Source organism: Eublepharis macularius, chromosome 16 (assembly GCF_028583425.1).
Source record: "Eublepharis macularius isolate TG4126 chromosome 16, MPM_Emac_v1.0, whole genome shotgun sequence".
Taxonomy (NCBI): domain Eukaryota; kingdom Metazoa; phylum Chordata; class Lepidosauria; order Squamata; family Eublepharidae; genus Eublepharis; species Eublepharis macularius.
In genome coordinates, this window is record NC_072805.1 from 19,634,374 (window position 1) to 19,771,812 (window position 137,439).

The 137,439-nt window shown below is 45.8% G+C and overlaps 3 protein-coding genes and 1 long non-coding RNA gene across 4 annotated transcripts; 1 reads left to right on the forward strand and 3 right to left on the reverse strand.

Moving 5' to 3' along the window:
• Positions 1–1,243: 1,243 nt before the first annotated feature.
• DRC7 (dynein regulatory complex subunit 7) lies at positions 1,244–41,593 on the forward strand. The gene is made up of 18 exons (XM_055000656.1): positions 1,244–1,267; positions 6,100–6,290; positions 9,001–9,175; positions 12,795–12,920; positions 14,912–15,106; positions 17,840–17,998; positions 19,035–19,253; positions 21,619–21,744; positions 23,372–23,444; positions 26,008–26,136; positions 28,256–28,384; positions 30,280–30,506; positions 34,122–34,337; positions 35,309–35,419; positions 36,542–36,652; positions 37,775–37,969; positions 38,136–38,275; positions 41,050–41,593. The coding sequence occupies exons 2-18, from the start codon at positions 6,115–6,117 to the stop codon at positions 41,138–41,140; spliced, it is 2,598 nt and encodes an 865-aa protein (XP_054856631.1). The 5' UTR covers positions 1,244–1,267; positions 6,100–6,114; the 3' UTR covers positions 41,141–41,593.
• A 2,169-nt stretch (positions 41,594–43,762) lies between these two features.
• LOC129343821 (titin-like) lies at positions 43,763–66,591 on the reverse strand. Its single transcript, XM_055000190.1, has 7 exons — positions 66,450–66,591; positions 58,986–59,099; positions 57,007–57,309; positions 54,482–54,799; positions 52,073–52,216; positions 48,782–48,828; positions 43,763–46,001 (listed from the first exon to the last, which is right to left on the reverse strand). The coding sequence occupies exons 1-7, from the start codon at positions 66,511–66,513 to the stop codon at positions 45,831–45,833; spliced, it is 1,161 nt and encodes a 386-aa protein (XP_054856165.1). The 5' UTR covers positions 66,514–66,591; the 3' UTR covers positions 43,763–45,830.
• Positions 66,592–73,377: 6,786 nt separating this feature from the next.
• Positions 73,378–78,527, reverse strand: LOC129344287 (uncharacterized). The gene is made up of 3 exons (XR_008598374.1): positions 78,417–78,527; positions 75,320–75,440; positions 73,378–73,992 (listed from the first exon to the last, which is right to left on the reverse strand). It is a non-coding gene; the product is annotated as an uncharacterized LOC129344287 (long non-coding RNA).
• An 18,657-nt stretch (positions 78,528–97,184) lies between these two features.
• CX3CL1 (C-X3-C motif chemokine ligand 1) lies at positions 97,185–115,631 on the reverse strand. Its single transcript, XM_055000526.1, has 4 exons — positions 115,471–115,631; positions 100,795–100,909; positions 98,756–99,255; positions 97,185–98,389 (listed from the first exon to the last, which is right to left on the reverse strand). Exons 1-4 carry the CDS (start codon positions 115,544–115,546, stop codon positions 98,094–98,096), a joined length of 987 nt encoding a protein of 328 aa, XP_054856501.1. The 5' UTR covers positions 115,547–115,631; the 3' UTR covers positions 97,185–98,093.
• Between the last annotated feature and the right edge of the window lie 21,808 nt (positions 115,632–137,439).

A 137,439-nucleotide genomic window follows, 5' to 3' on the forward strand; every position in this document is an offset into this window, starting at 1 on the left:
CTCCTGAGTAGATACAAATGACCTACATCTTTTCCACACTGTGACACTGAGAGATCTCTGTCTTTTGGTGCTACACCTCTGAAGATGCCAGCCACAGCTGCTGGCGAAACGTCAGGAACGACAATGCCAAGACCACGGCAATACAGCCCGGAAAACCCCCAACAACCATCGTTCTCCGGCCGTGAAAGCCTTCGACAATACGCCCTCCTTTGAGTTTGTTTAAGCCTTCAGTGTATGTAAATTCATGGTTTTTGAAAGGACGACATCCGGCGACGGACACCAAAAGCAAGCAGAGGAACTGGGAAGATGTTAGGGAACACAACCTCATGCCAATCTGGAAGTTATTGTGAGCTGTTCTAGGTAATTTTGTCCATTGACTGCATTTATTTTTCCCGATTTGAACTATAAAATGGTGATTTTCTTGAGTCAAACTGAGAGTACCCCTAAATGCTTTTTTTTAGAAAAAAAGCACTGGTCACAAGTTACAACTATAAGGAAAAACTAAATCTTATATTTACAATTCAAGGACCAGCCTCATTACCTCAGCATGCTAGTAGTCCCAAAATTGAGACTGTCATACATGGTTGCACGTAGCAATGCATTGCCAACAGCCCCGATGAAGGACCGCTTCCTCAGGATACCATCAGATCAACGTTTCTGCAACTGCCCTTTAGCTGAAGTTTTCGTGCTATCCCACACCTTCTTTCACTGTCCAAAGCACAAGCTAGCCAGAGAGAGATTCTTTAAAAAATGGCTACTGAGGCATTCGAACATTTCTGACTCCTCAAAATTAAGACCATTACTGAGTTGCCTTTGTACAAACTGCATTGAAATGTGGCAACCTTTTCTTTAACTACTATTTTTAATTCTTAAACTTTGGCCGATTCCGCACAGCTTACCTGAAGCCAGGACGTTGCGGAACATGCCGGCAAAACCGCGAAAGATCGTGTTTTCTCGAGCGAGTTTTGCGCGATGTCGCTTGGCAGCGCTGAGGGCAATCTAAACTCCCCTCTGTCTGGAGATCAGGGGGTGGGGCCACCAGCCATGTGACCATATTTAAGAGGTGCTGGAACTCCATTCCACCATGTTCCCACTGAAAAAAAGCCCTGGTAGTGGCACTGGCAAAGGAAGAACAGCTCTGGACTTCTTGCCTGTAACAGATGAAAACACAGACTACAACTCCCAGAAGCCTCAGCCTCTAGAAGACGGTTGCCAAGGAGATGGAGATCAACAGATGCTGGAGAATAGAGAGCAAAAGGCAGGGAAGGTGAGACAGAGGGAAGGGCAAGCTGATGGGGGGGGTGGGGGCGGCTTGTGTGGCCCTGAAAGGGAAACAGGAGATATGGATTGATGTGAGTCATTGTTGATAGTCCCGTTCTCCACAAAGGGAAGGGGGAAACACTATGCGCCACTCCATGTGTGACGAACACCCTTCCCATTTCAGATGCTGAATGTTCCCAGCAGTTATGTTCTCAAAGATCAGTTGGTGGTGTGCATCGAAGGGGCCAGCTAAATGTGAAATAGCAAAATAGACAGGCTGTGGGGCAAAATAGACAGGATGTTGGTCTCTCTACATATGCAGGGGACTCCCTAGAAAAATATGACTGTAAATAAATCAGAAGGGGGGGGGAGTTAAAAAACAGGCAACAGCCAGATGAGGACTAAACATGTTCTAGAAGGCAGGAAACATTGCAAGCAGTTGGGAGTCAGTGGGGAGGGGCAGGGGAGAGGAAATTGGCCTGCCTAAGAGCTAAGCTACAAGTGACGCCTGACACAGGTTGGACACTTGTCAGCTTCCCTCAAGTTTTGATGGGAAATGTAGGCATCCTGGTCTTGCAGCTGTAATGGAGAGCCAAGCTGTAAAACCAGGACGCCTACATTTCCCATCAAAACTTGAGGGAAGCTGACAAGTGTCCAACCTGTGTCAGGCGTCACTTGTAGCTTGGCTCTAAGTCCCTGAGAGCTTATGGAGTCATTGAGAGGGACATTCTGGAAGGAAGATTTGAAATCCCCCCCCACACACACACACACTGTCCATGCTGCCATTCCTCTTGAGATCCCAGCTTGCCCCTCTAATAATAAACTGGGTGTTTTTTGTCAATTTAAAAGCAACAAAACACAGACAAGGAATAATAATCCACTTCCCTAGATCCGTCTAGCCTCCCACCCTGTCTCCTATCAGCGGGGGACAATATCGGTTGCTTGCCCCCTTATAGGAATGGTAACAAATCGTATGCCAACTTACGTGCCCACCCCTCCCTTCTCCTGATGAATCGTAGAGAAGGGTGAATTATCCATTCTGGGATAATAGGAATTATGAGCAGAGTTTTATGTCGCTGAATTGATTTTATAATCCGTGATTTTATTGTATTTTATTATGATCCGCGATTTTATTGTATTTTTTTGTAAAAGACAAGGTATTGTGTTTTTAACAGTTATTGTAATCTGCCCTGAGCCTGTTTGTGGGGAGGGTGGACTATAAATGTAACAAAAAAATAAGTAAACAAATAAATAAGAATAATACTGCACTTATATACTGCTCTTCTAGACAGATTAGTGCCTCACCCAGAATGGTACGGTAAACAAGTTAGTGTTGTTATTATCCCCACAATACAGCTAGGGACCTGGGGCTGTGAGGAGAGGTTTACTCAAGGCCACTTACTGAGCTTATGGCAGTAGTGGGATTTGAAGCAGTAGAGTTCTGATTCAGCAGCCAAACCACTTAACTGCTGTGCTACAGCAGCTCATGTGGAAGAGGGTCTCTGCATACTCCATGGCAGGGTTGCCAACTCTGGGTAGGAAATTCCTGGAGATTTGGGGGTGGAGCTCAGGGATGGTGGGATTTGGGGAATGGAGGGACATCTGTGGGGTACAAATTCATAGAGTCTACCCACCAAAGCAACCGTTATCTCTAGGGGGACTGATCTGTGTTTTCTGGAGAGATTAATTTAATTCTGGGAGATCTCCAGGCCTCCTCCTGGAGACTGGAAACCACACTCTAGGAACTTTACAGAAATGCAGGATAACTGGGATTTGCAAATTAAGCCCAACCCCACCAGCTTGTCTAGAAAGCATAAACTGTTGAGAGTCGTTTAAAGAGAGATAGGGAATTTCATCTGCTCATGTCTTTGATTGCTTTTGGAATCCCAGAGGGAGAGATCAGTACGTATGTGAATTTCCAGAGTTTATCATTCCCCCCTCCCCATGACAATTCCTTGCCAGTCTGCCTTGTGCGTTTGAATAATAACTGTCTGTTCCTTTTGATATAAAAATTATGTGAAAAAAAGAAAATGGGAGACTAGTGATGAAATGGCTCAAACTTAAGTATGTGCCTGTGGATGCGTAAGTGTGAAAGTCCCATATTGCCAGTCCTGTCCTGTGTTGTCATTCTACATCCAGAATGTAGTGCAAAGGAACAGCTCCGTCGTGGCACTTCCTGGCAGGGCTCAATTGGGAAAAGAGGTAGGCACATTTCTCGGACTTGCTCTTCCTGCATAACTGCACATTTCAGTGACTTACAGTGCAATCCTAAGCAGAGTTACTCCAGTCTAAGCCCATTGATTTCAATAGGCTTCGACTGGAGTAACTCTGTTTAGGATTACACCGTTAACCTTCCTGCATAATTTTCATTCCTTCCTCCCAAACAATCTCAGATAAAGGGAATATTTGAGGCTCCATTGTCACTGGTTACCTTGGTGGAGTGCAAAAACAAACTCTGTGGGGCAGGCTGACCAAAAATAACGTTGCTGTTGTTTATTGAAAGTGTGGGAATCTCCTCTCTAACAGCAACCATGATGGATAAGGCCATGAAGATATGGAGAGGGAGTCTTCGTTCATGACTCAAAGGCTGGTTCAGTCCACTCACTGGACCTGCTCTGCACCTCCCCTCTGCCATCTGCAGGCCACATGGACCTGCCAGTCTTTTGGAGAGATGAGGTACCTTCTCTTTCCCTTCTGCAACAGGCAGCTGCCCTGCTTCTGAGTGGCAGAGATGGTTGTGACTGTTTCTTCTTTTGGCAGATGGGGAGAAAGAGCCACTCAGTTGCCCAAGAGGCTAATTGCAGGAACACTATGCCCCCCGCTTCCTAAGGAGCCCCATGGCACAGAGTGATAAGCTGCAGTACTGCAGCCCAAGCTCTGCTCACGACTTGAGTTTGATCCTGGCGGAAGCCGGGTTCAGGTAGCCGGCTCAAGGTTGACTCAGCCTTCCATCCTTCCGAAGTCGGTAAAATGAGTACCCAGTTTCCTGGGGGTAAAGTGTAGATGACTGGGGAAGGCAATGGCAAGCCGCCACCCCCCCCCAAGACATCTCCCCATAATGACTCGATGCTTGCACCTTCCCCCCTTCCCACAGATCCTTTTTCTCTTGACATTGTTGACTGTTGGAGGGCAGGGGTACAGCCCATCATTAAGTTAGGAGGGTGGCCTCTATCATTCCCACTGCCCAGGATTGGGCAGCAGCGGAAGTCCTCCAGGAACTGTAAGCCCTGAGCAACTACCCAAGGGTTCAGCCCACTGAAGCCATACTGGCCAGTAAGAGGAATCTTTGGTGTGATCTACAGGCACACATTCACTAAACAGATGCGGTGAAATGTGCTGCTCGGAAGCAACAGCCTTTGCCCTGATTTGAATCCATAGCACCTTAAGGATCAACAAGATTTCCAGAGTATAAGCTTTTGAGAGTCGAAGCTCCCTTCGTCAGATGCCTTTGTCCCCTTATCTTGCTTCCACACAGAGGTTTCCTTCTGCATTCCGCACCCCGGACTGCAACGCCGGGTGCTTCCACACCACATCAACATTCTTCTTCCAGGGATTCCTTGACTCTGCACTGCAATTTTCCGAGCTTTGGTGCAGCTTTCCTAAAAGAGTTTCGCCTCCCGCTTTCCATTCCTTTCCCTTGCTTGTGTGCTTTTTGCTGTCCTTTAAAAAAAAATTAGATAGTAGGTATATCTCTGTAATGTTTTAACACTTCAGCCGTATACAAACTACTGATGTTTTAGAAACAAACAGGAAAAAGCCCTGCAGAGGCGGAGGAGGACTGGGAGAGGAAAGAACAGGGGATTGCCCTGTGTGGAGGCTCCATTGCCACAGCCTTATGTGAGCAGCAGCAATGAGATCAAAATGGAGAATCACACAAACACACATGTGGAAGCAAACTGAGGGCCAAGCTACAAGTGACGAATGACACTTGAACAGCAAGTGTATTTCTCCCTGTTCACTTGCCCTCCACTCAATCCACTTGCCATTCAAGTGCCATTTGTCACTTGTAGCTTGGCCCTGAGGCTGCCTCCACGCATCTCTGGATATAACACAGCTGTTGCACTGTATCTGTCCAGGCTACAGTGTCCCTCCGTAGACCACTATATTTTAATTCATTTTTTCTTTTGTTTAATTTATTGATAGTCTACCTTTCTCACAAAGTCTCATTGTAGATTACAGAGTACAGAAGGAAGGGGGAAATATACAGTATAGAACATCCAATGACCAATGCAATAGGACCCAGAGTTCAAATTAAATGACAATGCCAGCAACAAGGTAATCTTAAAGTAGAAGAATGGTAAAGAAAGAGTCCAGTAGCACCTTTAAGACTAACCAACTTTATTGTAACATAAGCTTTCGAGATCCACAGCTCTCTTCGTCAGATACATCTGACGAAGAGAGCTGTAGTTCTCGAAAGCTTATGCTACAATAAAGTTGATTAGTCTTAAAAGTGCTACTGGACTCTACTATTTTGCTACTACAGATTAACACAACTAACTCCTCTGGATCTTAAAGTAGAAGACATCTTGATGTTGCTTAATTCAAAAGCACAAAAATCTTCGCTGCCTCCTGAGCTTATCTCTGCGATACATTATCAACATTTTTCAATTCTGGGAGAGGGTGGTGGTGGTAGTTGTAATTATATCAATATTCTGATGCTTTTGAAACCTTGTCTTTTGTCGAAGCTGCAAGTCTTCCACTGATTATTGTTTTGCAAAACTCTGACTTGTCCCCTAACGTGACTTTTAGTTTTTTGAAGGGAATGACAGTAAACTTTTTCTAAAAGAAGTAATTGCTTTGAATTGCTCTTTGTTCTTAAACCACCCTGTTCCTCTACAGCTCCACAGCAGCAGAATGGAAAGCAGCAGCAGAATAGAAAGCAAGGAGCAGAAAATCCTTGAGAAACTGGAGGAAGAAGAGGAAGAAGAGGAAGAGGAAGAAGAACTTAGTTCCTTTAATCTCAAGGAAGAGGTCCACGACTTGGAGGACAAATTGTCACAGATCCAAGTCCACATTCCTGAAGTTGTCTAGTAAGGCATGCATGCCCGTGTGTGTGAATGTATAAATGGCTGCACTATTCTTGGCCCGCCGCCTTTTCTAGTTTAGCTCTGGTTTCAGAAGACCAGAGCCGATCAAAAGATCTTGCAGTGCTATCAAAGGCTGCTTCCACATGGATGTTTTACTTCACCTTAGTTTTGTTACAGAGTGCTGCATTGGGGAACAGCTGTACAATGTTGTCCTCTAATAATATAGTTTCTGAGCACCCCCCTCCTGCCTTTGCTGTGATCTTCCTCAAATTTGATTTGGTATGACTTTTGGGGGGAGGACTTCAGCAAAGCACCTTTGAAAGTCATGTGGACAGGAAGCTGTGCACCTTGCAGTTCCCAAACATCACTTTCCTTGCCCTGCCCCCTATGGTTCCCATCCCCCATGTCACCAAAGTGCTTTTGAAAAAAAAAACTGGGAAGAAAAAGTAAGCATCTCTAGCCCTTTTCATTGTGAAGTTATTGGGGGGAAAGTGCAGGCTGCACATTATTGTAGTCTACAAAAGACTTTATTGATGGTGGGAGAGAGAAAAGAGGAGTTTGGCACTGCTACAAGTGAAAGGCAGGGGTAGCCTGTTTAGGTATCTGAAAGCAGACATGACAGAGCAGGTGTGAGCCTGGCTTCCTTTGTAGTTTACATGACATGTCTACAATATGTTGTTGAGTGTGTTGAGTTAGTTTTTTTCTGGTCCTTCTTGATGCATGTGGCCTCTGCTTTCTGGTGTTTTTTAACATTTGCCCTAACCTGGATAGCCCAGGTGAGCCTGATCTTGGTCTGTAATTGGATGGGAGACCTCCAGTCAAGACCAGAGTTGCAGGGGCAGGCAATGGCAAACCACCTCTGTTAGTCTCTTGCCATGAAACCCCCACCAGGGGTCGCCATAAGTCAACTCTGACTTGAGGGCGCTCTCCACCACCACCTTAACATGGATTTGTAATAGTTTTTGGTTTATTAAAAAGATAACCATTTTAAAAATGGTTGCAAAACTTCTCCAGGGACTCTGTGGGTGTACATATCCTTGTTTATGGCACCTTTTGGGGCATCTCAGATCATGATTTACATTCTCTGGAGAAAATTCAATCCAAATTTCTCCGATCCATCTTACAAATTCCATCCGGGGTGCCCAATTCCCTACTCCGATTAGAAAAGGGACAAATGAGAATGAAGGCAAGAATTTTTCTGGCCTCGGCTTGCCTATGGCTTAGGATACGTAAGAATCCGAAAGGCCTTTTCCGTTTAATAACTCGGGATGGCTATCAGCCAAAGTGGCTACATCTAACTGAGAATAAGTTTTAAAAGATGGGTTTCTCTCTTGAAGCTCTGCTGTCCCAAAGTTTTGATGTTGCAAAATTGCAAATAAAGGGTGTGTGTTACTGAGTATCAGCAAGACATGATACAAAATCCTAAATTTAGGGCATCTGAGGAATCCAGATACCATATGAATATGGCCCAATATCTAAAAGAATTCCCGTCCTATAGGAGGGCTTTTCCTCTAGCAAGATGTGATGCCATGCCATCCCAGGTAATGGCAGGGAGATATAAGAAGATACCTTATGATCAAAGGATTTGTGGGGGTCCTCTTGGAGAGGTGGAAACACTGGAACATATGTTTTTTTTTTGCTGTCCCCTCCATAAAAGGATTAGAGATTCGACAATTCTTCTCCTGTTATCGGGATCGGAGGATAACACATCCTTGGCAAAGTGACTGGTTGACAAAAATCCAGTTGTCACCAGGATGGCAGCTAAGTTTTGCGCCCAAGTGATTGCGCAACAAAATAGACCACCAAACACCGGAAGGGTTATGAGGGATCTCTCTCACCCTGATTAAGTTTTAAAGACCTCTGCCTAATACCGCTTTTATATTAGGGGGATATAGTGTCAATAACATTCATTCAGGACTTTATTAAGCTTACCTTTTATATTACTATAATGGGACAGGTGGGCCGTTTCCACACGGCTTACCTTTTGCCGGGATGCAGCGTGTTCTCGCACAAAATCACGCGATAACAGCGTGATCTTGAGCAAAATCGCGCGATAACAGCGTGATCTCGTGCAAAATCGCACGATAACGGCGGCTTCCTGGTGCGATTTCGCGCGAGAACACGCTGCATCCCGGCAAAAGGTAAGCTGTGTGGAAACCGCCGTGCTTTTATATCTTACTTGAAGTATATGAATTTTATACAATGTATTTTATCTTGCTTTATGTCCTGATTTTATCTATATCGCTGGTCTAATGACCGTTACAATAAAATTCATTCATATATCATCCTTGTGGTGTTACAGATACTAGCCAATCCCTGCTGTCCACAGGTGGCTTTTACAGCAGACCTGCAGAAGCAGCTTTTCAAAGGCCACCTTATACAGGGCCGATTCCAGACGGCCCTCTGCAATCCAAAACGTTTTGCGTTGTTGCGCGTCATCGCGCAGAAAACGCAAAATATCGGGTTTTCTCGTGCGAGTTTTGCGCGATCTTGTGCAAAACTCGCGCAAGAAAACGCGACAACGCGCGACAACGCGCGACGTTTCGGATTGCAGAGGGCCGTCTGGAATCGGCCCAGGAAAGGGCACTTCTGTACTGAATGCAGTGAGTGGCCCTTCCGAAGCTGCCCTGCCGCTCTACAAGATTTGATGTACCTCCATCCGCTATCTTTTTGTCTCCCTCTTGCCCAACCCTTCTGCGTCTTCTGCCCCTAGTGAATTTGACTGGAGTTCCATCGACACCTCCAATTTGCCAGAATCCTACAAGACCAATTCCCCCAAGGAGCAGCTGCTACTGCAAGTGGCTGACAATTTTTGGCGGCAATATGCGCACCTCTGCCCTGACCGCGAGCCGCTCTTCCTGCACCCTGTGAATGAATGCAGTGTGGAAGTAAGTAGAGGGACTGTTGACTTCCCCTGTTTGTATGTTTGTCTGTGGGCAGGATCTAACTGGAAGCAGCCTCCTTTTGGTAGGAAGACTCCTTGGGAGAAAACGAAGACTCCTCAAAGTTGAGGAGGCCCATGATCCTCACCAGACCCTCTCCTCCAAGGGAAGACCTCCTGCAAGAGCCAAAGGAACAAGCAGCCCAGGAACCCCCTGTGTGGACTCATTTGGGGGTGCAGGAACGAAGGAGGCCCAAAGGAGTGTATGCCTGGCAGCACGAGGCCCCCCACACTCGGGTCTCCTGCAGAGAGAAAGTCTCACTCCAGCTCTTTGCAGGATATAAGTTACAGGAAGGGTCTCAGCCCCTATCTAAGAGTCTCTGTATGTGAAACCTCTTACACGAGGATGCTCAAGTGTAGGGAGGTGCAATGTTAGCCGGGAAGTATAGTTTAAATGTCATCTCTCTACTGGTGAGTAGTTTAAAAAGACAGAGCCAGCAGACATTGTTCCTCAGAGGATTTGTTAATTTCATCTTCGCCTCCAGGAAGGCTCTGTCAATTTCACCTCCCCTTCCCAGAGGTGAAGATGAAATTAACAAATCCTCTGAGGAGTGATCTCTGCTGTGTCTGTCTTTTAAAACTGCCCTCCTGTAGAGAGGTGAAATTTAAACTACGCTTCCCAGCTAACATTGTGTCTCCCTACACTTGAGCATCCTCTTGTAAGAGGTCTCGTGTAGAGAGAATCTTAGTCTGCACCTATCCTCTGGTCTTTCCAGGTCTCCCAGCTTTCCAGCGTTGGCCATGCTAATTCTGGGCAGCTCCTCACAGCAACACTCTAGCTCCTGATCTCTGCCACCTACCTGACACCCCCCCCCCCGACACATGAACACACACAAAGTCGCCTTACACTGTTTCAGACCATCGGTCCATCGAGGTCAATATGGTCTCCTCAGCTCTCCAGTGTCTCAGGCAGTGGTCTTTCCCATCACCTGCCTGGTCCTTTTAACTGCAGATGCTGTATGATTGGACCTGGGACCTTCTATGTACCAAAGAGAGGCTCTTCCACTGAGCCATAACCTCTCCCCAAGACCCAGTCACTTTCCCCCTAATTGGCCAGATAGTCAAGGGGACCTAAAGGCGGGGTAGTGGTGGCCTGGCAGTGCTAGTCACGGTCGACTTGAAGGTGGAAAGTCAAGCTATTTAAAGTACTTGCTCAAATTATATGCAGATAGTATCACTCAAGGGCCAATATATAGGCTCCCTCCTGTGTGTTAATGTTTATATATCATGAAAATGTTCTAAGGTTCAGGATAAAGGAAAATTATGGGGCCAACTGTTTACCACCCTAGAGGATTTAATGTCCCACTCCCCTGGCTATCTTAGGTGAGGACTGTAATGCTAGGATTGGCTCAGGTACTTTCGGGGCTTTTTTTCTGGGAACAGAGGTGGTAGAACTCAATGGTGGAACTCAGGACCGCACAATGACGTCACTTTGGGTCAGCTGGAACAAGGGGGGAGTTTTTTAAAGTTTAAATTGCCCTCGGCGAAAATGGTCACATGGCCAATGGCCCCACCCCCCGATCTCCAGACAGAGGGGAGTTTAGATCGCCCTCCGCGCCATGCGATCTAAACACCCCTCTGTCTGGAGATCAGGGGGCGGGGCCATCGGCCATGTGACCATTTTCAAGAGGTGCCGGAACTCCGTTCCACCACGTTCCTGCTGAAAAAAAGCCCTGGGTACTTTTAACTTCAAACTGACTTCAATGCCCAGGTTGCTGACCCAGCTTCGCTATTAGATTGTTATTCGCTAGATTCCCTAATTAGTAAGGCCAGTTTGAAGTTTCTAGAGCTACCGTCCTCATTTAATTTGTACAATCCACATGGGAGGAAGTATGATAAATCAAGGGGTTCTTAATACATGTCTTCCTGTTACGCTAGCGCGATTGACTATATAGACGTTTCCCTCACACTATTGGACAAGGGGACATCCCCAGAGAGGGAGACCAGTGTTGCGCCTGGGAAAAACACGCTGGGGAAAGGAGTGGTTTAATCTTGAGAACTCCTGGGAGAGAATGCTGTGGATAGACCCTGTGGAAGATAGCCTGAACCTGCCTTCTTGCTCATGGTTTTTAGTTTTTAAGACCCTGAGAAAGAGGCCAATAATCCTAGAAATCAAACCAGGGACATATCAACTTTTTTTTCTCTTGCATAGGCAGCCTGGGCCGATTCCACACGGCTTACCTGAAGCCGGGACGTTGCGGAACACTGCGGATCATGCCGGAAAAAACGCGGAAGATTGCGTTTTCCCATTGCGCGAGTTTTGCGTGAGAAAACGTGATCTTCCACATTTTTTCCAGCATGATCCGCAATGTTCCGCAACGTCCTGGCTTCAGGTAAGCCGTGTGGAATCGGCCTTGGTCAGATATCCTCAGTAGGCGCCACACCCTGGTTTAGCTTCCTTTTCTTCCCTATTTGAGCTTTCCCTCCTTTGAAATGCTGAGTTTGTTTCACTTGCCTCCTTCCTCATGTTCACCCGACACTCACCTTGTTTATGCTGTCTGTTCATTTATTTGAACAAAAGCCAAGCTTGACTTAGGATGACACACACACACCAATAGCAAATGTGTTGGTGTTCGAAGGTATATACACATCCACTATCGATTTAAAAAAACCCAAGCCTGTGCTTTCTGGGAGACAAATGCTTGCATTACGGGAAACATAAACAGTGCAGTCCTAAGGAAAGTTACTCCAGTCTAAGCCCATTGGGTTTAGACTGGAGTAATTTAGGATTGCACTGTAATTGGCTTATCAGCAGTAGAGCGATTGCTCCTTCGCCTCTCCCATCCAGACTCTTATAAACCCCCACCTCACCCCTTGCCTCACCCAGATTCTATAGAATAACGTACATTGATGTGGCCATAAGGCCCCATATCGTACCATCATGGGTGGTCTTAGTGATTCTGGGCCATGGGCAAAAGTCCAGGATAGGACCCCAGAATCATAGCCCCCCATTGCCACCCCAGGGTCAAGCAAGGAGCTGCCCTCGCCCGGTGTGATGTGGATGGAGCCACAGCTGCCTCCGGAAGTCAGCTTCCTGAGCCCCAAATGGGGCAGGTGCAAGTGGCAACAGGAGCTTGTTATTCTTTTTCTCCCCCCCCTTCTTTGAGTGGGTGGAGCTGCGGGCAGTTGGGTCCCCCTCAAGTGTGGCCCAGGGCAGATGCCCATCTGCTAGGACCACCCCTGCTTTTTTGATTTTTCAGCAATATTCCTTAAGGCAGCTTCTGGATTTCATTTTCAGACTCTATAAACTGCAGACTTGAGACTTTTCCATTCTGCCCTGAACAACATTCCCCCCCTTCCCCACACACACCGGCACAATTTTTTGCACTGAACATCCAGCCTGGTGAAGAGTTTGGGGGACCTTGAAAGCTTGCACCTGGTTTTGTGAAATTCTGGTGTCCTTTAATTAGAAGGTATTATGTTGCTGTTGTGTTTTGGATTCTGTGTCTGTAGTCCAACACAACTGCCTTCCATCTGGACAGATAAATTTGTGTTTAAAGCTTTCTCTGCTGAAGCCCAAAGACCTTCCTTAACCTACCCAGTAACCCAACAACATTTTCTTGCAGAAATTCGTGAGCACTACAGTTCGCCCAACCCTGCTCCCCTACTCCGAGCTGTATGACTGGGATAGCTGTGCCCGTTTTGTGTCGGACTACCTAACCATGGAGCCTCTTCCCTCTCCTATTGCACCGGTAAAGTATGGGGCCTCATCAAACTCTCATCGACAGCAAAATCCCTTTATTGCTTTTTCTGACTTGAGTAAACTCCTGCTCCCCACAAACGTTGAAAAAGTTCTCTGAAGGACAGAGAACACAACAGGAAAGTTTCCAAACATGAGACCTCTTACATGAGGACGCTCAAGTGAAGAGAGACACAATGTTAGCCTGGAATCGTAGTTTAAAAGAACAGATCCAAAGGCTCTGTCAGTTTCACCTCCGTAGAGCGCTCAGAGGTTGCTCCTCAGAGGGTCTGTTTATTTCATCTTCTCTTCTGGAAGGGGAGGTGAAATTGACAGAGCCTTCCAGGAGGCTAAGATGAAATTAACAAACCCTCTGAGGAACAATCTCTGCCAGCTCTAGAGAGGTGAAACTGACAGAGCCTTTGTCTTTGTCTTTTGAATTAGGCTTCCTGGCTAACACGGCATCTCCCTTCACTTCAGCATCCTTGTGTAAGAGGTCTTGTGTAGAGAGAGACTCTGTGTGTTCTAGATTATTATGGGCTTGCCCTGTGCAAGTGCAAGCTCAGCCTCCTGCCCAGAATTAGAAGCGGTCTGTTGACTGTCCAGGAGCCCAAAAACAGAATTTCGCGGCAGCTTCAACTTCCCTTTCTTGTTTAGTACCAGGACAGCAGACAGGGAAACGAATATTCTGGACTGGGAACAAGAGGCCAACCCTCCCCAAGTCACCCACGGTCTTCTGCACAAGGCGCCCACCAAAGGCTTCATCTGCAGAAATAAAGGGCCCAGTTTTGTGGCGCTTGATGAAAGTAGTAGGGGGCAATCAGGTTGCGACACTGTAAGTGTCTTCTATAGGTCCACAGTTCTAACGGTCTGAACTGATAGCAGAAACTCTTTAACAAGCAACGAGTCATCCCAGCAGGAGCCACCAGACCTGGAGACTTGTAAACCAGGGAAATGTACTCGCCAAAGTTCAAACTAGACCTTACACCTGTAGTGGTGGATCTAGACTATGAGTCCCTGAACAACATGCTTGTATGAAGCAAAAAATGAACTTTGGTTGACCTATTAGAGCAGTCCACTTCACATGAAGGGTGGCAGAGGGGTTTTGTGTGTGTGTAGATTTTGGGTCACCCATGCAGTCTAGTGTTGTGTATTGGTTAACGTAGAGGCCCCGTTCTGGGGACATTCAAGTTCAAACCCCCTTTCAGCTGTGAAGCTCATTGGGTGGGCTTGGGCCAATCGCTTGTCCTCGGCCTAGCCTACCTCAGAGGGTTGTTGGGAGGATAAAATGGAGGAGGGGAGAGCCAGGTATGCCTTTTGGAGCTCCTTGGAGGAACAGCAGGGTACAAAGTAATAATACTTTTCTCTCCCACCCAAAGCATTTATTTACCCTTATCAGGGCACAGGGTGGTGGATGAGATGAGATCCAACATGACAGTTCTAACATTCTTATCCCCAGAGGTCATTTCGTAGAAAAAGAGCTGGAGGAACTCATTAGCATAACTCATTAGTATAACTCATTAGCATATGCCACGCCCCTTGCCATCACCAGAAGTGTGTCATTGGCATAACTGATTTGCGTGTGCCACACCCCCTGACATCACCTATCCTGGCTGTTTTGGACCCAGTCCTAGCCATTCAGGGTTGAAATTGGGCCCAAAATGGCAAAAGGGGGATGAAAATGGCCGAAAAGGGGCCCAAAATGGTCAGGATCAGGACACTGCTGAGTGGGAGAGTGATCCACCACCCGTCAGAGGCCCGATCCGGCTGTTTCGGCCCCAATCCAGGCTGAAACGGGCCCATAATAGCCGAGAGTCAGGTGGACGGGGCCACCTGACACGTGACATCTTTGGGGAACTGCCGGAACTGCGTTCCTGTGCGTTCCCCCTCGAAATGAGCTCTGCTTATCCCCCAGGTTTTCCTTGCAAGTTGAATTGAGAAAGATTGGAGAGAGTTGTTGGCAGGGAGGTGAATTTAACAGAATTGTTTGTCTTTTCTCTGTAGCCGAGTTACCTGTACTCCCCAACCACGATCCTTCGGTACCAAAGAGGGAACTGCTTTGACTTCAGCAACCTCCTGTGCTCTTTACTGATTGGCGCAGGTTACGATGCCTACTGTGTGAATGGTTATGCCACCCGGGAGATATGTATGATGGATGAGACCAGAGAGGAGTGCCCGCTCTTACAGAAGGAAGAAGAGGTCAGAGCTCTGTTGGCTTAGAGCTGGAACAAAAAAGGGTGGGAGGCAGGGCTCATTTTGAGGGGCAACGCACAGGAACGCAGTTCTTGCAGTTCCCCAAAGAGGTCCCATGTCAGGCGGCCCCGCCCAGCTGACTCTCAGCCATTTTGGGCCCGTTTCGGCCTGGATTGAGGACAAAGCGGCCTGGATCGGGCCTCTGATGGGTGGTAGATCACTCTCCCACTCAGCAGTGGCCCGATCCTGATGATTTTGGGCGCCTTTTCAGCCATTTTCAGCCCCTTTTTGCCATTTTGGGCCCAATTTCGGCTCTGAATGGCCAGGATTGGGTCCAAAACAGCCAGAATAGGTGATGTCAGGGGGTGCGGCATATGCAAATCAGCTATGCTAATGACACACTTCTGGTGATGGCAAGGGGTGTGGCATATGCTAATGAGTTATGCTAATGAGTCCCTCCAGCTTTTTTTTCTACAAAATGACCCCTGGTGGGAGGGCTTTGAGTGGCCAGAGTGCAGGGGCTTTCCTGCCCCTTGACTCAGAGCCAAACTACACGTCATGCCTGACACAGGTTGGACCCTTGTCAGCTTCCCTCAAGTTTTGATGGGAAATGTAGGCAGCTTGGCAGAATGTTGGACAAGTGAAAGTTGAAAAGTCCATTGGACAGCAGTCGAAGAGCCAAGCTGCAAGACCAGGATGCCTACATTTCCCATCAAAACTTGAGGGAAGCTGACAAGTGTCCACCCTGTGTCAGGCGTCACTTGTAGCTTGGCTCTCAGAGTTCAGGGGAAACTTGCCTACCCTGTCCTGTTAATTTCTCAGCAGATAACAGCCAGGCCCACTAGGGGGCAGCAAAGGATGCTTTATTTTTCAAGAGAGTAATACAGATGCTAAGATATGCAGCGGAATGGATAGTGGCCACCTGTGGCTGACTCAAATATGAAGTCATCGTTCCAGCACAATAAATACCCAGTGTTTTCATTTTGTTGATCAAATGACACCAGTATTTATAGGGACATCTGCAAGAGGGCTACTCTTGTGTTTGCAGCTGCTTCTCAACTTGGACAAGGTCCCTGGGCTGAGGCGAAAGGGATTCTATGGGCCACTCTGTACTCCTCTCCTCAAACTCTTTACCCCCGAAGTTATGCCATGGGACCAGGGCTACCGAATCAGATCGTTATTTATTACCGTGGTGCCCACAAGGAATTACATGTGGTGGGGAGAGACTGGTTTTACACATCAGTCGCTGCTCTGAGATGGGCAACAGTGAAAACATAATAATAACATTCGATTTATATTCTGCCCTTCAAGACAACTTAACATCCACTCAGAATGGTTTACACGGTATGTTATAGTTATTCCCACAACAATCACCCTGTGAGGTGGGTGGGGCTGAGAGAGCTGTGAGAAGCTGTGACTGACCCAAGGTCACATGGCTGGCTTCAAGCGGAAGAGTGGGGAATCCAACTTGGTTCTCCAGATTAGAGTCATAGAATCATAGAGTTGGAAGGGGCCATACAGACCATCTAGTCCAACCCCCTGCCCAGTGCAGGATCAGCCTAAAGCATCTCTGACAAATATTCATCAGCCTCTTCTTGAAAACTGCCAGTGAGGGTGAACTCACCACCTCCCTAGGCAGCTGGTTCCACTTTTGAACTACTCTGACCTTTCCTAATATCCAGCCGGTACCTTTGTGCATGTAGTTTAAGCCCATTGCTTCGGGTCCTACCCTCTGCTGCCAACTGGAACAGCTCCTTGCCCTCCTCCAAATGACAGCCTTTCAAATATTTAAAGAGAGTAATCATGTCCCCTCTCAATCTGCTCTTCTCCAAACTAAACATTCCCAAGGCCCTCAGCCTTTCCTCGTAAGGCTCAGTCTCCAGACCCCTGATCATCCTCGTCGCTCTCCTCTGCACCCTCTCGATTTTGTCCACATCCTTTTTGAAGTGAGGCCTCCAGAACTGCACACAATACTCCAGGTGCAGCCTGACCAAGGCAGTATAGAGAGGGGCTATGACCTCCTGCGATTTCGACGCTATGGCCCCTTTGATACAACCCAAGATTGAATTAGCGTTTTTTGCCACCGCATCACACTGACTGCTCATATTTAGTTTACAGTCCATTCTTACCCCAAAATCCCTTTCACATATACTACTGCCCAGAAGTGTATCCCCCATCCAGTATTTGTGCTTCCCATTTTTGTGGCCCAGATGGAATACTGTGCACTTGTTTCTGTTGAAGTGCATCCTATTCACAGCTGCCCACTTCTCCAGAGTATTCAGGTCTTGTTGAATTTTAATTCTATCTCCTTGGGTGTTTGCTACTACTCCCTATTTGGTATCATCAGCAAATTTAATGAGCAGCCCTTCCACTCCTTCCTCCAAATCATTGATAAAAATATTGAAAAGTACCGGGCCCAAAACCGAGCCCTGCGGCACCCCACTGGACACCTCCCTCTGCTCTTAACCACCTTCCTCTGCTCTTAACCACTACACCAAACTGGCTAATTTTTAATCTCCAAATTCCCCTTCGTGCAGCTCTGGAGCTAGAGCAACACTAGTTTGTACGGCCACAAGGCTACCCTGTCCTAAATCAAGCCTCATCCAAGCCGGCCAAGTAGACGTTGCCAGTTGCCTCTGAACCAAATGCAGCCATAACATCTGTGGTAACTGATCAATGTAGTGCATGGTATAGTCTTTAATTGTGGCAGATTTGAGGCACCTATATTTGTGGTTACAGGTCACAGTGGAAGCTGTACAAGTGAAGCCCAAGAAGTATGCCATCAAACCTCTGCGGGACCTGCGGAGCAAATTCGAGTTGCAGCAGGCGGCCAAGGTGGTAGCGAAAGAGCAGGCTGCCGAGGAGAAGAAGCAGAAGGAAGAAGAAGAAAAGACTGTGGTGAGCGAGGGCTCCTGTGTTCTCCTTTGCCATAACCACGCAAACTGAGACGTTCCAAGAAGAGTGAGGCTTACTCTAAACTATGACCCAAAAGCCCTCCCTTTTTTGATGGCTGTCAGCATTCTTTGTGAAAATGATTGCCGTTTCACGTTGCATCTCACTCTAAATTGCCCTTACCTGTCTTTGGGGAAGTAATCATTTCGCCAATTCTGATTGGCTATACAGCATTGTGACGTCATCATATGCACTAGGTTATCCCTGACTGGATTAAATTACAATTGGGACAAAACTAGGAAGCTTTCATTTTCCCTCAGTGATGCCATCATGCAGACAACTCTGGTTGGCTGCATAGCACTGCTACATTATCTAACTTACTGTGTGATCCCTGATTGGCTGGGATCAGGTAACCAATCCAGAAAGGAGAAAGATTTGGCACCCATGCGGGTGGGGTGGCTTCAAACAAATGGGGAAAAGATGACCGATGGTGCAATCCTATGGAGAGACACTGTAATCTAAGACCATGGATTGACTGGAGTCATTGCACAAGATTGTGTGTGGTGGTGTAGAGTGTCCTCAAGTCACAGCTGACTTACGGCGACCCCTGGTGGGGTTTTCATGGCAAGAGAGGTGGTTTGCCATTGCCTGCCTCTGCAACCCTGGTCTTTGCTGGAAGTCTCCCATCCAATTACTAACCAAGTCCGACCCTGCTTAAAGACTATTCGTCAAGAAAAGAACTATCTTATCCAAAATTCTATTGTCAACCCCAAGATCGGAACTGGAGACTGTAGGTAAAAGTATTTCTTTTCCACTGGATGTTGCAAACAGTCACAAGAGCTGGATTAAGCTTTGCTTTGGATTGGTTTGACAGGCGCTTGTCCTTATCAGATACTGGTTGGATCCGTAGGCTGAATCTGAGGCTTCATTTAACATTATTTGTAAATAATCGTGAGATCCTTGGAAGGAAAGGGGAAGATCAAGGAGTTGCAGTTGTATTTCAGATACAGACCTTTTGTCCCCATCTTTCTCTCTGCTGCAGCAAGCTGAGAAGCCCAATCCAGACAAGCTGTACGGCCTGCGGGTCCATGCCTGGGTTCTGGTTCTTTCAGGCAAGCGCGAGGTGCCAGAGAGCTTCTACATCGAACCTTTTACAGCAAAAAGCTACGATACCAAGAATGAACTTTTCCTTGGCATTGAAAGTGTCTGGAACCACAAGAACTACTGGGTCAACATGCAGGACTGTTGGAACGGCTGCAAGGTACACTTGTGAATGGATGGCTGCAGGGCACTCCCCATAAATAGATGGCCACAGGGTACTTCCCATGAACAAATAGCCACAGGGCACTTCTTGTGAATGGTGGCCACAGGGCACTCCCCATAAATAGATGGCCACAGAGTACTTCCCATGAATGAATGACCTCTAGACTCTGCCCATGAAGGAATGGCTGCAGGGCACTCCCCATAAATAGAAGGCCACAAGACACTCCCCATGACTGAATGGCCTCAAGACTGTCCCCATGAATGGATGGCTATAGAGCACTCTCCATGAATGGATGGTCACAGAGTACTTCCCATGAATGAATGGCCACAAGACAGTCCCCATGAATGGATGATAGCAGGGCACTCCCTGTGAATGCATTGCTATAGGGCCCATGAATGCATTGCTGAGTGTCCACAAAGAGCTCCCCATGAATGTATGGCTGCAAGGTATTCCCGATGGATGGATGGATGGATGGATGGATGGATGGATGGATGGATGGATGGATGGATGGATGGATGGATCGATCGATCGATCGATCGATCGATCGATCGATGGACGGACGGAAGGAAGGAAGGAAGGAAGGAAGCCTGGCTAGGTCTAATGAGCCTAGCATGGAGCAACTCTCTTCCATCTAGCACCATTTCTTCAAGTCCAGATCAATCTACACAGGCTGGGTCCCACTGACAAATGAGAACTCACAAGGGGTCTTTCACCAATTGCAAGGAGCACTTTCACTGAGTGGGGGGGGGCAAGAGATGTGACAAAGATCACACAGGTCTGGTCACCTGATAGATGCAAATTTCAGACTCATGGTGCTGCCTTTATTTATTTATTTGTTTGTTTGTTTGTTTGTTTGAAAGATTGTTATCTCACCTTTCTGCTCTCATAGGGCCACCAAGGCAGCCAGCAAATTAAAACCTGCTAATTCAGATCTCATCTTAAAAACCATTAAAGCCAGCACACAAATATATCATTAAAACAATTTCATACCAGAGCTTAAAACGAACACAGAAGTTTAAAACAAGAGTTAAAACATTGGGGAGGGAGGCGAAGATCACCGGGGGAATGCTGAGCAAAACAAAGAAGGTCTTCGCCTGGTGGGGGAAGATGGCAACAGACGGGGGCAGGCTAATCTCCCTACGGAGAGAATTCCAGAGTTTTGGTGCCACTCCTGAGAAGGCCCTCTCCCCGGTTGCTGCCGACCTCATCTCAGAAGGTGGGGGGCACCTAAAGCAGGGCTTCTGAAGATGACCTCAGTGGTCAGGTGGGTTCGGTGAGGCCATATTGGGAAGGGAAAGGTGGTTTAACCCTTCAGTCTCAACTTGTTTTGGTAAGTCAGAACTGGCTCCACCACACTGCTGTTAACCTTTTAAAGATGGGGGGAGGTATATTTTTAAAGGATTTCCTTTTTCCCCATTTAAAATGCTAACAGCACATCAGTTTTTGAATAGCAAAATCAAGTAACGGTTGAATGGTTAACCCTCCCCCTCTCTTCCCTGCATGGCCCCAATGCAAATTGAGGCAGCATGAGCTTGCAGCTTGCGTCTTACACAGCCACGGATGCGTGATCTTCATGGCATCTATTCTGTCTTCAGAGTGTGCAGAGGGTGTTCCTGGAAGACATGTCTTTAGCTCCAGATGGGAATTTGGGGGGAGTCTCCAGTGTAGCCCTTTTCATTATGCAATGTGCGCCTGCTAACAAACTTTCTCTGATGTGATCACTGAGTTGTTTGGAACCAGGGCAGACCAACTGGGGGCCTGTAAACATAGTAAAACACAACCACTGTGCAAGTGACAAAGAGACTGGGGCGGGGGGGGGGCAACAGCCTTCCTCATCTTTTTTCCCTAATCGTTGGATTGGAATGGAGGGAGCCTGGAAGGAAGAAGGGGGAAAGAGAGAAGGCAAAAGAGGAAGAGGAGTAGGTTTGGTAGCTGTTTCAAATGGACATCATGGCATGGTCTGACAGAGTAGCGGGAGCTAGTGTGGGGGAACAGAGTGTCAAGCTAGGCTTGGGAGACGCTGGTTCAAATCCCCACTTGCTGCACTACGTTGGGCCACTCTCTTTCAACATGAACTACCTCACAGGATTGTTGCAAAAGAAAATGGAGGAGAGTCACAACACCTTGAGACAGAAGTGAGAAGATGAACTGTAGATAGAGAGGGGACTCACTTCTGTATGACTCAAATTAAGTTCAAGATCCTTTCAGAAAATGGCTTAGCTCACTTCTCTTACCTGTGGCCAGGATGGGGTTGTTGATACTGCACATACAATTAATGTGCAAGGTATTTACGGTTTGTTTCCCTGTGCCCTGTTTTCATATGCTGATCTGGTTCTATTCTGGGCTGATTGATGCCTTGTAGGATCTCGAGTTTGACCTTGGAGACCCGGTGCGGTGGGAGTTCATGCTGCTGGGCACCGATAAGCCTCTCCTCTCACTGCCAGAAATGGAGGAGGAGGAAGAACCCGAAGAGGAAGTGGAAGACTTGGTAAGCCATCATACCCCGTTTTTCGGGAACACGTGAAAACTGGCTTCTACTGAATCGGTCAGCGTTGTCTATTCGGACTGGTAGCAGCTCTCCAGGGTCTCTGGTTGGAGGCCTTTCACATCACCTGCTACTTGATCTTTTTAATGGGAGATGCCGGGGATCGAACCTGGAACGTTCTGCATACCAAGAAGCTGCTCTGCTGCTGAGCCCCAACCCCTCCCGTTCCTCATGTGCTGTCCCAGTGGAGGCCAGCTTTGGACTGGTAATTGGCACGGGAGCCAGAGGAAACACGAATCTCTGGTTCGGCACGTAGATGTTTTCTCCACAAGGTTTATGCCCTTATGCACGGATCGATTCAGCTGTTCTGCTGCTGAAAAGGGGAGGAGGGGTCCTCTTTGGTCTCCCGCTCCCAAAGGTTATGCTTTGGACCATGGGACCTGCATGGACACAAGCTGTGTGTGGCACAAGAACATAAGAGAAGCCATGTTGGAGAAGCCAGTGGCCCATCCAGTCCAACACTGTGTCACACAGTGGCCAAAAACCAGGTGTCCTCAGGAGGTCTGCCAGTGGGGAAGGGCCTGGGCCTGGGCCTCACATGGAGGAGAATTGGGCGAGATTGAGTGAAAAGGCAACTTGACCTCCCCAGATGAATGGGGCTTCTGCTCAGATCCAGGAGAAGCTTTGCCTAGCCCTCTCCGCTTATTCCCCTCAAATCCCATTCTACCATTTTTGCAATCCTTCCCAGTGCTCATTTGAGTTACAAACACCAGTTTGAGGGTTGCTGAGACTAACAGCCACGGTGTCAGTCTATGGCAGGCAATGCAACAAAGAGGCTTGTAGAGCGTTAAAGACTATAAAATATCCGTGTATGTATGATGTGCTTGGGAGAGTGTCCTGGTAGCATAAGGTTGGAAGGGACCTCTAGGGTCATCTAGTCCAACCCCGTGCACAATGTTAGAAATTCACAAATACCTTCCCCCCACACACACACATAGTGATCCTTAGTCCATGCCCAGAAGATGGCAAAACACTGTCAGGATCCCTAGCCAAACTGGCCTGGGGAAGATTGCTACCTGACCCCAAGGTGGTGATTGGTCTTACCCTGGGCATGTAAGAAGGGGCCATGAAAACTAAGCACTGATGTAACCCTTCCTGCCCTCCCTCTCATGATCTGCCTATTTTCACAGAATCAGCACTGCTGTCAGACGGCCATCTAGCCTCTGCTTAAAAACCTCCCAAGAAGGAGAGCCCACCACCTCCTGAGGAAGCCTGTTCCACTGAGAGATTGCTGTAACTGTTTTGACAGGAAATACTTCTACCACCCAACCACTGCCCAAACCAGTATGTTAAGCCAGAACAAGCCTGGCTTTGTGTATGAGAGAAGTATTAGGGCATCTAGGGGGTTGTAAGCAGAGAAATGGCCTCACACTGAATCCCGGTATGGGGACAAAAGTGCATCAGCCATCTCACATGGCATTGTTCAACCTTGGGAGAAAGGCGCGGCAAAACCAAGGTTCGTAAAGTGTTTTCCAGAGTCAGAGAGCAAAAAAGGTAACATTGGCTGGTAGAGGCTGAGCAGGCAGCCCTTCTTAGCATCCTAACGGGTCCTCTCTCTGGGTCTCGGCAGATTAAGGAAGAGGAATCCAAGGCCTTCGACATGCCAGCATCTTGGGTTCTCCCAATCCGAATAACTCCAAAAGGTATGCAGCAACCAACCTACAAATCAGCTGCTATGTGTAGCTCCTAGGTGTTTCAGGTGTACTTCTGGGCAATTTAAGCAAGAGGCCATTTGAGACTAAGAGCCAAGCTACAAGTGACGCCTGACACAGGTTGGACACTTGTCAGCTTCCCTCAAGTTTTGATGGGAAATGTAGGCATCCTAGTTTTACAGCTTGGCTCTCCATTACAGCTGCAAGACCAGGATGCCTACATTTCCCATCAAAACTTGAGGGAAGCTGACAAGTGTCCAACCTGTGTCAGGCGTCACTTGTAGTTTGGCTCTAAGATTTTCTTGTCCTCTCTGTATTCTATACAGGGTCTTGGGACCTGGATGATGGGGAAAAAATCTCCTTGGGGCATCAAGGAGGTGGGGAAGTTGCAGGGGAAGTTGAAACCAGGGAGCACATGTTTTTCAGGTGCCCCTGGTATCACTTTGCTCATGCCAAATACATTTCACCCCAGGCTGGTCAGAATCAAACTGTATTACGTACCTGTTATCTGATGAATCCCAGACTATTACTGCCCTGGTAGCCAAATTTTGTGCCGCTTGCTACACAACCAGAAGAGATTGCGTAAATGCTCTCACGTTTGCTAATGGACGAGGTTCTAAGTCTCTCCTTTAGGTATCTTAACACTTTTGTATGTATTACCTACTCTTTTATCTGTATATAGTTTATTGTGTAATTTTTAGCTAGTTTTTATCTTTTGTAATAATCTATTTTATGCTCTTTTGACTTTTAGAGGGATGTTATACTGGCACAGTGCTGTAAAAATAAACATAATAAAAAAGGAGGTTGGTTTGTAAGGCTTATGGGCCGGGGAAGGAAAGGAACAATAGGCCGGCTGAATATGGGGGGAAAGACAGGGGGAAGTGGCTGCTGAATGCAAAACTGCAGTACCACCCTTGGCCATTTGCAGTGGTGGTGCCAGAGAGCAGGCTAGAGTGACTTCCCCTGGCAAGCTACTATGATGGTACAAAGAGGCCATCATGGGGAACAGTAGAGGGACTTTTGGCTGGGACAGAAGCAGGGCTCATTTTGAGGGGGAACGCACAGGAACGCACTTTTGGCAGTTCCCCAAAGAGGTCACATGTCAGATGGCTCCACCCACCTGACTCTCGGCCATTTGGGGCCCGTTTCAGCCTGGATTGGGGCCAAAACGGCCCGGATCGGGCCTCTGACAGGTGGTGGATCACTCTCCAGCTCAGCAGAAGCCCGATCCTGACCATTTTGGGCCCCCAGGTGAGACTTACCTGGGAGATTTGGATACTTACCTGGGAGACTTACCAGTGGACGTTCTCCCTTTTTGACTTTGAACAGTGAGGTGTGTTCTCCCATTTGATGTGGAATATTAACTTTTGAAATATTTAGTAGTGGGGAGAGAGTACATTATTTGTACATGATTTATTGATTGTTATATGACATGAATTTGTATTGATTATGACCATTATTATGGGAATTTGAATTGTGTAATTTATTGATTTCCATATGATACGGATATGTATTAATCATGACCATTGTTATGGGAATTTGAATTGTGTAATAAGGTACATTTAAATTAGCAGTATTTTGGTAACTTTGAGTATATATTGATTTCCTTCTAGTATAATTCCCACTGATTCCTTCACGTGTAGGGTTATACTCCATTTGTTTTTGTTCTTGGGTGAAGGTGCCTCATATATTTTGTGCCTTGGTATTACTGGCTTGCTAGGTTGGATGCTGGGATTCTATGGTTTGATGTTGCGTGGGGGGGGGGCGGGAGACGGCTTGCATTGACCCTGGGTTCTGCCTGGCATCTTTGAATGATACTGGTTCTGTGGCTTGTAACAGTGTCCCTTGTTTCAGTTTGATTCTACTGGAATTCTCTGGTTTGACATTGGTTTTGGTGGGACTCTCTGGTTTGATATTGGTTATGTTGGACTTTGTTGGTTCTCTATGCATTGGGAGGCTTTTGGACATTGGTTGCTGTTGTGTGCTTGGCTAAGGCTTCCTGTGTCCTGGAGAAAGCCTTGGATTCTGCCCCCCCACCCCTCAAAATAGGGAACAATGGAGAGTGGCTGGGGGCAACTTGTTCAGGGGCCTGTAGAATTGGACCCTTTGGTCCAATTCACTTAAAACTTGGGGAGTCTTCAGTGGACAAGCAGCACTAGGAAATTCACAATTTTGGTGTGGTTTGTTTGAAAAATGGCCCCTCCAGCCCCTTGGAAAGATTTCCCCATAGAGAATAATGGAGCCGAATTTATTCGGAATGCTGAAAATTCAAGTTAGCAGTGTATTTTGCGTGATTATATGTATATGGGCATGCCATCAAGTTGCAGACGATGTTGACCTCATCAAAGGGTTTTCAAGGCAAATAAGAAGCAGAGGTGGTTTTCCATTGTTTTCCCCTGCAGAGTAATCCCATTCTTACTTGATGGTCTTCCACCCAAGTACCAACTCTGCTTCCAAGATCAGGCTGTTCCATGTTGAACCACTACCCCTTTTGCACAGTTAAAAAACTCTGTACCTGGCAAATGGCAATCTTGTTTTCATTTCTGATCTGCAGAATTTGAGATGCGCTGTCCCCAGGGCAAGAAGGAGATTCTGTACAAGAACGCCAAACTAGAGAAATGGGCACCTTACCTGAACAGCAACGGATTGATCAGCCGTCTGACTCTCTATGAGGATCTCGATTGTAAGCACCATGCAAAGACACACTGAACACTCTGAGAAAGATAAACAGCAGTTGCTTCCACACAGACGTTTAGCTTTAGTTTCCACCCCAAACTGCAACCTTTTTTTAAAAAAAGCCAGGGCTCATTTTGAGGGGGAATGCGCCAGAACGCAGTTCCGGCAGTTCCCCAAATAGGTCACATGTCAGGTGGCCCCGCCCACCTGATGGCCATTTTGGGCCTGTTTCAGCCTGGATTGGGGCTGAAACGGCCCAGATCGGGCCTCTGATGGGTGGTGGATCACTCTTCCGCTCATCAGTGGCCTGATCCTGACCATTTTGGGCCCCTTTACAGCCATTTTCAGCTCCTTTTTGCCATTTTGGGCCCAATTTCAACCCTGAATGGCCAGGATTGGGTCCAAAACAGCCAGGATAGGTGATGTCAGGATGTGTGACATATGCAAATCAGTTATGCTAATGACACACTTCCAGTGATGGCAAGGGGCGTGGCATATGCTAATGAGTTCTGCTAATGAGTTCCTCCAGCTCTTTTTCTACGAAGTGACCCCTGGTCATGTATGATGCTTAAAAAGACCCTTGAGTCTCTCACTTGACTTTCCCATGCATACGACACCCAGAAGTCTGTGGACACGCCTAAAATTGCTCTGGAAACCTCAGGGAGCTCTATAACAAAAGCAAAATAAAGGCATGATGCTATGAAGGTCCCCAAAATATCCTTTGAACAAAACTAGCATTGGATGAGAACCTTCCACAATGCAGACATGCATAAAAGTGGTGTTCACCGTCTCCACGTTGTGCTTGAAAAAGTACTTTATTAATCAGATATCCCAGATTATTTGTTTATTTTCAAGATTTTATCCTCACCTTTCTGCCATCATAGGGCCACCAAATTAAAACATACAAATTAAAATCTCATCTTAAAAACCATTCAAACCAACACATAAATATCTCATTAAAGCAATTTAAAATCAGAGCTTAAAATAAATACAAAAGATTTTTAAAAACTAGATTAATCAGAGTTATTTTTTAAAAATGGGATGCCTTTGACAATAAATCCAATGGAATGTAAAAATACTAAATAATATTATGGGTTATTTTTATTATGTAGTATACGGAGGTATACTACTTGGGTCTATAATGATATCTAATGTTGACTCCTAATGGCTTTCATAGATTCTCCCCACCCCCTGCCCAATACCTTAACTCATGTGCTTTATTCCAAATTTCCTGGAGGTATGTATTTAAAGATATGGAATGGTTAACATATCATTATTTTAACTGCGGAATCATATAGCTTCTTTGTTGTTATCGCCTCGCTATGTTATCACGCTTTATAATACCCAATGCTTTGATCATGCAGTTTTTCATTATCCTTTAGTCACGATGGGAGGGGTGATCTAACTGACTCCAATGCCCTTAAGGCAAACCCCTAATTGAACACACACTTCTTAATATAGAAGTATGAAGTGGCATGAGAGCTAGGGGAAGCGTTTTACATATTTTTAAACCTCCTTTAGGATTAGCCGTAACCAGGGCTTTTTTTCAGCTGGAATGTGGTGGAACGGAGTTCCGGAACCCGGCGCGGAGGGCAATCTCAACTCCCCTCTGTCTGGAGATCAGGGGGCGGGGCCACCAGCCATGTGACCATTTTCTCCGAGGGCAACCCGCTGAGTTCCACCACCTCTTTCCCCAGAAAAAAAGCCCTGGCTGTAACCCTTAAATTGTAGAAGCACTGGAAAGAAATAGCTATTCACAGGATAGTCTGGGATGAAACTGGGGTGTTGTATTGCTTATCAATGATGGGATAAATGCTGTCCAATAAGGCACTCAGGAAATCCACATTATGTACTCAGGTAAGTGATGGAGGTGCTTTCTGGGGAAAGTACCACATTTTTTCAGGTATATCGTAAAACAGAGAGGCATGCTATGATGGAAAAGCATGATATCCCTAGAAACAGAAGCCCAGCTTTAAGAGAAGGTGCATGTATGATAAATGCTCGCCTAGTGAGCAGAAGCAGGGGAGCTTCTAATCTCTTCTGCACTTGCACAGCACAGGAGATGCCCTGGATCTAGCGTTCAACCATCGAGACTAAAGTTTTCCCTCCCTCCTTACTCCTTTGAGATTCCAAAGTGCTGGACGTGAAGGAATGGTTCAAGAACCGAGAAGACACGATGGAGAGGAGAGAACTGAATAAGCAAGCAGAAGTGACTACTGAGTACTTTGCCCCCGGACACGTGCAGGGTCTCAAAGGTACTTGCACCTTCACTGCCGGTCGGAGGTGTGTGTGTCTGTGTGCTATGTGTGACTCTGGAGTTCTCCTGCTTGGACCCAACCTGTGACCTCATAGCCACACATGATTTATGTGTATTCCCATGTGTGCCATTCTCACTTTGGATCGGCCTGTGTTGTCTGGGCAGGAGGGGCTTCAGCCTTTCCCTTCACCTCGTGCTGTTACCCTGGACCAGGGCTTTTTTTCTGGGAAAAGCGGTGGTAGAACTCAGTGGGTTGCCCTCGGGGGGGGAAATGGTCACATGGCTGGCCCTACCCCCTGATCTCCAGGGGAGTTTAGATAGCCCTCCGCACTGCTCCAGCGGTGTGGAGGGCAATCTCAACTCCCTTCTGCCTGGAGATCAGGGGGCGGGGCCACCAGCCATGTGACCATTTTCAAGAGGTTCCGTTACTCCATTCCACCGCGTTCCAGCTGAAAAAAAGCCCTGCCCTGGACAGAAATGGTTCAGGGAAGGAGCAATTTCACCTGCTATGGAAGACCATGTGGACTTCTGCAACAGGCCAAATAGCCAGCCCCCCCTAATTGTTTTGTTCATGGATCGGGAGAGTGACCCAGCTCCTTCTGCGTGGATGCCACAGTCTAATTGCTTTCGCTTCCTTTCAGTATTGTTTCAGCTCTCTATGGGATTTCAGCTTGCTTTCAAAGGTCTGCGAATTCGCATCCATCTATCCTGCTCCGTTGTTTCCTTTTTTTTTTTAGTTTTATTTGAAAAGAAAAATAGAGGTAAGAGGAGAAAGTGCATAGAAACGTCAACAAAATGCAAAATGCAAAATTTAAACTACAAGAGAAAAGTATATTCAAAATATGTGGCAACACAACTAGCTTATGGTTCTCTTCTCCCTCTCCTCTTATATCTAAAATCTAATATCAGTAGTTTTTAATCAGTCATCTCTTTCATGTTTTGTTCTCAACATTTTAAAGGTCTCTATATTATGGTTATTATATTTTTATATTAACTACATGGGAATTTTTCTTAGCTTTGGGCTATGTAACCAAAGAAATCTTTCCACTTTTTCTGGAATTCCGTCATTGGTCTATGGACATATTGGTGCTTATGGACATAAGAAGTTAATTTGGCCGTCAATGCGTATTCATACACTTTATCCATCCACTCATAGAGCCCTGTGGCGCAGAGTAGTAAGCAGCAGTACTGCAGCCCAAGCTCTGCTCGCGAGTCGCGACCTGAGTTCGATCCTGGCGGAAGCCGGGTTCAGGTAGCCGGCTCAAGGTTGACTCAGCCTTCCATCCTTCTGAGGTCAGTTTCCTGGGGGTAAAGTGTAGATGACTGGGGAAGGCCCCATAACCACCCCATAAAAAGTCTGCCAAGAAAACGTCGTGATGTGACGTCCCTCCATGGGTCAGTAATGACTCGATGCTCGCACCTTTATCTTACCTATCTATCCACTCAGACATATTAGGGCAAGATTCTGCCTTCCATTTTGCTGAATATAGTACTCTCGCAGCTGTCACCGTATACTTGAAAAGTTCTCCATTTTCTTTTGTAATATTACTCGGTAGAATACTTAGCAGCCTGTTTTTCAGATTCAGCTCAGTTTCTTGAAGGTCCTAGCTGATGATCATATGACTTGCACTGTGTAATCCGCCTTGAGTCTCAGTGAGAAAGGCGCACTATAAATAATGTAAATAAATAAAAAAAATCCGAAGCGGGGCCAGCACTTGTAGGAAGAGGGGAGGAGACAGTGATGGAGTTCATCCCCACATACTCTGTGAATTCCCATCTTGTGGAAATGGAACCTTATTTGCCAACTCCTTCAGCTCCTGGAGACTTCTGAGGGCACTGGCCAAGCGCCTTCTAATTTGGCACTTCACCAAGGGTCTCTCTCTGATTTCTCAGCTCACACATACAAGACGATGGAGCCTGAGACAGAACGCACCATGGAATTTTACAGTGAGACACGGGTGGACGGCCTTCAGAAACGAGTCGAAACGCCCACAGACATGGAAGAATATTTTGAAGGACGATCAGATTTCCTGTGGTACCGGCACACTGAATTTGGCAAAAGGACAAAGAAAGCGCCCAATACACAGGTTAACACAGAATCCAATGCCCGGCCAATTTTGGTAAGTTGGCATCCTGGTTAAGAGGCTGAGGTACAAAGCCAGGAGACCCCCATTCATAGCTTTATCCCTGCCAAGAACTTACTACGTGACCTTCGTCAAGCCTCTTTATCTCTGTTTCAATCCTCATACTGCAACAGACAATATTCCAAGGACTGCAGCAAGATAATATATGTAAAGGAGTTTTGAATATTTGACATTATATTAATGCTAATTTATTTTTATCTTTAAAAGAGAAAGGTATGTCCAGACCTTCTCATCCTGTTTAATTTCTCATCTGTCTCTCTGTAGCTGATTCGCACGTAACAAGTCCTCGTGGCCACCAGAAGTGTTTCATCTATGGTTGCCAGCTCCAGGTTGGGAAATTCCTGGAGATTTTTGGGTTGGGGCCAGAAGAGAGCGGGGTTTGGGGAGGGGAGGGGCCTCAACAGGGTATAATTCCATAGAGTCCACCCTCCAAAGTAGCCATTTTCTCCAGGGGAACTGATCTCTGTTGGCTGGAAATAAGTTGTAATTCTGGGAGATCTCCAGCCACCACCTGGAGGCTGGCAACCCTAGTTTCATCAGATGTATTCTTGGAGTTCTGTGCTTGGAACTTAACTAACAGGCGTGCATGGGCCCATTTCAAATGAGGACAGTGCCACATGATGAGAGGAGGGCTTAATCCTTCCCCACACACTGTTTTCCTAACCTGAAATAGCCCCAGGAAACCATCTTTTATCCTGTTGGGGAAATTTACGTATAGCATTATTATTATTATTATTATTATTATTATTATTATTATTATTATTATTATTTCAATTTATAAACCGCCCACCCTCAGGGGCTCTGGGCGGTGAACAACAGTTAAAATCAATAAAAACAAGAAAACAATAATTATAAAATCAACATACAATAAGCAATAATAAAATAAATTAACTAAATACATTAAGGTGCAATGGTGGGGAGAACCCTCCCCCACCCCAAAGGTGGGAGGCCGACATGGCACCGCCCCCTTCAACCACCGAACGCCTGGCAGAACAGCTTTGTCTTACAGGCCTGGTGGAACGATAATATGTCCCGCTGGGCCTGGGTCTCTCCATTGACAGAGCCTTCCACCAGGCTGGGGCCAGGACTGAAAAGGCCCTGGCCCTGGTTGAAGTGAGGTGGGCTTCCTTAGGGCCGGGGACCACCAGGAAACATTTATCCACTGATCGAAGTGGTCTCCAGGGAACATACAGGGAGAGGCGGTCCCGAAGATATGCCGGTATCACAGGGAAACACACATGTCGCCTCAGGGCTATTTCATGGCGTGCGAGTGGGGAGCCTTAACCCCCAAATTGGGCCTACGCCTGCCTGGTAATCCCGTTTCAAGCAGAAAACTCCAGGTGCACATCTGTTCCAAAGTCCTTGTGGTAGCCATGGGGCATTCATATCATGTGAATCAGTCTGAGTTAGCATCTGATCTTTGCATATATTTCTGGTATATATGCCCAGCCTCCAAGAGCTCCGGGCCCAAATATAGGACTTATTCTCCTTCTGGCTGACCTTGGGCGAGTCACACACCTCTCACCTTATCCTACCTCCCAGGATTATTGTGAGGGTAAAACGGAGGAGCGGAGAACAACATAAGCCACTTTGGGTTCCCGTTAGGGAGAAAAGTGGGGAATAAATAAACATCAACAATGCTAATTTGCATTTAGCATAATTTTCCAGATGTAGCTTCAGCGAAAAGAAGCTATTTGACCAAATGAAATGGCGTTACTGTGAAAACGTGGGTAATAAAGACCAATGGCCTGTTTCAGAATTGCAAAAAAGAAGGGGGGGGGGAGTGATTTAGAATGAAGAAGAAGCAGTGGGGAGACAGTGTTGAATCCTTCCCCCTTTGTGGATTTTCCTCTTTGTGGGGTTCCAGATGCATGTCTACAAGATAAACATATCTCTGGAATCCCTTGTGGAGGTGGGGAGGAAGTGGCCCAACAGGAAATGGGCCTCTCATGGGGCCTGGAGCCAGTCACAGAATACCTAGAGGTTGCATGCCAAGCTTCCTCATATGATGAGGGCAGCTATTTCTAAACTGGGTGCTCCCTGCAGACACCAAAGTGCAGCCACCTGAGCTCCTGAGCGGAAGCATTTTGTTTCAGAAGAGAGGAAGGGAAGCTGGGACTGGCTCTTTCCTTTGAGAGATGCCTTGGGGAAGAAGCAAAAGGAAGCCAGAAACTCCCATTGTGGGGGGGCACTATGGTGTTCATGGGCGCCGTGTTGGGGATCCCAACTCTAGAGTGTTCTCTTGTCCCCATGCAAAAGGCAGATGTGAACTTTGTACCGGAAGAGCCAAAACACATGTGACGTGTGACACGCGTTGGTCACAGGTGCCCGATCCAACTCTCAGAGCCTTGCTACAAGTTACATTTTACACGTGAAGGATAAAGGATCATTTTCGCAAGTCTTTCTGGGAACTGAAGTCCCTCTCCCCCACCCCTTTTCCTTTTGTTCCTTCCCCTCGCTGCCTGAAGAGACAGAGAAAGCCTGCAGCAACAGCAACTTTTGCAAATTGTTCCTCCATTCACAAGCCTGCTCTCAATGATCTTTGCGGCAGGCAGCTGCAACTTTCTCAGCTTTTTCCGGAGCATTGCCCCCCCCCCCCGCAACAAGACGATTTGCAAAAGCTGATGTTGCCGTACACTCTCTCTGTCTCTTCAGGCAGCGAGGGGAAGGAACAGAAGGAAAAGGGGTGTGGGAGAGGAACTTCAGTTCCCAGAAAGACTTGCGAAAATGATCCTTTATCCTTCACGTGTAAAACGTCACTTGTAGCAAGGCTCTCAGTCACGTGCTCCCATGGGTCTTAATCTTTAAAAATCACTCACTTATCACAGCTCCAAAGTCTTCGAGGGGAAGGGAAGGGCTGTGGGCTTCCACGCTATTTTTGCCAGCAAAATTGGCTACTGGAGGAGGGAGGCTCTTTGCCCCTTTCTCAGGCTTCACATTCCCTGGGACGGACACATGGAGCCTGAGAAAGAAGCAAACAGCACCCCCCTACACAAACACCATTGCCATTTCCACTGATCAAAATAGTACAGAAGCCTGAAGTCTCTCCCTCCCCTTTGGAGCCACAGGGCCACTACGTGATCAAGTGGAGCGCAAGTGAACTGCGAGGAATACACGTGAGTCTGTTCACTTGCCGTTCAAGTGTCATTCATCACTTGTAGCTTGGCCCGCACAGAGTGACAGAGACGTTTTTAAAGCTTGGTTCCCATGTGACGATGTGACTGAGAGACAGCTTGGGCACTCGTGACCCAGCTCGTTACACACGTAACATGTATTTTGGCCCTAAGCACAAGAAAAACAAGACAGCAGTGTAATCTCCCTTTCTGAAAGGTACACCCTTGTTTTGACTCGGCCAAGCTACAAGTGACGAATGACACTTGAACGGCAAGTGGATCGAGTGGAGCGCAAGTGGAAGGCAAGCGAACAGGGAGAAATAACTTGCCGTTTAAGTGTCATTCGTCACTTGTAGCTTGGCCCTCTGTCACTCCTTTTGCATTTTTACCTTTGAACTCTTTTGGCCTAGAATTCTATTCCAGCTTTGTCTAATCTCTCTTTCCCTCCCTTGTCCCACACACTCCGACACATCTCTAGAAAATAACAGAGAGGTTCCACAGGAATTCAGAGAAACCAGCAGATGAAGATGTGGCCGAACGCATCTTTTTGATCCTAAAGGAAAAAATCCTCTTGACCTATCACTACAAGAAGAATTACATCACTGCCTCAACAAGGGAGTTCAACAAACGGTCAGATGTGGACACCACTGGTAATAAGATCATCATGACCCGGGATATGTGCATCAGCTATCAGGTACCAAGACTGCATTGCCACTCCATGAGAGTTCGTTCGTTCATTCGTTCGTTCAGTCGTTCAGTCGTTTGTTTGTTTGTTTGTTTGTTTGTTCGTTCGTTCGTTCATTGGCTGACATTCGTCTAAAGGTGCTCAAGGCAGCTTACAATAGAAAGACAAATATATCAAAAAACAACCGTTTTTTAAAAAGTTAAACCACAGCTATAATCAGAGTTAAAACAGTTAAAGCAGAGTTAAGATCTAGTCCACATTTTAAAAGATGTCCTAAATAAAACCATTGTTGGCTGCCTACTGAAAATGGAGAGTGAAGGGGTCAGGCTCACCTCCCTGGGGAGATTGCTCCACAGTCGTAGGACTGCAACCGAAAAGGCCCTCTCCTGTGTACACACCAATCACGCTCCTTTCGTTGATGGGAGAGCCAGGAAGGCTTCTCCCTGTGATCTTGACTCCTGGGCAGGAACCTATGGGAGAAGATGGTCCATCGGAAAATGAGACCAAAGGCCAAGCCAGTATTCGGGGAGGATCTTACAGCATCTTTGCAGGCGATGCTCAGGAAGTTGCTCGGAGCAAGCCATAGATTGAGTCCACGGTGGGGTCATTTAAATAGAATCCTTGTTTCGTGTAGCAGAAACCAGTGTGGATAGAATGCTGGATCGTGTATGGAGGGATCCATGTTCGAATCCCTGCTCAGCTATGCACCTTACTGGGTAAACCTGGGCCAGTCCTCATCTTCACAAGGTGGTTTTGAGGATAAAATGGCGTAGGGGAGAACGACGTGTGCCGCTCCAAACTCGAGACCCGGAAAAGGCGGGGCAAGCTGCTGCAGCTGCCGAGCCATTAGCCCCCTCCATCAGGAGCTCATGGTCGGCTCCCTTCCCTCAGCTTGGGGCCCGGAGCAGCTGCCCCCAATGCCCATTGGTTAAGACCTCCTCTGCGGGAGTATCTTTCTTCATTGGTATGTTTTCCTTCAGGCAGGGTTAACTGACAAAGAGGAGAAGTTGTTTCATCTGTATGAAATGATGCTACGCCTAATGGAAGAGGAGAAACTCTCCAAGCACCAAGTCTGGGAGTCTGAAATGGAGGTAACTGGAAAGCCTCAGGGGCAGAGGATCCTAGGTGGACACGGCCATCCTGCGCAGAGTTACTAAGCCCGTTGACTCCTCTTGACTTAGAAGGGCGTACCTCTGCTTGGAATGACACTGTTGAAAGGGGTTCCAGCCACAGCGCTCAGAAGGATCTGTACCCAAAGCCATCGCAAATCAGAACAGAGCTCAGTGCACCAGTAGCCCTAAGGCAGTTTCCTGGATGCTCCTGGTGACAGTCCAGACTGGATCAAGGAATGGAGGGCTGCAGCCAGAGCCTGCCGGAGCTTGCAAACTATGGCAATGCTGACCACACCCGAGCAAAGTCTGAAGCCAACTTAAGTGGCTCTTTGTCCTTAGGCGGGAGGAAACATGGACACTGTCACATCTGTACTTCTGTACATCTGTAACGGAAAAGGAGAGGAGTGGGGACTAGTGGCAACAGCAACAGCAGATGGCTCAGAAATTGGGGAAAGGGTGTGGACGCTGTCCCCAGTTGCTCCTCCTGTACTGCTTGCTCCTGCCGCCGCTGTAGCGGAGGCGTGTTTTTGCACCTCCGGGTGGAAGCAGCCATTTTTCCCAAATGAAAACAAAGTGGTGTACAACATAACGCATAACATTTTGATATGGAAAGAGGTGGGCCAATCCTTGCCTGTTCCATTTTCCCCAATGCAAGTCACACAACGCCAGGGCTTTTTTTTCTGGGAAAAGAGGTGGTGGAACTCAGTGGTGGAACGGACCGCACAATGATGTCACTTTGGGTCAGCTGGAACAAGGGGGGAGTTTTTTAAAGTTTAAATCGCCCTCGGTGAAAATGGTCACATGGCTGGTGGTCCCGCCCCCTGATCTCCAGACAGAGGGGAGTTGAGATTGCCCTCCATGCCACTCAGCAATCTCAACTCCCCTCTGTCTGGAGATCAGGGGGCGGGGCCACCAGCTATGTGACCATTGTCAAGAGGTGCCGGAATGCCGTTCTGCCACGTTCCCGCTGAAAAAAAAACCCTGCACAATGCACTGAGCTGCCCTTGACCCCATGGCAGGAAACATCCTGTTCCGTCAGCTCACACCAGAAAGGGGGCGTACTCTCAGTTCAGTTCTTTTCTAACCTTTGTTCCTCCCAAGGTTCTAGACATTCTGAAGATTCGAGAGGAAGAAGTAGCAGCCAGCAAGTTAACTGTGTCCATTTACGATACGGAGAGGAATGAGAAGAGCAGAGAACAGAGAGAATTAATGGTAGGTGAATAGGCAGTTGGGCCTGCTTGCAGTTAACAGTCATCTCCTTTACTAGGAACACCTTGAACCATAGTTCTGAGTAAAGGATCTCTGATGGGGTTGCCAGCACCTGACCAGACTGCGGTACACTGGATTCTTTGGGAGGAGGGGAAAGTCATGATGAACAAGTGTACAACTCATATAAGTTAGTAGTGTGGGCATGTTCCGTGCCCTCTCAGACACAGTGTCAAAATCTGGCCGATCCATGACTAAGCCTAGCATTAGTTTGTGTGGTTCAGCCAGGCCCACAATTCAAACAATGACTTAATTTTTTTCCTAATTGGACTCTAAAACTAGTTACGGCCATGTAGGGGACCAGCCTCCATTCAACATTGCACAGGGACTGGTGATGGAAGAGACCTCAGTGGGGTATAAGGCCATGGAGTCCACCCTCCAAGGCGGCAGCCATGTTCTCCAGGGGAGTAGATCTCTGTAGCCTGATCAGTTCTGAGAAACGTTCAGGCCCCACCTGAAGGTTGGCAACTGTAGACCTTGGATCGATCGATCGATCGATCGATCGATCGATCGATCGATCGATCTATCGATCTATCTATCTATCTATCTATCTATCTATCTATCTATCTATCTATCTATCTATCTATCTATCATCTATCATCTATCATCTATCATCTATCATCTATCTATCTAGATGGGTAACTGTGTTAGTCTGTCTGTAGCAGCAGAAAAGAGCAAGAAGTGAGCTGTGACTCACATAAGCTCATACTCTACCACAAATTTTGTTAATCTTATAGGTGCTACTGGACTTTTGCTCTTTTCTACTATCTCTCTGTCTCTGTCTCTCTGTCACACACACACACACACACACACACACCAGGGTTGCTGTGAGGATAAAACAGAGAAGGAGAGAATGATGTACACCACCTGAGCTCCTTGGGGAAAAGGCAAGATAAAAACATTCTAAACCAAGAATCCCCCTGTACCAGAGCCTCACGTCTTTGGTGTGCCTTCAGAAAGAGCTTGACGCTGCCTCGGGATGCTGGGGCAGGCGCTGCGCTTCTCGCCGCAAGACTGTCCCATCTTGATGGTCCAGCAAGTGTAGCCAAGACTGTCCTTTCTCTCCAGGAGCGCCAGCTGCAAGAGGAGCGCCAGCGGCAAGTGGAGCAGGATCTGGACTACCTGGCGCCTTTCCTGATCCAGATGGGCGGGATTGAGAAGATGACCAAGTGGCTCGCCCTGCGCCTCAAGGAGGACTGCATGAATGACTTCAAGCACCACCTTGTGGACAAGGCCAACCTCATCCAAGCCCGTTTCGAGAAGGTGCCTCTGCCCACCCCTCCTCGTTACCGGATGGGGAGTAGGAGGAGGGCCAAAGCACGTGGCCCAGTGCTCCTCGCCTCTCCCTTTGGGGTTTTGGGGTTTGTCCGGCTATCTTTCTTCTGCCCTCCCTCCCTGTTCTATTCTCGGCCTTTCTGTCCTTCCGCAGGAAACCCAGGAGCTTCAGAGGAAGCAGCAGTGGTACCAACAGAACCAACTCAACATGACCTTGGAGGACGAGGATGCCTACTTAAGCTACTGCTCTGAAGCCATGTTCCGCATCCGCATCTTAGAGAACCGTCTCAATAGGTATTGTGAACAGATCTCATCCCCGGGTCCCCTTGGGCGAGGAACTCCTGGGTGCTTCAGTCTAGGATGGCCAGCCCCCCGGCAGGGGTGGGGGATCCCCTGCCTGTGCCTCTCATTTCCTGCCACCTCTTGGAACAGCAGCGGGAGATTTTTTTTTTTAATGGCTGTTGGGTCAACAGCGTGACGTTACTTCTGGGGAAAACCTGGAAGTGTTATCAGTCATCTCTAGGAATTTTCAGAAACTCTGTGGTTCTACCATAGAGCTGGCTATTTCTAAAGAGGACTGATGTCACTTCTGGGTTTTTACCAGAAGTGATGTCATGCTGTCACTGACAGACACAACCTCCTCTGACGTCTGCTGGCAGCCCTACTTCAACCGCACAGCCCCTGCTTTCTACCTAAACTTATTCAGTGATCATCTTATTTATTTCAGCTTACTAACCATGCCATCCTAAGGAGAGTCATAGCCTTCTAAGCTCATGGAATTCAGTGGGAAGGGTGTAATTCTGCTTCGGGTCATAGATCCAGAGGAGTTCGCCGTGTTAGTCTGTAGTTGCAAAATAGTAAAAAGTCCAGTAGGACCTTTAAGACTAACCAACATTATTGAGGCATAAGCTTTTGAGAACCACAGCTGTCTTCATCAGATGCAAGATGACAAAGAGAGCTGTGGTTCTTGAAAGCTTATGTCTCAATAAAGTTGGTTAGTCTTAAAGGTCCTACTGGACTTTTTACTATTCTGCTTAGAGCTACATTGCAAGTTCCTTAAAACTTTCAGAAGGTTTTAAAGCTTTTTATACAGCCTGTTCAGAACAAATTATGTTAAAACATCATCATTAAAAACCACAGAATTCTTAAATACAATAAAACAGAAATTCAGAAACATAGCAATATTAAGAATCAACCAGTAACATTTCTAGTCATTTATCAATGTCTTTATCAAGTATCCAGAGAAAAGGATGGTCCTCGCCTGCTTCAGGAATGAAATCAGTGATGGGGATAAATAAAATATCCCTGGGAGAGCACTCCGTAATGTAGGGGCAACCCCTGAAAATGCATTGCCCCAGCAGATGCTGATCTTGCCTCTGAGACGCTAGCCCTGTTCAGGCAAATATGTGCATGCTGTACACATAGAAGGGAGTGGAAACATGCCCCTCTGTGGACTTGCATGTACAGCTGAATGTCTGTGGTGACTTTCTCTGTGTTTCACTTACTTGCATGTATGATCCCCACGAGGGCTCATTTTGAGAGGGAACACACAGGAACGCAGTTCCGCAGTTCCCCAAAGAAGTCACATGTCAGGTGGCCCCACCCACCTGACTCTCAGCCATTTTGGGCCCGTTTGGGCCTGGATTGGAGCCAAAAAGGCCCAGATTGGGCCTCTGATGGGTGGTAGAACACTCTCTGTCACTCAGCAGTGGCCCGATCATGACCATTTTGGGCCCCTTTTAAGCCATTTTCAGCCCCTTTTTGCCATTTTGGGCCCAATTTCGGCCCTGAATGGCCAGGATTGGGTCCAAAACAGCCAGAATAGGTGATGTCAGGGAGTGTGGCATATGCAAATCAGTCATACTAATGATACACTTCCAGTGATGGCAAGAGGCATGGCATATGCTAATGAGTTATGCTAATGAGTTCCTCCAGCTCTTTTTCTACGAAATGACCCCTAATCCCCACCCAGCTTTTAAGCACCATTCCCAGTTGCAAGTTGTCTGTGCATACTACTTGACGGCAACGGTCTCACTGCAGATGTTCATAGGGGTGCAATTTTGCTTCCTTCTACTCGTATTACGACAAGCGCATGACAATTCAGAGGAGAAAAGGAACCAGGAGGGAGACCAGAGACCTCTTTGCCTCTCCCTTTGCCATCCATTACCCCTTGGTGGGCAATAGAGGGAAAAATGCTGGAAAAGCAGCATTGCGCTGGGTATTTGGCAGAAGTCAGGTCAGGCCATTGGTGTGACGCAGGGGCAGCATGAGCTCATGGCAAGGTGGGACACCTGCCCGGACTCGTGGCTTCTTGTGGGGTCCACTGCTGCTGACTGTGTACTCACACGTCTCCTCTGATGCCTGCACTCACACCCTTCCATTGCCTGCCTGTGAGTGCTTTGTCACCTCTGCTCCCATCTGCATATGCACAAAGCATCAGCATTCCTGGTGGCTGTGGCAGTGGCACTCCTAGCGGCACCTACCACCAAGAACCACTGGGGCAAGGGCGCGCAGCCAGTGCGGGCAGCTGTGACTGCAGGTTGTGGGAGAGCTTGCGAGCAGGCAAAAGAAGGAAGCACAGGCAGGTGGGGATGCGTGGGTGGGAGAGCAAGAAGGGGAGTTTAGAAGTGGGCATGGGGGGGGCTGAGCACTCTCTGCTGTGGGGCCCCCCCAAACCTGGAACCAGCCTTGGTGTGATGTCGTCTCCCTGTGCATGCCCCCTCAATGACTGGCAACGCTACCCAAAAGGGACGCTAAGGTCTGGAATAGGAGGTCTGGGATCCAACCTTACTTCAGCCCAGTTCCTCAGGAAGGCCGCGATCTTCCCCCTCACCTACCCATTTTGTCTATACTGCCAAGTGATAGTGTTTTTTTACACTTTTAACTGTCGTAGCTTCTCCCAAATCATCTTGGCAAATGTACTTTGGTGAGGTACTAAAAATGTTCTGTTAGAGATCTCGCCTCACAGAACTCCAAGGGAACAATTCTGAGGGAAGAGGGAGACCGCAGAACTATTTTCAACCCAGAGGGTGGCTGTACGCTTAATTTCATCTTCCCTTCCTCCCCAGGCATAAAGAAAGAGCCCCACAGAAATACATAGCACTGGACGAGAAATTGTGCAACGACCCTCGCCTGGCTGAGTTTGTCAAGTTTTCTTGATTTACTTCACGCTCAGATGTCAGTGGGGGTGGCCGTGGAAACATCCCCGAGCTTTATTGGCAGAAGAACGCAAGTTACAAGGATCCACATTAAGTTATTTTTTTGTATTAGAACTCCAGAAAAGAGTATTGGGGACTTGGGGAAACAACAGACATCTCAGGTCAGGTTTGCATGTTCCATGTACAAGTGCATAACAAAAGCCGTGTGGATGCTTTTTTTGAGGGCAGGGGGGCAGTTTAGAGAAACGAATCCACAGGCTGTGCATGGAAGAAGGGTATACACAGATGGACATATATCACAGCTTCTCCACTCCAGGAATGCCAACTCTGCTCAGGACAGCACGGCATATGATCCTTTCTCATAAATGGGGCGCATGTTATGCATGATTGCAATTAAGTATTCGTATCTGTCTCATGCAGCAGATCTGACCCTAGTAAATGTTCTCTTTATGCATATTTTGTTCCATGTCATTTCTTTCCCACCCTGACCTGGGTGGCCCAGGCTAGCTTAGTCTTGTCAGCCTTGGTTAGTACTTGGGCCGGAGGCCACCAAGAAAGTCGAGGGTCACTACACAGAGGCAGGCAATGGCAAACCACCTCTGAACATCTCTTGCCTTGAAAAACCCCATGGGGTCGCCATAAGTTGACAGCAAAAACCACCCCCAAAACCTTCCATATTCACTTCCGCTGTATTTCTATCATCTTTCAATATTTCATATATAATGGTAGTTATTGCCTTTTCCATGCCCTAAATCCTTGGTGACTGGCAGAGAAGTCATAATTGCTGCAATGCTGAAAATCAGAGCCAAGCTACAAGTGACACCTGACACAATGCTGAAAATCAGAGCCAAGCTACAAGTGATGCCTGACACAATGCTGAAAATCAGAGCCAAGTTACAAGTGACGCCTGATACAGGTTGGGCACTTGTCAGCTTCCCTCAAGTTTTGATGGGAAATGTAGGCATCCTGGTCTTACAGCTTGGCTCTCCATTTAATTGAAGCTTATAGAACCTCCCCCCCACACACACACACCCAGTAGAGAGGAAGGGAGGCGCCCGGCAAGTGCCCGACGCCTGCACTCCTCTCCCGACCGCATGTTCTCCCTCCCATAGACTGCCACTCTGTAAATTTCAATTAAATGGAGAGCCAAGCTGCAAGACCAGGACGTCTACGTTTCCCATCAAAACTTGAGGGAAGCTGACAAGTGTCCAACCTGTGTCAGGCGTCACTTGTGGCTTGGCTCTCAGTGCAGCACTTGTGTCAGAGGTGGTTGGTCTCAGGCAGTGACCCCCAAAGTGGCACCCATGGGCACCAAGGCATCCACTGATGATCTTCCAGGTGCTGAGTTCCTTCTCCCTCTAAGCACCTCCTCTTCAAAACAAAGAGCCAATCCTGGCTTTCCTCCATCTCACTAGAGCAGGAGGCTCATCATAAGAGCCCAGGGCCATTTCTACTCTACTTACCTTCCCTTGGAACGACCCGAAACATCGCGCAAAAAATGCGGAAGATCTCGTTTTCTCACACGAGATTGTGCGATGTCACGCAAATCTCGTGCGAGAAAACGTGATCTTCTGCGTTTTTTGCACGATGTCTCGGGTCATTCTGAGGGAAGGTAAGCAGTGTGGAAATGGCCCAGATCTGTGGGTCTGAAGGGAGCACCCACTGGAAACAGCTGCCTCCAGCACAGGTTGATGCTTGGCTTGGAACCTCCCAACATTTTGTGATTGGCTCCCGTTCCTGCAGCAACCATTTTGTGGTTAGCTATGCCTCCAATGGCAGCCAATTTTGGTGTTCTCAACATTCCAAAAGTGCTATCAACAAGGTTGGGAGTCTCTGGTCGGAAAAATGACAGTATCCTGTGGTGGGAGGCACTGTCTTTTGACAAGGGAAGGGGGAGATGGGAAACTTATGAGACAGAGTTGCGTAGAGGGGATAACAAAGGCCAAGGAAGAGTTAAGCAAAGGGAGCAGAATAGGATTGACAAATACCTGGAGAAAGAATTGCACGTCCCATCATCAGAGGCTGATAATGCAATCCTAAGCAGTCTAAGCTTGTTAAAAACTGGGCTTAGACTGGAGTAACTCTGTTTAGGATTGCACTGTTAATGGGATGTTACCAGGTAATGTAATTGACCAGTACGCCATAAAAAACTTCAGCTGCCCATTTCCATACATTGTGTGTTATGTGCCATCAAGTCACCTCTGACTTACAGCAATCCTATGAATCAAAGATCTCCCAAACATCCTATCATTAACAGACTTGCTCAGATCCTACAAACTGGAGGGCGTGGCTTCTTTTATTGTCAAGCCATCTCATTTGGGGTCTTCCTCTTTTCCTGCTGCCTTCCACTTCTCCTAGCATTGCTGATTTTTCCAGAGAACCTTGTCTTCCATGACAATATGGATACTTTTCTGCATGGAAGCTTGCCTCCCGTTCCTACACAAGGTTCTTAACATCCCCCAATAATACCTGCCTGTCCCTCTGAGGAAAATGACCACAGGCCAGATCAAAGGTAGAAGCACTGTTGTTGGTGGGAAAGGGTGCCCAGAGGTCCAAAACAAAAAGCAGAGGAAACTTTTCAGCATCTCTGTGTCTGCTGAAGAAGGAGCCAGTGTACCAAGCACAAACATGTTTATTTTTAGTTGTGGACCCAGATCGGCAAGTGTGTCAGAGCATCCACACCTACAAGTGCCATTTTTATTTGGTGTTTCTTTTTGGGGGGGGGGGTAAAAGTAGCTAATACCACATTCCATACATGTTGACGGATAACAACATTCACCTAGTTTATCAAGTCATTTGTTTTACATAATGGCATTGTGCAGTTATCCAAAGTGCTTCATGGGTAATCTCGGTAATTCTTACAGCAGGCCTGCAAAGTAGGCCAGTATCATCACCCACATATTGCCGGTGCCCGAAGCTGAATATCCCCTAACAGGGCATCTGGGTCCATCACCTCCCCTCGCCCACCCCAGTGACTGTAGATGTGGGTTTCTCTGGATAGAATGTGCTTTCCATGCACAGACAGGCTTGTCTGTTTTCCTTGTTGTGGCTGCTGATACAGTGCCGCAGCCACAGAACACAAGAACATATGAAGCTGCCACACAGTGAATCAAACCACTGGTTCATCAAGGTCAGTATTGTCTACTCAGAATGGCGGTGTCCTTCCAGGATCTCAAGGAGAGGTTTTCCCATCACCTGCTACATGGTTGGGGATTGACCCTGGGAGTTTCTGCATGCCAAGCAGATGTTCTGCTACTGAACCACGCGCCCCTCTCCTTTCCACTCAGAGCCAAGCTACAAGTGATGCCTGACACAGGTTGGACCCTTGTCAAGTTTCCTCAAATTCTGATGGGAAATGTAGGTGTCCTTGTCTTGCAGCTGTAATGGAAAGCCAAGCATTTCCCATCAAAACTTGAGGGAAGCTGACAAGGGTCCAACCTGTGTCAGGCGTCACTTGCAGCTTGGCTCTCAGGGCCAAGCCAGAAGGGAAGAATTACACTTGAATGGCAAGTGAACAGACTCACACATATTCTTCCCTGTTCACTTGAGTTCCACTTGCGCTTCACTCGATCACATAGTGATTAGTGTAATTCGTCACTTCTAGCTTGGCCCATAGTAAATTGCCCTTCATTTCCCCTGCCCCAGTGGCCATACAGGCATATCTTCACAGCAACAAAGGCCAGGGAACTGCTTTTTAAAAACAAAAGCTGAGAATTCAGAAAACCTGAGATTGTTCTAGTGCTGCAACGGTATGGCAGTTGCCGATTATTTTTAAAAAGACCTCTTGTGTCGGTGCTGGGAAGTTTCGACTGGTGGCAACAGAGGCAGGGGAAAATGGCACTGATGTGAGGTGGAACAAGGAAGATCAAGCCTTTCTTGTCCACACAGGTAGGTGTCTTTGCTACAACGTTTCTCAAAACATAGCGGCAATGCAGGTTTGGGGAAGACTGTAAGAAAGATGGGAAACCCATGATGTTCACAGAACCACTAGCATGAAGTGGTGGGGAAGTGGGAACAAAAACCGCTTCCCGGTTGCCTCCAACCTGAGCAAACGAGCCATGTGTCCATCACCCTGACGTGAGTCCCCCCTCCACCAAGGTAGAAGAATGAGGGTTTGCCTTCCACACCTCTCTCGTACATTGTCCTGGAGAAGTGCAACAGGTAGGTAGGATTCACATGGATTTAAGGAGCCTGAGTGGATGCAGAATTGTACCTGTGTGTCCTGATCCAGCCGGGAGATTGTACCTGTGCAGAAGCCTGCCTGAGTATCCCCAGGTGGGGAAGGACCCTCATGTAACAGGTATGATTATTGCAAGTCCCCTCTCTAATCCCATAACGGCAGGTGTGCATACTTCTAAATACAGCTGATGTCCCAGAGTTAGATTCTGTCTGACCCTATAGATCTGTGGGAGACGTCCGATTTTCAAAGAGAGGTTTGTATCTTCAGACCCAGCTGTGCCCTTTTCTTGCATGATTTTTTTTGGAAGGCTGGGATATGGAGGGGAAGTGGCAAAGATACAGGACAGCACCTGAAGAGTCACTCGTCAGTTTAGCTGCTCAGCAGTGTGGCTGAAGGAAGTGGGAGGGACGCAGCGACTTTCTTATTTCCAGAAACTAGATTCGAGGTCTTCCGAAAACTCAGGCCTGCAGAGGATTGTGAAAAACCATCCGTCTCCCCGCTCTGTTCCGCCTCATCTCCTCTGCTTGCCTTTCGGTCGCATCTGGTTGGCGTCTTTGCAGGCTTGCTGTTTCTGAGGGGCTCTCACTTCTGCATACACGACTTCAGCATCTGGTTGCACTTCCCTTTTGTGGAAGTGGAGGTCAGCGTATGTCACTTCGCTGCGTTGGCTGGCTAGAGGATGCTGGCGAGAAAGGGTCGAGAGAAGGTTAGCCTTCTCTGACTTTCGTTGGAAAAGCATTTTCTTTTTCCAGAAAGCCAGAGCAATGCGAGCTGTTGAAGTGACCCCCTGCCCCCAAAATAGGAATGTGGGAATTGGCAGTCCCTCTCCTCTGCTATCTGTAACAAGCTGGATTCCAGTTTTGATTGACAGCTAGCATCGGTGGATAAGAGCCACAACTGACACTGTCCTGCCAGAGGCTGCTACATACTGTGCCATGCATATGAATATACAAAAATTCAGCTTCACAGCCTGCTGGGGTAGGTGTGACTAGAACAGAATCCTGCACAAATGGGTAGGCAGTGTTGTCTCTATCCTACTTCCATCAGCTTTTGTATGAAGTTATAGGGGACTTGCATACTTGCAGGTTCATATGATGTACACATCTGGAAGATTAAACACGAGTCCAATGGCACCTTAAAGATTAACCAATGTAATTCAGTATAAGCTTTCATGAGTAAGAGTGCACTTCATCAGATGTAAGATCAAGCTGATTGCTCTGGATGAACACTCATCCCTTTTTTGGTCAAGCATATCTGCTCCTCTCCAAGGTCAGCCTTAGGAAAATGAGTTTTGTTGGTTTGCAGAAGCAGGATATGCACAGCACCGATTGGCTAGTGACTGCTTCATGATCTCATCCTTCTCCCCATATTTGGGGCAGTTTCAGCACTTTTCAAAAATGCATTGTGCTTCACAGGGCTTTTTTTCTGGGAAAAGAGGTGGTGGAAATCAGTGGGTTGCCCTTGGAGAAAATGGTCACATGGCTGGTGGCCCCGCCCCCTGATCTCCAGACAGAGGGGAGTTGAGATTGCCCTCCGCGCCGGCGCAGAGAGCAATCTCAACTCCCCTCTGTCTGGAGATCAGGGGGCGGGGCCACCAGCCATGTGACCATTTTCAAGAGGTTCCGGAACTCCGTTCCACCATGTTCCCGCTGAAAAAAAGCCCTGGCGCTTTATGAAAACAAACTGCTGAATAAAAATGAATGTATATAAAAGGTGTACATGGGCCTTTACAGCATGTTTTTAATGAGCCAGGGGGCTTCCCTGAAGTGTGGGGGAAGAGGCAAGACTGATGACTGAGTTAGCATTGAAATGTTCTCATGGGAGAAAAACATTTGCATGCACTCTTGGGTGTCCGGCTTAAGCGAAAATACGCATTCTGTAGACGCAACAAAAATTAAGCACAGGCAAAAGTTGCTCCTGTGTTTTCTCAGCAGTTAAAACAAATCCTTTTCACAGCTGTAAAACATGAAGCTGCCATATACTGAGTCAGACCATCCCTCCATTAAAGTTAGTATTGTCTACTCTGACGGGCAACAGTATTCCAGGGTTTCAGGTACGAGGTTTTCCCCATTACCTACTATTTGGTCCTTAATTAGAGATGTCAAGAATTGAATCTGGGACCTTCTATAGCCAAGCAGATGCTCTATCACTGAGCCATGGCCCTTCCTCCTCTGCCACCTAAACTTTCAAAAGCTAGCTGATCAGAGGTGCTCTTTCAACTCCCTACCAGGGCTTTTTTTCAGCAGGAATGCGGTGGAACGGAGTTCCTGCACCTCTTGAAAATGGTCACATGGCCAGTGGCCCCGCCCCCTGATCTCCAGACAGAGGGGAGTTGAGATTGCCCCTCTGTCTGGAGATCCCCTCTGTCTGGAGATCAGGGGGCGGGGCCACCAGCCATGTGACCATTTTCGCCAAGGGCGATTTTAACTTTAAAAAACTCCCCCCTTGTTCTAGCTGACCCAAAGTGATGTCATTGTGCGGTCCTGAGTTCCACCACCTCTTTTCCCAGAAAAAAAGCCCTGCTCCCTACAGACCTCATTGCTACAGTTTTTTGTTCGCAGTTCAAGATTTCAGCTGGTGCCTACAGTTCGTAGAACTTTCCTGGAACTTTTCAGAGCACAGTGTCTGGGGAAGACACTAGGAATCCAAGCTGGCTTGGTTCAGGGCTTGAGTACATGCTCATTTCTACCCCTCACATTTTTCTTTTGCAAATGCAGCCCCTAAGGGTTTTTTTTAAATCCAGGACGAGAGCAGCTTGGGAGGAGGGAGAGAGAGAAAGTTTAACTCTTCTTCCCCTGCTGATAGAACACGGGAGCAGATTCTAAAAGTTTCCCTCCCACTCCATGTTGTTTTACTGCTTGGTAAAACAACTTCTCTAATTAAGGACCAAATAGTAGGTAATGGGGAAGACCTCGTACCTGAAACCCTGGAATACTGGCGAAACCCTTGGCGAAAATGGTCACATGGCTGGTGGCCATGGCTCAGTGATAGAGCATCTGCTTGGCTATAGATGGTCCCAGATTCAATTCTTGACTGCTTGCAAAAGAAGTCCTTTAAAATAAACAATATGGGTACAGGGGAATGTGGAGTTGAACCAAGCATAATGAAACTACAGTCAAAAGGGAAATGATGGATTTTTAAGAAGATAACTGCATGAATACAGAATGAATAGAACCTTCAGATCTTGGGTTTTGTCAGAGAGTGGATCCATTCTGCTCTGTCAGAATTAGTCACTTTCAATATCCTGAATTGATCCTACATTCTCTCCTGGGCTTTCATGAGTGTGTGGGGAGAGGGCAGGTATTCCCATACTGGAAACCTTAGACTGGTTAAGGTGAGACCCAGCACCTTACCCTCCATCCTCTGGAACAGACAAATTATTGCCCGTCCAAATTCTTTCATTAGTCTGAAGTGGATATCACATTACAGGAACAGAATTTACCTGCTTATCTTGCAACTTACCAGTCCAGGTTTTTTGGCCGGAGAAGTGTCTGGCTCTGATTCGTTTACTAGAATTCCAGCGGGGAGAGAAATAGAATAGTTTAATTAAAAAGTGGTTCTTCTTGAATGAGCGTTAAATTAAAAGGATGGGATAAGCCAGCAAATTGGCATCCAGTTTGAACCTCCCACAAACCACCTTGTGCTCCCAAACATGGGCCGTTTCCACACTACTTACCTTCATCCGGAATGCTATAGAACTTCGCGAAAAACCTTTCGCGCTAGTTTTATGCACATCGCGCAAAACTCGCACAAGAAGACGCTATCTTCCACGGGTTTTTTTGCAACGTTCCACGGTGTTCCGGATGAAGGTAAGTAGTGTGGAAACGGCCATGGAGTTGGGATTCTCTCCCAGTCAGACTGATCGACTACAGCAGGATTTGATTACAGTGGCACCTTAGAGTCCAACAATTTTTTCAGGGTGTAAGCTTTCAAGAGTCAGAGTGGAAATACACGTTACAAAGTACCGGGGTGCAAGATTTTATGTGTGGTCCTCAGTTCACATACAGGCTGTCTCTTGCTCAGTGCACGTGCATGCTGCTTTCACAGGAGCTCCCTTTGTGTGACTGCATTTGCACATATGTACAAACACCAAGTCAGGAAGACAGAGCTCCAATTCAATTGTTTTTGCAGCAAGAACTCTCAGGGATGGACACTGTAGAGCAAGTACTTTAGGCTCCTCTAACTTGCCAATTTGCATTTATTTTGTGTAGTGGTTAAGAGTGCCGGGAGTCGGGACTCTAGTCTGGACAACCGGGTTTGATTCCCCATTCCTCCAGTTGAAGCCAGCTGGGTGACTTTGGGTCAGTCATAGTTCTCCAGAGCTCTCTCTGCCCGCCCACCTCACAGGGTGATTGTTGTGGGGATAATAATGACATGCTTTATAAACCATTCTGAATGAATGTTAAGTTGTCCTGAAAGGCGGTATATAAATTGGTGGTGGTGGTGGTGGTGGTTGTTGTTTAAGGTGTGAGAAAATGTCAAGATCTGCATTTCAATGAATGGATGCAGGAGGAGAGGGAAACGGAATTTGGCAGTTGTAAAGAGAGCTCCCTTTAGACAGATTAGGTACTGGCGGCCCTTCCTCCATTCTGAATATGCTTTCCAACTCCAGGCCAGGAAATGCCTGGATATTTGGGAGTGGTACCTGGGGAGGTTGGGGTTTAGGAAACAGACGGAGCTCAGCAGGGATGTGCAACAATAGAGGCAACCCCTTCCCCCTTTCTCTACTTGCAATTTCTTTCAAGAGAATAGACCCCTGTAATCTGAAAATCAATTGTAATTCTGGGACAATGCCAGGCACCACCTTGAGGTTGTCAATCCTCATTCTGAGATTCACTGGAGAAAGGAGAGTATTCTCAACAAACAGAGATCTCCCCAAACCTCCATTACCCAGTTGTGGTGTTCAGTTGTGCCTTTTTGCAGAAAGTGTTCAAATTTTCTCTTCGTCCCTTATCCCGCTCTTTCACAGAACACCTTCATCCCACAGTCTCAGGTGTTGCTAGAAAACATCCTTCACCAGCCCCCTCTCTGGTGCCAACAGGAACCAGTTTCCAGTGGAATTAGTGACTGGCCAAGCTGAGCCCTAAGAGTTTTCAATGTCAGAGTTGAGCGGATTTCTGCCAATCCATTCTGACTGTGCTCCATTCTCTGCTCACTGCCTTGGTGCTCTGCTCCAGTCCTGATTAGAGATGGGCACGAACTGCGTTTCACGAACTACAAACCACGAACTTTCATGAACCTGCCCCCGTTCGTGAACCAGTTCATTTGGTTTGTGAAAACATCACATTCAGGTCAGTAAATATCACTTCCGGGTCAGCAGAAGGTCACTTCCGGGCCAGCAGAAGGTCTGCAGGAAGTCCATCCTCTGTTGCCTAGGAAACTGATTGATCGGCGCCAGGCTGTCTGCAGCGATGAACAAAAAAACTAAACCAAATGAACCAGCCTAAAGTTCGTGGTGGTTCATCAGAAATGGGCTCTGATGAACTGCCCGTTTGCGAACCATGGAGCGGCCTAGTTCATCATGAACTTTGGTTCATATTTTGGTTCGTGCCCATCTCTAGTCCTGATGCATTGAATATTGCAGTCCTTCACAAAACAGAATCCAATAGCTAGAGAATAGCTGGTCAGACTTAGTTCCTTCGATGTAAACTTTTATGATCGTGTGGTGGAAAACATCAAGATGTCCATAAGTGCACACATCCACCCTTCAGGGATCTCAGGGAATGTGGCCCACATCTAAATCTCTGGTATAATCAGGGCTTTTTTTCTGGGAAAAGAGGTGGTGGAACTCAGTGGGTTCCCAGCACAGGGGGCAACTCTTGGCGGGAGGTGGTGCCCCTGGTACCACATGTGTGCGCGCAAAGTACACGCAGGCTCCCAGGGCCAATGACATCACTTTGGGTCAGCTGGAAGAAGGGGGAGTTTTTTAAAGTTTAAATCGCCCTTGGCAAAAATGTTCATGGTGCGGAGGGCAATCTAAACTCCCCTCTGTCTGGAGATCAGGGGGCAGGGCCACCAGCCATGTGACCATTTTCAAGAGGTTCTGGAACTCCGTTCCACTGCATTCCAGCTGAAAAAAAGCCCTGGGTATAATGTATTACTGAAGGCCTGAGAGTGCTTACAGGGTAACGGCGTTGCAACAGGAAAAGCCAATGTGAGATGTTGTGGACCCTAAGAACTAATACTCAGCACAATGAAGAAGGAATGGAGAGTGGGCTTGTATATAAGACAAAACATCTGGTGGGGCACCATTTCTTTTGGGTGCATGACAATTTGCCCAGTATCTACTACAATTATGTCTTCAAATGCAGTACTTTCCCCTCACAGGAGTGAAAGGCAGCTGTTCCTATATGGAAGACCATCAAAAGGTGCGCAGTTGGGGCAGAGCTGGTCTCTGATTCCAGTGACTCCAGCTGTTGAGAACCAAGTCAGGCAACTTTTGCAAAGCCCTCAGTTCTGGTTCTAGGTCACAACAGAGCATGACGGAACTTTGGGACTGGCTTTTAGAGATACAGAAGATGCCAGTCTCCCGTCGTAAGAATCCCAAGAGAATCCTGCTGGATCAGAATGCTGTTTCAGATAGTAGCCAGCCAGGTGTTTCCAGAAAGAAGGGCTGTCCCAGGAGCAGATACTATACAAGAGGTATACTGCACTGAACATGGAGGCTCCAATTAGCTAGCATGGCTATTAGCCCCTCAGCAAACATTCTCTGCATTTCTTAACAGGAAGGTGCAACAGGCAAGAGAGTCTTACCTTTGGATCTCCGCTTCCACATAATGATACCTGCCACCACCACCAGCAGCAAGAGGATGGCAGCACCGCCTCCAGCCCAGCCTCCAACAGCAGCAAGTCTGCTGCCCAGCTGCTTGTCTTGTTCTTCATTCTTGTCAGCTAAATCTGCAGGGGGAAAATGTTTTCCAGACATAGGAGAAATTGTAACATGCAGTTGAGTCCTTTGAAGCTGATTTTTAGGTGGCTTATAGAATACTCTAGATAGACAAAGGTAGGCACTTTTCCTATGGCTAAGCAGACCCAGCTCTAAGCGATGCCTGAATGGAAGGCCTTTTGGAAGATGCATGGATGCTGCTCTGCAACCCTTGGTGGGTAAGGCTGAAATACATGCATAAAACAAAAGCATTCAAAAGGGAAGGTGCCATAGCTCAGTGGTAAACCATCTGCTTGGCATTGCAGAAGGGCTCCATTTCAACCCCCAGTTGGAAAAAATAAAGAATCAGGCAGTAGATGATGTGAAGGCCCTCTGCCTGAGACCCTGAACAGCAGCTGCCAGTCTGAGGAGGCAATACTGACTTGGAGGGTCTGATTCAGTATAAAGCAGCTTCATTCATACATAAGGGCACAATTCTGTGTGCCCTTCCCTTTCTTCTGTTGATTGTTTGAGGGCACCTGAAGCTGCCTTCTACCAAGTCAGATGCTTGTTCTCTCAAAATCAATCTTGTCTGATCAACAGCAGCTTTCCAGGGTCTCGGGCCAAAGTCATTTACTGCTACCTGATCCTTTTAATTGGGGGTGCTGGAGCCTGGGTCCTTCTGCATGTGAAAGAGATGTTCTCCCACGGAGCCAGAGCCCTTTAAAAGAAGGAACCACCTTGTTTGTTTGTTTGTTTGTTTGTTTGTTTGTTTGTTTGTTTGTTTGTTTGTTTGTTTGTTTGTTTGTTTGTTCGTCCGTTGGTTCGTTGGTTCGTTGGTTCGTTGGTTCGTTGGTTCGTTCGTTCGTTCGTTCGTTCGTTCGTTCCCCATATGTTCCCCAGAGGTCACTTCAATCAGCTAAGAAGCAGTTGCTAATGGTCCCTGACCTCTACCATCTACCAGAGCCAGGGACTTTTCAGTCCTGGCTCCGACCTGGTGGAACTCTCTGTCGGAAGAGACCAGAGCCCAGTGGAATTTATCATCTTTCCGCTGGGCCTGCAAGATGGAGATGTTCCGCCAGGCATTTGGTGGGGGCTAGGCTGTCCTCTTGCCGGCCATACCACTGAAGACCGTCCACCACCCATGCAGGAGCTCACAAAGTGTGACACAAGTCATTATGTAAGAGCTAAGCCCTGCGCCTAAAATGCTGGATTTTAATATTTATACCCGCCATTTGAGAATTTTTTATTATATATGGAATAATGTTTTAAATGTTTTATTCGTAATGCTTTTATTGTTTAAACTGTATGTTATAAATTGTATGTTGTTACACTGCCCTGAGCCTGTCCGACGGGGAGGGCAGTCTAGAAATGCAATAAAATAAATAAATAAATAAATTTGTTTGTTTGTTTGTTTGTTTGTTTGTTTGTTTGTTTGATTGATTGATTGATTGATTGATTGATTGATTGATTGATTGATTGATTGATTGATTGATTGATTGATTGATTGATTGATTGATTGATTGATTGATTTTTAGCCCTTCATCCCCACAAACAGGCTCAAGGCAGGGTACAATAAAATACTCAATGAGCATTTAAGATATATTAACATATATAAATAAGATTTAAAATACTAAAAACATAAATACATAAATACCTAAAACAGCATATCAGATGACAGCCCCCTCACCAATCACATGCACTCAGTGTAACCTACCTCACAGGGTTGTTGTGAGGATAAAATGGAGGAGAGGAGAATGATGTAAGCCACTTTGGGTCCCCATTGGGGAGGAAGGCTGGGTATGAATGAAGGTAAGTAAGTAAGTAGGTTGGTAGGTCAAAGGTAAAGGTCACTTTACCTTTTACCTATCTTGGGTTACATTACTGACCCATGGGGGAAAGTCACATCATGACGTTTTCTTGGTAGACTTTTTGTTATGGGGTGGTTTGCCATTGCCTTCCCCAGTCATCTACACTTTACCCCCAGGAAATGGGGTACTCATTTTACCGACCTCAGAAGGATGGAAGGCCGAGTCAACCTTGAGCCAAACTCAGGTTGTGAGCAGAGCTTGGGCTGCAGTACCGCAACGTACAACTCTGCACCACGGAGCTCCATTAAGTAAGTAAGTAAGTAAGTAAGTAAGTACCCTCTAAATAAATAAGCAAATAACTTCTGAAAAGTATCTGAGGTTATCTGAGCATCTGTTTTCCCTCAGAAGCTGCTGTCCTATGGACGTCTTTTGATCTTTTTCTCTGCTCTGCTCATAATGGCTGGATAAAATGATGACGGCACTTACCTGTTGTTGTGATGACAACTCGAGATGTGTTTCCTGACTGGGTCAGGTTCCTGGATCTGCTCTCCACTTGGCACGTGTAGTTCCCTGAATCGCTCACAGCAGCCTTCTTTAGTGTGAGAGAAGCAAAGCCTCTTTCCCGATTCACCTCTATTCTGAGTGAGTCTCTCGAGCTTGTCAGCTCTGTTCCATTTCGGTACCATCTCACATCTGTGGCATTGGGATCATTGACTATCCGGAATCGACACTCAAGGGTGAGATTTGCCCCTTCTGGTTTGCTGATGTGTTCTGGAGTCTGATTCACCATCAAATCTTTAATCTCTGCCCAGGAAAAAAAAAAGTAATCTGTACTTCCATTGAAGTGGAGTTCACTGCTAAATGTAGCTGGAGGTGAAGATGAAGGATCTATACTTTCAGAAGAAGTCCAGATTGCTACCCTAGGATTTTATCACTTCAAAATGAGGTTGGATGTGTTTATTTATTTATTTGAGTGCTCTGGCATTTTTTTAAAAAAACACCATTGCCTCTGCACATTAGGGACATGGCTAGAAGTATCCCACCTAACCTGCCAGCTTTCTGCTAGCTAGGTGTTTTGACACAGGAAATTTTTTCAATGCAATTTTTTTTAAAAAGGTTTCTGCTATTGAATTTACAAGGAATCCCTCCCTTTAATGGTGCTAGCTCTACTTAAAAGACACATTTACCAGCATGGTTTTAAATGTAATCAGAGTATTGATTTGAATGATCTGACTGCTCTAATCCATGTGACAATAACCTTGAGGCTGGACTGTTGTAATACACTCTGCATGGGGCTGCCCTTGAAGACAATCTGGAAACTCCAGCTGGAAACTCCAAAATGCTGTGGCTCATTTCCTATCTAACATTTGTCACAATTCACATATTCAATAAACACACTGACGGCTTATTTATTGATGGGTCCAATTCAAAAGCATTGTAGACAGCCTTGAGTACCTTGTATGAGAAAGTTTTAGGTTGGTGGTAGCCCTGTTGGTCTGTAATAGAAGAGCAAGATTCGAGTCCAGGAGCATCTTAAAGACCCATATCTATTATGAGAAAGGTGGACTAAAAATATCTTAAGAAAGTCAGCAAAAACTCAGGCATCGCTAAAGGTTCTAGAAAACAAACAAATTGTGCCTTTTTTTTTTGAAAAACTACAGAAAGGGCCTGGGTTTTAATAGAGGAAGAACAAACAAACCTGGAAGAAGAAACAGAGGAAGTGGCCAAAGGGCCACTTGGGCCAAATGTTACACCCAGGACTAGGGTTGCCAGCCTCCAGGTAGTGGCTGGAGATCTCTCAGAATTACAACTGGTCTCCAGGCCACAGAGATCAGTTCACCTGGAGAAAATGGCTACTTTGGGAGGTGGACTCTATGGAATTATGCCACGCCAAGGTCCTTTCCTCCCCAAATCCCACTTTCTCCAGGTTTCTCCAGGTTTCACCCCCCAGATCTCCAGGAATTTCCCAACTTGGAGCTGGCAACCCTACCCAAGACCAAATGTTACACAGAATGACTACCAAAACCTGAAGCTTTGTGGTTGTTTGGAGAAGGCATGCAAAAGTACATTTACTATTCCACCAAGAGAAAAGAAGTTTGGGAAGGAGAGATGGAATGGGAAAATGAGGGGAAGAGAAGAATTAAGCACCCTTTCTTTTCTCTGCCACTTTTCCTTTCTAAATTGCCTCCTTCCAGAGCTGCTTTGTCTTGGAAGAAGGAGCCAGTGGGGTTTTATTACACATGCTGTGGGTAGTATGGAACTCCAGTACACAGCTTCTTTTTGAGGGTGCCATTACAGACATCCCGTACAAGTTGCTGGAAACAACTCTGAGCAGATTTTGAGTTTAATTTGAAGCGATTGAACAAAATGCTTGGAAACAGCAGAAATGGACCAATGGAAATCAGTCCACCAAAGCAACGGACAGTACTTTTCTTGCATCAGAATAAATATCTCCATTGATTTGTTATTGGAATATCTGTCGTACTTTTGAAAAATTGAAAAGGCGGCGTATTTCCGCTTAAGGTTCATATTTTGAAAGAATTGCATAGATCATTATTTCAGGATATGAGGATTCGCTGCAAATCGTTGGATAGTTACAAATCTCACAAAGGTCCACAAAACCTGCATCTTTGAGACAATTCAAAACTCCCTAAAAATACCTGAATACACATGAAGCTGCCTTATAGTGAATCGTATTATCAGTCCATCAAGGTCAATATTGTCTACTTGGAAGGCAGCAGCTCTCCAAGGACTCAGGGTCTCACCACATGAGACAAAATACATTCGAATCACACGGGTAATTCGAGTGTATTTTGTAACTCGAGTGTATTTGAGTGTAATTCGAGTGTAATTCAAGTGTATTTTGTCTTGTGTGGTTTCACGTCACCTTTTGCCAAATCTTTTAACTGGATTGAACCTGGGACCTTTTGTAGGCCAAAGCTGATGCTCTCCCTACCACTGAGCCAAAACTGCTTCCAAAAAAAGACGTAATTTTTGAGAAAAGATTTTACCATCAACAGTTAGTTGTGTTCCATTACTGCAAAAATCACCAACTTTGTGAACAGAAACTTTACATGTATAGAATCCAGAATCTGCTACCACAGTCTTGCTCAGACTCAAATTACTAGATCGTAAGGTTGCATTTGTCATTATTGTCATCAGGTCTTTGTTAGTTAATGCAATCTTGTTTCCATCCTTAAACCACTGAATAGACCAAAATGTAACGTTTCCTTGGAATGAACATTCCATATGCAGTGTAGAACCTTCCACCACTTTCAGAGCGGCCGGCGTCTGAATTACTGAAAGACGCAGAGCTGTAAAAACACAATCAAGGACAGCAAATTATTTCTAAATGATCCCTTCACACACACTTGAAACATGCATATAGCCTCTAATTTAGGAATAAAGCTCAGAAAAAGAGAACTAGAACTCCCGTGTTATGTTGTACGCACACAGTCTCTACCTCTATCACTGGGAATGTTCAAAAAACATTCTCAGTCATGGGAAACAGACTTCCTGTGTACAGTTTGTATGCATATGCGCACGGTATCCACACAAGGGGAACATATACAGGGGGAACCAGTGTACTCAGTCAGAGAGAAGGGCCAGTGACCTCACTTTGATCCTCCTTCTACATGCATTGACCTTGTAATAATCGCTAGTACTGCTGAACAAACTACAAAGAATTCCAACAGGAGGATTGATTAGGAAAGGCAATCAAATGGCCAGTTGCAAAATATGTTACTATAATACTACCTCTGTGAGTCTCTTGCCTTGAAAACCCCAGCAAGGGTCTCGATAAGTCAGCTGTAACTTGATGGCACTTTCCATCATCTATTGATAGCATGCTGGGCTGCTGAGACAGAGCAGGGGACAAAGTCCCAGGGCTGAGATCACTAGGGCCCCTTAAGCCAGGCCAGTTAGGTAATTTATTTTTGTATACTGCTTGGATTATCTCTGAATGGCATGTGTGCGGGTGGTGTCCCCAGAGGGAATCTCTGTCTGGGTGGGCACGGCCAGTTTTCAGTGACCCTGATGATGTAGCCACAGGTGGATTACCAAATACAATTCCAACCTTTGCAACTCAAGCCAAATATCATACAGCACAGGATATGTTAGTGCTGGAGCTCCTTCCAAGGATAAAATGTTGGTTGGGCAATTTTTTTTAAAGACAACACAGTAGAAGTTTATAAATTATGTGCGGCATAAGGAAAAGGAAAGGTAAACAGAAGATCTGTTACTATCCCTGCACAGTTATTCCAAATTACATATGCTTCATGAGTGGAAACAGGAGTAGCAACTAGGTCAACCCCCGGACATTCATGCATACAAATATCTGCAACAAGCCCCTTGTGTTCTAGCGTTCACAAATAGGCATCTTCTTGTGATTTGGTCTCTCTGCAGACTGGGGTAGTCTTGGAGAAGCTGCACACTGGGGGTGCTCCAACCCCCCCAAATCCTGCCTCCCCTCTCCAGAGGGGGCAGCTGACTTAGTAGGAACAGCGATTCAAACCTGCCCTGCCTGTGGTTCAGGCAGCCAGCATGTCGGCCATTCACTCCTGTCCCATCCGAGGCTCAGGCAGCCAGGTTTTGGTAGTAGCAGTGGCTCCCACCCATCTTACCCAGGGAGAGGCTCCCCCCTTGTTTGGACTCTGGTGGCAGGGGGTAGACATGGCAGGAGCGGCTGTGGTTCTGTGGGCACCTCCTGGATTCTTGTCCAGGGTCCCAGAATCGCTAAGACCACCCCGGTTGCAGACATTCCATTCTGTTCACATGAACCAGAAATCTACCAACCACATGTACCAGGAGCACATGGGTCTCCATGTTGCAGTCACCATCTTGTATACAAAACTGAACGCTCACTTGAGCCATCTTGCTTACCCCCAACAGACTAGCCTGAACATTTTTTATCTGAGCTTATAAGTGACACATGAAATCTTTTTTATTCATTGCTTTATACATTTTTAAAAGCACATTTTAAAGTACGAACCTGCTCTAGAGAGGATGGAGGACGCGTTCATGCTGCTGTTGCGGGAGGCTGGTTGATTGACACCGTTCACAGACCTCACCTGCCGCATACTTATAGAAGAATTTTCTCCTAGGGCTATCAATTAATTGAAACAATCTCAGTCAATCTATATCCATTTTATTTATGAAGCTATAAAGCTTCCATATAATTACATTTGAACAAAACAGTTCTTCTGAAAAGAATATTCTACGTTTGGTTTTACACGCAGCAGGCGCCATCTTACAAAAAACAACCCCACATTATGGAGGAAAGGAAGCTTAAAATTTTTTGACTAAATAAATATGATGACCCAATAAACTAAGGGATACAGAGAGCACTTTTTTATGGGAACGTGGAACAGGGTTGCCAACTCCAGGTTGGGAAATTCCTGGAGATTTGGGGGTGGAGCCTGGAGGAAGCAGGATGCTGGGAGGGGCGGGACCTCAGAGGTGTATAATGCCATACAGCCTACCCTTCAAAGCAGCCACTTCCCCCTGGGCAACTGATCTCTGTAGTCTGGAGATTAATTGTAATGCCAAGAGATCTCCAGGTCCCACCTAGAGGCTGGCAACCCTGACATGCAAGAACACCCGTCACATTCAGCCAAAGAGTACGGTGAGGCAAAAGGGAAAACAGAACATCTGTCCTCATTTCTTAGGACTAGAATGTCTCCTCTGACCTAGAGCAAAGTTCTAAAAGATACGACACAGGGCAGGATTTTTCTGTCCTCTTCCCCTGCCCTTCTTTCTTAGTTCATTCTGTCTCTTCTCCATTTCTGCTGGAACAATTTTTTAAAGAAATTTGTCTCTTTGGGCTGTAGAAAGCTTAGCTTTTAACCAGGAGGGCTGGAGGTGATTAGGAACACAAAATGCCACAGGGATAGAGCAGAGTCTCATTTTCCCACTGTCCACATGTCATAGCCTGTATTACTTATGTTTATTGTCTTAATGAGTTTTTTTAATCCATTGATTAATGTGTCTCTGTAAGCCACTTAACATGCAGCAGATAAACTATTAAAGGTTCGTACTAATGAGATGAAGATCGCATGTCTTGTTCCATCCACAACTTCATAGCTTCAGTTTACCTTGGAGCCAAGCAGGGAAGGGAAGGCAACGTTTAATCCTTCAACCTCCCATCAGTTTTACTATTCAAAACAGGACTCCCTACTTTGTTATTAGCACTTTAGGGTGGGAGGGAGGATGTATGTTTTTTAAGGTCACAATTTCTCCTTTGAATACTTCCATAGCAATGAGCTCCCTTTTGAATAGCAAACTTGAGTGGAGGTTGAAGGGTTAAACGTCACTCCCTTCCTTGCACAGCCCCACAGCAAATTGAGGCTGCAGGAGCTTCCAGACTGCATTTTATGGACAGACACCTGCTCTTCGTCTCATATCTGCATGAGCCCTATGTCTGTGTTCCTTACTGTTTCAGTGTGGCCAGTGGGGACAAAGTAGGGCCCAGATATACAGAAACTGTAGTAGAATTTGTAAAAGAAATTGGAACAGAAACTGTATTCTGGTTTATTCTTCATTTCTGCAAAGACTCCAATAGCAAAATATCGCAGAAATATTTGATTTGACCATACGTTGACCCATCTTGGAATACAATTATTCTTTAACATTAACATCTACTGAATTCAGAGGTGTCTTACCTGCATTTGAAATGTTTTGGGAAACTTATAGAACCTCATTAAAATGCTTTTCATATAGAGGGCTAGATATAGATGTCTAGAAGAATTTCAGAGAAGTGGGTAGACTGATTATATGCAATGTTTTATGTGTGTTTTTAAATTGCATATATTTCTGTGTTTTCAATATTACGTATTTATACATTTTGGAAAGAGAAAAGGAAACTTAAGATACAGCAAGCGGACCTGAAAGGAAAAGGAACTGGGAGGGCTCAAGCTAGGATGGATGACTGTGCTGTTTTGTTAACGAAAGTTATGCTTTCACTTAAAGCAGCTCAACATTTCCAAGAAGTTCTTCATGAGTAACACAACGTAGCCCTGGACCTTGGCAACCATGTCCTCAAGAAAGGAGCAGCTGAATGTGTTATTCATATATTGTCAAAGGCTTTCACGGCCAGAGAATGATGGTTGTTGTGGATTTCCCGGGCTGTATTGCCGTGGTCTTGGCATTGTAGTTCGATATATATATCGAACACCTCTACGGGGAGGAAACATTCCAGCAGACCCGGAGATTGGAAACACTTCGGAACAAGAAAGCACATCTACTCCGTTCTTTAACCTTTCTCCTACGCTGCAGGGACACGAGAAGATATAAATTACCTGCTAACATCTTCTCCATAGTTTGACACTGAGAGATCTCTGTCTTTTGGTGCTACACCTCTGAAGATGCCAGTCGCAGCTGCTGGTGAAACGTCAGGAACTACAATGCCAAGACCTTGGCGATGCAGCCCGGAAAATACACAACAACCATGTGTTATTCATGCTTCCATGTCATTCACAGGATAGGTGGAGGGTCAGCTCCTTATCCCAAAAGAAGCATATTGGTAAGCGGGTCTGTATTCTCCTTACCTCCCCTAGCTCCATCACTGCAGCCATTTTTCTCCCAGCCAAGACCCCATCCCAGAAGCAGGGACTGGTTAGGAACAAAAGGGATTCAAGTAAAAGAGGGCAGCCAAGTAGAGACCACTTCTCTCACCCATAAGCCGCTTTCCTTGCAATGCTTATGTGCTGTCACCTCCGGGCTTTAGATGAGAATGGCACAGACGTGAATGAACCAAAGGAGTCGGTGCGTCCGTGCTTCTTCTCATAGTGTCTTTTACAGTTGATAGCTAACTATGTGGGCATCTTTTTGAGTTTTCCTAATCAAAGCTGTAACAGAGCTTCTTTTATTATAGTTCTAACCAGGGCTTTTTTTTCTGGGAAAAGAGGCGGTGGAACTCAGTGGATTGCCAGCACAGGGGGCAACTCCTGGTAAGAGGTAGTGCCCCTGGTACCACATGCGCAAAGTGCGCACGTCCCCGGGGCCGTGCAATGACGTCACTTTGGGTCAGTTGAAACAAGGGAGGAGTTTTTTAAAGTTTAAATCAACCTTGGCGAAAATGATCACATGTCCTGTGGCCCCACCCCCCTGATCTCCAGACAGAGGGGAGTTGAGATCGCCCTCCACACCAGCGGCGCGGAGGGGGCGGGGCCACAGGCCATGTGACAATTTTCAAGAGGTGCCAGAACTCCGTTCCACCGCGTTTCAGCTGAAAAAAAGCCCTGGTTCTAACAATGCAGTCCTAAGGACACTAAGAGCCCCAACGAATAGGCCTAGGATTCTGAGCAGGCTTGTTTAGGATTGCTCGCTAGATAACCTCTGAGCATTTTGGCCTTTCTTTGACTCTCTCTTTCAGCTTCCTTTCAACTACTATCATTTGAGAAGTTTCCTGTCTTGATGTTTAAATATAATTGCATTGGATTTCCTGAGCAAATTGCCGCTTATCTACATAATGCTGAACTCTGCTGAATCTACATCTGCTGAATTCTAGTATGTTAAATCATCACAGTCCCTGCTTCTGATCGGTTTGCCAGTGCTTGCATCTCATCCCAGGCTCTGGGCTTCACTCTGCTGTAAGCCCCATGGTCCCCTCCCCCTTAATTGGTTGCAAAATTAAATGTTCCAAGGCATGGCCATTTGTTATATCTAAAATTCTTGCCTCTTTGACCAGAACTTAATTTGCCCCATCTATAGGAGGGTCGTTGAAATCACCCAGTGTTACAACACTTCCTTCTCTGGTTATAATTCCAGAAAGGTAGCTGGGTTAGTCTGTGAGTGGAAATACACATTGTGAAATAGCTGGTGATACTCAAGTGCAGGATTTTATGTGTGATTTTATGCGCCCCGTGGCGCAGAATGGTAAGCTGCAGTACTGCTGTCCAAGCTCTGCTCACGACCTGAGTTTGATCCTGGCGGAAGCCGGGTTCAAGTAGCCAGCTCAAGGTTGACTCAGCCTTCCATACCATAAACATCATGATGCGACATCCCCCCATGGGTCAGTAATGACTCCCTGCTTGAACAGGGGACCTTTACCTTTTTACCCCCATTCATATGCAGGCTGTTCTTGCTCGGCACATGTGCATGCCGCTTTCATGGGAGCTCCCTTTGTGTGATTGCACCTTTGAACTGCAAATTTGCAATTCAAAGTGTGAGAAAGTGTCAAGATCTGCATTTCAATGAACGGAGGTGGGAGGTGGGGGAAACTGGGATACTTTTAGCAGTTGAGGAGGAACTGAAATGAAACGTGTGAATGTATTCATGTGGAGGAAATTGAAGTGTGACTGTGCGGAGCAAGCGCATGGGAAGTTGGAGGGGGGGACATATGAAATGAGGTTCACTTGAGCATCCCTAGGTACTTAGTAATGTGCATTTCCACCCTGTAGCAGCAAAATAAAACAGGAATTGGATGGCATCTCATCTGACTTCTTTGGTTCATTCAATTCTGCACCATTCTCATCTAAAGCCCGGAATCTTAGAGCCGGGCTACAAGTGACGAATTACACTTGATGTATTGTCGAAGGCTTTCACGGCCGGAGAACGATGGTTGTTGTGGGTTTTCCGGGCTGTATTGCTGTGGTCTTGGCATTGTAGTTCCTGATGTTTCGCCAGCAGCTGTGGCTGGCATCTTCAGAGGTGTAGCACCAAAAGAAAGGGATCTCTCAGTGTCACAGCTGAGAGATCTCTGTCTTTTGGTGCTACACCTCTGAAGATGCCAGCCACAGCTGCTGGCGGAACGTCAGGAACTACAATGCCAAGACCACAGCAATACAGCCCGGAAAACCCACAACAACCATCGAATTACACTTGCCTGGCAAGTGAACAGACTCAAAGCCAAGCTACAAGTGACGAAATACACTTGCCTGGCAAGTGAACAGACTCGCGAGTATTCCTCCCTGTTCACTTGCCCTCCACTTGATCCACGTAGTGATCAAGTGGAGCGCAAGTGGAGGGCAAGTGAACAGAAAGGAATACACATGAGTCTGTTCACTTGCCAGGCAAGTGTCATTCGTCACTTGTAGCTTGGCCCTGACAAATTATCTTGAAGTGAATGGCAAGTGAACAGGGAGGAATACACATGAATGTGTTCACTCGCCAGGCAAGTGTAATTCATCACTTGTAGCTTGGCTCTCAGTTTCCGTAGGATTGCACTGTTAGAACTATGATAAAAGAAGCTCTGTTACAGCTTTGATCAGGAAAACTCAAAAAGAATCAGAGTCAGATCAACTGTAAAAGACAATATGAGAAAAAGCACGGATGCACTGACTCCTTTGGTTCATTCACGTCTGTGCCATTCTCATCTAAAGCTCGGAGGTGACAGCACATAACAAGAAAAGCTGCTTACGGGTGAAGAAAGTGGTCTCTACTTTGCTGCCCTCTTTTACTTGAATCCCTTTAGTTTCTAACTGGTCCCTGCTTCTGGGATGGGGCCTTGGCTGGGAGAAAAACGGTTGCAGCGATGGAGCAAGAGGAGGCAAGGTGGGTTCAGATCTGCTTACCAGAACTCTTCTTTTGGGATAAGGCGCTGCCCCCCCCCCCATACAAATAACAAATGCAGCTGCCCCTTTCTTGAGGACATGGTTGCACAAGTCTGGGACTACACTGTGTTAGTCATGAAGAACTTCTTGGAAATTTTGAGCTGCTTTAAGTGAAAGCATAACTTTCGTTAACAAAACAGCACAGTCATCCATCCTAGCTTGAGCCCTCCCAGTTCCTTTTCCTTTCAGGTCCACTTGTTGTATCTTGAGTTTCTGGTCCTTACTTGCTGTATCTGTGAATTTCCTGCTCCCTTTTCAAAATGTATAAATATGCAACATTGAAAATGCAGCAACGTGTGCAATTTACAAAACCTACAAAACATGGTATATAATAATCAATATGTCTATTTCTCTGAAATTCTTCTATATCACTCTAACCCACAATGCTTTTTATGATGTACAGGGGGAAGGAGGGGAGGCAAAAAGCACAGCATCTAGACCCTCTCTTCTCCATTTCCCACTTCTGGAGGGAGAGGGTCCGAGAGTCCCTTCCTTCAGCTCAAGGACTTGAGCCTTGTAAACTATCTTTGAGTCAGCCATGACCAACTTTACAGTCACCACCAACAAGCTTCCAGACTCACTTATCAGATCATTTGGCTCTTCTTCAATGTGACATTTTCGATCCCTCAAATCCTCTATCATGAATAGGAATGGGGCATTTGCACTGTGCCTGCAGAAGTTGTAAATACCTCTGGCATTCCCATGTTAATCACCATGTCCTCAGGGAGCAGCTTTGTTCCTAAGAGCCAGCAACTGTCTATCCTTAGCAAGCCATGGCTCCAGATCCATAAATATATTGAAAGGGCTAGTGAGCTATAGGATTTTCTATATTTCAAAGGGTCATCGCCTTTAAACTTGTCATTTGAGCCAAAGGAATCCAGTCCAGTGGTGCCCTCTTAGTGATGGTGTGCTCGTTCAGTGGAGACATTAACACACCCAGCTCTTTCCCATGTCCCAAAGGCAGCCTTGAATTGGTTTTCCAACAAAGTTACCCTTGCAACTTAATGCTGACTTGTAAACAGACTGTTTGGTTAAGTAACAGCTTCTTTTTGTATCATATTAGGATATTTTATGTCTGCTAGCTGCCTTGGGTGTTCTTCTTGAACAGAAAGGTGGGATATAAACAAAAATCAATCATGTATTAGCCAGTGCATTCTTTCCAACACCCAGTTCTTGCATGATCCCAGCAACACCACTGAAATGCCATTCCTTCTCTGCACCACCAGATAACATGCAAAATCTCAAGCCTGTTACTCCAGTTTCTGTAGGGTGATGCTTCCAAATCTGGGATTTCTCCCATGATCTGTAGAGCCATCCCCATACCACCAAAGTAAGGCACATAGCCACTGCAAGAACCAATTTACACCTTGCAGAGAATTTATTGCTTTTATACCCTGCCTTTCTCTGCAGTGGGGACCCAAAGCTGCTTACATTGTTTCCCTTTCTTCTGTTTTATCTTCACAACAACCCTGCAAGGTAGATTGGGCTGAAGGTGAGTGACTGGCCCAAGGTCTCCCAGCATTCTTCCATGGCAAAGTGTGGATTTGAACCTGGGTCTCCCCGTTCCTAGATCAACCTCTTGCAAGGTGTTACACTACTGGTCTCTACCAGATTCCTAAAGCTGATAGGAATCACATTTCAGAATGTCCCCCCCCATAAAAATTGCTCCCAACACATGGCAAACTAGCAGAGGTAAGTTTAGTGTAGCCTTTGGCTAGTTCATTACTGTCTGGGTGTGTTTTTGAATTTTAAAAAATGTGGTTAAAGCCTTCAGAACTATAGTTTGGAGTTGTGTAGCCCCTCCAAGTTGTGTGTAATATATAGCAAGGTTGTTAGATCCCATTGATTTTTTAAAAAATGACCCTTAAAAAAAGAGAAAAACAACGACTGAAATGGAAACTCACCCGTGTGCAGATAAGAGAGAAACAGCAAAAGCAGAAACATTTTGCCTGGCAGCAGGTTCCTCATGTTGTCTTGTGTAATGTATTCCTTCGCTGTATGAATAACGCCACCGTGCTGAAAACACTCTGCCACAGTGGGCTTCACACCCTCAGAGACAGGGAGTCACGTGACCAGAGAACATTTAATAACCTTATCGTCCCCCACGTCTATCTAATCCCCTCCCATTTCTTTTAGCTTCCTCTTTTCTCTCTCTCTCTCTCTTTTTTTTGGCCTGTCAGTAAGTATCTATTCCCTTTTTCATTTACAGTTAGTTTCCTAGGTTTTACGTTGACAATGACCAGGTTTAGATATTTAATACCCATTAACCATTTTTCAAAAGTAAGTTCTTCTCGAAGCTCGTGTGTGAACCTGGCAAGGGCAGAATAACCCATCAGCTCAGTTTGGTCCCACAGACCACTAAAGCATCAGAAGAGATGATGGAATCTGGACTGACTTTCGTAATTCATTCCACCATTACTACCAAAGACACATGGGCACACACGCACACACACTGTCTGAATAAAGCAAGCCAAAGAAGCTACAACCTGCACCCAACGCATTTCTAAAAGGCAGGTTTTAAATCTAACAACTTTCCCCGATTGTAGAGTAAGTTAGGGTGGGGTCAGAGCAAATGCGCAAAGATTTTTATTTATGTTCCTGTGTCAATGTTTATGTTTACTATTAGATTTATATCCCACCCTCCCCACACACAGGTTCAGGGTGGCTCACAACAGGCATGTAGATACAAAATTTAAAATTATATAAACAGATAAAAACCAATCAAAGGCTACATAAATAAGGTGCCAGTAAACATACCAGGCCCTGACCTGGATAGCCCAGGTGAGCCTGATCTCGTCAGATCTCAGAAGCTAAGCAGGGTCAGCCTTGGTTAGTACTCGGATGGGAGACCTCCAACGAAGAGGCAGGCAATAGCAAACCACCTCTGTTAGTCCATTGCCATGAAAATCCCACAAGGGGTCGCCATAAGTCAGCTATGACTTGACAGCACTCTACAGAGAGAGGGGGGGGGATATATATATCCACCTAGCCACTCATCATCAAAGTGTGAACATAGCCCAGTTTCTAATCCAAGCTCAAAGTCACACTAGGATGACTTGAGTGTAAGAAAGAAATTTCCCTTCTGTTTCCTCCCTTCCCTAAAGAAGCAGGTGAACTCATGAAACTGTCTTGTATCGAATCAGATCATTGGCCTATCAAGGTCAATTTTATTTATGTGGACTGTCAACACCTTTTCCAGGGTCTCAGGTGGAGGTCTTTCACATTGCCTACTACACAATCTTTTTAAATGGAGATGCTGGGGATTGAACCTGAAATTTTTTCATGCAAAGTGGATGCTCCACCACCCTGCCCCAGCGTGCTTAGGTTCTACCCCTGGTTTTAGGAAATTCCCCACTATGGCTAAAATAAGACTACGGACAAAACAATGCCATTCCTCTACACGTGTGGAAAGAGACCTGTGAATACAGACAGAGGGAAATCTGTTGCAAAATTCATTCAGGGGATGAACACTAGACATTGTCCTGGAGATTTCGCATTCACGAGCAGTCATCATAATAATCGTAAGTGTGCTGCTATAACACCCACACTAGTGCCCACATTAAGCACCTTATGCAACCAGAAAGATGCTGTGCAATGTATTCTACTCAAAGAGCAGAAAGGAAGAGGTCAAAGAGGTAAAGAAAGTTGATAAACCATAGCTAGCCATTTGTGCAGGTTCGAGGCAGAGATCCAACTCCCAAAACAGGGTCCAGCCATTGAGGAAACCCAAACATTAAATGCAAATAAAAAGCAAATAAAAACATTAAATGCAAATAAAAAGCAAATAAAAAGCAGCACATCACGTACGCCAGACTGGGGAACTCCTTTAAAAGCACACAGTAATGAGACTAGCAAAAACACTTTGAAACTGGAATATGGGGATAGAGTCTGGCACTGGTTATAGGGCAAGTAGCTTGAGTCCAAAACAGAAGCTTCAATTCCAGGACTTGAAAAGAAAAGAGGCGAGCAGGTTTGCTAAGAGATAAGCCACCAGATTGGCCAAAGGCCAGGAGGATAGAGACCATGAGATTATTTTCCATTTGGGATTGGAGGTGAAGCATCTAATGGGGTGTTTGCCGGCAATCTTAGTTTGAAACTGGGGTTTTCAGTAGGAACAAACCAGTCCAAACTGAGTCAGAGCCAAGCTACAAGTGATGAATGACACTTCCCTGGCAAGGGAACAGACTCACGTGTATTCCTCCCTGTTCACTTGCCAGGCAAGTGTCATTTGTCACTTGTAGCTTGGCTCTCAGTCTAAATGAAATAGGGTTAACTCTCACATTACAGTCAACATGGGTCAAATCCACATTCACCCATTACCCGCATGTTTATCGGATATCTTCCGTTTGCCTCCAATCTGCAATTTTTCCCTCTTCGTTCACATTCCTGCTTCCAATCCGTCTTTCTCGCGCGTCCCTCTGGTCACACGGCCGCTCGAAAACCGCTTTTTTGGGTGGGACCTTTTTTCCCCGCCCATTTTTTTTATTTTTTTGAGCGCACTTTTCCGTTATTTCGATCTTGCCTTATAAAGAAACATCATTGAAGATAATGATGCCTCTCTTTCCCCCACTGACAGCACTGATGGCTCTCTCTCATTTCTTTTTTGGAAATTTGGAAGCATGTGGGAAGCTTTCATGGGCATTTCCTATGCAGGACAGTTCAGTGCCTGAATTTTACTGAAGTTTCACTTCCTTGGAGTGTCATTATTTCGATATTTCGTAATTTCGATATTTCAGTAATATAAAATTAAAAAAATAAAAAACAGTTAAAAAGGAAGTTTCGTGAGTCCATTCTGAGGATGGATTCACCCCAAAATGATTTTTCAAACTACCAGATTTGATTCAGAAACAGCATAATCAATAAATCCAATGCTATGAAGTCAAAAACAGTCTTTTGCAGACTACGGAGCACTTGCAAGTTGAATCAGCCAATAGGAACTCTCGGAACGGCCGGAGAGACAGGAAGGGGGGTGGTTTTTAAAAAAACCGCGTAAATTGCACATTGGCCCGTTCACGGCCACCGTGAAACTCCTGTTGAAAACCTGTGACCACATATTCGGGAGAAATGCGAATGAAATGCGTCTGTTTAATGAGGTAATGTGACTGGCACTCGGGATTGCGTGGGGAATGCGGGGAACATGCGACTTAGAATGAATAATGTGGATTTGCCCATGGATGACATGTGTTATCTCCACTCACTGGCCACCACACACACATCTTTTTACAGTGCAATAAATTCCATGTGTTGTATATATACTGTTGTAGATGTCAGTATATATGTGTACAGCATAGTATGTCATATTTTTAAAAGGTAGAACTCCAGGAGGTTTTGTAAAATACATTAGTATCACGGTTGAGAATCATAAGCCAAATTTTGCATAATGGAAAGTACATTGCAAGAGATCGGGCTGAAGGATATTTATGCATCTCCCTGCATCTATGTGGTATCTAGATAATCATGTAAGATCTGATATGTGAAAGAGAGGTGGCGTGGGAACGAAACATGCAACATCCTGAATAAGGAGCTGCGGACCGACTGTGTTGTGTAAATATGTGGATCGGACCTCAGAACCACTTAGTAGTAGGATATGCTGAATGAACTTCTCTAGGCAGAGAATTCCATAAAGAAGGTGCTATCAAAAGTCCGGTTCTCTGTGATTTATTTGGCAGGCTCTTTTCTCCAGGTCAAGGGTAGTCAGAGGGGAAGCTGCTCGTCTCCCCTCCTGAAATATAGAGCAGCAACTGAAAGAACACTGTAGATGGGGTCACAGGCTTGCTGCCCCTTGAGTTTACTTGTACTCTGAGAGCCAAACTACAAGTGACGCCTGACACAGGTTGGACACTTGTCAGCTTCCCTCAAGTTTTGATGGGAAATGTAGGCATCCTGGTCTTGCAGCTTGGCTCTCCGACTGCTGTCCAATGGACTTTTCAACTGTCACTTGTCCAACATTCCGCCAAGCTGCCTACATTTCCCATCAAAACTTGAGGGAAGCTGACCAGTGTCCAACCTGTGTCAGGCGTCACTTGTAGTTTGGCCTTCAGTGGTGGTAATCAAACCAGATGCAGAATATCATGGGGTGATGTGGGGTGTGGGTGAAGACATTTAGGGTTTCAAACTTTGTTCATCCCAAAGAGGATTTGATGTGGGTGCACCTGCCAGGAGAGAGAGAGGGCCAAGCTACACATGACGAATGACACTTGAACGGCAAGTGGATTGAGTGGAGGGCAAGTGAACAGGGAGAAATACACTTGCCGTTCAAGTGTCATTCGTCATGTGTAGCTTGGCCCAGAGAAATGGTTTGATGTATAATAGAATGAAATCAGAATTATTATTCTTCCTCAAACATGAAGCAAGAAATGAGGAAGGAAGGAGAGAAGGGAGGAAGGTACTGTTTTCATAATTTTCATATCGCTCATACTGTCTCCTGAGAGACTAAAACAGAAGATGTATTACCCCCGGTGGGGGACGTGTCTTTCTTTTTCTTAGCCCTCTTCTGGGAGTTGACAAGGCTGAAAATTCACTCGGCAAGCTTCTTGCGGCTTCGTGTTTTACCCACTGCAATTCATGAGCTGAAGGGGCCCATCTCAGGAAAGCAAATACAAGAGGAATCTACTTCCTACCTAGCATAGGCTGCTGCAAAGGTCCCTAGTGTCTGGCCTTAGGAAAAAAATGCCCTCCTCATTTTGCCTTTGGAGAGATTTTAAGAATCTCTCTTGAAATGTTGCCAGTGTAACCCCTATGAGGTAATTGGTTTAGCCCAGTGGGGTGGAGTCAGTAGCTAGAGGCAGGCTGCTGAGGAGGCTGGTTGCTGGGGAGCTTAATAATAATTTACAGGGCTTTTTTTCAGGAGGAACGCAGTGGAACAGAGTTCCGGAACCTCTTGAAAACAGTCACATGGCTGGTGGCCCCGCCCCCTGATCTCCAGACAGAGGGGAGTTTAGATTGCCCTCTTTTCAGTCCTGAAGAATCCCAAGGTGGTTTCTGTTGGATGATAATATACAATAACTCCACCTCCTCTGGTATTGCAATGCACCCTCTCCAAACCCCAGCTCTCATGAAGCCATTTCAGTTGCTCCAGTCCCTTTCCATCAAACCTCATTCCCTTGACTCTTGATAATAACTTGGCAACCTCTTTCTGGCTACACACAGATATGTGACTGAACTAGGGTTGCCAGCTCCAAGTTGGGAAATTCCTGGAGAACTTGAGGGTGAAACCTGGAGAAACCTGGGGTTTGGGGAGGGAAAGGACTTTGGCATAGTATAATTCCATAGAGTCCACCCCCCAAAGTAGCCGTTTCTCCAGGTGAACTGATCTCTGTGGCCTGGAGACCAGTTGCAATTCCAGGAGATCTCCAGCCGCTACCTGGAGGCTGGCAACCCTAGACTGGACAAATACGAATTGTGGCTAATTTTATAGCAAGAACCACCAGTTCCTATACACCAAGTATATAGGCAGACATTGCTGGACGGTGCAAACCCTAGAAATGCCCACGGATAGAGCAATGCTACTCTGACAGGGTTGCCAGCCTCCAGGAGGGGCCTGGAGATCTCCAGGAATTACAACTGATCTCCAGACAAAAGAGATGAGTTCCCCTGGAGAAAATGGCTGCTTTGGAGGGTGAACTCTATGGCATTAAAACCCACTGAGGTCTCTCCCTTCCCCAAACCCTGACCTCCCCAGGTTCTATCCTAGGAATTTCCCAACCTAGAGTTGGCAGCCCTGTTAGCCTGCATCCCCTTCAGAGTTAAGCCATCTCTACTGCCAGCTAACCTGGCTCTGCTGCCAGGTTCAAAGGACACCCCAGAACCACATCCAATGGTAGCTTTCAGTTTTCCCTGGCCCCTAGGCTGCATGTATGCTAAACTGTACCGGAGGGAAGTGGAATATTTGCTTAGGCCCTTGAGGGGCCAGATTATCGAGGAATGATTCAAGCAAGCCAGCACAGGGATGCCGCTGGTTCTGGGCTGAAGGCAGACTATTGCTGCCCTCCCCTGCTTCAGTCCATTTTCATTGGGACACTTTTCTCCAAGCACCAGGCATGCTTATCTATTTTAAAGCTTCTTTGTCATTTTCCAACCTTGCTCTGATCTTGCGGAAAAGGCTGTGAACCCTGAACGCTCTTCCACAGGGAGACTCACCGCTGAAATTCTGTGTGTTTGTCTGCACCTTTCTTATTTTTGAGGCTGCTGGCTTGTTTCCAAGATGCTGATAATGACTTTTAAAGCTGTTCACTGCCTAGGACTCACACATCGGAAGGGCTAGCTCTTCCTGTATGTCCCTAAGTGCCAGCTGGGGCCTTCTGGCTGCTCAGAAGCTAAGCAGGGTCAGCCTTGGTTAGTAATTGGATGGGAGACCTCCAGTGAAGACTGGGCTTGGCAATGGCAACTACCTCTGTCAGTCTCTTGCCATGAAAACCTCACCATAAGCCACCAGAAGTCAACTATGACTTGAGGGCAGGATTTCCCCCCCCCTTTTTTTTTTTGCTTAAGGTGGCATGTTTCTGCTAGATCACGTTCCTTTTCTACCGTGGCTCCCATCTTGTGGAACAGTCTCATTGGGACAGAGCAGTCTGGGAGTGCCACCATTTGAAGTTTTTAGGAGTTGCTAATTCCATTTTGTTTGCAAGGGCTTTTAATGGGGTTTAAGCTGTAAGGAGCATGTAAATGGGGTTTTACTGTATTTTGTATTTTTTTTTAAATTTCTGGAATTGTTAGCCATCTTGAGCAGCTAGGGAAAGGCGGGGTGTACATTTTTAGACAAAAATAACTTCGGAATGATCAGAATAATTAAGAATTTGACTCTTCACAAGAGACCACATCAGGAAAAATCACTCAATTAATCACATTTATTTTATTTATTGTATATTGATTGTTTAAGCTTATATTCCAGCTTTCTCAGTTAAACAAGAATTCATAGCAGGTTACAACCGTTTTAAAATTCAGTTTAAAAAACCTCAAATGTAAACAAATGTAAATCACCTCCAAAAACACATTAGCAGCAAGAATTAGGCCTGACGGAAGAAATTGTTCTGATTTTATGAAGAACTGGTTACACTTTGAAAGGCCGTGATGCGGTACTGGCAGTGCGGGAAATGGGGAGGATGTAAAGCAGTTTTGCACCTGAATTATTCCCAACAGAGGAATTCTGAGAACTCAGTAGTCACAGGAAAGCTAGATACTTCTTAGCAGTTTGCAAAACTACAATTTTCAGATAGCTTTTTTTGCGAGACCATGGCAATTAAAACATTTCTAGAGCCATCTCAATTGGGCATGCAAAACGTAGCCGTGAAAAAGATACCATGCAAAGGTCTTCCTCCGTGCCAGGGATTACATCTCTGGTTCTTATCAATCATTCTTTATTTCTTTCTGGCCAAGATTGAAATTGTCTTTTTCACCCACAATACTCTAGGGTTAGTGCAGATGTTTTTCCCGTTCTTCATTACAAACCTGCAGAGAGGATGCAGAAAAACTTGATTTAGAAAGAGTACCCATGTATGCGACCTGTCTAAACGCAGTCCTTTCCCATTCCCTCTGTTCTCACTTTTGAAGCCTAACTATTGTGCAAATTACATGTGGCCGTAGCAGACCTATTTCTTCAGCTTCTGGTTACATATACATGACCATAAATAAGGTAAGTAAACAAAAAAATAGTAATTTATTTTGCTTATTTAGATATTTATTTTGATCCCCAATGGGGACTCAAAATGGCTTACAACAACATCATTCTCCCTCCTCCATTTATCCTAACAACAGCCCCGAGAGGTAGGTTAGGCTGAGAGGGTGTGACTGGCCCAAGGTCACTCAGTGAGCTTCCTGGCAAAACGGAGACATAAATTGGGTCTCTTGGGTCTCAGGACCAAACTAGATCCGATGGCGTTCTTGTGGCCACCATGAAGAAGTCACCATCATTTTAAAGCCATTCTTTATTATTCTCTTCTATAGGGGTAGTTTTATTAGCTACCTTGGCAGAGTATACCAAGGCAGAGTACATATTTTGTAAATAAATAAAAATAAATTTTAAAAACAAATTGGAGGTGCTAATCCCTTGTTTAGAAATGTTCTGTGCTTGAAATCCATGTTCAGGTATTATGGATTTCTATAAAACTGTATTGTCCTGTAAAAACCAATAAACGTTATTGGAAATTATTTTTAAGATTGAAAAAAAAAACATCTACAATTCAGCTTTGCTCTGAATTCACGTGGTTTTTCCCAAGGAATTTTTTGTTGTTGCAATATTTAGAAGTGCAGCATTTAAAAGGCTGTTTGAAACATATATGCACACATTTTAGCTAATACTGAATCCCTGTTTGGTCACAAATCAGTGGGGGACCTATCCCACTCCCCCCCCCCCAGAGACAAAGAGATGTTCATTCCCAATACAGGCAAAGACAAAGGGATGTGAAATTGACAGAGCCTTTGGAGAGGCAAAGATTAAATTAACAAACCCTCTGAGGAGCAATCTCTGCCAGCTCTGTCTTTTTAAACTATGCGTCCTGGCTAACATTGTGTCTCCCTTCCCTTGAGCGTCCTCGAGATGTCTTGTGTAGAGAGACTCATAATTTGAGATGTGGAACGAAAGTTGTTACAAGGACTTCTAATGGCAATGTGGGGAAAATTCATGTGCATTATCCTAACTGTTCTCTGGGAAATTTCATAAAATGCATTTAACTGATTAAGAACAGTTTTCCATTTCCCCAACTCAGGCTATGTAGATGTGCCTTTGGATGGATGGCAGAGAAATACATTGGAGCAGGGAGCAATATTCTGTACTTACACCACAGCCTCTAAGCTACAGTCACTGGGAGTTCTGTAGTAACTCCTTATCAGTTTCACAGGCAGAGGTCCGCCTCTCTTATAATCATAGCAGCATTCTTTTGGACGGCTGGGATAAAGTGCTAGGAGAGAATGAGGAGAATGCATTAGTGTTTATTTTCACTGCAACATACTGACAGACCACATGCATGGCATAGTGGATAGAGTATCAGTGTGGGATGCCCCAGTTAAAATCCCCACTCTGCTGTGGAAGCTCGCTGGGTGACCTTGGGTCAGTTACTCTCTCAGCCAAACCTGCTTCACAGGGTCGTTTTGAGCAGGGCTTTTTTTCAGCAGGAACACGGTGGAAAGGAGTTCCGGAACCTCTTGAAAATGGTCACATGGCTGGTGGCCCTGCCCCCTGATCTGCAGACAGAGGGGAGCTTAGATGGCCCTCCGTGCCGGCACGGAGGGCCATCTAAACTCCCCTCTGTCTGGAGATCAGGGGGCGGGGCCACCAGCCGTGTGATGATTTTCTCCGAGGGCAACCCACTGAGTTCCACCACCTCTTTTCCCAGAAAAATAGCCCTGGTTTTGAGGATATAATGAAGGAAGGGAGAGCAATGTTCTAAGCTGCTTTCGGTCCCCCAGTGAGCGAAAAAGAGAGAGATAAATAAGTGCAATGTATGCATATCTTAAGCTTGTCTGCTCAGAAGTAAAACCCACAGAGACCAAAGGGTCTTTGGAGTAAGCAAGTGAACAAAGGATGGCAGCTTTAATCCTCTTGTGGAGGGTGCTGAATTTCAGCTCTTTATGCTCATGTGAGCATACAGCCAGCTTTAAAAGCAGCTCCTTGGTTTCTACCTGGGTTCCTTTTGTACATTGTAAACCACATACTCAACCTCCTTGGGAATTGCAAGATTCGAGTCCAGTAGCACGTTAAAGACCAACAAGATACAAGCTTTTGAAAATCAAGGCTACCTTCGTCAGATACTAATTTTCTGCATTTCCTACACCTCTGCATTTCTTCCTCTGCCCTAATCAAGTACATTTTGCATTTTACCTTTGCATTCTGACCCCTTTCTTTGCAACACCCTTCCCACCTTCTGGCTGGGGTATAAAGGCTCAGGGATTCCCATCCCTACTCATACCTGAAGAAGAGAGCGTTGACTCCTGAAAGTTTACACCTCGGGAAATCTCATTGGTCTTTAAGGTGCTACTGGATTCGAATCTTGCTCTTCCACTGCAGACCAACATGGCTACCCACCTGAAACTATCACTTGACTGTAAGGCCATTCAAATACTTTTGTTCTCTGTGTTTACAGTTGGTTACCCATTTTGTATCCTGTCTGCGTGCTGCACCTTGAACAGCAGCTATAAGCAGAGACCTTAGCAAGCGATTGCATTTGAAAAGAGATGCTGTGAAAAGACTCTCAGCCCCTCAAACTGCTGTTAAAGGCACTGGAGCAGGAATAACAGCCCCCCCCACTCAATCCTATCCATAGTCTATTTGGTCCCCATCCTGCATTCTAATGTGCTGTATGACCTTTCCCAGCCAAGCTATGGAAGATTCTTTAACTGGAGGTGCAAGACTGGAAGCTGGGACCTTGGATGTGCAAGGAAAGTGCTCCAAATTAGGCAGTGTCATCCTAAACAGAGCTAATCCTTCTAAAAACTATTAAAGTCAGTGGGCTCAAAAGGGTGTAACTCTGCTTAAGAGTGCACAGGCTGCTTCAGTCAAGCAACGGACTGTCTTCCTATGCTATTCTGACTAGCTGTAGCTCTCCAGTTCCTCAGGCAGGGAGGTCTTCTTCCAGCTCCCCTAGCTGAGATTCTTTAACTGGCATTTGAACCTTCTGTGTACAAAACATGCCCTCTGCTATGGAGCTGTGGGTCCTCACAACCAATAGGAAGCTGCATTGTAGCATTAGACCACTGGCCATGGAGCCAAGTATTGCTTCCCAGGATTGGTGGTGGAGCCAGTTTGGTGTATTGCTCAAAAGCGGCAGGACTCTAACCTGGAGAGCTGGGTTTGATTCCCCATTCCTCCGCTTGAAGCCAGCTGGGTGACCTTGGGTCAATCACAGCTCTCTCAGAGCTCTCACAGCCCCACCCACCTCGCACGGTGATTGTCATGAAGATAATAACAACACACTTTGTAAACCGCTGTCAGTGGGCGTTAAGTTGTCCTGAAGGGGGGTGTATAAATTGAATGTTGTTGTTGTTACTATTATTCTCTAATATCTACCAATAGAAGGGACAGTCTCCAAAATACAGACCCAAAAAGAACAAACAGTTCAAAGAGACTATATATATTAAGGCGTGCTAACATCTCAATATTCACATTTCACCAATAACCAACAATCAAAATTGTACACAAAGTCCATTCAATATATAGTCATAATTATTAGTCCACCAAAAACCTTCTATAGTCAGTCAATCCAATGCCCTTTCCTTTTCTTCTTGTAGGCAAAGAACCATTGTAGCCGCTTAAGATGCTAATAAGCAGTCCATGGTTTTCCTGACGACTGAGCTGCTCCCAATGGAAGCTCCTGGAGGGGGGTTGGCAACGGGTGCGCCGGCATTGGTTGTACCCCGTTTCGCTGCTCCTTGCTTCTTCACCAGCCTTTTTGCATATGCAAAATAGCTGAGCGCTTGTCAAGATCAATGCATTGAAGTCAATTTCTTACTTTACTTTTGAGATTATTATTATTCTCTATTTTTTGTCTTATTCTCTAAGAGCCAAGCTACAAGTGACGCCTGACACAGGTTGGACACTTGTCAGCTTCCCTCAAGTTTTGATGGGAAATGTAGGCATCCTAGTCTTGCAGCTGTAATGGAGAGCCAAGCTGTAAAACCAGGACGCCTACATTTCCCATCTAAACTTGAGGTAGGCTGACAAGTGTCCAACCTGTGTAAGGCGTCACTTGTAGCTTGGCTCTAAGACAAAGACAAAGTTCATGCTGACCCTGTTACCAATTTAACTGGAGTCACCAGTGATTGGAACTGAGAACTTCTGCAAACCAAGCCGATACTCTCTCCATACAGGATGCCGTTGTGGCTGAACAAAGATTATACAGTGCATTAAAAAGAAGCAAGAGAAAGTGGAGCTCACTGACCTGCTATACATTGACAAAAAACACCCAGAATCAGGAGGGTCAGGACTGAAATCTTCACAGGAGTCATGTTGTTTTCTGCAAGGTGCCTTCTCTCCTGCTGTCTTTCCTTCCTCCCTTGATAAGCTGGAGAATGTGGCTTTGGGGAATGAAGACGAGTGGTATATATGCTCCATGTCCCCCCACACATGTACACACAACAGGAAATTTCAGGGAATGTTCCATTTCTACCCACCCCCGACAATTTCCAGAGAAAATTCACAAAATGTCAATTCGATGACAGAAATGGATCTCACTTCTCCTTTCTTGGGAGGGGAAAAAAATGATAACTTCAGAGTAGTATCAGTCTTAGCAGAAGTAAAACCAGGATTCGGTCTTAGAAAGATCAGGGACCCAAAATATAGGACGTTGCTATATCTTGAAAAGAGCAACTGGGTACTGTTAAATCAAAAAGAGTCCAGTAGCACCTTTAAGACTAACCAATTTTATTGTAGCATAAGCTTTCGAGAATCAAGTTCTCTTCGTCAGATGCATGATACAAACTGGTCAAATACAGAAGAGGAGGGTGGAGAGGGGAGAGAAGGGGACATATATCAGAAGGGGACAGGATACAATTAGCGGGGAGGCAACCAAAACATTTCTTTGCTAGTAAACGTAGATATCTCCTTTTGGTGTGGAGTCAGTTTGCCGTGTTAGTTTGCAGCAGTAAAAGCATCCAATTCCTATGTAGTATAAGCCTTCGATAACCACAGCTCTCCCTGCCAGATGCATCTGACAAAGGGAACTGTGGTCCCCGAAAGCCCACACCAGGCGCCACTGGGCTCCCCCAGACCACGCCGCTGTAAAGGAAATCTGTTACCTGTGATAACGTGATAACCATTCATAGTCTCTATTCAGTCCCAGCTTGACAGAGTCAAATTTGCATATGAATTCCAATTCACATTATCACAGGTAACAGATTTCCTTTACAGCGGCGTGGTCTGGGGGAGCCCAGTGGCGCCTGGTGTGGGCTTTCGGGGACCACAGTTCTCTTTGTCAGATGCATCCGGCAGGGAGAGCTGTGGTTATCGAAGGCTTATACTACATAGGAATTGGATGCTTTTACTGCTGCAAACTAACACGGCAAACTGACTCTACACCAAAAGGAGATATTTACGTTTACTAGCAAAGGAATGTTTTGGTTGCCTCCCCGCTAATTGCATCCTGTCCCCTTCTGATATATGTCCCCTTCTCTCTCCCCTATCTCCCCTCCTCTTCTGTATTTGACCAGTTTGGATCATGCATCTGACGAAGAGAACTTGATTCTCGAAAGCTTATGCTACAATAAAATTGGTTAGTCTTAAAGGTGCTACTGGACTCTTTTTGATTTTGCTACTACAGACTAACATGGCTAACTCCTCTGGGTACTGTTAAAGGAAGCAAAGAAAGAGCTTGATGAAGATGGATAAAAGATTTGAAGAACATTCCCAAATGATGTTTCACCTGTTGTGATAATTGCGGCTACCATGACAAAGAGACAGTTATTCTCACCTGTAATTTGCAAATGGAAATAAAGGTATGCTTAACATCCCTGATTTCATAACATGAACTATTATCTAAACTTCCCTCCTTCCATTGCTACACATTATTGAATTTTCTGATCTGCTGTCTGCATTCATTTATGCGGCAGTGGACTTTTCCCGCAGTGATTCAGAAGCTAAGACAGTTGTTGTTCTATATATTGTTGAAGGCTTTCACGGCCGGAGAACGATGGTTGTTGTGGATTTTCTGGGCTGTATTGCTGTGGTCTTGGCATTGTAGTTCCTGACGGTTCACCAGCAGCTGTGACTGGCATCTTCAGAGGTGTAGCACCGAAAGACATTCCATACCCTGGGAAACTCTTAAAGGATGACTCAGCCCAACCCCACCTTCCTGAGTAGATACAAATTACCTGCCAACATCTTTTCCACACTGTGACACTGAGAGATCTCTGTCTTTCGGTGCTACACCTCTGAAGATGCCAATCACAGCTGCTGGCGAAACATCAGGAACTATATTGCCAAGACCACGGTGATACAGCCCGGAAAATCCACAACAACCAGTTGTTGTTCTGTCACTTAAAGATATTCTGGTCATGTTGGAAAATGTCGTCAAGTCCCAGCCAACTTATGGTGATCCCCTGGGGTTTTCAAGGCAAGAGATAGTTAAAGGTAGTTTGCCATTCTTCCTTGGTGATCTCCCATCCATGTACGAATCAGGGCTGACCCTGATTAGCTTCCAATATCTGATGAGATCAGGCTAGCCTGGGACATCCACGTCAGTGTAATACTAGAGAATCATAATTGTAGTCCAATATCTTGTCACTAGTTCAAAATACTCAACAGCTACAGGGTGTGGAATAACAGATTCCACATACAGCATGGTGCTTTAGTGTTCATGCGTACCCAACAGACAAAATGCATCCACCATCCACAAAGGAGGTTAAAATCCTAGAGACCCTGGGGAGGAAGCTAAACCAGGTAGCACCTTAGCTAACAAATATTTTGACTCCTTACCCAAAGAGGAGTAAAATTAGGGACAAAATTTCAACACTGAATTACCAGAAAATGGGTCTATCATTGGTATTTGTTTGTTTGTTTGTTTATATTCAATTTTTATTCCGCCCTCCTCACATTTCCAGCAGGCTAAGGGCAGATTACAAAATACATAAAGGTTAAAATATATAAAACAGTAATTATAGTTAACACTTCTAAAAACATCCAATTTACACAGTTAAAATACAATTATAAATATCAACATAGCGGCACAGAATTCCACTGATCAAATTTAAAACAACTTCAGAGCACCTCTGCATTAAAGAGTTTTTAAAATGGGGGTATTGGTGGTGGGGAGGGCCCAATCCCTCATCAACTGACTAGGGGGTCTCCGCCTAGCACTGCCCATATCATGTGCCATGAATTTAGTATAGGCTTTCCAATTTCAAGGTGGGGACTACAGCCCTCCTGGAATTACAATCAATCTGCAGACTAGAGATCAGCTCCTCTGGAGGAATAGGCAGCTTTGGAGGGAGGATTCTGTGGTATTCCATAAAGTTTAAGAGAAACAGAAGTCCTAGAATGATGTTATATTCTTGCTGAGCTCCTTCTCTCCCCAAAGTCCACCACAGATATGCAGGAATTCCCCAAACCAGAATTCATAACCTTAGTCTTGTGGGAAGTGACAACGAGTGGAAGACACCGGGGACTCTGCTAGGGGAATCCAGTGTAAGCCAATACTGGGGAATCCATAAATCTGTGCACAGTGGATTCTGTCCGGAATGGGTGTGAATATACTTGGAATGAGTAACCAAAAGGTCAAGACAAACAATAAAAATAAGGATTTCTTGCTTTTTAATCTGCGATGTATGAATGTTTATTGATCAGGTTTTATGATACTGTTTATTGATAAGCTAGGATGTTTCAACGGGAAGATTTTTACATTGTGAAAAGACACAATTTTGATAAATAGTGTTGTTCGTGGAGAGTTTTGCCTGATCAGTATAATGGATCATTCAAAAATGGAATTGTATGCTATTTAAGGTTTCCAGATCCCCTTACCCTCCTGGGCATGGGGGCAACCTGACACCTCTGAAGTTCTTCTTGCCCTTGTGAAGTGCAGAAGCATGCCCGCCACTGGGCACAATAACGTCGCTTAAGGAAGTGACGTCACAAAGGGCTGGAGTGGCCAGTTGCATGCTGGTCTGGGAGGTTTTTTTGCCTCCCAGGCCCATTTCCTGGGCATTCCCCTCCCATAAGCCAGGTGAGTGGCAGTCGGGGGGGGGGCAGAGGCTGAAAGTGGGGGATCTGGTATGTCTATCTTTCTTGTATGCAATTTGATTGATGAATGTATTGACCCACTGGTGAAGGTACTTTTTGATCATATGCATTTGGTCCTGTTGTACTATGAATTTATAATTCACAATTTCTTCTGGCCAAGAGAGTTTATATTATATTTGATGACATTTTATTAAAATTGTATATTCCCTAAGTAGTCTTTTTTATTCTTTGTCTCAACCTTTTGGTCCCTCAATCTGTTGTTTGAGTTTTCATCCCTTGCTTTTGGTTTCACTTGATTTGTGGGGAAGTAAGTATTTAGGCTGTTGCAGGTGCAAGAAGGGTGGGGTGGAGCTTAGACTGGGGGAGCATAAATTCTCCTTTTCCTTTTCCTCCTTATTTTCTTCCAGATCTTCTATATTTATTTTCGCTCACTGAGAAGTGGGTGGGCACTTCCATACCTGTGCAATGATGTCACTTCACGGAAGTGATGTCATCACGTCGGCATGGGGGCACCAGAGAAGGCCAAAACAATAAGTGCTGGGTCCCTTGCCCTCCCATTGCCATCCTGTCACCACGACCACAATTTCTCCCTCCCTCCATCATCATCCCTGAAGCCAAAGTCGGTGTGAGGTAGCAGTTGATGGCAAAAAGAAGAAGAATGTGCTGTTGAGTCACAACAAATGATTCATGGTGACCCTAAACACAGGGCATTCCAAGCAGAACACAAACAAGTGGTTTGTCATTGTTTTCCTTAACATAGCAATCCTTTTCTTCCTAGGTGGTCTCCCATCCAAGTACTGACCATGGCCAACCCTGCTTAGTTCCCACATCCTAACAAGCTTGAGCTAAATTGGGCTATTCAGCAAGAGGGTTGAAGAACATGGAAGGAAGGAATGTAAAAGGAGACAAAGGAAAAGAGGGAATGTGGAAAGGGCATGAAGGTTGACAAAGAAAAAAAGATCCAGAGGCGTTAGCAGTGTTAGTCTGTAGTAGCAAAATGGCAAAGAGTCCAGTAGCACCTTTAAGACTAACCAACTTTACAGTAGCATAAGCTTTCGAGAACCACAGCTGTCTTCATCAGATTTGTTTGTGGTTCTCGAAAGCTTCTGCTACAGTAAAGTTGGTTAGTCTTAAAGGTGCTACTGGACTCTTTGCAAAAGAAAAAAAGGGAAGAGAGAGAACCTTGAGATAGTTATACTCCAGAAGTAGCATGTGTATCTATGGACAAAAGGGGGAGGAGATATTGAACCAAACCTAGGTTGAGATTATTTCACACAACTAATATGTAAGGGCCAAGCTACAAGGGACGAATGACACAGGTTGGACACTTGTAGCTTCCCTCAAGTTGTGATAGGAAATGTAGGCATCCTGGTCTTGCAGCTTGGCTCTCCGACTGCTGTCCAATGGACTTTTCAACTGTCACTTGTCCAACATTCCGCCAAGCTGCCTACATTTCCCATCAAAACTTGACGGAAGCTGACAAGTGTCCGACCTGTGTCATTCATCACTTGTAGTTTGGCCCAGTGTGGTAGCCCTGTACACACAACCCCACAGATTAGCTGAACGCAGGTACGAATAGTCTGGCATTTGGGAAAGCTGCTTGGTGAATATTGCCAATAATGGGGAGGGAGTGAATGTGTTGACATGAGCCAGCAATCATGGGCGGGGGGGGGGGTGGACAGCATGCTTGTGTCAGTTTTTTCTGCATGTTCAGTCAACAAATGGAGGGCTGTGTGCATAGGGCTAGTATCTTTATAATACAGAGGAGAACAAGTCTTGGCAAAATTAGGATGTTCACTTCTTCCTACTATCGAGTTCCAGAATGATTAGTCAGAATTTACTTGAGAGAGAGAGAGAGAGAGAGAGAGAGAGAGAGAGAGAGAGAGAGAGAGAGAGAGAGAGAGAGAGAGAGAGAGAGAGAATTGAAACTTGGGAACTATAATTTGATAAAATACACACAACACCACAAGGTACACATTTGGGGTTAAATTGGGTTTATGACAACCACCATCTCATTAATAATAGTTGATCTATTTATTTGCAGGGCACACCGCATTTCACATTGAGAAAATTATACACCTCTCCCTCTAAATTAACTACAAAACAAAATTCAATAAAAATAAACGGGGAAAATGAGATGGCATTATAAGAGCAGAGGCAAACAAAAGAAAGTATGTGCCGGATCTAGCCAGCTTTTGCACTCGGTCTCTCCCAATCGCCTCCCCCTTGACTACAATGCCCAAGGTTTCAGTCCATGCAGGTTTCATGATCCCCAGCTTCCTTTTCTATCAGCAGAAAAGCTGGTTGGATCCATCTCCATAATTAAATCCCACTCTAACAAAAGGCAGCAGCAAAGTTTAACGAGAAGAACAGGGGCTTTCCAACAGAAAAGATCACCCAAATATATTTTGTCCTTAGTTCCAGTTACCTAAATAAAAAGGGTTTTGCTGGGTGCCTGAACATAAGGGATATGCCCTGTATGGCAGAAAATGTGCTTGCAACTCTTTGAGAAGGAAAACTCAGGTTCATGCAAGTTTTAGACATGTTCTCAGCATTTATGTTCTCTAAAAACCAGGTGCCTGGGCGCCTTATGCCTGGGCGCCTTATGCCTGGGCGCCTTATTCAGACCGAGGCTGTGGTGCAAGTGGGAGGGGTTGAGCTCCCCCCCCCCCCCCCCAGCCTTTTCTGATCTGAAACAGCCCCTGGGGAACCACACTTTGCCCCTTTGTGGAAACCTACAGGAACTGAGAGCTTGAAGAAAAGGGAACAGAGAATTGTAACCTGGGCAATTTGATGGATAATAAGGGATGTTAGTGGTTGAAAGGGGGGGGAGGTGAGTGTCTAAGCAGCTATTCATAAGCAATGCAGAAAAAAATGAGGTATAAACTTCCTTGAAGACTTTATAGTGGAAAGGTCAAAGGGGAAGGATTGGTGCCAAACATAGCCTAAGGTTAGACAGCTGCCAGGGCCCAGAGCTTCTGCCAGGCCCCACTGCCATCGATCCCTTGCCCAAGCACTTAACAACAACAACATTTGATTTATATACCACCCTTCAGGACAACTTAACATGCACTCAGAGCAGTTTACAAAGTGTGTTATTTTTATCCTAATGACAATCGCCCTGTGAGGTGGGTGGGGCTGAGAGAGCTCTGAGAGAGCTGTGACTAACCCAAGGCCACCCAGCCGGCTTCAAGCGGAGGAGTGGGGGATCAAACCCGGCTCTCCAGATTAGAGTCTTGCTGCTCTTAACTACCACACCAAACTGGCTGTCTTCCCCTACTGCCCTCCCAGCTGCCCTTTCCTCATCCGCTTGCTTGCAATCATTCTACCAACCATAGCCCCAGCCATACGCACTGCCCCAGCAGCCTTCGGGAAAAGGCATGTGAGTGGTGCTGCTGGCCACTGCGACCGTGGGTAAGGAGAAGGCTCGAGAGAGGGTGGAGGGAGAATGTGCGGGTGCATGGGCAGGCAAGCGGGCAGGCAAGTGTGAGAGAGGGGGCTGGGAGCAGCGGAGGAGGGGAAGGGGGCCCTGGGCACTCTCTGCCCAGGCTCCCCTCCAAAAACTGAAACCAACCTGAGAAGGTTATGGTCAATTGTTTTTTTAAATAGGCAGAAAGTATTTGGTGCAGAGTGGTAAGCTGCAGTACTGCAGTCCAAGCTCCGCTCACATCCTGAGTTCGATCCTGGCGGAAGCCGGGTTCAGGTAGCCGTCTCAAGGTTGACTCAGGGCCAAGCTACACATGACGAATGACACTTGAACGGCAAGTGGATTGAGCGGAGGGCAAGTGAACAGGGAGAAATACACTTGCCATTCAAGTGTCATTCGTCATGTGTAGCTTGGCCCATAGCCTTCTATCCTTCCATGGTTGGTAAAACGAGTACCCAGTTTCCTGGGGGTAAAGTGTATGTGACTGGGGAAGGCAATGGCAAACCACCCCATAAAAAGTCTGCCAAGAAAACGTCATGATGTGGCGTCCCCCCATGGGTCAGTAATGACTCGGTGCTTGCACAGGGGACTACCTTTACCTTTACACTAATAAATGCATTGGGCTGCATCAAAACATGAAGCAGTTTAAGGATTTCCACGAGTGAACTTAAAAACTGAAAGAGAACAGACGCTCAGGCAAAACATTTTAACGTTTAAGTGTCAATAGGGACATCCCAGTCTATAAGCTTAGGGTAGCATTTATGTCATTACGCTTCCAGTCTATGCCAATTGAGATGCTACAACCCATCAATCAGTGGATATGTATCTGTGGAACCTCAATTGAGGACTTACCACACTATGTTTTAAATTGTCCTTTATACCAGGAACCAAGGGGAAAATTTCTCATGAATATTTTATCTGGTCTCCACCTTCTGTCTGACTTTGATAAATTACATTTTGTTCTTTCAGATACAGACCCTTTTATTTCGAATAGGATGGCCCTCTATGCCCTGGCTGCTAGGAAAATAAGGGCAAATGTGGTAACCAGGAGAGCAAACGCCTGACATAGATTAGAAACCGTTCAGTTTTTATGTAACTATATCTGTATTCTTGTATTTTTTTTGTTCTGTTTTTAATGAATTATTTTAATTGTGAAGGCCTATGGCCACATACAATAAATTTGCATTCCATTCTAATAGGGACATCTTCCTAAAACAAGAAGGAAGACGATAGAATGATGATACAGGCACAGTTCAGATGTGACACAAACCCATGGTTCCTTTACAAGGACAGTTAGTTTGTGAAACCAGGACGGAGCTTGCAGATGTTCACTGGTTTGCGTTGACTAGTGCTGTCTCCATTTCCTTCTTTCTGGCTAGACATCTCTGTGGCCAGGGAATGAGTAAGGGTGATAGAGAACAAAAACAGCTTTAAGCCAGGACGTCTGCATTTATACATTATGCAAAGGGAATCCTTAAATGTAAGCAAGGCCATTCTTTGTATATAAGAGGGAAAACTGAATTCATTCATTCATTTACAACCATTTATATGCTGCTTCTTCAGAGAGCTGCTTAAGCAGATTGCAGAATAAAATAAGTTAGAAGAATAAAATCAAATGATTTTTAAAAATCCAATAAAAATTCATAAAATAAAAAGCACATTTTTAAAAAGTGCATTAAAAAAACATTACATACAGCATCTAGTAGCCTAAAATGTCCTCACCATAACCCTAAGGATAGAAGTCGATTGTAAAAACCATTTAAAAGACTAAACTCATTTAAAAGCCTGTATAAACGTTTTGGCCAGGAACCTGAAAGAGGGTAGGGTAGAGATTATCTGACGTATCAGCTATTAGGGATCTATTGGTGTGGGGTAGATCCTAACCCTACCCTACTACTCCACAGAGCAAAGTGGGAAGAGTCGTATAAGCTGGAGAAAGTCTCCTACAGTGGATAAATGGAACGTCATAAAGAAGAGAGACAGTGAAGACGCAGTCACTGAAGGCATTTTATGGCATGGACTGATTCTTAGTGAATGACAGCCAGTTGCAGATTGGCTATTTAGTTTTCTGGGAAATTTCCTGGAGGTTTACTGCCATGGTGGGCCACTAGGAAACCAAGAGCAAGCTGAGCACTCCAGAGCAGTATAAGATTTCTTCTAGCTAAATGCAGCACCTGAATAGTGAATGTGAGCCTGAGGGCCAAGCTACAAGTGATGAATGACACAGGTTGGACACTTGTCAGCTTCCCTTAAGTTGTGATGGGAAATGTAGCTTGGCTCTCTGACTGCTGTCCAATGGACTTTTCAACTGTCACTTGTCCAGCATTCCACCAAGCTGCCTACATTTCCCATCAAAACTTGAGGGAAGCTGACAAGTGTCCAACCTGTGTCATTCGTCACTTGTAGTTTGGCCCTCAGACCCATCAATGGAACGGGGACATTTTATAGCATGGATCGACTACTTGTGAATGATAACTGACACCAGATTCCCATAGTGAGACATGATGCGTGATTGAGTTTCTTTGGGTGCAAAGCTAAGACCACTTTCCCAAGAGAAAGTAAGCCTCTACAGAATAAAAAGGATTTATGCTTGTTGTGGGTTTTCCGGGCTGTATTGCCGTGGTCTTGGCATTGTAGTTCCTGACGTTTCGCCAGCAGCTGTGGCTGGCATCTTCAGAGGTGTAGCACCAAAAGACAGAGATCTCTCAGTGTCGTTCTCCGGCCATGAAAGCCTTCGACAATACAAAAAGGATTTACTTCTGAGTAGATCTGCTTGGAGCATCTTTTTTATGAATCGTTTCTGTTAACAGTTTTAGTCCATAATATAAGGAACTATTCTTCAAAAACATCCATTAGCACAAGGCTGCCTCTTATGTAAGTGAGGACTGTGTCCAATCAGAAAATAGAGAACTCTGAGGGCCAAGCTACACATGACGAATGACACTTGAACGGCAAGTGTATTTCTCCCTGTTCACTTGCCCTCCACTCAATCCACTTGCCGTTCAAGTGTCATTCGTCATGTGTAGCTTGGCCCTGAGATGGAATTCATCCCAGTGAACAGCAGAGGGTGATGAAGACTTTCGAGGAGGAGGAAATGTTTTGGTAGCCACACCAACAGTTCACGAGATTGACATACAAATGGGTCAAATGTATGCTCCTTACATTGGGAACTAAGGATAGATTGGATATTCTGTTGTTCTACCGGTAGAGTTGCCAGGTCCCCTTGCCCTCCCCACAGGAGCGGGGAGGACCTGGTACTTACCTTAAGCAGATCTTCACCCGTGTGCTTACTCTCCCAACAGCAATGCAATGACATTGCTTCCGATAGAGATGTCATCGCACAGGCCCCGGGAGTGCTCCCCACTTCACACCAGGCTGATTCTTAAAAGCACTGACCTGTTTGGGATTCAAATCAGCCCATTTGGGGCCCAAATCAGTGGGGGATCCCCTGCGCCCACCTTCCCCCTCCCACCACCACTCACCTGGTCAGCTGACGGAAAGGCTGGGGAATGGACCTCCTAGGGCTCATTCTTGGTGTGGTGCAATGACATCATTCCCAGGAATGACATCATCATTCAGGCCCCAGGAGTGCTCCTGCACCTCACACCAGGCCGTTTTGGGCTTTAAACAGGCTAATTCTTTAAGAACTGGCCCAGTGTGAAGCACAGGAGTGTGCCCAGGGCCTGTGTGATGACGTCACTCCCGGAAGTGACATCATTGCCTCACCACAGGAAGCTCGCATACAAATATCTCCTCAAGGTAATTGCTGGGTCCTCCCACCCCACCAGAAGGATAAGGGGACCTAGCAACTCTATCATCTGCCCACTACTTAAAAACCATCCTTAGACAAAAATGATGTCACCAAATATTGCCTAGTCTCTAATCTGCCCTTTCTGGACAAAGTGGCTGAGAGAGCAATAGCTGACCAGCTTCAGGCCTTCGGTGCTGTTCAGACCCTTTTCAGTCTGGTTTTAGGCCAGGCTCTGTGATGGAGACAACTCTGGTGATTCTAGTTGATTACTCTAATTGATGATCCCTGCCTAAAGGCCATGCTTCTTTGTTGCTCCTCCTGGATCTGTCTGCAGCCTATGATACAGTAGACCATGCCATCCTGCTGAGGCATTTGGATGCAGAAGAAGGCATCAGGGGATATGCCTTGAACTGGTTTAAACTGTTCCTCGTGCAATGGATTCAATGCGTTGCTATTGGAGACCAGCTATCTTCAGTGTGGGAATTATCTTGCGGGGGTTCCACGTAGGGTTGCCAGCTCCAAGTTGGGAAATTCCTGGAGATCTTGGGGGTGAAACCTGGAGAAAATAGGGTTTGGGGAAGAAAGGACCTTGGCATGGCATAATTCCGTAGAGTCCACCCCCCCCCCCAGTAGCCATTTTCTCCAGGGGAACTGATCTCTGTGGCCTGGAGACCAGTTGTAATTCTGGGAGATCTCCAGCCACTACCTGGAGGCTACCTTAGTAATACACCACTGGGGAAACACAGTTAGATTATGTATAACATGTGCTATTTAATTTTATATATAAAGTGCTAAGTGCAAAAGTGCAGAAAATTCAACAATAAATTCAACAATAAATGAATAAATAATCACATATAATAAATGCTATTTACAAAATCCGTCAGTCTGATATAACAACATTCAATAAGCTATAATAAGCAGTCCATTATACACAAAACGGAGTGCTAGGAGGCACGTTAGGAAATAAATATAATGTTGAGTGGTCCACAGTCCAAAGTTGGAACACGGGTGCCAAAGGGCATATTGCCGACGGGCTTGAGCATGCGATTTCCAATTCCCGTTTCGTAATGTTACTTCTTCTCAGGCAATATTATAGTGGACTAGAATAAAATTATATACAGCTATAATAATAATTTAAACATTATTTGCATTAATAGCACATTAAGTTATATTCAATATAAAATTTACTCACACACGGATCCTCAACGCTCCTACTCCCATAACATCCGAATGGACAACTGGTTTACAGACTGTAATTTGCTAAATCAAATCCCCCATAAATAGCGTTACAAAATCACGTTCACCAATATCTTCCCATGATTTAAAGGAGAACCCCCTCTAATCTCATAAGAATGCCAAAAAACACACTGCTGCTCAAGTAAGTTCTAACGGCAGGGATACAGCCTCAATGCGTGTTTCAAATTGCTCTATCCAATAAAGCAAGAGAGATCCAATTCGTTATTAAGCCCTTGAGGAGCCAAGGAATTTAATTTAAAGATCCATTGAGCCTCCAACTGTAATAGTTTTTTAGAGCAGTCTGATATACAAGGGTCTGAAACAACTTCTAATACCGAGATTTTAAAATCTTTAAAATCCTTATGCTTCAACCAGTAATGAGATACTAGAGGAGCCTCCTCCACTCTGTTCCTGACCCTGGAGATATGTTCCTGAATTCTTATTTTTAATGGGCGTGTGGTGCTTCCCACATAGTACATCCGGCAACTACATCTAATCACATATACCACGTTCGTGGTCTTACAAGTGGTGAAATTTTTCTGATAAGATCTCCGTCCTTCCAACAAGCTGTTTAACTTTACCATCATGCAACAAACGTTGCATTCTCCACATGGGAAGTGCCCCTGAGGCATAGTCCGCGTTTGATTAATGACTTTGAACTCCGAGCGCATCAATATATCTTTAAGTGATCGCGTGCGGCGGTAACCGATCTCTGGGGGCTCTTCGCAGCCCGGTATTTCGGCTACTAGATGCCAATGCTTCCTTATCAATTTACAAATTGGGGTTGATAAATTGGTGTATTCCATAGCCCATTTTAAAGAACCGACTAGGGAGCGGTTCTTGGGTCTTAAAAGATCTGCTCTAGGCGTGGACATTGCCCTAGAGCACGCCGATTCAATAGCTGGCCACGGGTAGCCCCTATTCACAAACGCCGCACCAAGCTCTGTGCCGCATACACTAAAGTCTCTATAGTTGGTAGAGTTCCTTTTTAGTCTGAGGAACTGCCCCATGGGAATATTTCTCTTTAAATGTGTAGGGTGGAAGGATGTATAGTGTAGGTATGAGCATCTGTCTGTGACTTTTTTAAAAGGTCGCACGCCTAAGAGACCTTGGCTACGTCTGTAAATAACCACATTCAGATAGTTAATGCTAACCCCACTTCCTTGCCAGGTAAACTTTATGTCTGCATTCAATGAATTCATCCAATGGCCAAATGGCTCTGCTATATCTGATGATTTTAGGATCATGATGACATCATCAATGTAGCGTTTGAATAGCACTATCTGATCCAAATATGGATTGTTGTCATCGTGAAAGATCCATTGGTTTTCAATCTCTGACATAAAAAGGTTGGCGATACTGGGGGCGGCAGCGCACCCCATCACCACCCCTTTGATTTGATAAAAAGAACAGTCAGCGAACTTAAAGTAATTGCGCTCCAGGACAATATCCAAAATGTTAAGGAGGAAAGGTGTAGAGGGAGATTGGGACTCCCTAGACAAAAGTGCCTTCTCTACTACTGCCCACGCGCCCTCGTGGGGAATAGAAGTGTATAACGAACTCACGTCTAAAGTCATCAAATAAGATGTTTGTGGAATCTCCAGGGACTCTATCAGGGATATCAGAGACATCGTATCCTTGAGGTAGCTTTTTGTTTTAACCACCAGCGGTTGCAAGAAGGAATCTAAGAATACTGATAACGGCTCCAAAACAGAGTTTGAGCCGGAGATGATCGGGCGGCCGGGGGGTGGAAGTCCCCCCTTATGTATTTTTGGGAGGGTATAGAAGGCAGGAGTCCTAGGCTGGTCATTAATTAGTGCATCATGTGTCTTCTTGTCTATTTCGTTGGTCATTAGCCCTTCGTCCAGGACGATTTTTATCACTCGTTTTATCTGGGCTAAAGGATTGAGTGGAATAGATCTATAGTCTGTCTCCACACCTAATTGTCTTTCCACCTCTTGCACATAATGATGCACATCTTGTATAACTATACCACCTCCCTTATCTGCTGCTTTTATAATGATGTTTGGATCGTTTCTTAAAGCGGAAAGGGCCACCCATTCCTCTTTGTTAAGATTGTATCTTTTAAAATGTCGTTCTCCTTCTAATTTTCTGATGTCCCTCAGTACCACTTTCTCAAAAGCCTCGATCATGGGATCTGTGATCGAGGGACAAAATGAGGACTTGAATCTAAGCCCACAAGGAACGGGGGCGGGAGGGCTGTTGCCAAAAAGTTTTTTAAGTTTATTAAGGCGAACAAGTTTGTAGACATCTAATCTGGTATTAAATGCATCATACTTGGGGGTGGGCACAAAGCCCAGCCCCTTATTAAGTACCGATCTCTCTAGGGCGCTTAGCTCTCTTGAGGACAAATTAAAAACTAAGTCCTCTGTTTTGGAGGCCGTTTGAGGCGTCCTGGAGCCTTGCCTAAAAAATGGCCACGGGGCTGGAAAGGGACATTTCAATTCCGCAAAGACCTAGTGCTAGAGCCCTCATCTCCAGAGGTGTCTGTTTCGGATGGTTCCGTAGTTTCGAACTCAGAACCTGACTGTAAATTTCTAGCCCAGGAGACCTTTTTGCGGGGTTTAATATTATCTCCATCCTTCCACTGATATATCCTACCTGATGTATAGTCCCTCCTGTCCCTGTTGAACTTTTTCAATTTCAGCTCCTTAAGTTTTGCCTCACTCTCCCTTATACTGCGATCTAATTCAGACTTCTTAGCCTCAAACTCCTCAAGGGTTAATTTAGCCTTAAGTAGATCCTTGGCTTTAGCAATTTCCAAAGACAATTTTTCAACTTCTGCATTAGAGGTCTTAATCAGAAGAAGCATTAAGTCAAATGAGCATTTATTCAATATAGCCGCCCACCGTGTTTTAAAGTCTTCGTCATCCCTGAACATACCAGGTGGCATACCACCCCCGATGATATTCAACCTCTATGTAAAGCCTTTAGGAGAACTCATTCACAGCTATGGAATTGGAGGCCATCAATATGAAGATGACACCCAAGCTCTATATCTCGTTATCCAAATCCTCTGGTGATGCAATAGAGGTACTGAGTCACTGCTTGACAGCTACTGTCAACTGGCTGAAAGCCAACAAACTGAAAATGAACCCAGACAAGACGGAAGTGATGCTGGTTGGCAAAGCAACACTCTTGAAGGACACTGCTTCCAGCATAGACTACTGCAATGCACTCTACCTAGGTCTCCCCTCAAAGCTGCCTCAAAGCCTGGTCAGCCACCAAGAAATGAACACGGGCAGGTATGATCAGATGTGATTTATGCACTCATTGTACTCGTGTTTTTTGTATTGTGTAGTTTCGCTCTCAGAGACTCCAGCTGGTGTGGTATGCTGCAGCTCATTTACTCTCAGGAGCTACATAAAGCATGAATATCACTCTCATTCTGCAGTCACTCCACTGGCTGCCTATCAGTTACCAAGCCCAATTCAAGGTCATCATGACTATTATATTTAAAGCCTTTCACGGCCCTTCATATTTATGCAACTGCCTCTCTCCCTACACTCTGCCATGGCAGCTTTGCTCATCTGAACGGGTCTTCTACAGACAGCATCCTACAGTCGGGCAAAATCAGTATGTGCTGTCTCTGTGGTAGCCTCCACCTTATGGAATGGCCTGCCTGAGGAGGTCTAGAAAGCTCCCACTCTCCGGGCTTTCTGCAAATGATTCAAAACTGAATTACCCGGGAGAGCTTTCTACTAAGATTATAGAGATGTGTGATAAGAAATAGCTCTCTGATGCCTTTGCAGGGACAAGGACTGTAGACTATGCTATTGGATACTGTCTGTTGATGTTGATATGTTCCTACTGAGGAATTTCCACATTGCTAAACACATCATGTTAGCTAGCTACACCTTATTTCAGAAAGATTTCATCTCTGCCTTGAAGAAATGTGGAGACAAAGGTTTTAAATAAGAAAAATAAATTTTAAAAAACCTTGAAGTCGCTGTACTAAAACTCGGCTCATTAAAAAGGCCCATCTCTACATTCATCTTTGTAAAAGTCTCTGTCTGACCCATGACCTGAATGGGAGACAATCCCAACAACAACTCCTTGGGGAGCAGCCTCACAACCTTGTTTTCCAATCATCCACTTTCCAGCTTATCCCCAAACCTGAGAAAGATTGTTACACTCTTTTCTGGAATAACAGCCCAATTGAAATAACACATCCTCTGGGCAGGAAGGAATCGCTGAAAGTCCTACCCACAACTACACGTGCCTTCCATCAGCCCCTTCTGACTGCTATTTTCCCTGCTGTATCACTAGAGGCCTTTTAAAAAGTTTTCTGGCAGGGATGAAAAAAATGCACAGCCAATGATACCTGACAAAGGAAACAGCGCCAAAAAATCTCATGTAGAAGGTCTGTTGCCATTCTGCATGCCTCTGCATCCATGGAGATGTTGAAAGAAACCTGAACAATCCCTTTGTCAGCTGTCCCAGCCATCCCATAACAAGTACAGGACAGAAGTTTAATTACTACATTCAGTAGAAGGATTTCATTTTTTATCTGCATGCTGCACAGAAGTCAAGCATGTTTTATAGGCAGAAGGAAGAAAAACCCAAAATAAGCTGAGAGGTAAAGGTAAAGGTAGTCCCCTGTGCAAGCACCGAGTCATTACTGACCCATAGGGGGACGTCGCATCACAACGTTTTCTTGGCACTTTTTACGTGGTTTGCCATTGCCTTCCCCAGACATCTACACTTTACCCCCAGGAAACTGGGTACTCATTTTACCAACCTCGGAAGGATGGAAGGCTGAGTCAGCCCTGAGACAGCTACCTGAACCCAGCTTCCGCCAGGATCGAACTTAGGTCATGAGCAGAACTTGGGCTGCAGTACTGCAGCTTACCACTCTGAGAAGAAGGCAATTAAAAATTTAATAATAAATTCACCCCCTACAACATACACACACATTTTTTTCCCTTGCAGTTCGAGGTATGTTGACTTTTTAACCATGTTCTTCAGACCAAAAAAGGGAAATTCACATTTAATGTTTTTAATCAGGTCATCTTTTGACGTCGCTTTCATTTTCAATCTGCAAACACATTGTAACTTTGGTATGTTTTTCAAAGGAAGGATGTGATTCAGCGCTGAAGTGGAAAACAATCCTAAGAGAAGCCCCTTTTTTAAAAAAAACATCTAAACTTCATGATGCCAAAGGACATTAAAACACAAAGGGCCCTGTTTACAGAACATGGTGATATTTCTGTAGCAAATCTGAGTTAGGAAATTCCTCTTTCTCTCCTCCCCGTCTAACCTGCCGACGGTGCCTCTCCCTTAATGGATTCTTCTGTGCCTAATTCTTTAACTCACCTTCAACTTGCCCTTAGTAATGATGTGGTTGAGCTGGTGAGGCACCCACGCTCACATGATTAAGCATTAAAAAAATACCATGGAACACTTTGGCACAGGTAGGAATGCCAAAAAACTATGACTTCAGATAAAGGAAGGGCTGTGGGTGGTATCGAGCTCCGCAGGAACGCCGGAAGGAAAAACAAAGATTGAATTGTTCTGGACTGATCTCCCAAGCCCTGATAACTCTTCTTTTATTTATTTTTAATAAAATGGCTTACCAAACAACAGGCCTAAGCCCTTCGGCACCAAACCAGACATGCCCTGGGAGTTCTGTGCTGAAAGCTTCCAGCAGTTTTAAGCTTGCCTACTTACTTACAGGGTGAAACTTTGTGTAGAACTGTGCTTCATCTGTTATAGTTTTATAATGCAGGCTTTTCATGTGTGCAAAGGGCCTTATTTAGATCAGAGCTGGGAAGGGGGGGCTGCCTTTCCCCGTGCTAAATGGAGGGGGGAATATAGCAGGAGTAGCTTTAAGCCTTCATAAAGAAAAAGGAAAAGTCCTGTGTAGGGTCTTCCCTTTTCCCCTCTAGGTGGTGGAGAGTGCTCTCAGGTCATAGCTGACTTACAGCAACCCCTGGAGGGGATTTCATGGCAAAGCAATAACAACAACAACAGACTAACAGAAGTAGTTTGCCATTGCCTACCTGTGCAACTCTGGTCTTTGCTGGAGGTCTCCCATCCAATTACTAACCAAGACCAACCCTGGCTCACCTGGGCTATCCATGTCAAGGCTTTTTTCCTTTACCAGGGCTTAAAGCAACTGTGTGCAAATGTGGGGCATTTTGGATCAGGAACCAGAACAGAGCTAATCCATATCCTTATTTTTATCCATATTCTCTACACCACCCTCCATGCACAAACATTTTACGGTGGAATAACACATAGTGTGCGTATATTTAGCTGGCTGCTCATTGAGAACATTTGGATTTTAGCAGCGCAGTCCTAAGTCAAGTTAGACCCTTCTCAGCTTGTTCGACTTCAGTGGCTTTGCTTATGACTGCACCATACCAGAGCTATCAGACATTTATTTATTTACTTGGTTTACACCCTGCCTTTCTCCTGTACATAGGCATTCAGTAATTGTGATGGAGCCTTCTGAGGAGCTCCATGCCACACTTTTGCGGTTCTGCCCTGACTTGCACTTTCTCAAAGATGTCACACCAGTCGGTTAGGGTTTTATTTTTATTAAGACAATAGAAAAAAAACATCACTGATTAGACTGCAAACGCTCATCTTTGATTTAGCTGCTTAAGATTGCTTCGGAGCTTGTAACTTACAGTACCAGCTTCCACTTATCATGGTGCATTTCCCCCCAGCCCCCTCCCGGCACAAACCTTTCTAGGTGCGAGTGCTCAGTCCCAAGAGCTTGCAAGCCCCAAGTGTACATCAGCAAATCACTACTGTGTCCCAGTGCCCTCCCCATGCTTCGAATCTCGCTGGTCTCCCCAGACACCACCAGCGTTTACATGCAATGAGAGCAACAATCACCCTTCCATGGGCAGTGCCCGAGCTGTCTGGGCTGTGGCAGAGCATCTGCTTGGCATGCCAAAGGTCTCAGTCTCAGCATCTCCAGTTTAAAAGGATCAGCCAGTCCGTGATGTGAAAGACTTCCATCAGAGACCCAGGAGACATACTCTTAACCAGACTGGGCAAGACTGCCCTTGGTAGATCAATGGTGTGACTTGCTATGAGGCAGCTTCATGCCTGGTCCTGTCTGGTTGGCCTCGTTGCTGCCTATTGCAAATTTTATTTGCACTGATTGGGAGGGAATGAGGCAGACGTCTGTCTCCAACCATAACACAGAACCACCCTGCACATAATGGTTCAGGCAAGAGCTCTCAGTTCCCTGAACAACTGCCTATCCCTCCCAAGTTGGAGGATCCTGGTTGACAAACCAGCAGGCTAAAAGACAGCCCAATAAACTGTAATCCTCCCCCAAGGGTTGCTGTTTCTTGCTGTCCAGCAGCTAGAAACCGTTACGGGTCCCATTCCAATTAAAAAATAAATAAATATCTGCTAAAGTGTCTTCATAGCTATACGTCGTTAACTGCAGCACAAAAAATCAGCACCCCTTAGCTAAAGACTTGAGCCAGTCAAAGAACTTGCATGACGTGAGCACCAGTCTGAGAGTCATCATTAGAGAACTTCACCCTTCGTGCCATTTCGGTAGTTGCTGCTCTGCTATACCTACGGTGCTTAGCATACACCCACGCAGTAGCCAAGGAGAAACCAAGAGCCAGTCCCAGGAAAACCAAAGAGATGATGTAACTTCGGTGCTCAACCAGGGCGTTGGACCAAAAATCCGGCGGGACTTCTGGGGATGGAGTTGTGGCTTCTCCGCTGCTTTTTTCAACGTGTTTCGTGTGAAAATCTGAGTGCGATGGAGTACCTGAAGATTTGAAAAAAGCATGTGTATTAGTTTGAGGGGGTGAAGGGGCTTCGGAAGGCTTCCCGTAGGCACTCACAATGTCACTCTTAACTTTAACAGAGCTAGTTTTTCTTCCATCAGCGCTGGTAGGTGCACCAGCTGAACTAGTGAAGCCCTTTCTTTGGGGCACAGCTGAGAGACCAATAGTTGGCTTCTCAGTCACGTGTCTTGTTACTGAACTCTGTTGATCATAGGAAGGCAGCAGACTGTCTTTTAATGTGGAGTCTTCCTTAAGTAGATCTATTATAGGGTTGGAGGGATGGAGTGTTGACTGCGTAGGGGGCCCCTTGCGATACCCATCTTCAACAGTCTCTGTTGCATTCATACCTAGAAATGTAGGTGGTACCATCTCTCTCGCTGATCCACTGGTATCCTCCAGGCCTTTCCCAACAGGAGTAAGTCCTTTGCCAGAGGCTTCTGGTCGATCAGTGAAGTAAGAAGCCGCACTTCCATTTGTAAAAGGTTCAGGCTGAACTGTGGTTCCAGAAACAATCAATTCTGGTTTGGAAGTAGAGCCTGTAGAAGATTTTGCAGTCTGTGCCCATGCCGACACGGAATTCTCTGCAGAAGGCTTGGGATCTTCTGTTGTCATCGTAACAGAAGGTGTTGACTTTCCATAGGCAGCTGTGCCAAATGTTTCAGTGGGGTACACTGCACGTCCAGCTTGAGTTGACATACGGGCAGTATTTCCAAAGTGTTTATCAAACTCACCAGGCTTAGCCATCACCGTCGGAGTGGCACTCTTTGCATCAAGCGCACGCATCGCATCCTGTACCCACTGGTCCTTGGGGTTGGTGCAAATGGTCCGATTCCTCTTGGTGGTTACACTGGAGATGCAAATCAAAACATTACAACAATAAAGAACCTAGTGGAGGAAAATTCAGCTTAAATTAAGTACTGTTCAGTCCTTTTCAACTGATCTTCAATGGGCCAGACTGAATTTGGTGATCTATTAATTACTGAGTAGTCAAAGTCAAGTCAAAAGAGTTTATTGTCTATAGTCATAGGCCGTCACAATTCACCAAACATTGACTAATAAACAGTTAAGTCCCTTATCACAGTTTATATAGGTTACTAAAATTAATTAAAACAATACAGTATGCCAAACTATCCCAGGGGTCACGAAAGCCTCATTCAGTACCACCTTAGATCTTATCTTTTTGGCTGCGAGTGCAAACTGAGAAACTCTACAGGACCGAGTAGTGTTAAGCAAGAAACCTGATCCCTGCTCTGAGTCACTAACAGTGTGATCCTAAGAAAACTTAAATTCTTTTAATTCCATTGAAGTCAATGGGCTTAGAAGGACTGCACAGGAAGTTTGTGCAGTGATGTGATAATATAAGGCATAACATAACAGAGGTAAGAAAAGTTGTCCCTACTAATATTCCCTCCATTCCCCCTTCTCCACTTCATCTGGTCTCCCTCCAAGAGAAAGCCCCATGGTGCAGAGTGGTAAACTGCAATACTGCAGCCCAAGCTCTGCTCATGACCTGAGTTTGATCCTGGCGGAAGCCGGGTTCAGGTAGCCGGCTAAGGTTGACTCAGCCTTCCAGCCTTCCAAGGTTGGTAAAATGAGTACCCAGTTTCCTGGGGGTAAAGTGTAGGTGACTGGGGAAGGCAATGGCAAACCACCCTGTAACACCCCGTAACAAGAGTCTGCCAAGAAAACGTCATGATGTGACGTCCTCCCAGGGGTCAGTAATGATTCGGTGCTTGCACAGGGGACTACCTTTACCTTCCCCTGCCCTTCTCCACTTCATCTGGTCTCCCTCCCAGAGAAAGATCAGGAAAGGAGAGTCCAACACATACCACCATTAACCTGAGAAGTGGCCAGCCTGATTAGTTCTTAGGGAGGGGCTGTGGATCAGTGGTACAGCACACCACATTGTGCACACAAGGTCACAAGTTCAATCCTTGGAATTTCCAGTTAAAAGCATCCAGCAGAAGATGACATGAATGACATCTGCCTGAGACCCTGAGAGCCACTTCGTGTCACAGAAGACAAGACTGATCTCAGTAGACCAAGGGGCTGACTCGGTATAAGTCAACTTCATAAAGTCATATATTCTTATAAGCAGCTTAATTCATTTTCTTTCTTTCTTTTTGGGGGTTTAAATATTAGCATTATTGGTGTTCTGGGTTTCCCCCTTCTGTTCCCTGGGTCCATCCCACAAGTTCTAAGCTTTTCAAGGATGTGACTCATTTATTGAAACTTGCAGTTTCTCTTGCTAAGCCCTTCTGATAGGCAGCAATCAAAACACAAAAGGCACATCGACTCATTGCCTCACTTGCTCTCATTCATTCCAACTAGAATAATGCGACTCTCACAATTGCTGGTATTGTACAAATGTCAGATGGGCACTTACAACACAACGGGCTTCCCGCATTCTCTCTTCTCATAGCTTTGCAAGAGGTTCAAGGGAATTGGGCGGTGGAATTTGGCGCATCCCTTTTCACACACCTGAGATCCCATTGGTTGTCCTGAGGCAAAAAACCACAAGGGACAGTTATTTTCATAACTCTCTCTTTTTGTCATAGATGCCAAATGTTGCCGTAGCATGTATTTACGTACAACTTCCCACATTACAGAAGCAGCCAAGCAGGAGGTTTTTACCTAGAAATTAACACACACAGTATGTGGGAAAGAGTCACAAAGGATGAGACAGTGTTGATTTATTAGACCGGCATCCCACTCTTAAGATCCTCACACCAGTAAGTTGCCAATGCTCGCGCAGTACTGGTGCGGCTATTCGGTATCCTGTGCTTGCTGAGCAGAGGAGAGAAACAATTGACAGTCTGGACAGACAGATAAAATATCTTAACTGAGCAGCATTCAGAAAGTGTGACTGGCAGGGCTGAGCAGATTCTTCTAGAACCAGGGCCGTTTCCAGATGGCTTACCTGCCTCTGGAACGTTGCACCATCTTGTGGGGAAAACGCGAAATATCATTCCGACGTCGCGCAAAACTCGTGCGAGAAAACGCGATATTTCGCGTTTTCCCCGCAAGATGGCGCAACGTTCCGGAGGCAGGTAAGCCATCTGGAAACGGCCCGGGGCTTTTTTTCAGTGGGAATGCAGTGGAACAGAGTTCTGGCACCTCTTAAAAATGGTCACATGGCCGGTGGCCCCGCCCCCTGATCTCCAGACAGAGGGGAGTTTAGATTGCCCTCCGCGCCGCTCGCAATCTAAACTCCCCTCTGTCTGGAGATCAGGGGGCGGGGCCACCAGCCATGTGACCATTTTCACCAAGGGCGATTTAAACTTTAAAAAACTCCCCCCTTGTTCCAGCTCACCCAAAGTGACGTCATTGTGCGGTCTTGAGTTCTATCACTGAGTTCCAACACCTCTTTTCCCAGAAAAAAAGCCCTGTCCAGAGCCCATTTTCTTTCAGATACAAGACAGTTCTAGGAAAGCGAATGAGAAAGCAAACCCTTTGATAAACTCCTCCATTGTAAAGAAAGAAGCCGAGGGGTTTTTATTGCCAAGCATACTCCGGCCTTTGTTCCACAGCCTTTGTTTATTTGAAGCTGAAAAGAGTTCTCATCCCGCAGCTCCATTTGGGGAGAGGGGCTACAACCCAGAGAGCTTCCATTAAACTTATTTTTTGTTGTTGAGCTGGCATTCTTTATTAAAAAGCAATCATTCATGCTGATGGCTGTTTATTAGCTGAAGTCTGGCAGCTGGTTGGCAGAGTGGGAAGTTTTAGGCTGCCCTAACATGGAGGCTTACTTGGCATATTTGCTTAGATCCAGATACTTATTGAGCAGGAGAAAAGCAAGCAGGCAGGGAATTCCTGAAAGCAGCTTCTGTCTCCCCAAAGCAAGAGGGACCTGGGAAGCAAAAATAGCCCCCAGAAGGAGGGGGAAATAGCAGGCTCCTGCCTGCCCCTCCCATGCAGTGCTGTGGCCACTAGATTGTAGAGGCAGTGGCTTGTGACTAGAGGTGGGCACAATCCAAAAAAAATTACCGATCAAGCTGATCGGGGATAGGCGCTGGCAATGACCCCAAATCACCGATCCACACCGATCATCTCCCGTTTCCGATCTATGGATCGGATCGGGGATGCCAAAGCGGAGGGGCGCCCCGCTATTCCCAGCTATGTGGGAAGGTGGGTGGTGGCGGCGACCGCCGGGCCCGGCAGACACGGGGAGGTGGCGACGAGCTGCCTCCCCTCAGGGAGGGGACATTCTCTCTCTCTCTCTCACACACACACACACACTTAGAGCAGAGGGGAAAAAAAGTTTTTAACTTGGCGACGAGCCGCCTACCCTCAGGGAGGGGACGTTCTCACACACACACACACACACACACACACACACACACACACACACACACACACACACACACTTAGAGCAGGGGGGGAGTTTTTAACCCGGCGATGAGCCGCCTCCCCTCAGGGAGGGGACGTTCACACACACACACACACACACACACACTTAGAGCAGAGGGGGGGGAGTTTTTAACCCGTCCCTGCCTCTCCAAATAGAGAGAGAGAGACACCCTGTCAACATGTTTCAGTCAGCTTTTTTAAAAAAGCAGGGACAGAATCCTCCATTCCTCCCCCCCGATTTTAAAAGCAAGCAGCCAGTCTTCCAAAAGCATATTTTAAACACACACACAGAGCTGTGAATGAGGTTTTCCCACAAAATACAGTGTTTTAAAAGCAGGTTAAAAACAGACAGTGACAGACAGAAAAACAGCCATTCCTCCTATAAAGCCCCGTTTTTTTAAAAAGCAAAAAACGTTTGGAGTGCCCATGGCTACAGAACACTCCCTTCCCTCCCCCTCCCCTAGGTCTCTTCTCCCAACTGGTGAGTGCGTTGCTGCTCCGTGGTTGGAAGGAAGCCCTGCTAATCAAGGAAAGCTGGGCTTCCATTCGGGTTTCCAGGGCGACAGAAGGAGGGCAAACACAGCTCACACAGTCCCCTGGCTCCGTTGCCCCGGGAATAGATTACTGACTCCTGATTGTCTGCATCCCCGATCAGATCCCAATGGCCCGAATCAAGCCCCGATGAAGGCCCCCCCCCCCGAATGCTGGATCGGTCACCGTGGATGGCACCGATCTGCCAGGTACCGATTGCGCGAACGCCATTATCGTGGGTTTTTTTCTATTGTAATGTCGATCGTTCCCATCTCTACTTGTGACCAGGGCTTTTTTTCTGGGAAAAGAGGTGGTGGAACTCAGTGGGTTGTCCTTGGAGAAAATGGTCACATGGCTGGTGGCCCCGCCCCCTGATCTCCAGACGGAGGGGAGTTTAGATTGCCCTCTGTGCCGCTTAGCAGCACGGAGGGCAATCTAAACTCCCTTCTGTCTGGAGATCAGGGGACGGGGCCACCAGCCATGTGACCATTTTCAAGAGGTTCCGGAACTCCATTCCACCGCGTTCCAGCTGAAAAAAAGCCCTGCTTGTGACCATCCCACAGTGGTGGCAGCTCATGCCCATCCCTCACTTGCAGCCAGGGTGGCCTCAGCAGTGGCACGGGGCGTGGCGTTAGCTCCCAAGGACATTGGCCCACTCTAGGGTTACCAATCTCGAAGCAGGATCTAGTATTCTCTTGGAATTAGAACTGATCTCTAAGTATGGTAAGGTACACCCTAGATTCTAGGTGAAACCCCCTCCCCAAATCCCCCAAAGTCCACAGGCACTGCCCCCACAGACCTACAAGGCCAAGCTAGTTGAATTGTCTGAGTTCTGCGATTCAAAGTGTGAAATCTGGACCTGAAAAGCTACCATAGGGCAGCTTGATATGGATCAGGGCCACTGACCCACGGAAGGAGGAGTTTAGCTCCCTTGCCCATGTTACATTATCCCAATCAAAATATGTTTATTTATACCCTGTCTTCCTCCTCAATATGGAACCATTCTCCCCTCCTCTGGTTTACCTTCACAAAAACGTGAGGTGAGGCTGAAAGTGAGTGGCCTAGGATTGTCATAAGTTTTCATGGCAGATGAGGGATTCGAACCTGGGTCTCCCAGATCCTAGTCTGACACTCTAACCCCAACTCCATGCTCATTCCCATCTTGGGATGCTACACAACTTAGGGCCTCAGAGGGCGGAAGCTATGCCCAGAGATATCTGCTCTCTCCTCCCAGGAATGAAGCAATGCTAGATTGTTCTACTGACACTTATGGAGGCTGGAAGGCAACCATCCATGCCTCTGAGGAAATGCACTCTGACTCGGATAGCATAAATTTTGTTAGTCTTGAAATTGCCACTTGACTTCTAGTTTGTCCTTGCAAAGGATGTCCGTTTCTCATCTTAACCCACGAGAATTTTAGAGGAAAGTAATGTAAGCTTGTCCCATTTATTCAAAACAGCCCCGCTTGTGCAATCCCACTGCCCGCAGAACAGAATTCTTCGTGCAAATATCTGTTAAGTCAGAACAATTGGATCGCATGCAGAAAATCATGTGAAGGAGGAAGACTACTATGCCAGGTTGCAATTGCACAATCCTGAGCCTGAGCCAGATGTTAATAGCCAACAGCTGCTTCTGTTCACAGCTGGAGCCATGCAGAGACGGGACAAACTGCAGTCCCAACTGGGATGCGCAATCAGCTACACTATAGAGGACGCTGAAAAGGTGATGTATAAATGAAGCAAATAAAAAATAAATATTTTTAGAGAAGGCAGTTTTAAACAGCCTCACTGAGGTCAGTTTAAACATACCTTTTTTGTTCCTGGGATGAACTTAAAAAAAAAAAATACTGAAAGTTGGGACTGTAGTTCTGGCCTGATTCTCATGGATCTAATCAACCTAAGCCCAGGCTATTCCATTTCCAACTGGAGCAGGACCAGGGCTTTTTTTCAGCTGGGACATGGTGGAACAGAGTTCTGGAACCTCTTGAAAATGGTCACGTGGCTGGTGGCCCCGCCCCCTGATCTCCAGACAGAGGGGAGTTTAGATTGCCCTCCGCGCCACCAAGCGGTTCAGAGGGCAATCTAAACTCCCTTCTGTCTGGAGATCAGGGGGCGGGGCCACCAGCCACGTGACCATTTTTTTCAAGGGCAACCCACTGAGTTCCACCACCTCTTTCCACAGAAAAAAAAACCCTAAGCAGGACTGATACCTCTGGGACGCTCCTGTGCACAAAAGCATTTCCTGTACACAGAAAACCCAATAACAGGGACAAGGGGCTTAGCCTAAGACAAATCTTCAAGTTGGCACTCTAGTTTTCTACATGCAGGGATTTTTCTTAATAGAGAAATATCCAACCATGCGAGCCTCTGTTTTTTTAGAGAGCACAGCCTCCGTTTGAAGCAGGGAAAGGCCAGCTTGTGGTTCCTCCTTTTCTTTCAAACTGTTGTTAAAAAAAATAGCTGCAGGGACAGAGTGAAAAGCTGGCAGCCCTTTTTGATGATGGCAGAAAACACCGGACACCTCTGCCTTTGGAGTTTCCTGAGAATAGTTACAGTGTGCCTATGGCATGTTCTAAGTCGTACAGAGGTTGAAAGGAAGGGCCAATTGTTTGTCATCGGCCTGGCAGGTGTGCCTTATCTAGGCCTTAAATCAGGAGCTGCCGAGTTATGTACTTTCAACTTCTGGGTTATCGATTAATCTGGGACTTACCTGCTCATAAAGTGCAAGTCACTTCTAGTGTTTTTTTGCATTTCCTATTGCTTGGAAACTCCCCAGTGCCCACATTCAGAGATTGTGCCTGCAAGCCACCCTTTTTTAGCCTGATGGAACTGTATATATAAGTACCCTGCCCCAGGATAAAATCTCCCACAATACACAGGAGTTAGAATTCTAAATAGTTTTGGGGAGAAAAGGGGGGAGGGAGGTATAAGCATATTACATAGCCTTTTAGATGGGTAGGGGGTAGGTTTGCCAGCCTTCAGGTAGTGGCTGGAGACCCCCTGGAATTACAACTGGTCTCCAGGCCACAGAGATCAGTTCACCTGGAGAAAATGGCTACTTTGGGGGGTGGACTCTATGGAATTATGCCATGCCAAGGTCCTTTCCCTCCCCAAACCCCACTTTCTCCAGGTTTCTCCAGGTTTCACCCCCCAGATCTCCAGGAATTTCCCAACTTGGAGCTGGCAACCCTAGTAAGGGGTAAAGTTATTTATATATATATTTCTTTAGGGTTTTTGTAAGAATGTAGAAATCTTTTTTCACAGGTGTAGTAATTCAAGAGAAAGAGTCTCAAACTCATAAGCCCTACTAAAGGTTACACTATTAATAACTATCACTCAGTTATTTACTCTGGCTTTTTGTATCTTCTGAAAACCTAAGCAATCTTTATACTGCTAGTATAACTAATCTATCAAGTTCAATAGGAATTGATCACTAATATTGCACTATCACAAGATTAATAATCTGTTACTTTGGCTACATTCACTGTTTAAATATGTTATGTTTGTTTATGAAAAATTAATAAAAAATCATTTAAAAAAGCATTCTAAATAGTTTAACAGCATGAATATTCTGGGTGATCCACAGTTGTGGAATCTGGCTCAGGGAGGGACACAGCTGCGTTTGCAAAAAAAAAAAGATGGTCTTTGAATTTTTTTGGTGTGCAAACAAATGGTGATGGCAATACTCCCATCATCCCTAAGAGATGCTTAATGGTTTCTGTAGCACCATCATCAGATTAACACAGGGAAAAAAGAGCCTGGGAGCACCTTAAAAACTAAAAAGAGGTTTTGCGGCACAAGCTCTTGTACAGCCTGCTTCCTTGGATGCATGAAGTGTAGCCCGTTGGCAACCATACAGATACTGAGAAGAAAAAACTGTGGGGCAAAAGGCTACGAAACGCAAGAGGTAAAACCTGTGGTACTTCTTAGTATGGACGTAACAGATGGCCTTCTTGCATTTCATGGTTTTTGGCCCACAGATCCCAATTTACTTCCCCTTTCCCTTGTTTGTGAGTGTATGCTTATGTATATAGAGTTCAACAGTGGAAAACACTTTACAGGTCTAATGACATGAGCTCTGCCCCACCAAAGTTCCTGCACCTATCCATATGTTCTACCACATTGCAGGAACTTTGGTGGGCCAGAGCCCTGTTCTTTTGGCTGTAACCACAACCCTGTTCTTTTGGCTGTAACACTCCAACATAGAGCAGAACCACAAGTGACAAAAGGCACAGGTTGGACACTTGTCAGCTTCCCTCAAGTTTTGATGGGAAATGTAGGCCTCCTGGTCTTGCAGCTTGGCTCTCCGCCTGCTGTCCAATGGACTTTTCAACTGTCACTTGTCCAACATTCCGCCAAGCTGCCTACATTTCCCGCCAAAACTTGAGGGAAGCTGACAAGTGTCCAATCTGTGCCTTTTGTCACTTGTAGTTCTACTCTTAGAGCGGGACCACAAGTGACGCCTGACACAGGTTGGACACTTGCCAGCTTCCCTCAAGTTTTGATGGGAAATGGAGGCAGCTTGGCGGAATGTTGGACAAGTGACAGTTGAAAAGTCCGTTGGACAGCAGTCGGAGAGCCAAGCTGCGAGACCAGGACGCCTACGTTTCCCGCCAAAACTTGAGGGAAGCTGACAAGTGTCCAACCTGTGCCTTTTGTCACTTGTGGTTCTGCTCATAGTCAACATTCTGAAACAAGGAAAAGACAGGACAGGGTTCAGGGAGATTACATTCTTAATGGATATATGTGAGAATAGATCCACATGGCAAGAACTCTTCATTTTACATGGGATTGGGGAGGAGTGGGTAGGGGTGGAGGGCTGCTCAAGAAATGCAAGCGCCAATTCAATTGCCTGTACTCCGCCTCAAACACTGACGGGCTGTTTCCTATGAAGCTTAACATCCTTTTGCTGGCCCCGTAACAGGAACAAATATTCTCTATACACATAGCAAAGATTCACAATATGCTGACAATTTCTGGAAATCCTCTCTTGCCAAAAAAAAAAAATTAGCATGTTTATCGGGGAAACGGGAGGAAAAGGAGCAACTGGACATTTGCTTTGTAACACAGATGTAGGTCTCTCAGGGGAGAGACCATGTGCTTAGTGGTAGAGCACATGCTTTGCATGCAGAAGGACCCACATTCAAATCTTGGCACCTACAGTTACAAGGGTTATGGAGTCGGTGATGTGAAAAATCTCTGCCTGAAACCCTGAAGAGGCTCTGGCAGTCTGAGGAGACAAGACCGATGTTGATTGAGGTCAAGTTGCTCTAAAGTTGTGCAAATATGGGGCTGTGTCTCAGTGGTAGAGCATCTGCCAGAAGGTTCCAGGTTTCATCCTCATTGCCTCCATTAAGAGGATCAGGTAGGCAGGTGATGTGAAAAATCTCCAATCTGAGACCCTGGAATGCTGCTGCCATAGTAGACAAGACAGACCTAGGTCTTTTCTGCACAGGGTTTCTTCCTTCGCTTCAATTTATACTCTGATTTCCATACTTTTTTTGCCTTTGGTTTTCACTTCGGGTCATCCCATCTTGTCCCCTCACCTGTTTTCCCCCAGTTCTCCTGAGACCACTTTTACCTCAATCTTTTTTAAAAAGTTGATTCTGAGTCGCCTTTATTCCTTGTGCAGAATGTTTCTTTCGGTTTTGTTTGTCCTGCCACCTCCCTCCAGCCCACTTTCTGATGATTGGTCGTTCATCATAGTCAAACCACTCCACCCTCCCTCTGCCCTTCTTCCCCCTCCTGGTTTGACTTTCCATTTTTTTAATTGTCAGTTTCATAATGTTATAACAACCTAATGTTGTAATAACAGATGCAGCAGATTCTCTGAATTTCCAGGTTCGTTTTTTTAAAAAGTAAGTCTCTAGCCCCTTTCATGATAGGCATATGCTTTTCTTAAATATCTCTGCAACAGAACAGGCTAGAGACTTTTTTTTTTAATGAAAGCTGGAGATTCAGAAAATCTGCTGCATCCTTCATTACAACATTAGGTTGTTATACTGTTATGACAATGTTGCAGTAACAGATGCAGCAGATTCTCTGAATATCCAGCTTTCATTTTTTTAAATAAGTAAGTTTCTAGCCCCTTCCCTTACAGAGATATGAGGGGGAAAGCATATCTTTGTAACAGAAGGAGCTAGAGAGTAGCCAAGAAGGGTAGTTTAAAAAGATAGAGCAGGCAGCAGGGCAAAGGTTTTGCGATGCAGAGGAGCTGTGAGGAGGGGCTGTAAAATGCCAGAAGGGAAACTTCAGCTTATTACATCCTCTCCAGGTCCAAGCCCGGCTCTGGAAGGCAGCTCCAGTCCATTTCCATTCCTCGCTGCCCTCTGGTTGCCATCCCATACAGTTTCAGACTGGAGCGGTGAAACTGACAGAGCCTTCCCGTAGGTGAAGGTGAAATTAACAAACTCTCTGAGGAGAGATCTCAGCTCTGTCCTTTTAAACTACTCTTCCTGGCTAACATTGCATCTCCCTACACTTGATGAACATGCACTGAGGCATTTCATATAGAGAGACAGTTACAGCCAATTACTACCAAATGCTTCCCAGCCCCAGTAAACAACCTAGTTAGTTTTGGACAGAAAATCTACCTCACAGTGGGGAAGGAACGGGGACAGCCAGCACAGGCCAGTGCCAGGGCAGGCACACCATATGTGCCAACATTTATTTTGTGGGAGCGCAGCTGTAAAATTATGGCTGTAAACTTTAGACTGTTTTACTGATTTTATTGAGCCAGTAAAAGATTCAGCTAATAAAAATTCTAACCAGTGGGACTGTGTGTTAAGTGCATGCATGCTCGGCCCTTAAACTATTTTTTATTTTGGTGTGCTACTATAAAAAGAAAGAAAAGAAAACATAACAGACGGCTTCCCTTACTGACAAGAAGTGGTAGCTTCTACCAACTTAAACTTCCTCCACCAATAAAAGGCATGCAAATAGCCTTTATTAAGACAAACCAAAACAACACAAAATGATGGGCAAGCTTTTGAGTTCTTCAGGCTTGATTTTAAAAACACACACACAAAGGGGAAGGGTAGTTTCAAACTTGTGTTTCCCAAATCGTAGTTTGACACTCTGAGCACCGCACAACACTAGCCCCTATAATATAATTACAGATTAACAGTACACTTGATCTTAGCCAAAAGGCAGAGAAGCCTGTAACAATACATTTCAGTTAAATTTTGTAACAACTCTGCATGTCTCTATAGCAGGGCTTTTTTTCAGCTGGAACGCAGTGGAACAGAGTTCCGGAACCTCTTGAAAATGGTCACATGGCTGGTGGCCGCGCCCCCTGATCTCCAGACAGAGGGGAGTTGAGCTTGCCCTCCACGCCGCCAAGCGGGGCCACCAGCCATGGGGGTGGGGCCACCAGCCATGTGACCATTTTCTCCGAGGGCAACCCACTGAGTTCCACCAGCTCTTTTCCCGGAAAAAAAGCCCTGCTCTATAGTATATCATTATACAAATTAAGAGCTCCCACTGAACTCCTACTGAAAACCAAGACCACCCACCAAGTTTGCTTCATGGAAGCATGAAACAAATACCTGAAGAGGACGGCTTTTGAACATTCTTCCACACCCCACAACCCAAAAGTACATTCTTTTCCAACATTGTCCCCCAAGTACCATTTGTTTGAAAATCCCAACAAACAGACTAGAGGCACTATCAACACTAACTCGGAATGCAAGAACTTTTAGACCAGTGCTTTAAAAAGCAAACAGCTCATCGTTTTCAAAGGGAAAGTAAGAGGACTTTCCCCAAATTTCCATTGGAAAAAAAATCCTCTGGAAAAAAGTAGCAGAAACAACTATTTTTTCCCCCAAGCCTCTGCATCTCTAGCCCTGACTTGCCCGTAATCACCCAGTTCACATTCATGATGAAGTCAGGATTCAAATCTTGGTCCTTCTGAACAACTTCCAACACTGGCCACTCAACACCCCCAGAACGTGCCTTGAATACCAAGTTGCATTCCTAGAAAAGCCAAGCTGGGAACATTGCAGAAGAGCTTTTCCTCCACAGCTGTTCTACAAAGTACATTTTATTTCACATGTGGGTACCAAATACAAGTTTCTAGGCCCAGGTATATGTTGCATCCAAGGAGGAGACTTTGGCTGCTGCCACACATTTTGCCCTGCCCTGCCTCCCAAAATGGAATGGGTTTTCTGGGTGGGGGGAATGTTCACATGGCATCATTATGCTATATCTTCCCCTTCTTTCTTTCTGCCTGTTTTTGGTATGATCTTTCAGGGAAGCTGGTGGGGAGGGGTCTTGTTTTTACAACAAACAGTGGCTGAGGAAAACTGAACCCTGTCTCTTCACCACACTCTGTCACCCCTCACACTGGTCTCCTAACCTGGCTCTGATACCCGAAACAAGCCAGACTAGGAGAAAAGTGCCCGAAGGAGAGAAAGTCTATGGAAAGTACAGAGAGGTGAGCAATGGGGCGGGGCAGCTTTCCACTCTCCTCAGAGGGTCAAAAATAGGTCCTGGCTCACTTCACTTTATACCCAAGCAGGGCCAACAGGTGAACAAGGAAACTTGGTTGCCCCCATAAGTGTCTAGTTTGTGCCCAAACCGCTGGCCCTTATATTCCTGGAGAAGTAAGGAGGGGGGAAAGGACAGGAAGGATTTTATATGTTGCATGTCTCCTTCTTTCCTAGCTCAATGATTCTTAACTGGTTCATCTACAAATCTTAGGAGCTTTTCAGAACGTCAGAGGGAAAAGAGGGATTTGGGGCACTCAGTCCCCCCACCTTCAATGGCTGCTGCCAACCAGCTGAGGACTGGCATTATTTATTTATTTGTGATACTTATAGTTGACCTTTCTCACAGAGACTCAAGGCATATTCGAAAACAGCAGAAAACTGATACAGAAAAACAATTCTGAAACAAACATAAGCAAATTGATATAACATTAAACATTGCAAAACTATCCAATGAGAGCATACTTACAGTAAGACTAACCAACTTTATTGTAGCATAAGATTTCGAGAATCACAGTTCTCTTGATTTTGCTACTACAGACTAACACGGCTAACTCCTCTGGATCTACTTACAGTAACAGACTGTACACAGTGATATAGTCTACAGACCTATACTTTTAGCAAAGCATCTCTGAACTATTTCCATACAGCATAGTCCTCTTCAGGGCTTTTTTTCTGGAAAAAGAGGTGGGGGAACTCAGTGGGTTGCCCTTGGAGAAAATGGTCACATGGCTGGTGGCCCCGCCCCCTGATCTCCAGACAGGGGGGAGTTTAGATTGCCCTCCTGGTTGGAGATTGCTTGGAGGGCAATCTAAACTCCCCCCTGTCTGGAGATCAGGGGGCGGGGGCACCAGCCATGTGACCATTTTCAAGAGGTTCCAGAACTCTGTTCCACCACGTTCCAGCTGAAAAAAAGCCCTGGTCCTCTTACCCATGTAAAAAAGCCCTCTAAAATAATTCAGTTTTGCATCATTTGTGGAAAGCCAGGAGAGTGGGAATTTTATATTGCTCCCCCTGCCCTGACATTAGAAGCCCAGAGCTCAGATTTCTCCCCCAGGCCCTTCAAAAAAGGAGCATCTAGCCAGCACGCTGCAGGATCTGGGAGGCCTAGATTCAAATTTCCCATTTGGGACTAATCTATCTTGAAGAGTTGTTATTTTATTTATTTATTTATATTTCAATTTATATACCGCCCATCCCCAGGGGCGCTGGGCGGTGAACAGTTAAAATCGATAAAAACAAGAACTAAAGTCAATATACAAACAATAAAACAAATTAACAAAGTGCAGTGGTGGGGAGAACCCTCCCCCACCCCAAAGGTGGGAGGCCGACATGGCACCGCCCCCTTCAATCACCGAACGCCTGGCGGAACAGCTCTGTCTTACAGGCCCGGCGGAACGATAATATGTCCCACTGGGCCTGGGTTTCCATTGACAGAGCGTTCCACCAGGCTGGGGCCAGGACTGAAAAGGCCCTGGCCCTGGTTGAAGCGAGGCGGGCTTCCTTAGGGCCGGGGACCACAAGTAAATATTTATTCGCTGATCGAAGCGATCTCCTGGGAACGTACAGGGAGAGGCGGTCCCGAAGATATTGTTATTGTGAGGATAAAATGGAGAAGAGGAGAAAGATGTTGTAAGCCACTTTGGGTTGCCACTGGAGAGTAAAGTGGGCTATAAATATTGAAATGAATTTAAAAATTCAGTTCAGTCCAGACTTCATTGTGTATAGCTATAAGCTATACAAAATTACACAAGACACAAAATTACAAAGACCCCATTAAATAAGATAAAAATTAGGTAAAATACAACTATATACTGTACAGATTTACCAAAATTCCATTAAAACAGACATCAATTAAAACCATCAATCAATAAGAACTGAGAGTTCAAGTAATGCCCTCTTTCTTTGCAGCTTTAGACCTTGTTTTCATAGCAGCAAAGGCAAAAAGTGAAACTCTGTATGAAATGTGTGCGTCAACATCAGAAAGCAAAAATGAGATTTTCTCCACATCTGTGTATAAGCTTAGACCAGATAAAAATCTCACCAGAAACTTTGATCTGGGGTCAGAATATAAAGCATAAAAACGGATAAAATGAGGTAAGTCCTCTACTGTGTTAGATCCACAGAACCCTTTGGGCTATAGGAGTTTGAGAATAACGTCCAGACAATATTGCCGAGGGCATGGATTGAAATTTCAATAGGGTAAAGGATGTGCTAAGATTATGATTAGAAATGTTAGCAAGATAAGGAAAGAGGATGTGGTCAAATTTAATATGTTTGAACCATGGTGCTGCTTTTGAATTTAGAATTTGGGAGCAAATTCAATAAACAAACGTTGTGGCGTTGGCTGGTGATCCCCAGGCACAAGGATTTCATCAAATATATGCCTAAAAGAGCACATGTATCTCTTTCACTCACAAACATATATGCTTTTGGAGGAAAGGTGCTGAATGCTTTAAATAAATAAAATAAGCCTATATAGTCTTGTCTGAGCCTGACGTTTCACATGTAGCTTGGGGGGGCTTTCCGTGATTAAGCTGCATATTCTGTAGCCAGTAGTAGACTAAAGTTTACTGTTTTGGCTCTTGAATGTCAACTTATCAGGCTTACCGATAACCATTGGGCATTAACTAAAACAATGCTGATCTTGTCAGACCCTAAGCAGGGTTAGCCCTGCTTAGTACTTAGATGGGAGACCACCAATGAAATCTAGGGCCACTCGGGAGAAGAAGGCACTGACATACCACCTGTCTCTTTCCTTGAAAACCCTATGGGATTGGCATAAATTGGCTGTGACTTGACAGCACTTTCCGCCCTCCAAAATGAAAATTTCTCTGCAGTTCATCAGTACATCCATTTAAACAGAAGGTTTGTGCCAATTCAGACCCATTTGACCCCAGTAAAGCCCAGGGTCGCCTTGCTCCTATACACTGAAAATGAAATCCTGCTCTCAAGTCATAGTTGACTTACGGCGACCCCTGGTGGGGTTTGCATGGCAAGAGACTAACAGAAGTGGTTTACCATTGCCTGCCTCTGCCACTTTGGTCTTTTTTTGTAGGAGGTCTCCCATTACTTACCAAGGCAGACCCTGTTTAGCTTCTGAGATCTGACAAGATCAGTCTCACCTGGGTTATCCAGAAAATCTTGAACAGCTTGATTTCAAGGGCCAAGAGCAAGGTGCACGAGGGAGCAGCCCCCATTGCACAGGCTACAGGCCTGTTCTGTCCCTCTGCGATGAGCAACAGGGCAAGAGGACTAAGCCCCTGGAAACTATTTCCACTTACTCGGGAAGTTTCAGGTAGTGGAAAGAAATCGCCTTGTATCATCCAGTGGGATTCCCTTGCCAGCCAACATGCGCTTGGGCCCCTCAAGCACACTTAAAAGGGGCCAAGTCAAGTCCCACTGGCCATCTGACGAAGCGAGCTGTGACTCTCGAAAGCTTACACCCTGGAAATCTCGTTGATCTTTAAGGTGCTCCCGGATTCGAATCTGGCTCTTCTAGTACAGACCAACCCGCCCACCCACCTGAAAGTGGCCTCTATTGGGCTCCCTTTTGAGAATAAGCTGCAATTTAGGCAGCAATCTACTCGGAAGTAAGCTCCGCGTTAGTCAGTGGGGCTTACTTCCAGGAAGGTGTCTTTGGGATGCCAGCCTAAAACACCGAACATCCTCCCCTGTCTCCGGCTCCCAGCTTACCTAACGCGGCCAGGATGGCCCCCCAGATCCAGGGGGCGACCAGCAGGAGCCGCGCCCCCCGCCCAGCGCTCCGCATGGCCGAGAAGCGGGCGCCCCCGCCGCCGGACCCCTCTGCGCCCTTCCCGGCAGGCGCCTCCGGCACATTCCCCAGGCTGTCGCGCTCCGCTTCCCTCTCCTCTCGCCTGGCCTTTGGGAACGGCTTCCCCCTCCTTCCCTGCTCCTCCCTCGCAGGCAGGCGGCGGCAGGACAACGCACGCCTTCCCCCGGGAATTTTTCGGGGGATTTTTAGCAGCTGCCATCCCAGCCAAATCACTGCTTGTATTGTGAAACTGAATCGAGACCTGTTTTTATGCCATTAGCAGATCAAGTTTGAGGGAGCCTAGTACAGAAAAGGTTCAGTGGGTCTGCCTACTACAGAAAAGCAAGCTGCGAGTCCAGTGGCGCCTGAAGGGGTATAAGCTTTCAAGAGGCGAAGCTCCCTCACTTGTATCTGAGGAAGGGAGCTTTATACCCTGAAAATCATGTTGGTCGTTGAGGCGCTACGGGACTCAAATCCCATTAAATTAAATAATCCAATTTCCTACTAATACATTTTGATAAGCCAGATAATGGCCTAACTCCATAAGGTACTATCTTGAACTACTGCAAACTGCAGACTAGGCCATATCCAGTTCTGTCCCTCAATTTCCCTATTTTAACTTCTAGTACATAAACTTAAGACTGTCCCTATTTACCAGGGAACGTCCCTGTTTTCTGACACCTGTCCGTATTTGTTTGTATTTTTGCCTTTTAATAAGCTGTGGGTGTATATTTATTTATTTAATTCTACCATTGTTATACACTGGAATGGCTATTCTGGAAATGGCAGTCATGTATTAGTTTAGTATTCAATTAATTTCTCCCCAGGGAAGACCCGAAGTGGCTTACAACACCATTCTCTGCTCCTCCAGTGTCTCACAACAATTACCCTGTGATGTAGGATTTGCTGAGGGCATAGGGTTCCTAGGCGCCTATACCTCCCAGCAAGGGACAGAGCTGGTACTTACAGGGAGTTTGCTCCTCATATGCGCACAAAGCGCATACATGCTCCCGGCACCAATGTGATGATGTCACTTCTGGAAGTCACTTCTGGATGTTACTTCTGGGCACTCCTGTGGCTGACACAACAACATCACTTCCAGAAGTGACATCATGCCTGCAAAGAGCATGTATGCTGTGCATGTTCCCAGGGTGCCTGCCAGTGGCAGGAGATCTCTGGACGGCCAAAAACCTGCAGGCAAACTGCCGTGAGATTGGGATCCCTATGCGGCCATGTGGCTGGCATATCCTTTCCGTTTGGAAGTGCATTGCTCCATTGTTTCACAGCTCTTTACAGCAACCTTAACAAAGCTAACATTGTTATCCCCCTATTATAGATAGGAGCTCAGACTGAAGAATGGGCTACCAGGGCTGTGGGGAAATATGGATCAGATCCATCAAGACTCAGAGCATGTGCTCAGGAACCCCGAGTGTCCAAATTGCAGTGGGGTGACCACCAGTGGCGTAAGTAGTGAGGGGTGGGTCATGGCACAACTTAGATAGCAGAAGGGGACTCCCCAAATCTGGATGGGATATAGCACTGGGCTTATACCCTTGAAGACTAGAGGCAAAAATCTCACCAAGTGTCACACAAACCTCAGTGGGACTGTTACTTTATTGATTTATTTAACTATACCACACTTTTATCCCTAATGGGGATCCCAAAGTAGCTTATCGAAAAGAGTCCAGTAGGACCTTTAAGACTAACCAACCTTACTGTAGCATAAGCTTTCGAGAATCACAGTTCTCTTCATCAAGAACTGTGATTCCCGAAAGCTTATGCTATAGTGAAGTTGGTTAGTCTTAAAGGTGCTACTGGACTCTTTTCGGTTTTGCTACTACAGACTAACATGGCTAAATCCTCTGAAAGTAGCTTATAACATCCTCTTCTCCTCTATTTTATCCTCATAACAACCATCTTGTGAGGTAACTTAGACTGAGAGAGACGGGCCCAAGGTCACCCAGCAACAGGGGCAGGCTGGTCATTGAACTTATAGGGAAAGGGCTGCTGGTTGCCAGAAGTAAGTATAACTAACCTCTAGCAACTCTGCCAGAGCCTCGGGCTGCTCAGCTCAAACCCTTCATCTGCGGTTGTACTAGGTGTCAGTTCACCAACTGTCGTTTGCCACACTGCCGCCAGTTTTCAGGTGGGAGCAACAAGTGAGCGAATATCCTCTGTTTCTACAACTGAACTGCACCAGAGGGGCTTGGGCCATTTCTCTCCCTAGTCCACTCCTGCCCAGCAAGCTCCAGTGGAAAAGTCAGGATTCCAACCAAGTCTGGGAGATTCTAATCTAACACTCTAACCATTGCACAAGGCTGTCCGAACTGGTTATGGTATGTCTGGGAAGGAAGGAAGGCAGTTGGTGATTGATTGCTGACCCTCCTAGACTGTGTGAGAGAAGCTCCACAGCTCTTTTCTTCTCAGCCTCTCCCTCCACACTGCACTTTTCTGTCCCACTTCCTCATTCTCTTGCCCTTCCTGCCACAGATGTCTTTCCCCCAAAGCACGCCATTCTCTCTGCTCCTGGGGTGTGTGTGTGGGGGGGGGGTTATGTGGTCTGCACTTCATTCCCGCACCCCAAGATCTTGGTGTGGCAATGGTATCCCTTGACACTTCTCACAGGCACACAAGAAACAGAGCTTACTTAATTATCTATTCATATCATCATATGATTTATTTAGAAGATATTTATTTGTTTAAGATATTGATTAGCGCCCTTTCTACTTTCGGCACTCAAGGCAGTTTACAGTGGAAAAAATAAAGATAATTAAAATACAGTAAAAATACAGTAAAAAGAAAACCTAATCAAAAGCCGACCTAAATAAAACCGTCTTGGCTCCTAAATATTCAACAGCAAGGGGGCACACATGCTTCCCTGGGGAAGTTGTGCCATAATCATGGGGCTGCCACTGAAAAGGCCCTTTCTTGTGTACCTGCCAGACAAGCTTCTTTAGTCGATGGGACAATCAGGAGGGCATTTCCCTTTGATCTTAATTCCTGGGCAGGAACGTATGGGAGAAGGCAGTCCTTCAGATACTTTGGTTCCAATCTATGTAGGACTTCAAAAGATTGAACCAACGCCTTGAACTGGGCTTGGGAGTGGATCGGTAGCTAGTATAGTTGCTGTAGTCATGTGCTCCTGGGAGATGGTCCCACTGGGCAATCTAGCAGCAGCATTCTGCACTAGTTACAGCTTTCAAATTCACTTCAAGGGTAGCCCCAAGTAGAGAGCATTGCAACAGTCTAGTCTAGATGTAACTAAGGCATGGATCACTGTGATCAGATCTAATTGAGCCAGGAACAGGATAGCTGCCGCACCAACCAAAGTTGGACAAAAGCATTCCAAACCATTTGGTAAGCTGCCTTTCCAGAGACCTAGTTGAGGTGGCCCAGAAACTAAAAACAGTACACTAAAATCATAAAAACAACAAGAATTACTCACATTAAAACCAGGCGTAAAACCAGAATAAAATATTTCAGTATCCTAAAATGGTATTTACCCTGACTTGGTTAGTCAAGGTGAGCCTGGTCTTGTCAGATCTCAGAAGCTAAGCAGGATTGGCGTTGGTTAGTAATTAGATTGGAGACCTCTAACGAAGACCAGGGTTTGCAGAGGCAGGCATTAGCAAAGCACTTCTGTTAATCTCTTGCCATGAAAACCCCACCAGGGGTCAAGTCAACTCTGACTTGAGGGCTTTCTCCACCACCAAAATAGTATTTTTAAAACTGTCTTCAGGATAAAAGCAGACCATAAGAACAGTTTTAAAAGATGGATGCCCTCAATTTGAAAGTCTGAGTTCCAAAGAAATGTTTTGGCATGTCACCTGAAGGACAGTAATGTAGGTGGCCAAGCAAGCCTCAGATGCATTTCACAGATCAGGGCCATCACTGAAAAAGCCCTGTTCCAGGTCACTGCCTAACTTCTGCAAGTGGGAGTACAGAGCTGAAAGCCTGGGAAAAGAATCTTAACTGACAGGGTGAATAGAGCATGAGGAGATTTGGGTTGCCAACCTCCAGGTGGGACCTGGAGTTTTCCTGGGATTACAATTTATCTCCAGGCCACAGGAATCAGTTCCCTTGGAGGAAATGGCAGCTTTGAAGGGTGGATTTTATGGCATCACATCCCTGCTGAGCTTCTTTCCCTTCTCAAACTCTACCCTCTTAGAGAAAGAGATGCAGATATATATGTCAGTGTCAGCATCTCTAGATTTCTGAAAAAAAGAGGCTGCAGGCTACAATCCTAAACACGCTTCCTAGGGAACAAGTCTTATTGAACTCATTAGGATTTGCTGCTAAGTATATATGCATAGTCAGATTGCATAGTGAGTAGGTGGTGATGGAGAGTGCCTTCAAGTCATAGCTGACTGATGCCGACCCCTGGTGGGGTTTTCATGGCAAGAGACTAACAGAGGTGGTTTTCCATTGCCTGCAAACCAGGGTTTTGTTGGAGGTCTCCCATCCAATTACCAACCAAGGCTGACCCTGCAGAGCTTCTGAGATATAATGGGATCAGGCTCACCCAGGCTATCCCAGTCAGGGCATATTAAGTCGGTGCCTACTTGTTAATCAGCAGTCTGCCACTACTGGATGTTGCTTTCGTTTGTTCTTGCTTTACACAAATTCCAGGTTTGAGTGCAGGAATTGGAAACAGATGCTGTAGTCAGCGCCAACACAAACGATATGCCAAATATTTCATGCTTCGGACTCAGTCTGTGGTTTGCCAGAAGCACTGGCGACTGCTCTTTTAGATCTGGCCTTGGCTCCGGGAGATCTACAGAGATTAATTCTTATTCACATTTGTTAAGACTGTAATGTTTATTTTTTATTTGTTTAAAATATTTGTAGCATAAGAAATGCATAGAAGGATCATTAACTGCTCTGAGAATTTCTGAGTTATCGCAACAGGATGCTACCCATATCCAGAGTTTTGTGATATGCAGGCTGTTTAGACATTTGAAACCTAACTTTGCCCTCACCCAGATGGCCCAGATCTCATCAGAGCTTAGAAACTAAGCAGGATTTGCCCCCGTTAGTACTTGAATGGGAGACCACCAAAGAAGGGCTGTGGTTGCTATGCAGAAGCAGGCAATGGGAAACCACCTCTGAATGTCTCTTGCCTTGAAAATCCTACAGGAGTCACCATGAATCAGCTGCGATTTGATGGCTTTTTTATACACAACCCAATTTTGCAAATTAAAAAAACACACCACCTTTCTCAGCAATGCATGCTTTCAGTTTTGCAGGCAGTCCAGACACTGGTAAATATTTTTGTGGGTTATGTGCTGTTAAGTCACCTCCGACCTATGGCAATCCTATGAATGAGAGACCTCCAAAACGTCCTATCATTAACAGACTTGCTCAGATCCTGCAAACTGGAGGATGGTGGCTTCTTTTATTGAGTCCAACCATCTCATTTTGGGTCTTCCTCTTTTCCTACTGTCTTCTGCTTTTCCTAGCATTATTGACTTTTCCAGAGAATCTTGTCTTCTGATGATGTGACCAAAGTACGATAGCCTCTGTTTTGTCATTTTAGCTTCTAGGGAGAATTCAGGCTTGATTTGATCTAGTGCCCACTTATTTGTCTTTTTGGCTGCCCATGGTATCTGTAAAACTCCCCCAGCACAAATGAATCAATTTTCTTCCTGTCAGTGTTCTTCACTGTCCAACTTTCACATAGTAATGGGGAATACCATAGTTTGGATTATTTTGGTTCCCAGAAAGACATCTTAATCTTTAAGGATCTTTTCTGGCTCCCTAATAGCTGCTCTTCCAAGTCTTAATCTTCTTCTGATTTCTTCATTGCAGTCTCATTTTTGGCTGATGATTGAGCCAAGGAATAGAAAATGGTGAGCCATTTCAATTTCCTCAACTGTGTAATTCCTCAGTGTGCATTACTTTTGACTTCTTGATGTTCAGCTGTAATCCTGCTTTGGCACTTTCTCTTTTAACTGTCATCAGTAGTCATTTTAAGTCTCCTGCCAGTAACATGGTGTCGTCTGCAAAGCTCAAATTGTTAACATTCCTTCCATCTATTTTCACTCCACCTTCTTCTAGATTTTTCTCGCCTGCTACCTGAAAGATATTTTACTGCTATCTAAATGATTCTGCTGCCTTGCCATTTTGCCTGTTGAAGAATCCTGTGGAACTCAAAAGTATGCACCCTTTCCGTTAAACTAAGCTAACTGGTATATATGACTGAAATGTGATGGGGGGGGGGTATGGATGTCTCTAATAATACTTTGTCTCAATTAGCTCCCATCTGGGTATATGGTCATTCAATCAACCCCAAATTGGACCATAGGGAGGGGGAGTGACTATATCCTTTCGTGTTTTCTCTTCTGCAGGTTCCAAATACAGATGAGAACCAACTGTGATTTATGTATTTTGGACTGTCCACAGGCCTGGAGAAAAATGTCCCAACCATTTAAGAGAGGCTTACTGTGTGGAAACAGGCAGCAAAAGCTTTTCATCACATGGAGACAAGTTACATCAATAACATCTCTGTTAAAGGGATAGGTGATTTTATTTTTCTCCAAGCCCGTTGGCGAACTTAGATGCAGTGCAGAAGGGTGCCTGAAAAACAAGCAATTCCAGGTAATTCAAATTCTACTAAACAGAGAAGCAAGTCTTGCTGATCTAACCATAGAGGCCCTTGAGGATATAATCCAGCTAAGGATCAGCTCCCAAACCTGGTTTACTTTACTAAAAACTTACTTTTTAAAGAATGAAAGTTAAGAAACCTAACAGCTAATACCCCCAGTTGACACTGGGCAGCATACCTAACATTTGGGCAAACAACTGGCCCAGACATCAATTCAGTTCATGGGTGGTTCATCATAGTGTTACCAAGGGCTTTTTTTCTGGGAAAAGAGGTGGTAGAACTCAGTGGGTTGCCCTCGGAGAAAATAGTCACATGGCTGGTGGCCCTGCCCCCTGATCTCCAGACAGAGGGGAGCTTAGATTGGGGCGCGGAGGGCAATCTCAACTCCCCTCTGTCTGGAGATCAGGGGGCGGGGCCACCAGCCATCTGACTGTTTTCAAGAGGTTCCGGAACTCCGTCCCACCACGTTCCAGCTGAAAAAAAGCCCTAGTGTTACCACTCAGATTGCCAACTGGCCAGGGGAGGAAACATCCTGTCCCTTTAACAGAGATTTAATTAGAGGAACTCTGCTGTAAAGCTTTTTGTGACAAGGAAGGAAATAACATAACATGGTGCTTGCAGATCTAACTGATATTAAAGGGACTGCTAAAGGCGCCTGTTTAAAAACTGGCAACTCTATTTACCATTAAAAAAAACCCACAGACCACACAGTTTTCTTTGTAATGTCTTTATCTATAGTTCACAGAAGGCCACTTTTAAAAAGGGGATGGGAAGTGAAACCTGATTAGGTCAAAAAATGGGAACCCAATGGAAATCTAGATGAGTAAGCCATCCACAAATGAGGCATTTTCTTCCATCATCACTATGGCTAATTATACACTAACAAGTGGGGGATAGGGTTGCCAGGTCCAGGTTAGGAAATTCCTGGAGATTTGGGGGGGGGGTGGAGCCTGAAGAGGGTGGGGTTTGGGAGACGCCGCAGTGGGGTATAATTCCATAGAGTGCACCCTCCAAAGCAGCCATTTTCTCCATGGGAACTGATCTCTGTTGCCTGGATATCAGTTGTAATTCTGGGAGATCTCCAGCTATCACCTGGAGGTTGGCAAGCCTAAGTGGGGGACCCGCAAGGATTTGCAGGTGGTATCTCACCCCACCCAGCACACACCATTTCCTCTTTCCTTTCCCTGAAATCCCCTTGATCCTCCTTTTCTTGCTTCCTTCTCTCCTCCCCACTTACCCACCTTTATCTGCCCCGTTGTCTTCAGCTGTCCTGCTTCCCCCTTACAATCCTCATGAGTCACGACAACCCTGTGAGGTGGATAAGGTTGAAGAGTATGACTGGCCCATGGTGACCCAGCTTGCTTCCACTGGGGACTCGAACCTGGGTTCTGATGCTCTGCCCACTATACTACACTGGCTATCATCTTTCCCTCCTTCCCTCCTCCTGGCAGGCTCTCCCTGGGAAATGTCTTGCTCAGTTGCAAAAGTAATATGAATGAGTCACTCAGCTTAGTATGGTGACCACTGCTGGGCCTGGTCAAGTTGTACAAGTTGTGTGGAGTCTGCTACTACTGGGCCCAGATGAGCTGTGTGGTATCAAGACACCTGGTAACTGCCACCACCAAACCTAGGAGAGTTGCAAAAATCATATGGTAGCAAGTTGCCCAGTGGTTGCTACTGGGCGTGGCCTGATGAATCCTCCCTCCAGGGCAGGAATGGGGAGGAGGGTGAACTGGGAAGCCAAAATAAACCCAGAAAGGGCCCTTCCCTTGCCTGTTACTGACAAACCAAGGTTTGAAGGATGGCGATATTGTTGTGGTTGCATAGTAACCCCCTATAATAGCCATTGAGATCTGAGGACATTTACTTCTTAAAGGTTTCCATTATTTGGGGAAGGTGTTAACTCCCATAATGATGATGATGATTTCGATTTCAGATTTTCCTGCAAACTTGGAGCTTTTCTCAGGTTTGTAGAATGATCTGTCTTGCCTGCTCATGGCTCCAACCTCTGGATTCAAGTATCCACACCATGTTGAGAATTAGATATAATGATGATGCGCAAAAAAGGCATTAATCACTGGTAGTGTTTTAACAGTGCCATCCTAAGTGGAATAATCCTCTAGGTCCATTGAAGTCAATGGGCTTAGAAGATTGTACATCTAACTAGGCTTGCTTTGCAAATCTTATTGCCTAAGTTCAGTTGTTGCATCTCCAGTGAAAGCAGAGATGGGAAAGGTCTCTACCACAAATGCTGAGCACCATTAACAGCATAGACCAAGCAGGGCCACTGGCCAGATAATGCGTATGTAGTGGATAAGTGCCCAATCCTAAAATGGGCTTAGATGGGAGCAGGGCTTTTTTTCTGGGAAAAGCGGTGGTGGAACTCAGTGGTGGAACCGCACAATGTCACTTTTGGTCAGCTGGAACAAGGGGGGAGTTTTTTAAAGTTTAAATCACCCTTGGTGAAAATGGTCACATGGCTGGTGGCCCCACCCCCTGATCTCCAGACAGAGGGGAGTTTAGATCTCCCTCCCCGACACTGGAGCTGTGTGGAGGGTGATCTAAATTCCCCTGTCTGGAGATCAGGGGGCGGGACCACCGGCCATGTGACCATTTTCAAGAGGTGCCGGAACTCCGTTCCACCACGTTCCAACTGAAAAAAAGCCCTGGACTGGAATGACATTTCATAGAATCTCTCTGTTAGAGTGCAAAGTATGATGCTTCAGCCCATGCCCCTGTCCTATGAGGTAATAACAGTGATTACCTTATAGGGCTACTGTAAGCATAAGCTGAACTGGTTTTTAGAGTGTTGCCTTATACCTAAAATACCCTCCTCACAGGTTGTTTGTTGTGGGGTAATAACAACATACTTTGTAAACTGCTCTGAGTTTGTGTTAATTTGTCCTGAAGGGCGGTATATAAAACTGAATGTTGTTGTTATTAAAATATAGTTCATTAATTTTTGAAATATATATTTTTATTTTAAAAATTAAAACAAGTCTCATACAAAATAAATATAAAATATGACAGCAACAGTGGTGGGTCTACACAAAAGCATCTATTAAAGGTTTCCAAATATCTAAAAATAAGTCTGTGTCTCATTGTCATGTATATTCCATACATTCAAATATTCTTAAGGATTGCTTTTTCTCTTTCATCTTACCTTTTACTGTTATGGCTATTAGTTTTGGGAAGCCACAGAAATAATTGGCAACATCTGTTGACTAGTAGCAGACAGGATGAAAGTACACACCACAAGCCACAGCAATCCTCCTTTTCAACTGAGTGCACCGCTGTCTGTCCCCACAAAAAAAAGGAAATAAGAAGAAACATATATATATATATATATATATATATATATATATATATATATATATATATATATATATATATATAGTAGCAAAATGGAAAAGAGTCCAGTAGCACCTTTAAGACTAACCAACTTTACTGTAGCATAAGCTTTTGAGAACCACAGCTCTCTTCGTCAGATGCATGATGCGTGATGCATCTGACGAAGAGAACTGTGATTTATTGAAAGCTTATGCTACAGTAAAGTTGGTTAGTCTTAAAGGTGCTACTGGACTCTTTTTGATATATATATGTTACCAATATCTATCTATCTATCTATCTATCTATCTATCTATCTATCTATCTATCTATCTATCTATCTATCATCATTTGAATATTCTTGCTATAATGGGAAGGAAGGAAGGAAGGAAGGAAGGAAGGAAGGAAGGAAGGAAGGAAGGAAGGAAGGAAGGAAGAAAGAAAGAAAGAAAGAAAGAAAGAAAGAAAGAAAGAAAGAAAGAAAGAAAGAAAGAAAGAAAGAAAAAGAAAGAAAGAAAGAAAGAAAGAAAGAAAGAAAGAAAGAAAGAAAGAAAGAAAGAGAGATGTTTCCAAGGATTTGATCAGGAACTCATGGGGCCCTACACTCACTGCCGCCAACCTCCTCTAAATGTCTACCCTTGCCAATCAGGCTAGTAGCCAAGGGACTCCAGACTAATACACAGATACAACCTTCATTTCTGGCTTTTCTGTTTGAGTCTTCCTGGCTTTGTTTTACTTTACCTAGAAAGTGGCAACTGGAAATAAACTCTGAAGCTTATGAAGCTGCAGTCCCCGCAGGCATGCACAACCTGTAAGAAACTGTCTCTTGGCAGGTCTCTCTGCACAGTTACGTAAATGTTTACTTCGAATGAGGATCTAAATCGTGTTGCCAATCTCCAGGCTGGGTTTGGAGTTCTCTCAGAATTGCAACTAATTTTCAGACCACAGAGATCAGTTCCCTTCCCTGGAGGGAAAGGGAAAGGCAGCTTTGGAAGGTGGAGTTTATGGCAGCACCCCCGCTGAGCTCCCTCCCCTCTCTAGAGTCAGCCCTCCCTGGGCATTCTGACCCAAATCTCCAGGAATTTCCCAAGCTAGAGTTGGCTACCCTGATCTAAAGTCAGCCCCCTCCCCAGCAAGCTCCGTGAGAACTGGGAACCCATATTTCCTTCCCAAAGCCTTTCTTTGATTCTCCACTATAAAAAGAGGGTTTCTAAAGGAAAGTGATTTCCCCCTGTACACTTGGGGATGCCCCCTGCCATGTAGAATCCTCTCTGATCTATTGATTTGTGCATTTATCTTTTTCTTGAATTTAAAATTATTATAATCTCACCAGTCTTCTGACAAAAAGACCGAAGGCTGAGGATGGAATAAGAATGAGAAATACAACCAATAGCCCAACCCGAAAGCATGGGAGTGCCATTATCCCTAAAGTGGTTCCTAAAAGCATTATGGGAGAGAGTATTCATCACAGCCCCAGGAAAGGCTACCACCCCTTATCCCACTCTTTCTCCAAGGACCTCAGGGCAACATCTTTAGCCCCCCCCCTCCCAATTCTGTCCTCCTAACAACCCTGGCGGTAGGTCTACTAAAGTCACGCAGAGAGCTCCATAGCTGGGTTTGGATTAGGCGATTTCACATCTCTCCGCTCATAATCCAATATTCTAAGTGCTACATCACACCGCCTTTTTGTGCCTGACCCCATTGTCCTAATTTTGTTGTCTGTCCCGCAGCCTGCTCTTCACAATTTAGATAGATAGATAGATAGATAGATAGATAGATAGATAGATAGATAGATAGATAGATAGATAGATAGATAGATAGATAGATAGATAGATAGATAGATAGATAGATAGATAGATAGATATGCGCTTGTCAATCACTGCTAAAAGATGGATTACCAAAACTGAGGAAAGTGCTGGGCTATCTACACAGGTTAATGAACAAACCACTCTAATTAAATTGCAATTGGAGGATGAAAAGGTTATCTTTTTTTTTTAATGAAAGACTGGGGAAAGTTTTTTAATTACAGGAACAAGGTTAAGCTAAAGGAAAGCGTACAGTTGTGAGTAGTATTGCTATTATTATGATGAATGTGTTAAAAATAAAGTAGATGGGTTCATGCTATAATTAGAATTCTTGACAATCTTACTTTTATATAAGAAAATGAATCCTTGGCCAATTTATGATAGTGAGGTGTTTAAGTAATGTTTGGAAACACCCATTTTACAAGGATACTCTTATTTTTATTTATAATCCTCCTTGGAGTGATTCTGCACACATAGGATAATGCACTTCCAATCCTCTTTATAGATCATTTGGAACAGATTTTTGTGTGTGCGGAACAAAAAATCCACCTCAAACAACTGAGGTGCATTGAAAGTGCATTATCCAACGTGTGCGGAATCATCCCTTTTCTTCCTAATGGAGAGCCAAAGCAGTTTATCCTCCCATCAGCCCTAGGAGGTGGGCTAGAATATATGACTGGTTCAAAGCCACCCAGTGAGCTTTCATGGCACAGTAGGATTTGAACTTGGATCTCCGAAATAGTCTAACCACTTTGCCACGCTGGCTTTCCATTTCTTTGTCATTTTTTTTCCTTTTAGCCGAAGTTCACATTTAAAATATAATAAATTTATAGTAGAAGAAACTTTTATGTGCCAGAGCTACTTCATCAAATGCATGGACTCCTCAGGAGATAGGGATATTCCCTGGGTTATTTTTTGCCAAGTGAGACGAAAAGTCTACAAGGAAAAGGAAATGGTGGGATGCCAGACACAGTCTCTGACATTTTGAAAGTGCTTTCTAAGTAAAACTTCCTCTACAAATGAAAAAGAAGAAGAACAAGAAAAGGTCAGAGCGTTTCTGCTTTCAGCTGCTCCCGGAAGGGGAAAGAACGGGGGCTTTTGTGCCGTTGCTGGCTGACACCAAATATTTTACGTAAGGCTTAGAACAATGTTCCCGCCTGTGTCTTCCTCTTAGGACCGTTCATGGATTCCACCAGCTCTAAGAAAGAGCTTTCTTTTTGATTGCCTTCATTTCTATGCCTAGCTCATAGCCAATCTAGTGATGTTTCCTTTATTTTATTTTTTATTTTATTTACGTCACTTATAGTCCGCCTTTCTCACTGAGACTCAAGATGGATTTCACAGTATGAGGTTAATACAATCAGTATCAAGTAAGTACATTTCTATACAATACCATAAGGTAAACATATACAAGCTTAAAGACATAGCATTAGCAAGGATCCAAGACACAGTAGAGATACTGAAGCAAAACATAATCAATTCTAGGACTAACATTAGACAGCATGGAGCGATGGTCGTACATAGGAGTACATATTTAAAGCAGCAGATAATATATGAGGCAAAAATGGTGATGAAGTCTATGATCCCCAACTTGTTATTGCAGCATCTGAGACCCCCCTCCCTACAATGCAGCCCTCCCATTTGAGTAAAAAGCCTTTTTGAATAGTTCGGTTTTGCATCGTTGACGGAAAGCCAGGAGAGTGGGGGCTCTTCTGACTTCCTCAGGCAGGTCATTCCACAGGATAGGGGCCACCACAGAGAAAGTTTATTTTATTTTATTTTAGCCTGTGACCGTGCCCTATTTTCCAGCCCTGTCATTATCACTGATTTAAGCATGTATATCCTACATTGTGATCTAATGGGCACCAAATGTGGCTTAGAATGCCAAAAAAATGCAAGATTCCAGTAGCACCTATAAGACTAACAAAATTAGTGGTAGGGTAAGAGCTTTCATCACAGCTCACTACTACCAGGTATCTGAAGAAGTGAGCTGTGGCTCATGAAAGCTCCTACCCTACCACTAATTTTGTAAGTCTTATAGGTGCTACTGGACTCTTGTTTTTTCCCACTGCTACAGACAGACTAACACGGCGACCCATCTTGAGCTAAAAAAATGCAAGCTGAAGAAAGTACAGGAGACGGCAGGAGGTACGTCTTTCTGTCTTTCTTTCCTTGGCCAGCCGATATTGCTCTCATCTCCAGGCTAGGAATCAAAGGCCAGGAACACTTCGGCTTAAAGGGTAACATACAAGAAAGAGGCATTGCTAGATCCTACATTATGAAGAACATGTGAGTTTCCATGGTGCCATTTTCCTGACCAGCAACAGTCCTGGAGCTCCTTGACCTATTGAGGAAACCCAGGGCTCATTTAGAGGGGAAACGCGCTGGAACGCAGTTTCAGCAATTCCCCAAAGAGGTCACATGTCAGGTGGCCCTGCCCACCTGACTCTCGGCCATTTTGGGCCCGTTTCAGCCTGAATCGGGGCCGAAATGGCCCAGATTGGGCCTCTGACGGGTGGTGGATCACTCTCCCACTCAGCAGCAGCCCGATCCTGACCATTTTGGGCCCCTTTTCAGCCATTTTCAGCCCCCTTTTGCCATGTTGGGCCCAATTTCGGCCCTGAATGGCCAGGATTGGGTCCAAAACAGCCAGGATAGGTGATGTCAGGGGGTGTGGCATACGCAAATCAGTTATGCTAATGACACACTTCTGGGGATGTCAAGGGGCATGGCATATGCTAATGAGTTATGCTAATGTGTTCCTCCAGCTCTTTTTCTACAAAATGACCCCTGAGGAAACCAATGTGCACTCTTGTGAATTTCAAAGACCAAATAGCTACACATTCTTGCAGCAGCTGCTTGGTGATTCACATCCTACTCCACCACTAATCATCATTGCTAGAGATGAAGAAAAGACAGCTACAGGGGCTGGTTCAAAAGTTGCTTGTACTCTCAGCGCTGTGTTATCACTCCCCAGGCCAAAAACCAGAAATACCGGTCTGTGGGCAGCGCCTTAAGATTCACTGTTTCCTGACATCACACATTCCAGGAAAGGTTTCCCAACATTCAGATTATTGCAGGCATGAAGCATCTTGTTAGAAGGAACAAATTGTTTCTCAAAAAGGGAAAGGTGCCTCAAGAGAACAATGTAAGGGGTTGCATAATTTGGGAAGAGATTTCACTCGAGGGAACTGCACCAGTGGAAAGAGGGACCTCAGTACCCACTGGTGACAGTATCTCAAAACTTATTAAGACCCACAAAGGTATTTGCAGACTTTTAATTTTTGGAAATAATATTTAAAATAGAGTGACTAGCGTTTTCATATAAGAACAAATACACTACGGTGCTAGCTGAAACTTGAAAACAAATCCTGTGCCCATTTCTGAATCTAATAACAAGCTTTTCCTGGACTGTACCACTTCAGGCTTCAGGGCTGAAAGTGGGACTGCTTGGGGTGAGAGATCAAGATGGGTAGCCATGTTAGTCAGTCTGTAGCAGTAGAAAAGAGCAAGAGCCCAGCAGCGACTATAAGACTACACAATTTGTGGTAGGGTAGGAGCTTTCGTGAGTTACAGCCAGGGCTTTTTTTTCAGCAGGAACGTGGTAGAACGGAGTTCCTGCACCTCTTGAAAATGGTCACATGGCCTGTGGCCCCGCCCCCTGATCTCCAGACAGAGGGGAGTTGAGATTGCCCTCCGCGGCACGGCGCAGAGGGCAATCTAAACTCCCCTCTGTCTGGAGATCAGGGGGCGGGGCCACCGGTCATGTGACCATTTTCACCAAGAGCAAGTTAAACTTTAAAAAACTCCCCCTTTCTTCCAGCTGACCCAAAGTGATGTCATTGTGCGGTCCTGAGTTCCACCACCTCTGATCCCAGAAAAAAAGCCCTGGTTATAGCTCACTTCTTCAGATACCTGGTAGTGAGCTGAGACTCACGAAAGCTCATCTCCTACTATAAATGTTGTTGTTCTTATAGGTGCTACTGGACTCTTGCTCTTTTCTACTGCTTGGGGTGGGATAGATCAAAATTTCAGAAGCCCCAGTCACTCCAAGGGATATTAGCAACATACCTGTTGTAATCAAACATCTTGTGCATATGTTTTTGAATGTGAGAGGGGTGAACCTCTGTCGGCAGCCCTAGTTACAATATTCAGTGCCACCCCCCATGCCAAAAAACCTCCCTCTGCCACCCAAAAGCAATTTATATTATAGATTGTCATAGCCTCAGGGCTCATTTTGAGGGGGAACGCGCAGGAACGCAGTTCCGGTAGTTCTCCAAAGAGGTCACATGTCAGGTGGCCCCGCCCACCTGATTTTCTGCCATTTTGGGCCTGTTGCGGCCTGGATCAGGGCCAAAATGACCTGGATCGGGTGCCAGGCGGGGGAACCCTCCCCTGCCCGGCACCGACTTGGTCCCGGCCATTTCGGTCCTGATCCAGGCCCAAAACAGCCAGGATTGGTCCCGAAATGGCCCAGATCAGGCCTCTGATGGGTGGGGGATCCTGACCAATTTGGGCTAGACAAGAGGGCTCTCAATCATCTTTGGGGGCCAGCAGCTGCTACTTTCTCCCTGGGCGTCCTTCTCCCGGGGAGCTGCTCTGGAGATTCTTCCGCTGTCGCTGCGGCAGGAGCTTCACTGACACGGCGGCTTTCTCCAGAGTAGCTCCCTGGGAGCAGTACGCCCAGGGAGAAAGTAGCAGCTGCCCACCCCCAAACGATCGGTGGGAGCACTCTTGTCCCGCAGGCTTGTGACTGGAGGAAACATTTGCAAAAGCTGCTGCTGCCGCCGGCTTTCTCTGGCTCTTCAGGCAGCGATTCTAACAGAGAGGGGAAGGACACTGGGACTTCAGTTCCCAGGAAAACTTGCAAAAACGATCAAGTGTTCTCCACGTGAAAAAAGTCACTTGTGGCTTGGCTCTCACTTTGCAATCAGTGGGGATTTACTCACCAGAGACGAGGGGAAACAGGATGGGTGGAGAAGGTTGCTGTTCTATGATCATTTCCCCAGGAGCCAGCCCTTTGGAACTCATTGCACATTATGAACGCATTCAGCACGCCCCCATGTCAATACACACAGGTTCCCCATATCAGTGCCCATTGCACTGCCTTCATCTGCAATTGTAGGAGTAAACCCCATGGAAAATATCCCATCTTGCCTTCTTAGGCTGCTTCTAAATGGGGGCTGAGAAAGGAGCTCCCATGGTGGAAGCAGCAGCAACCAGAGGGGAAACAGGTGGATACGGCGTCTGCGCACTCTGACCCCATGCCGCTTGGTGTTGTTATCACCTCTGCCTTCCCTTTCCCACTCCCCTTGCTGAAGAACAAATACAACTGGCTTGGAAACCCCACCTTCCCCCTTCCTTTCAATTTCCCAGCTGAGCTACAGTATAAAGAACAGTAGAGAAATGCCCTCCACCCTACAATTCACCCCAATAATTCAATTGCTGGGTCGCTTTGAGTTGTGTTACTGGAACTGCTATTTTATAGGGGAAATTAGCAAGCCGTTTGGCTTGAGCTAGCGCGGATCTTTAACCAATGTATATCAGAGTCAGTCTTTCAGATTACTCAGGCAAGAAAGAGGAGGCTAATATTCAAATAAATAATGTTTACTAACAGTGTTGCGTATGCCTGACATAGCACTTACATATAACAGACATACAAGAACTCAGAAATAAAGGTTGGAAAGAGTTACAGAGACATTTGCATTAGCAGGTTCCCACTTGAGATCGATGGCAGAGAGGCAATACGTTACCTGATCATGAAGCAGAAGCAGAGATTCCAGCAGCGGGGATGGAGGGGTCTGCACTGTATAATGCCAGCACCATACATGCAGAGGGTCCATCTGGGTCAGGGGTGGCGTGCAGTGCCCGGCCAAGCATGGCACTGAGCCCCTAGTGTCAGGCAGAGCCTGCTTAAATAGCCGAAATGTGCCCTGAGGTGGGGGCTCTTGGGGGGTGCCTCGTGATGGCTCTCAGGATGTTTTCAACAAAAGATATAATGGGCCAATGTTAGGAATTTGATGGGCCACTTTAGAATCGAATTGTGTGATAGCGACACCCTTGGGGACGGGACAAAAGAAAGGGAAGGAGTGCAGGGCGGGTTGATTGAATCCGACAGGAAGCCAGGTTGCACTTGATGGGATCGTCTTGGAATGTTGATGTCCGATGGGCATATTGATAAGCATCCATTATCCGCCCTGTACAGACGGCACGCCACGCCCGTCCCTGGGCTGCTGCAAGCGATCTGCATATCAGGGCGAGGCATAGCTTTGGACATGACAGGAGCCTTGTGGTGAAATGGTCGACTCAGGGAGAACCGTCCGTAGTAACTGCCTGTTGCCTGAGAACATGGCTGCCCTCTGGTTTGCTTCTGTGCATTCGTGGGCTCGCTAGTGTGCTTCTCTGGGCGTTATGGTGGGCCCAGAACTTTCCTGCAGTGGCTTCCCTGTGGGAGCGGGCCAGGGGGTGCCTAGTCCATTTCACAGAGAACCCTAACTTCTTGCAAGTCATTGCTAGCTGCCAGGTTCTTGTCCCAAGGTACAGTTCATGCCCAGCACAAGAGATGCAGTGGATCTCAGGGCAAGTAAGAGAGGAAGAGAGTCCGTAATCCAGGGAGGCAGAAAACAGGGACGGATAACACAGTCCATAATACAGGAGGCAGGGGACAGGCACAGGTAACGTAGTCCTTGATTCTGAAGGGGGAGGTTGGCAACAGTTAGAATTGGGCTGTAAACTTGTTGGGGTTGGGGGATGAGGCTTCAAGCCTCAGCACAGAGAGTCTCTCTACACGAGACATCTGACACGTGAAGAACCCATGTCTGGAGATGCAATGTTAGCCAGGAAGGATAGTTTAAAAAGACAGAGTCAGCGGCAGGGCAAAGGCTTTGCTATGTCCTGGAGCTGTGTGAAAGGCCTGTGAAATAACAGAAGAAAAGCGTTAGCCCATTATAACCTCTCCAGGTCCAAGCCTGGCTCTGGAAGGCAGCTCCAGCCCATTTCCATTCCTCGCTGCCCTCTGGTTGTGATCCCACACAGTGGCCGTTTCCACACTACTCACCTTCAATCGGAACGCCGTGAAACATTGCGAAAAAAACGCGGAAGATAGCATTTTTTTGTGCAAGTTTTGTGCGGCATCGCAGTAGTGTGGAAACGGCCACTGGAAACGGCCAGTTTTAGATTGGAGAGGTGAAACTGACAGAGCATTGGAGGAGGTGAAGATGAAATTAACAACCCCTTTGAGGAGCGATCTCCGCCGGCTCTGCCTTTTAAAACTACACTTCCAAACTAACATTGTGTCTTCCTACACTTGATGAACACAAGCAAAAGCATCTCATGTAAGAGACTCCGAGTTTTTTGGTGCTTACAGATGCAAATGGCTCTAACCAAATGAGAACAAATCTCATCCTTTCCTACCTGGTCTCACCTAAAGGGGACAGTGATTCAGAATTCCGACGATTTCTTCCTCTTGAATGACACCAGTGGGAGAATGCACTCTCAAAGGGTGTAAATTATAAATTCTTAGGACAAGACAAAGAGACTCTTCTACCTTGCTCTTCTCTTTGGGTGGGTACAAGCTATAAAAGCCTGAACCTTTACATAGAGATTCTATCTCGTCCCAATGGTCAGGAACAATGGGAGAAGTCCCAGCACTAAGAACAAAAGTAATGATAAACTTTCAAATGCTGCAGCTTCAAGTTTTAGAAAGTCCTCAGTTCAAGCCCAGTCATTGGAAAGCCACTGGCAGTTCGAACACTGACCATGATATGAATACGGCAGATTCATACAAGCCTCATTAGGAAGGAGAAGGGATGTGGTGCCCAAAGGACTGCACGTTGGTTAAAGTGGGGAGGGGCCATGGCTCAGTGGTAGATTATCTGCTTGGCATGCTGAAGGTGTCAGGATCAATCCTCAGTGTCTCCAGTTGAATTAATCAGGGAGCCGGCGCTGAGAGACCAGAAGAGTTGCTGTCAGTCAAAGTAGATGGTACTGACCTTGGTAGACAAGTGGGTCATACTTGGCGTCTCTCTACACGAGCCATCTGACACGTGAAGAATACGTGTCAGGAGATACAATGTTAGCCGGGAAGGGTAGTTTTAAAAGACAGAGCTGGTGGCAGGGCACTTTGCTATACACTGGAGCTGTGTGAAGGGGCTGTGAAATGCTAGAAGGGAAACTTCAGCCCATTGTAACCTCTCCAGGTCCAAGCCTGGCTCTGGAAGGCAGCTCCAGCCCATTCCCATTCCTCACTGCCCTCTGGTTGCGATCCCAAGCAGTTTTAGACTGGAGAGGTGAAACTGACAGAGCCTTTGAGGAGGGGAAGATGAAATTAACAAACCCTCTGAGGAGGGATCTCTGCTGGCTCTGTCTTTTAAAACTACGCTTCCTGGCTAACATTGTGTCTTTCTATACTTGACGAACACGCGCCCAGGCGTCTTGCGTAGAGAGAGACTCAGTTATAAGACAGCTTCATGTGTTTGGCAGCCATACCCTGCAGTATCTGCATTCGTACATCTCAGGCCCCTCTTCATCATCATGACGCAGAAGTCAGAGTAGGGTATCTTTCTTCTTCTGTCTGTTGTATTGGGAATGCAGTAGGATCCATGTACCCTACTGCATGTACCCTGCTGCCTACCCCAGTCTCATTTCAGGCTCTGCCACTTTTGAAGACTGAAGATTTCTTGGGGAAGGGGGTGTGATTCATTAGGATCAGAGAACAAACTTTTCTCTCCGATTCTAATTAAACCCTTCTCTATAATAAGCCCAAAGTTCTTTTCGTTTCAAGTGTTCAGAACTCTTATAAGTGTATGGCATCTTGGTCTGGCAGAGAAGGAGAAGCAGGGTAGGGAATGTGCGTCTCATGGTAAACAGCACAACCATTCCCATTATGTCTGGGAAGAGACGGTCAAGGAGTGAAACTTCAAAGTTAGCTGTAGGACCTCTCTGTCTAGAAATGAATCCATAAAGATCCCCTTGCCTTTGGGTGAAGGTGGAGCCACTGGAGTTGCTAACTTTCTGACTTGGCCTCTTTCACCTATTTTTAGCAGGTTTGAAGTACAAAATACTTAGTAGGCAAAACCTTTTAAAGGCAATTTTATCTTTATGACAGGAAAATCAGAGCCTATGACTTCCTATTGCCTTCCAGCCAGCTCTGAAATCCCATGCCCTTTTGCAAAGAAAAAGCAACCACTTTGTGTGTGTTTGTGTATGCATGTAGGGAGGTCCCTCTGGCTCAAGTGTTTCCTTTTCCCAGTATACTGAAACAAGAGACTTCATTCTGGAAATCCCTGGGAAATTTGAGAAACCAGAGCTGAGTCTAGTCTGTATAATCCTTACAATATATCCACGTCACATCATCTCGTCACATGCCTGGATGCCCTGGCATGGATATCTTTGGCATGCAGCCGAAGTATTGCCAGCGAAAGCTACATTGCAATGGAGGGGGAAAACCAACCATTATTCTTGATCTGCTGATGCTGTAAATCTTTTGAAAAGCAAAATTATGCATCACAGACACCAGAAACAGCGATTCTTTGTGAGGGCAGGTTCTTGTCCTGCTAGTACAGCAGATACCGCCCCCGTGTGACTGTTCCTATTATCTCTCAATTGAAATAAAATGAAATCCTGCCCTTGAGTCATATTTGACTTATGGCGACCCCTGATGGGATTTTCATGGCTAGAGACTAAGAGCCAAGCTACAAGTGACGAATGACACTTGCCTGGCAAGTGAACAGACTCACATGTATTCCTCCCTGTTCACTTGCCATTCACTTGTGCTCCACTTGTCAGGCAAGAGTAATTCGTCACTTATAACTTGGCTCTAACGGAGGTGGCTTGCCATTGCCTGCCTCTGCAACCCTGGTCTTCATTGGAGGTCTCCCATCCAGGGCTTTTTTTCTGGGGAAAGAGGTGGTGGATCTCAGTGGGTTGCCCTCGGAGAAAATGGTCACATGGCTGGTGGCCCCGCCCCCTGATCTCCAGACAGAGAGTAATCTAAACTCCCCTCTGTCTGGAGATCAGGGGGCGGGGCCACCAGCCATGTGACCATTTTCAAGAGGTTCTGGAACTCCGTTCCACCACATTCCAGCTGAAAACCCCCCCTGCTCCCATCCAATTATTAATCAAGACTGACCCTGCTTAGCTTCTAAGATCTAAAG

Coding starts and splice junctions, on each gene's coding strand:
- DRC7 (XM_055000656.1), top strand. CDS start 6,115: ATGGAAAGCAGCAGCAGAATAGAAAGCAAGGAGCAGAAAATCCTTGAG. Junction 6,291..9,000: donor CACATTCCTGAAGTTGTCTA/GTAAGGCATGCA, acceptor TTCTGCCCCTAG/TGAATTTGACTGGAGTTCCA. Junction 34,338..35,308: donor ATATGTGCATCAGCTATCAG/GTACCAAGACTG, acceptor GTTTTCCTTCAG/GCAGGGTTAACTGACAAAGA.
- LOC129343821 (XM_055000190.1), bottom strand. CDS start 66,513: ATGAGGAACCTGCTGCCAGGCAAAATGTTTCTGCTTTTGCTGTTTCTC. Junction 59,100..66,449: donor TCTCTCTTATCTGCACACGG/GTGAGTTTCCAT, acceptor ATTAATTGATAG/CCCTAGGAGAAAATTCTTCT. Junction 52,217..54,481: donor AGTTGTCATCACAACAACAG/GTAAGTGCCGTC, acceptor TTCCCCCTGCAG/ATTTAGCTGACAAGAATGAA.
- CX3CL1 (XM_055000526.1), bottom strand. CDS start 115,546: ATGCGGAGCGCTGGGCGGGGGGCGCGGCTCCTGCTGGTCGCCCCCTGG. Junction 100,910..115,470: donor GGCCATCCTGGCCGCGTTAG/GTAAGCTGGGAG, acceptor TTTTTGCCTCAG/GACAACCAATGGGATCTCAG. Junction 99,256..100,794: donor TGCGGGAAGCCCGTTGTGTT/GTAAGTGCCCAT, acceptor TTGCATCTCCAG/TGTAACCACCAAGAGGAATC.